The following is a 138,945-nucleotide window of genomic DNA, read 5'->3' as shown; positions in this document are numbered from 1 at the left end:
CGCCGTTCGCATTGGAATCCCCGCTCTGGCTAAGCCGCGGTGAGGCAGACGGCGATGGGGGCAGCGGGGGACACACACGCCCCCCCAGTGCTAAAGTTAACTCTTCGGGGGACACCACGGGACACCTCCGAGGCAGTTCTGGTGCTTGCGGAGAGGGGAGCTCATCCACTTCCATTTTCTCTGGTTCTGGCGCGGGCTGCGGAGCCTGTAACTCCGTCTCCGCGGGTGCAGAAGGCAGGGACGGTATAACTGGGTCTACTCCCCCAAAGAATTCTCGTGCTTACATCGGAAAGGCAGCAGCGGGACTGCCTGGCTCTAGATGGGCTGCTGCCCCTACCGCAGCTGTTTTTTCTGCTTCTATTTGCCTCAGCGCCATTATTATTAACTTCCATAGCGTACTAAGCCCCTTAGTCTCTTTTAATCCATCGCTTATGGTGTCCCAAAGAGTGATTCCCAGCCTTTCCCACTCAAGAGTGCTGAGAACGCTCCCATGGGTGGCAAAAAATCCTCTCTCCCGACCCCATCTTAACAGTCTTTTCAAGACCTTCGGGTCATGCTTCTCTCAAAGAGAATGTGCTGGAGGACCCTGAACGTGGCCCACTCCTCTTTCGACAGACCCTTCCCCATCCTCCAGCCCCCGGCCTCTCACCTCTTCGGGTGCACCCGCTGCAGCGTACGTTTTCCGGAGTTCTTTCCCCAGGAGCTTTCTTCGGCTCCCCCAACTCCAACGGAGCTGTTCTCTGACTCCCCCCTCCACGGTCCAGCCCTGGCAGGCTCCGACCGGGGCCTCCTGCCTTTTCACTCCACAGACCCCCTTCAGAATCCAAAGGGTCCGGTCTGCTTCATTATCGCAGCGTTTATCACATCGCGAGGTCACCAGCATGCGGGAGCTCAGGACTTCTGAACAACGAACCAATATGATTCCACAGAAGACATTTTATTGTTTACATTGCACTCTACTTACGCATTTTGCAACTGCTGTGCACGCGATCACGCACTTCTTGATTGGTCCCTCGATTTTGTCCATGCGTTCTGCACGCACTTTTCAGAAAACAGGATTGGTTCTAGTCCAGTGCGGCACAGTCCTTCCTTATCTATTTCTTGCTGCCTTGGTATTCTGCTTCTCAGCTCCTTCTTTCCCAATTGAGCGCTGCTTACATTTCGGTAACCTTGATGCATTCCTGGTGGCTCTGATAAGAATCACTAAAGATGGCTTGGCTGGGGCACACTAACAGGGTTCACATACATTACAACACCCTCCAGTCCTGAGGGATGTGTTACTGGGAGGGGGGACACACCTGGCTCTTGCACTTGGAGTGCGGCCCACAGGGAAGGACATGGGGAGCCCATTTTAGGGTAGGTCCTGCTGCTTTCCACCAATTTCAGTGGGGGGGTATAAATGGCTCTGGGAGATTTCCCCGGTCATTTTAGGAGGCGGAGGTGACCCCTTTTTTGGGAGGATCCTGATGCTTTCCACCAGTTTGGGGGTTCTAAATGGCTTGTGCTGGACACATTTTCGTGGGTTCTGATGCCGCCCACCCGTGCTCCGCACTGGTCCGGACTGGTGCTCCCAGTGCCGCGTGGGGCAGGGCCATGGGGACCCCTCCACGGCACAGCGTGGCTGCTTTGGGGCTGGTGACACTTGCCCGGCGCTGGCCATGGGGCGTGTGCTGGCAGCTGGGGCCGTACTGGTGGTACTGGTGGTGCTGGGAGCTCCTGTGTCTGGGGACCAGCAGGACTCGGGTGAATGTGGGCATCTCAGGGGTGTGGTGGGGACGATGGGAAAATATTGAGAGAGGTGGGAAAAAGGGAGGAAGAGAGCAGAAAATGGGAGCTGGAATGCCCAGACCAGGAGTCCAGCCCAGGGGTCTCCGGCCTGACTCCCCCCCAGGAAGCGGCTCCCACAACCCCTCACCCTGTCCCCAAAATCCCTTGGCATCCCCCACCCATCTCTGTATTCCCCCCTCCAAAATCTCCAGGCTCCTGCGGTGAGAACAAAGGGGTCCAAGTCCCCAGCTAGTGTGACCACAAGCACCAAACTTTTTTCTCCACACAACAATCTTCCCTCTTTTCCCCTTCCCAGCTTCCCCACAGCAGCTGGGAGCAGCCAAGAGCCCAGCGCTGCCCCAGCCCGACTGGCCCCAGCTCCATCCCTGCTCCTCCCACGGGATGCGATGGGTTTGGGGGGAGGGGGCCAAGGGTGGGCACTGGGCCTGGGGGGAGGAGGAGCAGGGGATGGGATGAAGGAGGAGGAGGAGAAGGGATGGAAGGAGGAGAAGGAGGAAGTGCAGGAGGAGTGGGAGGAAGAGGAGGGATAGAAGAGGAGTGGGAGCAGGAACAGGAGGAGGAAGAGGAGGCAGCACGTGCGTCCAGCGCTCCCCGTATCTGCAGCCCCCCGCCCCGGGAGCATCGCCCCCCTGCATTCTGCAGGGAACCGGGGAGGGGAAGCTCACCCCAAATACCTTGTGTGGACCCTGGGAGGGTTTTTTGGGCGGTTTCTGCTGGCAGCTCACAGCAGAGCCCCAGCAGTGGGTGGGGGATGTGGGGTCTCCCCCCATGTGTGGGTTGGTCTCCCTGGGTCAGGCTCTGGTACCATGTGGCAATCGCCCGGTGCCGGTGCAGCGTGAGGGGGACACCAGTTTCGGGGATACTGGTTTTGGGGACACCGGTTTTGGGGACACCGGTTTCAGGGACTGCCTGGGAGAGCCAGGTTTGGGGGAAACTCGAGAGCCACGGAGTGGGAAGAGCGGAGAGGGGCGATCCCGGAGCTGGGGGACCCCTGGCAGCCTGAAGGGAGGGGGAAGATGGAGAGCAGGGGAACTGGGGACCCCCTGGACACCGAAGTGGGGAGCCTGGAAAGGGGGGACCCCTGGGATTCCCCGGACCCCTCGTAGCCCAGAGAAGGTGGGAACCCCGGATATGGGGGAACCTCAAAATACACAGGACCCCCAGAAACCCGGAGAGAGGGAACTCCTGAGAGGTTATTTTTGCTGAATCTTGGAGTTTTCTGTTTGAATTTGGATCTCTTGGGCTGAATCTTGATATTTTCTAAATTTTTGGGGTGGAGGCGGGAATCCTGTTGTTTCTGAGCTTTAGTGGTCTAAATGTTGGTGGTTTGGTTTTTTGAAGGGCAGAATTTTCCTATTGTGGAGGAGTTTTTCCTGTATATCAAGATTTTGGGAGTTTTGGGGCTGTGTCTCTGTGTTTAGGGCTTTTGTGGTTGGATCTTAATATTTTGAAGGGTTTTATGAACACAAATGCCTGGTGACTTCTAGAGATGGACTTGGGCTGGAGGAACCCCCAACCTAACACACTCACCCCTTGTTTTTGCCCTGAAAACAGGATTTGTCATTCCAAAGCTATGGCCAGATGGAGAAGGAGGCTGCGAGGAAGAGGAAGATGCCCCGGGAGCCCCAGGCAGGTGAGGAGGAAGTCACTGCCCCTTTCCCTTCTCTCCTGCTCCATCTCCCAGCCCAGCATCACCCCCGGCTGCAGGACAACCCCGCTGCCGACGCCGTCCTGCCGGGGATGGACTGGGGGGATCTCCTTCCCCTTCCCTGTGGCACGGAGGCAAATCCCATCCTCTCCTTCTCCACTCTCCTTCCTCTCCTCGTTCTGTCCTTATTCCTTCCACTTTCCTTCCTCCTCTCCTTCTTCCCTGGTTTCTTCTTCTTGTTCCTTCCTCTCCTTCTACCTTTTCCTTTTCCCTTCGCCCTGCCCCTTCTTCTTCTTCTCCTTCCTGCCCCAGGCACTGAGCTGCAGATGGAGACCAGGGGGAACAAATCCCTGTGGCAGAACCGCGTGGAAGAGGCCGCTTTCAGCAGCTCCTCGGTGCAGGAATCCAGCGGGGAGGAAAAACTGAAGAGATCCACGAGGAGTGGCTGCAAACCCAGCCCAGGGAGCTGCGAGGAGGAAAGACCCCCCGTGAGACAGAAAGGCAGCCGGAGATCCAGCCACAGCTCAGAGCTGATGGAGAAGCCTCAGGGTGGAGAGAAGCCCCACAAGGGCTTGGAATGTGGAAGAGATTTGGAAATCCACGGGGATGCAGAGATACCCCGCAGCCCCTGGAGGAGCCCCCACCGGAGCAGGGGATGCCTGAGGAGAGGCTGTGACCCCGTGCGAGACCCGTGGACAGAGGGGCCCTGCCGGAGCAGCCTGTCCTTGCAGGACTGACCCCGGGGCAGAGTGACCCCCGGGGCTGCAGCAGTGTGAGGGGACTGCTGCCCGTGGGACGGACTCAGGCTGGAGAAGTTCCTGGAGAACTGTCTGGTGGGAGGGAGCCCAGAGTGCAGCAGGGGAACGACTCCTGTCCCTGAGCAGCGGGAGAAGGCACCGGGGATGAACTGAGCATGGCCCCAATTCCCTGTGTCCTGCACTGCCGGGGTGGGAGGTGGAGATGGAAGGAGGGAGGGGTGGGAGCAAGAAGTTAGGAAGGGTCTTCTTTTACTTCGCATTACCCTGCTCTGAGTTTTTGGATTTTTCTGCCACAAATCTCTCCCCTCGTGCACTCAGCCAAAGGGGTTTGGGGCGGTTTTCCCTTTCTCGGGGAAATCAAAGCCATGCACTGATGCTCCGAATTAGGGGCGGCAGTAGCGAGGCTGCAGGGCTTCCCAAGGAGCCGGAGGCACCCGACACGCAGGGCTGGGCAGGTCGGGCCGGGAGCAGCGGAGAGCTTTGTTTCTCTTCTCAGCTGAATGGCGGCTCGGGCCGGGCCCGTTCCAGGGCTGCTCCTCAGCTGCGGCTTTCCCCTCACGCAGCCCGGGGGGCGCTGGGAGCGCGGGGCGGGGCTGGGCCGTGTGCAGAGCCCGCCCCTCGCTCCGATTGGGCGGTGCTGCCGTCAGTCGTGGTTCTGGCGCGCTGATTGGTCGGAGCGGGGAGCAGCCCGGGCCCGGAGCCGCCGGCAGGGCGGCCGTGGCGCAGCAGAGGCGCCATTGGCGGAGCGTCTGTGCGGGCCCGGGAGCGGCGGCGGCGGCCGGAGCCCGGTGAGGCGGCGGCGGAGCTCGGAGGCGGCCCCAGCGCAGGTGGGAGCCGCGCTCGGTTCTGGCGGGGCTCGGGGCTGGCTGCGGGCGGAGGGGGCGGCAGGGGGCTGTGGCGGGTTCGTTGTGCCGTGTGGGCGCCGTGTTCGCCCTGGCGTGAGGGCGCTGCGGGAGCGGCTGCCCGCGGTCTCCTTCCCGCTGCTGCCTCGGCAGGAGCCGGTGCCGGAGCAGCGCTGGCTCGTCCCGGCTGCTGTGGGTAGGACAGAGGTGGCTGCCCCGTGGCCGGCAGTGTGCGGGAAAGTTCCCGTGGCCAGAGGTTTGTGTCCCCAGAGGAGCCGGAGGAGTCGTGTAAAAGTAACTTTATTCGTGGACAAAGGGAGAGGCCACGGGGCATTTCCCGTGGGGTCTGTCCAAGTGTTGGAGGACGCAGCCTCCTTTTTATGCCGATTTGCCCGGCCGCATCTCCGTGTCCCTTTCCGCAGTGGCTGAGGTCCTTGGAAGGTACAGACTTCCCGATCCACCTGCTGCATGTGCCCCTTAATGTGCACCCCCACTTTGTATAACATCCGATATTCATGGCTCTGTGAAGTTTTATTTCCTTTGTTCTCTGTTTCCCCACTTTTCCTTGGCCATCTCTTTGCCAAGAGCACTTTGAGTCATTTAATTTTCCACAACCTGCTGGTCCTTCTGCTGAAAGAGAATCTGATGGCATCCCAGGGTGAAATGTGGCGTTGCTCATGGGAGTGGATTGGTGGGTGAGAAGGTCAGGAGCTGGAGCTGTGTGCTTGGTTATGATTTGGAGGACAGCTTGTAATCTAATGATGCATTGAAATGATCAGTGGGTTCTCTGGCACCTGGTATGAATTTGTTCGGGTTCCCAGGGGCTGCTCCATGGTGTTGTAGGATTTGTTCTGGTGGCCGTTCATCTTTTCCCCATTTTTGGGCGCTCCCAAAAAGGCCAGGGATGCATCAACTGACCGCTTTTCTGTGATTAATCATCACATCCTTGCATTCCCAAGTGATTTCGCTGACCTTGGTGCAGCAAAAGCAGCCCAGTGGTCAAACCCACCGAGAGAGTGGGTATATAACACAGAGAGTGTATAACACAGAGAGTGCCAGCAGATGTTGGAGTGGGGAGAGGGATGATTCCCCCCCGCTTTTGTGAGTGAAGTTCTCCCAACATTCTCCGTTTGCTGTTTTCCTTTGCAGCTTCAGGGATTTCTGTTGCAGAGTCAGAGATGCTCAGTGTGGGCTCTGCCTTTAGCGATGCAAATTCCGTCAGTGCAGGGAGGCAGAGCTTGGGGTGAGGGGCAGAGGGAATCAGCCCAATTCCTGTGGCAGGCAAGGAGAGCCTGGGACATTGTGCACACTTCCCGCAGCAGAGTTAATTTGCATTTCTAAAGCTCCTCTGCTGGCTGCCTGGAAGGAAGCTTCTCCTCCAGGGCAGCCATCAGGTGACTCACAAGAGGCCCCCCAAAGACGGCTTTTTGCACCCCCTTTTTTTTTTAAAATATTTTTTGACTGTTTATGAGTTAAAGGGTCAGTTTTAAAGCTCTTCCAGTTTTGCAAAATGTAGCCTACAGGTGAACATTGACAAACCCATTCCAAAATTCTGCCATCACTAACAGCCACGCACACACATACACAAAATGCTCCAAAGCAATAAAGATTTTTGGTTCTTCTCCTCGGACTAAAAACTGACTCTCACACCTTTGGCCCAGACCCAACTGACAATATCAAAGTAGAATTATTAAGAAAAACCATTCTAATGGTGTAATCTTGTCACTGAAACTGTGGGAAGAACAAAAACTCTCCAAAGACCTTTTTAGTGTTAGAGGATCAAGGCATTACTTTATTCTGGCCAGGATGTGCAACAGAAATCATTTCATGGACACGTAACCCGGGTGTGCAGAGAAAATCATTCCATGGCACACGAGTTTTACTCAATTTTTCCTCAACTTTAAGCAGTCTAAACCCATAGAAATCCGTCGGTTTAATGTTCATTGGTTCCAAGTTGGGTAGTTCTTAGTATTTGGTTTCCTATTGGCCCCGGATTGCTTGGCCTCTGATGTTAATTAGGTGCACACTCCTTGATTTCCTTCTCAGCCTTTTCCAGAGCAGGGGTCTCCAGCTGTGCCGGGGGCAGTGTCTGGGGTAGCTGTTCCTTGATGTTTGCTGATGGGCGTTGATGTTTTGTTGATGGGCGTTATCTTTTGGGTATCTTTTGGGCTATTCCCAGTCTGTTGAGATGTTAAGCTCATCTCTGTTGAGTGGTGTAACATCCCTTAACAAACACTTTCAAATTCCTTTCGCCAAGGCAGAGGCAAACCAAGCCTGAGTAGAGAAATAAAATTTTAAAGCAATTCTGAACTTGGTATATTTTCCATCAATCGAATCCCACCCAGCCCAGAGTGTGAGTGTAACTGAGAGCCAGAGTGGAATTCTCCCGCTGTCTCGCGCAGCAGCTGTGGCGAGTGCAGGCACAGAAAGCTCTGAAGGTCGCCCGGTGCCAGCGAGGATTGGCCCCCAGTGCCTGGAGATGCCAGAGGAGGTGCCCAGCCAGACTATTTCAGCAGAGGATCTGTGGGCAGCCCCCGGGGCTTCCCCCGCTGTGGAGCCCTGGCTGCTGCTGCGGCCCCTTCTGTGCAGGGTCAGTGGCGGCCTCGCATGGTCCTCCTGCAGCCGGGGAGTGCAAATCCGCGGGGCTTCAGAGAGCTTGAGGCGAGGGTGAGGGGTCCCCCCGTGTTCAGCTGTGCTGGCGGCTGTTTCTGTGCTCGGGGACACTTGGAATGGGCCACGCCCTTGGCCACCAGTGGTGCTTCTTTGCGCTCCTCAGGCAGGACCCGATGTCCTGGTTGGATGTTGTAGGCAGCAAAGTGCCAAGGCAGGGTCTGTGCCAGCCGAGCTTCCTGTGGAAGAGATTTCACAAGAGACAGGATTGTGGCCACAGACTGCTTGAAACAGACATCCCTGGTCTCCACCCCCCAGTAGGTCAGGAATTCCCAGGGTAAGGAATGCCAAACATGGATTCCAGGGGAGGTAATTGAATATCTGCCCTGGGTCTGGCTCTTCTTCGTGCCAAAGCCAATGGCAGCAGCCGTAGCCGTGGCATCTTGGTTTCTCTCAGCAGCTTCAGAAGGTGTTTCTTTATTTCCCCATTCATTCTTTCTACCCGACCTGAGCTCTGGGGTTGCCAGGGCGATTGGAGGTGCCACTGTGTTCCTAAAGCAGCCAGAACGGCCTGAAGGATCTTTCCTGTAAAATGAGTTCCCCTGTCTGAGTCTATTTTCTGGGAGGGCCGGGGCAGGAGGCTCAGTTAATCTGCTTTTGAAGCCTTGAAACTTGTGCTTTCGTTCTGGTGTCCATGATGGGGTTTCTTGGCTGGCAGGAGAGGAGTGTTGTAGGGAGAGATGCCTGGCTCCAGAATCGCTGCCTTTAGCAGGGCCTCAGTAAGAGGCTGTAACCCCTTCCTTGCCTCCCTTGGAACAGGGTATTGCTTTTAGACACCACTTGTCCTGGATGCTTCAGAGGAATTTGGAGAGGCTCCATATCTGATTTTGCCTATTTCCCTGGGGCTGCCCACACTTCTGGGTTCCCTTCAGCAGAGGCCTTGGCAGACATTTGACACCAAGGTACAGCAGCATTAGCCTCTGTATCTCCTTTGACAATATGAATTTGCATTCCCACTTCAGCCACCAAATCCCTTCCCAGTAAATTACAATCACAAATAGGAACAAACAGAAATTGATGCATTTCAAACCCATCCCCCACATCTTTTGATAATGGTTGAATAAAACACCCCTGCTCATCTTTCCCACTTATTGCCTGAATAATGGAAGAACTTCTTGACAATTTCCCCCCTTAGGTCTCAGATTCGGAGTGGATCGAGAGGCCCCTGTGTCCATCAGGAGCGGCCTCGTCTCGATCCAGAGGCGCCCTGAATGTTCTCAAGGGCTCTGGTGCGGTGGGTCCCTGGTGTGCTGGGAGCTCTGAGAGCCCTGACAATCCATGTCCATCAGGGGTGGACTTGCTGGTGCTGAGGGTGCTGCTGTCTGTGCTTGCAGTGTCCTTGTGGCCTGCAGCTGGAGCCCTGATTCCTTGGCAGGGGCTGTTTGGGTGGGCTCTGCCGTGCCGAGGAGGGCAATGCCTGTGCCAGGTGCTTGTGGCCGCCGCCGTCCCCTGGGTGCTGGGGCCCCCTTGGGCCCTGCGGTTCATCCCTGGGGGGCTGTAGAAACTCTGCCATGGCCTTTGCCTTCACCTTGGCCTTTTGCTCATCCCTTCTTGCATTCCCCTGCTGAGCCTTTCTGGCCAAGTGCTGCAGGGGCTTCTTGTGCCTCTCCTGCAGCCCCCTCAGTGCCTGTGGGTGCTCATCCTCTGACAGCTGCTGAGCTTTCTGCACAATCATTCGTTTCTCCAGTGACCCAAACAAGATCGATGAAAGAAAATCCTGATCCTTCCACATCCCGCAGCCTCCTGGGGGCCGGGGGCCAGTGCCGGCCCTGCCCGGGGGGTGTTGGGGTCAGGCAGTGCCCGGCGCTGAGCCCCGGCTGCCCCACAGCCCCGGCCCGGCCCCGCAGCTCCCCACAGGCCCCAGCCCGTGCTGCCCTGTCCTGCTGCTCCCCACCACAGAGAAACACCCTGAAATCCTGACTTCCTTGTTTTCCTGTCCTGGGAACTGGGGATACAAAGAGCTGTAGCTGGCCCTGAGGATAAGAGGTTTTTGACCCTTTCTGAGGATAAGATTGGAATGGTGGTGTAAAACATTCCAATTCTCACTATTTTTCTCTTCCTCCTCTTTTCCATCTTCCTTTTCCTTTCTTATCACATAGATTCCTCCTGCTGCTGTTTGCCTTAACCATATTCCTGCACACTCCCTTCAACCAATCCTTGCCCAGCACACCAACACCATCCATCCCCTGTTGCTGAGACCCCTTGTTGACTTCCCTTTTTACCCCCGCTGGGTGTCCATGTCCTTAATTAGCTCTGGGAGAATGTGCAAACTGCCTCCACATTGTCCCCTTTTGTATAGGACACGATGTCCATGGTTGTGTTGAGGCTTTGTTGTTGTTCTGGAAGTTGAGGAATTGAGCAGGAGCTTGGCTGAGCAGCAGTGTGTGTCAATCAGTACCATTTTGTGGAGCTGATGGTTTGTGGTGTCACTTGCTTGTGTCCAAGTCGGTGTGGCTGTGTCCGAGCAGATTGAGAGCATGTGTTTGTAGGGAGGCGTTGCTGTTGTTCCTTGGCTGGGGGTGCCCGGTTTTCGGGCCATCCCCCCTGGAGCAGGGTGTCCCCCCTTGGTGCAGGCGCGGCCCTCAGGCAGCGCTCAGCCAATCAGAAGGCGCGGCGCTGGTGAGTCAGCAGTTGCCAGGCAGAGCCGCAGCGCCCGGCGCTCCCCAGCTGGAGCCCCCGTGTGGCCCGGCCTTGGCGCCCCCCGCGAGGGGAATTTGGGGAGGTGGGAGGGGGGGAGCGCCAAGGCCGGGCCGGCCCGTGCTGTGCTGGCAGAAGTGGCTGCGGCGGGGGCCGAGTGCGGGCAGGAGCGGCCGAGAGCCCAGCGCTGCCGCAGCCCGAGCTGCCGCAGCTGCATCCCTGCTGGTGCTGTGGGATGCGAGAGCTCTGGGGGGCAGAGCGAGCCAGGGGTGGGTGCTGGGCCTGGGGGGAGGAGGAGAAAGGCTGGAGGAGCAGGGCTGGAGACCAGAATGGTGAAAGGATGCACGTGGGAGCAGCAGGTGGGATTCAGCAGGAGAAGGAGTAGTGTGAGGAAGAGGAGTGTGAGGAAGAGTAGGGACACAGGAGGAGGAGGAGGAGGAGCAGGAAGAGGAGGCACCGCAAGGTTCCAGCACTCGCTGTATCTGCAGCCTCCCCCCAGCCCCAGGAGCGTTGCCCCCCCCATGCAGCAGTTGATCAGGGAGGGGGATCCACGATTTTCCCGTGGGTGAATCTTGGTGTTTCTGAGGTTTCTTGGTCTCCATGTTGGTGGTTTGGTTTTTTTGTAGGGGCTGAATGTGTTTATATTTTGGAGGGAGTTTTATCTGAATCTTGACGTTTTCGGAGTTTTGGGTCTGTGTCTTGATGTATGGGACCATTTTGGTCTGAATCTTGGTGTTTTGGAGGTTTTTATGGACACAAGATGCCTGGTGATGGACCTGGGCAGGAGAACCCCCTGCCCAAGGCGCTCACTCCTTGTTTCTCCCCCCAAACCAGGATTTGTCATTCCCAAGGCGTGGCCGGATGGAGGAGGAGGAAAAGCCCCGGAGATGCCACACGAGGAGGGGCTGCAAACGCAGCCCAGAGAGATCCAAGGAGGAAAGAGCCCCCCTGTGCCACGAAGGTGGCCGGAGATCCAGGGGGAGCTCGGAGCTGAGGGAGAAGCCTCAGGGTGGGGAGAAGCCCCACAAGTGCTTGGAATGTGGGAAGGGCTTCAGATGGAGCTCCAGCCTGATCCAGCACCAGAGGATCCACACTGGGGAGAGGCCCTATGAGTGTGGGGAATGTGGGAAGGGCTTCTCTAGCATCTCCCACCTGATCCAGCACCAGGTGGTCCACACCAGGGAACGGCCCTATGAGTGCTTGGATTGTTGGAAGAGCTTCGGCCAGAGCTCCACCCTGAGAGTACACCAGCGCACCCACACTGGGGAGAGGCCCTACGAGTGCTCTGAGTGTGGGAAGAGGTTTCAGACCAGCTCCCATCTCCTCGAACATCAGCGCATTCACACGGATGAGAGGCCCTTCCGCTGCCCCGACTGTGGGAGCGGCTTCAAATACAACTCCCACCTCGTCAGGCACCAGCGCATCCACACCGGGGAGAGGCCCTACGAGTGTCCTGAATGTGGGAAGAGCTTCTCCAGCAGCTCTGCCTTGACCAAACACCACCGGAGGCACCGCTAAGGGAAGCCCTGCGAGTGCCCCGAGCGCGGGAAGAGCTTCGTGCGCTGCTCCAGCTCCATCCCCCGTGGGAGGATCGGCGTTGGATGATCCCCAGTGACCCCCGTTGGGCAGAGCCCTGGTGACCCCCGTTCCGGGTGATCCGCGCTGGGTGGGGGGAAGGTGTTGGAGAGATTTCTTTGCCTTCTCTTTGTGCTGCTGGGATTTGGTTGGGAATAAATTCCCTCCCTGTGCCCAGGCTGGCTCTGTTGTGCCTGTGCCGGTGCTCGGGGCGGGATCTCTCCCAGTCCTTCTCTCAGCTCCTGGGCCTTTCCTTGTGTTTCCTGTCCCTGTGCAGCTGCAGAGGGCAGGGACAGAGCGGTTTTGGTGTCTCCCGGCATCCAGGCAGGGCCAGCCCAGCCCCGAGGGTTGTGAGGGGCTTGTGGGGGTCCCCCATTTTCGGGACATCCCCGCTGGAGGAGGGTGTCCCCCCTTGCTGCAGCCCCATCCCTCAGGCAGCGCTCAGCCAAGCAGGGAACACCCTCAGCTGGGGCCTCGTTTTTGGGCAAAGCTGAGCCCCTGGACATCTCCATCCCTATTTTGGGGTGCAGCTGAGCTCCTGGATACCTGGGTTCCCAGTTTTGGGGCTCTACTGGTCTTGCACAGCCTGGTTTTGGTAGCGGGGTTGGTTTAGAGGTGGCTTCTGAGAGAAGGATCTGGAAGCTTCCTGTCTGGCAGAGCCAATCCCTGGCGGCTCCAAAGATGGAGGTGCCGGATGCAGAGATGCCCCCACAGCCCCTGGGAAGGAGGGAGGGGTGGGGGGAGGGTGTTTTTAAGGGTCTTCTTTTCCTTCTCATTCTCCTGCTCTTATTTTTTCAGTGTCATCAATTTAATTAATATCTCTAATTAGAGCCTGTTGTGCCCGTGCCAGTGTTTGCTGAGGGATCTCTCCCGGTCCTTTTCCCCACCCGGGAAGCCTCGGTTCCATTTTCTCTCCCCTGTGCGGCTGCGGGGGGCAGGGACAGAGTGGCTTTGGTGGGTGCCTGGCACCGGGCCAGCGTCACCCCAGGCCATGGGCACCCCTGAGATCCCGCGTCCCTGGGGACACATTTCTGGGCACAGCTGAGCTCCCACCTGCCCAGCACCTCGAGGTTCCCCCTCCAAAAAACCCCACCGCGAGGCTGCAGCGTCCCTAAAGCCCCTCAGCCAATCAAAATCATGGCCAGCTCTGGCCATGGGGCGAGTGGTGGCAGCTGGGGCCGTACTGGTGGCACTGGTGGTGCTGGGAGCCCCCCCGGCTGCGGGCGTGGAGCTCTCGGGTGAGCGTGGGGGGGCGGGACGCGACGGGAAAGGGGAGGAGAAGGGGAAAAAGGGGTGATGGGACCCCTAAAATGAGTGAGAGGTGGAGGGGACCCTCAAAGGAAGAGCAGGAGGGGGCTGAAGAGTGGGGGAGAAACGGGTGGGAGGAGGTGGGAAAGTGGGGAAAAGTGGAGGATGGGACCCTAAAAGTGAGCGGGAGTGGGCTGGGGATTGGGGGATTGTGGGGGAAAAGGGTGGCAAGGGTGAAAAGGGGGGAATGGGACTCCAAAACTCCTCTGGGGAGCGGCTGGAAATGGCGGGGGAGGGGATGTGAAATAGGGAGAAGGGTGGAAAAGAGGAAGTGGGAGCACGGGCAGGAGGGTCCCATGGCGGCCGTGGGGCACAGGGGGTGCGGAGCGGGGATCCGGGGTGGCTCCCGGAGCTCTGGGCGTGCTGGGGGCTGCAGGGGGGCACCCCCTGAGCTGTGTCCCGCACACACAGGGGTGTTCCAGGGGATGATGAAGTCCGAGTGTCACTTCATGAAGGGCAGCGAGCGGGTGAGGTTGGTGCAGAGGAGCATCTGACACCGGGAGCAGCAACTGCACTCGCCAGCGATGTGGGGCTGTTGGTGGGGGACACCCCGTGTGGGGAGAAACAGGCGCAGTGCTGGAACAGCCATGCAGCAAGAGTGGGGTACAAAGGGGCTCTGGCGGACAGGCTCTGCCGGCACAACCGCGAGATCGTTGCCCCGTTGCTGGCGGAGCGCAGAGGTGCAGAACGTCGGGCAGAGCGAGTCCCCTCGGGCCCTGCCCTGGGGATGAGCCTGGAGCCCCTCAGCCCCCCTGGAGCCCATCCCCGGGGCCTCTTGTCCTCCCAGGTTCCCTTGAGCTCTCCCAGTCTCTCCCAGTCCCTCCCAGTCCATCCCAGTGTCTCCCAGTGCCCCCGCGCGTGTCCATCGCAGCCGTGCGTGGCGCTGACGCCCCTCAGCCAATCAGAGTGCGTCTCTCTGATGACTCATCAGTTGCCAGGCAGACCCGCAGCGCCGACTGCCCTGTGCTGGACTCGGCCTCCCAGTGCCGCGCGCTCCGTTCCCAGTCGCTCCCAGTGCCCTCCCAGTGCCTCCCCAGTGCCCTCAATCCACTCCCCTCTCACGAGGGCAGCTCACTTCTCTCAGAACACTCCAACCCAAAGCTTCTAGGCCGATCTCTTGTCCTGTTTTTCGGTGTTGGGCATTCCATCAAGAGCCACCCTTCTTTTTAGCCTTGGCAAAGGGGTTGGGAGAGGGTTTGGGGGATCCTCGGAAGGCAGGGAGCAACTGGGATGGGGCTTGTGGAGTCCTGGAGGAGATGAGTGGGTTTGCCATGTGCTGGAAGGTTTAACGGCATTCTGGACAGATTGGGGACGAAAAAAAGAGGGGTTTAGGGGGTCCTGATGGCTCTCTGGGGGGTTTTTTGAGAGGTCCTGACCTCTGCGGACCCCCAGAGATGCCAGCGGACACTGCCCGCAGCAAGATTCTGACGGGGATCGGGGACTTCGTGTTGGGCTTCATCTTCCTGGCGCTGGGGCTCGGCTTTCACTTGGTCGAGGAGGTGACGGGGGGTCCTGGGGATCGCATCCCCCCTCCCCCAGAGCGTGTGTGCCCCCCCGGGCCCCCCAGCCCGGTGTCACCCCCTTTGCTCTGCCCACAGAGCTCCTGAGCCGCCGGCGGCCGCAGCCCCTCCCCGTGGCCTCGGGCCCGGCCGGGAACCCCCGCTCCATCCCCGCGCTGATTTTGGGGGGTCGTGTGTCCCCCCCAGCCCCGCTGCCACTCTGCCCCCAGCCGGCTGCTCCCAGTGCTCCCAGAAAGGCTTCCCAGTTCACCCCAGTGCCGTTTATTGGGGGGCAGTGGGAGGGACTCTGGGGAACCCCGCGGGGGAGCCAAGACTGGAGGGGCAAAACCAGCCCTGGGATGGATCGGGAATGGGGACCCCCGTGTGTCCCCCCCGTGTCACCCCGCTCTGGCTGCTGGGAGCCCCCGGCTGCGGGTGAGGAGCTCTTGAGTGACTGGGGAGGGGCGCGGGGACGACGGGAAAGGTGTCTGAGAGGGGGATAAGGGCCGGGGGGACAGCGGGAAAGGGCTTCCCATGAGAGTCCCTTTGTTTCCCCATTGTTGGGAAAGATGAAACAGGAAAGCCTTATAAATATGATTGCCTGACAAAAGATTTTGGGAATATGAAAACTATAAGCGACATCGAAATGAAAGCCGCTTTTGAGATACCAAGTCTTAGCTACTGAACAACTGGAAAACAATGGTATGGCCGACTGAAAGTAATCCCCTCGATTGAACAATACCCTCTGCTTGCAGGCAGGTCCAAGGGTCAGAGCAGACCCTACTAGCTCAGCAGAAGGGGTCCAAAGAGTAGTTTTTAGAAGTTAAGATGTAACACTCTATGGTAATATAAGAACTCTTATAGGCTGTATGTAAATGCTATAGGATTTGTATCTTGTATTAGATTGGTTAGTGACAATTAGAATATTCAGTACAGAAGATGATTTATTGTATTGTAACCAGGACTTCAGACACTCTTACTACACCCTCTTACTCTACTCACTTCTTCTTCTTCACTCTCATTCCTCTCACTCTCTCTCTCTCTTTACTTACCCGCTCACTCTCTTGCTCTCTTGGGCCTGCTCAGAGCTGCAGCTGGCAGCTCTAAGCAGTGCCCCTGTACCCACGCCCTTTGCAATAAACCGCATGTTCCAAGATCTGACTTCAGAGATCTCTCGTCTCCGTCAGTCCCGACCGTCCGACCCACCAAAGCACCTACACCCATCATTTGATCTCTTGAGCTGTTCCCTGGGACTCTCGGGGGGGCAGAACCTCACGGGGGGCTCCCCAAACCCCTGTCCCTCCCTGGGGGTCTCATGGGGGGTTCCTCCCCACCCAGCAGCTGGTGCTGAGGCGGCCGTGGGGCAGAGAGGGGTGGGAAAGGGGTGTCCAGGGGGGTCCCTTGAGCTCCCAACCTGCTGTGGGGTGCTGGGGGCTGCTGGAGGGGGGCACCCCCTGTCCTGTCTCCCACACAGGTGTGTTCCATTCCTGGGGAAAAGCCCACTGGCACTTCCTTGATGACAACAACTGGGTGAAGTTCATGGGCAGGAACATCTACAACTGGGAGCAGTTTGGGCACAGGGGATACCCCAAAATTTGGAGGTGGGATGGAGTTGTTTTGAGGTGGAATTGAGCTGTTTGCAGTGGGATGGAGTCGCTTTGAGGCGCCTTTGATCCCTCTCGGCTTTTGGGGTGCAGAGCTGTGAGGGACTGAAATGTTCCGGGTTAATGGCTCAAACCATTGGCCACCGGCAACAGCAGCGGGGCCTTTGCTGGCCGTGGGCACAGGGAGCGCCCGGGGGCACAGGGGGGGAACACCCAGCCCGGAGGGGATGAGCCGGGCCTGGAGCCAGGGAAGGGCAGAGGCCGATGGGAAGCAGATCCGGCCAGGTGGGACAGGGCTTTGGAGCAGGGCAGCGCCCTCCCTTACACAGCTGGCCCAGCTCTGGGAACCCGCCCGGGGCAGGCCCGGGACATGCACACAGAGGGCTGGAGGTTTCCATCCCTTCGCATGGGCCATGCCCGGCTCAGCTGCGCTGCCGGGAGGGGCAGGGCCATGTCTTAGAAGGGGCCATAAACCATCAGAGCCCCCAAAGTGCCCCGGGATCCACAGTGTGACATCGGACACTGCAAAACTCCCCCGGGGGAGGTGCCTGGGTGTTCACCCAAACTTGAACCTGTATTAACCCACGGAACTTGGAGTTTCCGGGGCTTCCCCAGCCCCCACGGGATCCAGCCTGGGACCATCACTTACACCAAGGACAGGGACATTGGAACAACCCAAACCAAAAGTTTTGTTGCTGATCCAGGGCTGCTGACTCTGTATCCTTCTACTCTCGTACTTCCTTTGCCCTTATACATTTCCTGAGTGTTACTTTTATGCTTTTAATATTACTGGAGATGGTAACCAAAAGGGCTCCAAACCCCCTTCACACAGCAACCAAACTGTTCTGAAATAAACCCTACAGAGATATATTTATAAACACAGATCTTTCAGTGTTGTTTCACTCTAATCTGCCCCAGGGAGCCATGAACCAGACCCTGGGTTACCCTCGCCTTCAGGGGCGGGGCGGAACAGGAGCTGGACATGGGGGAAGCTTCTGGAAGCTGCTCAAGGAAGCCACCCCTGGAGGCCCCCTGTTTCCAAAGCCTGGCCATGCAAACCCAGGACACTGGATCCAAACATGGATCACTCAGACGGGGGGCACCAGGGCTCTGCCTGTCGTGGTTTGACGCAGCTGAGCGTCAAGCACACGAAATCTGTTATTTTTCGTAAGGGGAAAATAAGAAAATATTGAGGAAAACTAGAGAGCTGCGAGGCAAAACAGGTTCAAACTTAAACAGTTGCTGTACAAAGAAAAAGTTTATTACTAACAGAATTAAAAGCAAATAACAAGAAATTCAAGCAAACCTCCCCTCTCTTCCAGCACTTCCCTCCTTTTACCCAACTCGCACAAAGGAAGCAGAACATGGGATTTTGGTCAGTGCTGCAGTTCTTGAAAAGTCTCTTTGTTATGCTTAAGGAAAAAAGGGTTTTCTTCTGCATCACGTGGTTCCCAAAGTGCCACCAACAGCAGACCCACCCAGAAAGAAACAATCTGCGGTGGTGTAAAACATCTCTTGGGCATGCCCAGCCCCTGCCTTGGAGGGATCTCTGCTGAGAGAAGAGATTTTGTAATCGCCCAGCAGGACTCGCTGGAAAGGCAACCACTTCTTTGGTCACGGCGAGAAAAGACAGACCCACAGTCCTTTAGGAGACCCTATGCAGATCCTTTGTAACCCATTGGCCTTTACCCATCCCAGATCCTTTGTAACCCATTGGCCTTTACCGATCCCCTGTATCCCTATAAAGCCAGCCCTCTGCCCCTGCGAGGAGAGAGAGCTGCTGCCGTCCCTGGCTTTCCCCTTCGCTGGAGTACGGACCAGCAATAAAGCTACTCTGTGTGGAACCAGCCACACGAGTGTCTTGTCTCTCTCTCTGGTCTGGCTTGGCCTGGAGGCTGCCCTGCAGAGCTGAGCTGGAATCACGAGCTGATAATCACTAAAGAGCTGACAGTCTCTGCACAGGCCCTCCTGCCAGCAGCTGAGGTAAGACATCGAGCCTCGGGAAGGCGATTCCTTTCGGGACCATCTCCCGGGACTGGGCACCTCTTCCTGGGTCAGAGCCACTGACCCCATCACCAGCTGTAATAATCTCTGCCCTGAAAAATCTCACAGTTCCTTCACACTGCCAGACAGGGGCCATCACATGGGGTTATTAATCTTTTTAAGGATTAATTACTTTGGCCTGAACACAAAGGGTTTTGTAATAAATTCCGAGACTCAATCTGCTAATTACAATTTTATTTATTAGCAGCAAGCAAGCAAGGCAAAAGCAATTACAGCGCTGGGCGGCAGGGGAGTCTCCGCTCCACCAACTGCCGCACCTTTCGCCAGTTCCAGTTCCTTCTTATACAGTCTCTTTTCCGGTTAATGTGTCTTTTTCATGGCATTCTACGCAGGTGTGACTTGTTGCTAGGGGGTCTTTTTTTCCTCCTGGTGGTCGCAGAATGAAGGTTAGTAGTCATCCTCCGGTGTCTTTTGGTTGACCTCTCCTTGTATGGTCATTATGCTCAAGGTCCTGGAACTAAAAGCTGATTAAGCAAGTACAGATAGGGATTAGGCAAGCACATATTTGTCTCTGGCTCTTATCTAGGTATAGGCAGCTGGTTTCCTGCTACTTGATATTTAGTGAACAAAGCATCCTGTATCCTTCACAATCCCCCATTTCTCTTCTTTATTCATTTTTGTTCACTGAATCTTTGTAATTCTTGTTTAGCCAGTTCTAATGTTTTTAAGTTTTCTTCTTCAAGTATTCGTTTATACTTAGCTCTAACAAGCATAAGGTGTGCTGCTTCTAAGCGGCTTCTTATTATAGAAATTAGTTTATTAAATATACATGGTGCAAAGGTGAGTCCAAGCACTAACAAAATTAATGGTCCTGCAATGGTTGAAAGCAATGTAGTCAGCCAGGGGGAATGATTAAACCAGTTTTCATACCAGCTTTGGTATGCTTCCCTGTCTCGTTTCCTTTGTTCTAGCTGTTTTCTTAATTTGTTCATGGTGTTTATTACCACTCCGGTGTGATCGGCATAGGAGCAGCATTCTTCTTTGAGTGCTACGCAAAGACCCCCTTGTTGTAAAAACAGTAAGTCTAGTCCCCTGCGATTCTGTAGGACCACTTCTGACAGTGACCTGACTGACTTGACTAATCTGTCAATTGCTTGCTCTATTTTACTTAAATCTTCGTCTACAGAGATCCTTAGTGCTTTAAACTCTTTTTGCTGGCTAATTAGTGAGGTTATTCCTGTTCCAGCTCCCACTCCTCCTACTGTTAAGAGGGTTTCTATGGTTAGGGTGGTGAAAGGTTCCCTCCTCATCAAGTGGTGTTCAGGGGTGATATGTTGCTTGAAAACATAGTCTTTAGGGTGGTAAGTAGTTCTAGGTATGATGGTTACCTGAATACAATAGTCATGAGTATGATTAAAAACTTCAAGGGACAAACAAGGAGTTATTCCTATGCTTTGGCAGACCCATCTGGTATTGGCGGCCGGGATTAACCATGCTGCTGGCTGTCTCTGCTTCGGATTTTTCACTGTGATGTTGCATAAATGTTTTTTTTCTTCGGGAACAGTACCTACACATCGTCCTTGTCCTGATACTTGGGAAAGTGTTATCCCCTGCTCACTCACTTTGTTCTTTTTCCAAGAGCACTGTTTTGGGTTGCTCTCGTTGAGTCTTTGTGGTTTACTCGTTATTCCGACAGCCTCATAAAAGAGAGGCCTGATATTATAGCATAGCCAACATCCTTCTGTCAGTTCTGGGCTGGTCTTATTTAAAATGCCAAAGCTGGCTTGCATTACTTTCCATAAGGTGCTGTATTCCCTCAATTCCTTTTGGTCTGATTCAGTTTGATTATAAATAGTCGGTGTTTGAGCAGTGTGGTCTTCCTCTGCCGCTCGATTACCCTGGGACTGAATTTCTATAGGGGGGTTAATAACTACGTTGGAGCCTATGGCTTCAGCACTCGGTGGTATCTCTTCCCTTTTTATCAGAAAGTGCCCACCTCGATCTGTACCGGATTCCCATAATCTGGCTCCCCAGGTTTTTCCTATTGCCCATCCGGAATCCATTTTATTGGTCACATTTATCTGAATTCCGTGACAATTTCCGCCCTGCTTTATTCCTGTGTCTGGCCCTACCTCTGGGGGCTGACACCCGCTGGGCCTCCACCCGACCTTGATATATTTGTCTTTTCCTCCTCCAGGGGAAAACCCAAAGGCGACTGTTTCACAGCCCCAGTATGCACAGTAGTAGTGTCCAGGCCAGTTACAATAGGTTTTCCCTGGGTTAGATGCTGGGCAGAAATAGAATCCTTTTTTGTTCAGGCATGGTTTTACTTGTATAAGATCACAGAGTTGACAACTAAAGCTTGGGTTACTTGGCGTAGTCACTGTTTGTATAACCTTTTGATCTTCCCACCGTATTAATGACCATTTAAATGGTTGGTGTGATAGGGATTCTGTTGCGCTAGCTTCATTTAAATACAATGTAAGCACAAGGAGGGTAATATGCCGGGTCAAGCAACGAGCATCACTAAAGGCATGGGGAGTACAAAAGTATGTTCGAGGATTCCTCCAATTTACACACTGCGACCTGCCCTCCCTCCAGGGATCCTTGCTCTTAATCTTACTTCTGAGGCATTTCCATGAGCGTAGTTTTATTATCCCATTCTGGGGGTTCTTTCCTCCACAGCTTTCTACTCCTCTGCCTCGCTCGTCGACTCGGTTGCTTCGAGCCACGAGGGGTACCATCTTCTCGGCAGCAAGAGTATTCTTCAGGAGACCCCTGGGGGCAATTCTGTCGCTCTTTTTGCCTCTTAACATAGGAATCCCAGTTACAGTTCTTAACCTGAGGTGTATCACACCGGATTCCCTTCAGGTGGGTACGACAGGTGCAATTAATAATTTCAACTATAAAGGGGATTGGCTCATTAGGATGATAGCAATAATATTTTGGCTCAATCCCATATGCAAGGATCTTCCACCATTTTTTAGATTCTTTTTTTATTAATCCTTCATGCACCACCTTATACTTTAAGATCCAATCAGTTAAGTTCCGCTGGAGCGTCCAGCAAGGAATACAAACCCCTCTAGGGGGAACCCTTCGCCTACAGTGACTCCACCACTTGTCCCCGCATACTTTACAGATGTAGCATACAAACGGATAACAGTGACACTTGGGGTCCCCACACTTTATTTTAACATCCGCGCTAGAATTAGTCCTTCCTCAGTATAATATGGTTCCGGTGCATATTCTACTCGATGTTTGCTCATGAATGATTTTTCTTCTGAATCTTTAATGTCAGGTCTCCGGGGTGGCTGGTCACCTGCCACTCGGGGGTTGGGCCCGTCACTGGTCCTTTGATTCTGCTAGCATGCGTCCATCCTTTTTCTGCTGTTCTAACTGCAGTCTCTGTGGTAAATAATACAAGATAAGGACCTTCCCACAGTGGGAGTAGGGTTGCTTCCTTCCAGGATTTTATCATCACCCAATCTCCTGGCTGTACCCGGTGTAGTTTCAGGTCTAATGGGGGTCTCTGGGCTAGCATTCCCTTTTTCCACAGATTCTCTCTATACTTCATTAAACTTGTGATATACATATTTATATTCTGATCTCTTAGGCTTGGGTGGTCTTGAGGCTCTTCCATATTATAGGGCATTCCATACAACATTTCGAAAGGAGATATTCCCATGTCTGACCTAGGTTGGGTTCGAATGTTCAATAATGCTAGAGGTAGACACTTTACCCATGACAATTTTGTTTCTATCATAAGTTTTGTCAGTTGCTTCTTGATTTCCCCATTCATTCTTTCCACTCTCCCCGAGCTTTGGGGGTGCCAGGGAGTGTGGTAGTCCCATTTTATCCCCATTACTGTCATGATTTCTTTGATCACTCTTGACACAAAATGTGGTCCTCTGTCTGAATCAATGGTTTCTATTATCCCGTATCTTGGGATAATATGTTCTAACAAGGTTTTAATTACCACTTGCGCCGTTGCTCTTGCAGTCGGGAATGCTTCTACATAATGGGTTAAATGGTCCACTATTACCAGTAGGTACTTATATCTTCCAGTTTTTGGCAACTCAGTGAAGTTTAACTGAATGTTGGTGAATGGCCTATATGCTGTAGGCCGTCCCCCCATTAGGGATTTCCTTAGGTTCGTCTTATTTACCTTTAGGCAAATAACACATCCCCTCACTATTTGTTTTGCCAGATCATTTGCTCCGATACACATATACTTAATGGCAAACTGGTCTACCAATGCCTGTGCTCCCCAATGTGTTTTGCTATGCATTCTCTTCATAATTTCCATGGCTAATGATTTTGGTAGTACGATCCTGTCATCTTCTGGGAGTCTCCATTCCCCCTTCGAATTTTCTCTCAATCCCATTTTCTGCATCTTTTCTTTCTCTTGGGCTGTAAAACTATAAATTTGCCAAATTTTACCGTGGAAAAGACAATGCTTAGCCCTTGGTGTCTCACAGGCGCATTCTATAGCATCCATACCCCAATTGTCCCAACAAGCATAGCAAGGAGGGTCCTGTAGATTTCCCCCGCAAGTATGGCACTTCCTTCTCTCAGCTGCTGGATCCTCTTTGGGAGTAGGTCGTAACGCTAATAGTGCGGCCCTTTTTGCTTCCTGATCTGCTGCATTATTTCCCCTGCTTTTGAAGTCCAGCCCTCTCTGGTGTCCTTTTAGATTTACAACAGCGATTCTTCTTGGCCCCCTCAAAGCCCGTAACACTTGTTTTATTAGATCTTGATGGACTAAGTCCTTTCCCTGGGAATTTATTAGTCCCCGTTCTTCCCATATTGTTCCAAAAGTGTGCACAACCCCATAGGCATACTTAGAATCAGTGTATATTGTTCCTAACTTATTTTTTAATAATTGCAGTGCTCGTAACACGGCATAAAGCTCACAGGCTTGTGCGGACCAGGATCTATTCAATGGTCCTGATTCTATCACCTTAAACTCTTCCCCTCCTATTATTGCATAACCGGATACCCTTTTTCCATTGATTACTCGAGATGATCCATCTACAAACAATTTATCCCCTTCTTCTAATTCTTCCTCTTCAAGATCTGGTCTTATTTTAGTTTGCTCTTCTATGGTTAACAGGCAATCATGGGCCAATTTAGCTTCATCGGGCTCTCCATACAAAAACTGAGCAGGATTTTGTAGCGTTGTCACCTCCAGGGTTAATTTCGGGGAGTCTAATAGGATCCCCTCATACTTTAAGAGTCTGGCGTCAGTTATCCATTTGTCTGCTTTTTGTTGTAGAATTCCTCTAATATTATGAGGGGATAATACCCTTAGTTCTCCATTGAGGGTAATCTTGTTAGCCTCTTCTACCAGGAGAGCACAAGCTACTATTGCCTGCAGGCATGTGGGCCACCCTTTACTGACAGGATCTAACAATTTTGATAAGTACCCCACAGGTTTCTTTTTTCCAGCCCATTCTTGGGTTAGTACTCCATGGGCCGTTCCATTGTCAGCATTTATAAATAGATAGAAAGGTCTTTTTAAATCTGGTAGGCTCCGGACAGGGGCATTGACTAGATCATGCTGCAATACTCTTAGATGTTGGTCATCCTCCTCGCTCCACTTTATTAAACCCTCTTGGCTTAACTTATCATATGAGAACTTAACCTTGTTACTATAGTTCTCAATCCACTGTCTACAATACCCCACTAGACCCACTAACTGCCTCACTTGTCTTTTGTTCTTAGGGGGTGGTATGGACAGAATCCCTTTTACTCTTTCAGGGTCTATTTTCTTTTCTCCTTTACTCAGATAATGGCCTAAATATCTCACTTCCTCTTCCACAAATTGTAATTTTGCTTTAGATACTTTTAGTCCTTTAACACTGAGAAAATTCAATAGTCTGATGCTTTCTGCTCGTACTTTGTCCTCTGCTCCTCCTGCAATTAAAAGGTCATCAACATACTGAATGAGGACCACTCCTTCTCTAGTCTGATATTCTTGCAGGATTTGCTCTAAGGCTTGTCCAAATAAGTTCGGAGACTCTGTAAATCCCTGGGGGAGCACTGTCCATCTTAATTGCTGTCTCCTATGTGTTACTGGGTCTTCCCACTCAAAGGCAAAATAGTCTCTACTTTTCTCTCGTCTAGGGGGCATGCCCAAAATGCATCTTTAAGATCAATTACACTATAATACTGATTTTCGGGACCTAATCTGCTCAATAAGGTATAAGGGTTGGCCACTACCGGGAAGCGCGCTACTTTCTTTTATTTATTTCCCTTAGATCGTGAACTAGTCTGTATGACCCATCTGCCTTTCTTACTGACAAGATAGGGGTGTTAAAAGGGGACATACAAGGTTCTAAAAGACCTTTACTCAGTAGCCTGTCAACTTTGGGTTTTAATCCCCTTTTTCCCTCTGGAGAAATGGGGTATTGTTTGACCCTTATTGGCACCTCAGGATCTTTAATGGTTACCGAGAAGGGAGGTATGTCGAGTCTTCCCACACTCTCTGGGGTGTACCATACTTCTGGATTAATCTTCTCTTCATCCTCCACTCTCAAGGGACAAAGTCTAACTTTTAATTCTTTATTCACTACTTCTACATTAATGCCTATCTCTATAATTAAGTCCCTTCCTAACAAATTATAATCAGCTTCTGGAACTAATAAAAGGCTCCCTATTCCCATTTTAGATCCTGGTTCTACTAATACATTCTTTATAATGGGGACCTCAAAGGGTTCCCCTTTTGCCCCAACCACTTGGGCAGTATCCCAGGAAATTTTGCACCCGGCGGGCAATACTTGTATCGTGGACCGTTCCGCTCCAGTGTCTACCAAAAACTCAAATTCTTGCTGCTGAGGACCTATCTTAATTTTTATCAAGGGCTCCTGATGTTTCCGTGCCCGCAGCAAATAGAGCCCCTGACCCCTCTAATCTTCTTTAAACATCCTCTCATCCTTCAGCCTTTTTCTGCAGTTTCTCTTAAAGTGCCCTCTATTTCCACAATAAAAACACACATTTACATCCTTTTTCTCTACTCGCGTGTCCCCTCCCCCACTTCTCTGGGGCATTTGACGCGGTCTGCGAGGAGGGGGAGGATCGTTTCCTCTTGTCTCCCTAACTGCCACCACCATCATTTTTATTTGTTTCCTGTGATTCTCTTCATCCCTTCTAACATACACTTTTTGTGCTTCTCTCAACAATTCATCTAAACCTCTATCTTGCCAATTTTCTAGTTTTTCCAGCTTTTTCCTGATATCTTTCCATGATTTAGCCACAAACTGTGTCTTTAACAATGCCTGTCCTAGTTGTGTTTCGGGGTCTAAACCCGAGTACATCTGCAGATTCTTTCTCAGGCGCTCTAACTACTCTGTGGGTGTCTCTTCCTTCTTTTGTCTTTCATTGAATGCTTTGTTAATATTCTGCCCTCTAGGCACTGCTTCTCTAATTCCTTGTATTATAATTATTCTCAGATCCTGCATGTGACCTCGGTCTGCCTGCTGCTGGTGATTCCAATTGGGATCCTGCAGAGGCCACTTAGTATCTGCTAAAGGTCCTTGCGCATGTTGTGCGTCCCATATTCGCATTCCTGCCCTCCTAATCATATTCTTTTCCTCGGCCGTAAAAAGAATATTTAATATGGCCTGTAACTCACCCCAAGTGTATATACTGGGCCCCAAAAACTGGTCTAACCTTTCTGCCACCCCCAGTGGATCTTCCAGGAGGTTCCCCATCTCCTTCTTGAATTCCCGTACATCATTAGAACTAAGGGGTATTGAGATGAATCCTATTGCGGGTTGAGGACCCGGGCCTCCCATGGGCATTTCCCTTAATGGGTATAAGTTATGTTGTCTGGCCCGGCCCCTAGTCATAGGTCCTTGTTCTTCCTCTTGGGGCTCGGGGTTACCTCCCACCCCCTGGGGCTCCCTTAGAGGCGCATTTGGGGGTTGGGGATCCTGAGGGAGTACATAGGGGGGAGGGATCAAAGGGATGTCTTCTTCCTTATCTTTCTTTCGCTTTCCTTCCTTAAGGGGAAACAGGAGCACAACATCCTCAGGTGTTGCTGCCCAAACGCTAGCATAATTACTCTCTTCCTGACTAAAAGGAGTTTTTGTATTCACCCAGGTGTTAAGTTTCTGCTTTACCCATCCTTCAGATGATCCAAACATAGGCCAGAAAACACCCTGGGAAATTTCCTTCCCGTCCCATATTTCTATACAATAATGAATCATTTTAGCTTTATCCTTACCCCCTGTGCTAGGGTAATGTCTCCAATTATCTAACATAAACCCCAGTGGGCTATCTCTATGCACCGGGGGAAGTTTTATGGGTACGGAGGGCTTGCTTTTCCCCTGTCCCATCTTCTGGAGTGCCCTCAAGCGCGTCTGTGGTGCAGATTCACTCGCTTCCCCTGGTTCGTGGCTCACGCCCTGGCGGGCAATGAGAACCGCACTACTGAGGGTCCACACTCGCTTGGAGAATCCGAGCTGCCGGTTCCCCTCTCATGCACACACTCGCAGCACTCCAGGATACCCGACCCAGACCGAACAGATCCTTCTGCACAGATACTCAAGCGTCCTGCGTCTTCGTCCGGACCTTTGTGCACAAAATTTACAGGGTCTGCCAGCTTCCTTTGCCTAATGCCTTGAATTTAGGTTCGTTGGTGCAACCGAGGTAGGGATCGGGACCACCAGGGCCGCCGACAGATCGGCGGGGTGCCTCCCCAGTAGAGCCGTTACCCCGCCGTACAAGTTGCATCCGAGTCACAGCACCAATTTGTAATAAATTCCGAGACTCAATCTGCTAATTACAATTTTATTTATTAGCACCAAGCAAGCAAGGCAAAAGCAATTACAGCGCTGGGCGGCAGGGGAGTCTCCGCTCCACCAACTGCTGCACCTTTCGCCAGTTCCAGTTCCTTCTTATACAGTCTCTTTTCCGGTTAATGTGTCTTTTTCATGGCATTCTGCACATGTGTGACTTGTTGCTAGGGGGTCTTTCTTTCCTCCTGGTGGTCGCAGAATGAAGGTTAGTAGTCATCCTCCGGTGTCTTTTGGTTGACCTCTCCTTGTATGGTCATTATGCTCAAGGTCCTGGAACTAAAAGCTGATTAAGCAAGTACAGATAGGGATTAGGCAAGCACATATTTGTCTCTGGCTCTTATCTAGGTATAGGCAGCTGGTTTCCTGCTACTTGATATTTAGTGAACAAAGCATCCTGTATCCTTCACAGGTTTTGGGGTTTTTTTGTGAAAGGAAGTCTCTAAAAGCCTCTCAATACTTCTATATAGCCTGGCATAGGCACTTTTCATAATTTTCCTGGGCCACGGGTGAACTTTTCATCCCGCCATGTACTCCAAATGGATCAAAGAGACAAACAGTTTGTGATATTACAGTTTCTTACCACGGCCTGCAGGAAGGTTTTTCAGCTACGCGCGAGAATCGCGGCACCGCCCTCTTTTCTCCCGTCGCCATTTCCAGCTCCGTCCCACAGGACTCGCTTTCTCTTCTCTCTGACTCCGAAGCCGCCACGTTGAAGAGTGTTCTTGTTCGGGCTTTATGGTGGAGAAAGCCTCGCTCCCTTTGTGCTGCTGGCTGCGTGGTGTCCTCTTCAGTTCAGCGCGGAGTGTGCTGGCTGCAGACAGGAGGCTCCGCCGGCTCCCGCTGGCTCCGCCGGCTCCGCGTGGAGAGGAGAGGGACCCGCCGGTCCCAGGGAGCCGCGCCGGATGGGTTTAGCTGTGAGCAGTCCATGGCTGGCTTTAGCTGCCTGCGGCTCTGGGACAGTTCCCCCCCAGCAGTGACACAGGCTCTGTGCCGCGGCGTTGGGAAAGGAGGGGGTGCAGGGGCCCTGGCCCGGCGGGGCCCGGAGGCTCCAAGGCCGCCCCACCTTTGGCAGGAGAGCTGGAATAAAAGGAATTCCCACCTTTCCGTGTGGTCTAAATATGGAAATTGTGAGAAGCATCATTAAGCTAAAAGACTGTCCATCAACTCAGGGTCAACCCACCACATCACCTCTAAACCAACCCCGCTACCAAAACGAGGCTGTGCAAGCCCAGTAGAGCCCCAAAACTGGGGACCCAGGTATCCAGGAGCTCAGCTGCACCCCAAAATGGGGATGGAGATGTCCAGGGGCTCAGCTGTGCCCAAAAACGAGGCCCCAGCTGAGGGTGTTCCCTGCTTGGCTGAGCGCTGCCTGAGGGCTGGGGCTGCAGTAAGGGGGGACACCCTCCTCCAGAGGGGATGTCCTGAAAACGGGGGACCCCCACAAGCCCCTCACAACCCCCGGGGCTGAGCTGGCCCTGCCTGGATGCCGGGAGACACCAAAACTGCTCTGTCCCTGCCCTCTGCTACTGCACAGGGACAGTGATTTACCAAAATATGAATATCGATCGAATATCGATATCCACCTGAGACGGACAAAAACTGTCTAACAGTTTAAAGTTCGAAAGTGCATGTTTTATTTGGCACCAGGCACTGCGTGGGATGGCTCCCTAAGACACAGGCCCCAGTACAAGCAAACATGATACCTTTTATTTCCAAATATTATGAATATCCAAAATACAAATGTATATTCATAACACTAACACCTCCCATTCTCTGCTTCATATGGAAATGAGCTTAAATCTCATTAACCATGCATAGTGTGTGATCTGAATTGAGTCGGTGGTCTTGAATTGGATCAGTGGTCCCAAAGAAAATGAAGTAACATCTTCCTCATTTTGACCTTTTTGCTTCTCTGAGTTTTAACAATTCTAATTACTTTAGTGACCTGTAAGTTTCCTCTTGCATGCCTTTTGGATGGGCTCCTACAAAGGGAGGAAATTGGTAATTGTCTTTATTCTATACACCAACTTATCAATGTTTCTGCTCCTTATTCTAAGCACAGCTAAACAAACATGCAAATGACAGATCATCAGTTATTTGGTAATCAGTTACTAACACCTAAAACTCTATTTCAAGTCCAGCTCGCCTAACTATTTTGATTAACCCTCACTGGGCCCAAGCCTACAACTGAAATCCCAAGCCTATGACTAAAATCTTTGTTTCCTCTAAATCTATGTTTCAACAGGAAACACAAGGAAAGGCCCAGGAGCTGAGAGAAGGAGCGGGAGAGATCCCACCCCGAGCACCGGCACAGGCACAACAGACCCAGCCTGGGCACAGAGATGGAATTTATTACCAAGCAAATCCCAGCAGCACAAGGAGAAGGCAAAGAAATCTCTCCAACACCTTCCCCCCACCCAGCGGGGTTCACTCGGAACGGGGGTCACCAGGGCTCTGCCCAACGGGGGTCACTGGGGATCATCCAACGCCGATCCTCCCACGGGGGATGGAGCTGGAGCAGCGCACGAAGCTCTTCCCGCACTCGGGGCACTCGCAGGGCTTCCCTTAGCGGTGCCTCTGTTGGTGTTGGGTCAAGGCAGAGCTCTGTGAGAAGCTCTTCCCACACTGGGGACACTCGTAGGGCCTCTCCCCGGTGTGGATGCGCCAGTGGATGATGAGGTGGGCGTTCCGTTTGAAGCCCTTCCTGCACTTGGGGCAGCGGAAGGGCCTCTCATCCGTATGAATGTGCTGATGCACGAGGAGGTGGGAGCTCCTGTGAAACCTCTTCCCACACTCAGAACACTCATAGGGCCTCTCCCCAGTGTGGGTGCGCTGGTGTACCCTCAGGTCAGAGCTCCGGCTGAAGCTCTTCCAACAATCCAAGCACTCATAGGGCCGTTCCCCGGTGTGGACCATCCGGTGCTGGATCAGGTGGGAGCTGCTGGCAAAGCCCTTCCCACATTCCCCACACTCATAGGGCCTCTCCCCAGTGTGGATCCTCTGGTGCTGGATCAGGTTGGAGCTCCGGCTGAAGCCCTTCCCACATTCCCCACACTCATAGGGCCTCTCCCCAGTGTGGATCCTCTGGTGCTGGATCAGGCTGGAGCTCCGGCTGAAGCTCTTCCCACACTCCCCACATTCGTAGGGCCTCTCCCCGGTGTGGATGCGCTGATGGTTTCTCAGGCTGGAGCTCTGGCTCAAGCTCATCCCACATTCCAAGCACTTGTGAAGCTTCTCCCCGCCCTGAGGCTTCTCCCCCAGCTCCAAGCTCCCCCTGGATCTCCGGCCGCCTTCCCGGCACAGGGGGGCTCTTTCCCCCTTGGATCTCTCTGGGCTGCGTTTGCAGCCCCTCCTCGTGCGGCATCTCCGGGGCTTTTCCTCCTCCTCCATCCAGCCACGCCTTGGGAATGACAAATCCTGGATTGGGGAAAAACCAAGGGGTGAGCGCCTTGGGCTGGGGATTCCTCCTGCCCAGGTCCAACATCAGGCATCTTGTGTCCATAAAAACCTCCGAAACACCAAGATTCAGACCAAAACGCTCCCAGACATCAAGACACAGACCCAAAACTCCCAAAACATCAAGATTCAGACAAAACATCCTCCAAAATATAAAGATTCAGCCCCCACAAACAAACCAAAGCACCAACATGGAGCCCAAGAAACCTCAGAAACACCAAGATTCACCCACGGGAAAATCATGGATCCCCCTCACTGATCACCTGCTGGATGGGGGGGGCAACGCTCCTGGGGCTGGGGGGAGGCTGCAGATACAGCGAGTGCTGGAACCTTGCGGTGCCTCCTCTTCCTGCTCCTCCTCCTCCTCCTGTGTCCCTACTCTTCCTCACACTCCTCTTCCTCACACTACTCCTTCTCCTGCTGAATCCCACCTGCTGCTCCCACGTGCATCCTTTCACCATTCTGGTCTCCAGCCCTGCTCCTCCAGCCTTTCTCCTCCTCCCCCCAGGCCCAGCACCCACCCCTGGCTCGCTCTGCCCCCCAGAGCTCTCGCATCCCACAGCACCAGCAGGGATGCAGCTGCGGCAGCTCGGGCTGCGGCAGCGCTGGGCTCTCGGCCGCTCCTGCCCGCACTCGGCCCCCGCCGCAGCCACTTCTGCCAGCACAGCACGGGCCGGCCCGGCCTTGGCGCTCCCCCCCTCCCACCTCCCCAAATTCCCCTCGCGGGGGGCGCCAAGGCCGGGCCACACGGGGGCTCCAGCTGGGGAGCGCCGGGCGCTGCGGCTCTGCCTGGCAACTGCTGACTCACCAGCGCCGCGCCTTCTGATTGGCTGAGCGCTGCCTGAGGGCCGCGCCTGCACCAAGGGGGGACACCCTGCTCCAGGGGGGATGGCCCGAAAACCGGGCACCCCCAGCCAAGGAACAACAGCAACGCCTCCCTACAAACACATGCTCTCAATCTGCTCGGACACAGCCACACCGACTTGGACACAAGCAAGTGACACCACAAACCATCAGCTCCACAAAATGGTACTGATTGACACACACTGCTGCTCAGCCAAGCTCCTGCTCAATTCCTCAACTTCCAGAACAACAACAAAGCCTGAACACAACCATAGACGTCGTTTCCTATACAAAAGGAGAGAATGTTGAGGCAGTTTGCACATTCTCCCAGAGGTAATTAAGGACATGGACACCCAGCAGGGGTAAAAAGGGAAGTCGAGAAGGGGTCTCAGCAACAGGGGACGGATGGTGTTGGTGTGCTGGGAAAGGATTGGTTGAAGGGAGTGTGCAGGAATATGGTTAAGGCAAACAGCAGCAGGAGGAATCTATGTGGTAAGAAAGGAAAAGGAAGATGGAAAAGAGGAGGAAGAGAAAAAAGTGAGGACTGGGATGCTTTTCAGCACCATCTTATCCTCAGAATTTGCCAGCTGATCCAGATCTTTTGTATCCCCGCGTTCCAGGACTGGGAAACAAAAAGGTTCAGGATTTCAGGGGGTTTCTCTGTGGTGGGGAGCAGCAGGACAGGGCAGCACGGGCTGGGGGCCTGTGGGGAGCTGCGGGGCCGGGCCGGGGCTGTGGGGCAGCCGGGGCTCAGCGCCGGGCACTGCCTGACCCCAACACCCCCCGGGCAGGGCCGGCACTGGCCCCCGGCCCCCAGGAGGCTGCGGGATGTGGAAGGATCAGGATTTCCTTTCATCGATCTTGTTTGGGTCACTGGAGAAACGAATGATTGTGCAGAAAGCTCAGCAGCTGTCAGAGGATGAGCACCCACAGGCACTGAGGGGGCTGCAGGAGAGGCACAAGAAGCCCCTGCAGCACTTGGCCAGAAAGGCTCAGCAGGGGAATGCAAGAAGGGATGAGCAAAAGGCCAAGGTGAAGGCAAAGGCCATGGCAGAGTTTCTACAGCCCCCCAGGGATGAACCGCAGGGCCCAAGGGGGCCCCAGCACCCAGGGGACGGCGGCGGCCACAAGCACCTGGCACAGGCATTGCCCTCCTCGGCACGGCAGAGCCCACCCAAACAGCCCCTGCCAAGGAATCAGGGCTCCAGCTGCAGGCCACAAGGACACTGCAAGCACAGACAGCAGCACCCTCAGCACCAGCAAGTCCACCCCTGACGGACATGGATTGTCAGGGCTCTCAGAGCTCCCAGCACACCAGAGACCCACCGCACCAGAGCCCTTGAGAACATTCAGGGCGCCTCTGGATTGGGACGAGGCCGCTCCTGATGGACACAGGGGCCTCTCGATCCACTCTGAATCTGAGACCTAAGGGGGGAAATTGTCAAGAAGTTCTTTCATCATTCAGGCAATAACTGGGAAAGATGAGCAGGGGTGTTTTATTCAACCACTATCAGTAGCTGTGGGAGATGGGTTTGAAACCCATCAATTTCTGTTTGTTCCTAATTGTGATTGTAATTTACTGGGAAGGGATTTGGTGGCTGAAATGGGAATGCAAATTCATATTGTCAAAGGAGATACAGAGGCTAATGCTGCTGTACCTTGGTGTCAAATGTCTGCCAAGGCCTCTGCTGAAGGGAACCCAGAAATGTGGGCAGCCCCAGGGAAATAGGGAAAATTAGATATGGAGCCTCTCCAAATTCCTTTGAAGCATCCAGGACAAGTGGTGTCTAAAAGCAATACCCTGTTCCAAGGGAGGCAAGGAAGGGGTTACAGCCTCTTACTGAGTCCCTGCTAAAGGCAGCGCTTCTGGAGCCAGGCATCTCTCCCTACAACACTCCTCTCCTGCCAGCCAAGAAACCCCATCATGGACACCAGAAGGAAAGCACAAGTTTCAAGGCTTCAAAAGCAGATTAACTGAGCCTCCTGCCCTGGCCCTCCCAGAAAATAGACTCAGACAGGGGAACTCATTTTACAGGAAAGATCCTTCAGGCCGTTCTGGCTGCTTTAGGAACACAGTGGCACCTCCAAATGCCCTGGCAACCCCAGAGCTCAGGTCGGGTAGAAAGAATGAATGGGGAATTAAAGAAACACCTTCTGAAGCTGCTGAGAGAAACCAAGATGCCACGGGTACGGCTGCTGCCATTGGCTTTGGCAAGAAGAAGAGCCAGACCCAGGGCAGATATTCAATTACCTCCCCTGGAATTGAGGTTTTCAATTCCTCACCCTGGGAATTCTCGACCTACTGGGGGGTGGAGATCAGGGATGTGTGTTTCAAGCAGTCTGTGGCCACAATCCTGTCTCTTGTGAAATCTCTTCCACAGGAAGCTCGGCTGGCACAGACCCTGCCTTGGCACTTTGCTGCCCACAACATCCAACCAGGACATCGGGTCCTGCCTGAGGAGCGCAAAGAAGCACCACTGGTGGCCGAGGGCGTGGCCCATTCCAAGTGTCCCCGAGCACAGAAACAGCCGCCAGCACAGCTGAACACGGGGGGACCCCTCACCCTCGCCTCAAGCTCTCTGAAGCCCCGCGGATTTGCACTCCCCGGCTGCAGGAGGACCATGCGAGGCCGCCACTGACCCTGCACAGAAGGGGCCGCAGCAGCAGCCAGGGCTCCACAGCGGGGGAAGCCCCGGGGGCTGCCCACAGATCCTCTGCTGAAATAGTCTGGCTGGGCACCTCCTCTGGCATCTCCAGGCACTGGGGGCCAATCCTCGCTGGCACCGGGCGACCTTCAGAGCTTTCTGTGCCTGCACTCGCCACAGCTGCTGCGCGAGACAGCGGGAGAATTCCACTCTGGCTCTCAGTTACACTCACACTCTGGGCTGGGCGGGATTCGATTGATGGAAAATATACCAAGTTCAGAATTGCTTTAAAATTTTATTTCGCTACTCAGGCTTGCTTTGCCTCTGCCTTGGGGAAAGGAATTTGAAAGTGTTTGTTAAGGGATGTTACACCACTCAGCAGAGATGAGCTTAACATCTCAACAGACTGGGAACAGCCCAAAAGATACCCAAAAGATAACGACCATCAACAAAGCATCAACGCCCATCAGCAAACATCAAGGAACAGCTACCCCAGACACTGCCCCCGGCACAGCTGGAGACTCCTGCTCTGGAAAAGGCTGAGAAGGAAATCAAGGAGTGTGCACCTAATTAACATCAGAGGCCAAGCAATCCGGGGCCAATAGGAAACCAAATACTAAGAACTACTCAACTTGGAACCAATGAACATTAAACCGACGGATTTCTATGGGTTTAGACTGCTTAAAGTTGAGGAAAAATCTGGTACAACTCGTGTGCCATGGAATGATTTTCTCTGCATACCTGGGCTCTGTGTGCATGAAATGATTTCTGTTGCACATCCTGGCCAGAATAAAGTAATGCCTTGACCCTTAACACTAAAAAGGTCACTGGAGAGTTTCTGTTCTTCCCACAGTTTCAGTGACAAAGTTACAGCATTAGAATGTTTTTTTTCATAATCCTACTGTGACATTGTCAGCTGGGTTTGGGGCAGGGGTGTGAGAATCAATTTTTAGTCCGAGGAGAAGAACCAAAAATCTTTATTGGTTTGGATTTTTTTGTGTATGTGTGTGCGTGGCTGTTAGTGATGGCAGAATTTTAGAATGGGTTTTTCGAGGTTCACATTTAGGTTGCGTTTTGCAAAACTGGAAGAGCTTTAAAGGTGACCCTTTAACTCATAAACAGTTAATGAAACACCATTTTAAAAAAGGGGGGGGGAAAAAAAGGGAGCGGAGGGGGGAGGGGCACATGCACCTCCTGGGATGGCTGCCCTGCAAGAGAAGCTTCCTTCCAGGCAGCCAGCAGAGGAGCTTTAGAAATGCAAATTAACTCTGCTGCGGGAAGTGTGCACAATGTCCCAGGCTCTCCTTGCCTGCCACAGGAATTGGGCTGATTCCCTCTGCCCCTCACCCCAAGCTCTGCCTCCCTGCACTGACGGAATTTGCATCGCTAAAGGCAGAGCCCACACTGAGCATCTCTGACTCTGCAACAGAAATCCCTGAAGCTGCAAAGGAAAACAGCAAACGGAGAATGTTGGGAGAACTTCACTCACAAAAGCGGGGGGGAATCATCCCTCTCCCCACTCCAACATCTGCTGGCACTCTCTGTGTTATACAGGGTGGGTTTGACCACTGGGCTGCTTTTGCTGACACAAGGTCAGCGAAATCACTTGGGAATCCAAGGATGTGATGATTTAATCAGAGAAAAGCGGTCAATTGATGCATCCCTGGCATTTTTGGGAGCGCCCAAAAATGGGGACAAGATGAACGGCCACCAGAACAAATCCTACAACACCATGGAGCAGCCCCTGGGAACCCGAACAAATTCATACCAGGTGCCAGAGAACCCACTGATCATTTCAATGCATCATTAGATTACAAGCTGTCCTCCAAATCATAACCAAGCACACAGCTCCAGCTCCTGACCTTCTCACCCACCAATCCACTCCCATGAGCAACGCCACATTTCACCCTGGGATGGCATCAGATTCTCTTCCAGCAGAAGGACCAGCAGGTTGTGGAAAATTAAATGACTCAAACTGCTCTTGGCAGAGATGGCAAAGTGGTGAAACAGAGAACAAAGGAAATAAAACTTCACAGAGCCATGAATATCGGATGTTCTACAAAGTGGGGGGGCACATTAAGGGGCACATGCAGCAGGCGGATCGGGAAGTCTGTACCTTCCAAGGACCTCAGCCACTGCGGAAAGGGACACGGAGATGCGGCCGGGCAAATCGGCATAAAAAGGAGGCTGCGTCCTCCAACACTTGGACAGACCCCACGGGAAATGCCCCGTGGCCTCTCCCTTTGTCCACGAATAAAGTTACTTTTACACGACTCCTCCGGCTCCTCTGGGGACACAAACCTCTGGCCACGGGAACTTTCCCGCACACTGCCGGCCACGGGGCAGCCACCTCTGTCCTACCCACAGCAGCCGGGACGAGCCAGCGCTGCTCCGGCACCGGCTCCTGCCGAGGCAGCAGCGGGAAGGAGACCGCGGGCAGCCGCTCCCGCAGCGCCCTCACGCCAGGGCGAACACGGCGCCCACACGGCACAACGAACCCGCCACAGCCCCCTGCCACCCCCTCCGCCCGCAGCCAGCCCCGAGCCCCGCCAGAACCGAGCGCGGCTCCCACCTGCGCTGGGGCCGCCTCCGAGCTCCGCCGCCGCCTCACCGGGCTCCGGCCGCCGCCGCCGCTCCCGGGCCCGCACAGACGCTCCGCCAATGGCGCCTCTGCTGCGCCACGGCCGCCCTGCCGGCGGCTCCGGGCCCGGGCTGCTCCCCGCTCCGACCAATCAGCGCGCCAGAACCACGACTGACGGCAGCACCGCCCAATCGGAGCGAGGGGCGGGCTCTGCACACGGCCCAACCCCGCCCCGCGCTCCCAGCGCCCCCCGGGCTGCGTGAGGGGAAAGCCGCAGCTGAGGAGCAGCCCTGGAACGGGCCCGGCCCGAGCCGCCATTCAGCTGAGAAGAGAAACAAAGCTCTCCGCTGCTCCCGGCCCGACCTGCCCAGCCCTGCGTGTCGGGTGCCTCCGGCTCCTTGGGAAGCCCTGCAGCCTCGCTACTGCCGCCCCTAATTCGGAGCATCAGTGCATGGCTTTGATTTCCCGCAAGAAAGGGAAAACCGCCCCAAACCCCTTTGGCTGAGTGCACGAGGGGAGAGATTTGTGGCAGAAAACTCCCAAAGTCGTTTATGCCCAGCTTGGGAAGAACAGCCCAAACCAAGCGGATGTCCCACAAACGGGGGACCCCCACAAGCCCCTCCCAACCCCCGGGGCTGGGCTGGCCCTGCCTGGATGCCGGGAGACACCAAAACCGCTCTGTCCCTGCCCTCTGCTACTGCACAGGGACAGGAAATACAAGGAAAGGCCCAGGAGCTGAGAGAAGGAGCGGGAGAGATCCCGCCCCGAGCACCGGCACGGGCACAACAGAGCCAGCCTGGGCATAGGGAGGGAATTTATTACCAACCAAATCCCAGCAGCACAAGGAGAAGGCAAAGAAATCTCTCCAACACCTTCCCCCCACCCAGCGGGGATCACCCGGAACGGGGGTCACCAGGGCTCTGCCCAATGGGGGTCACTGGGGATCATCCAACGCCGATCCTCCTCTTTTGGAGGATGCATATTCCTGAGTACAGCCGGATTGTGAGTCCTCTTTACCTGGTTACCCACAAGAAGAGCAATTTCCTTTGGGGCCCTGAACAGCAACAAGCTTTTGCCCAAATCAAGCAGGAAATCGCCCACGCCGTAGCCCTTGGCCCAGTCAGGACAGGACCAGAGGTGAAGAACGTGCTCTACTCTGCAGCCGGGAGCAATGGTCTGTCCTGGAGCCTCTGGCAGAAGGTGCCTGATGAGACTCGAGGTCGACCACTGGGATTCTGGAGTTGAAGCTACAGAGGTCTGATGCCAACTACACCCCAACAGAGAAGGAAATCTTGGCAGCCTATGAAGGAATCCAAGCTGCCTCTGAGGTAATCCGCACTGAAGCACAACTCCTCCTGGCACCCCGACTACCGGTGCTGGGGTGGATGTTCAAAGCAAAGGTTCCCTCTACCCACCATGCCACCAATGCCACATGGAGCAAATGGATTGCTCTCATCACACAGCGCGCCTGTATCGGAAAACTGAATCGCCCTGGGATTTTGGAAATAATCACAAATTGGCCTGAAAGTGAAAACCTTGGTCTCGCTGATGAAGAAGAACAGGTGACATGTGCTGAAAAAGCTCCACCGTACAGCCAGCTGCCATCAGAAGACACACGCTGCGCTCTTTTCACCGACGGCTCTTGTCGAATCGTAGGGATGAAACAAAAGTTGACAACAGCTGTATGGAGTCCCACATGACGGGTTGCAGAAGCTACTGAAGGAGAAGGTGGATCAAGCCAACTCGCTGAACTCAAAGCTGCTCAACTAGCCCTGGACATTGCTGAAAGAGAGAAGTGGCCAAAGCTCTACCTCTGCACTGATTCATGGATGGTAGCCAATGCTCTGTGGGGATGGCTGGAAAAGTGGGAAAAAGCGAATTGGCAGCGTAGGGGAAAACCAATCTGGGCTGCTGAGGAGTGGAAAGACATCGCTGCCTGAGTAAGAAAGCTGGTTATGAAAGTCCCCCATGTAGATGCTCATGTCCCCAAGAGTAGGGCTAATGAGGAACATCGCAACAACAAGCAGGTAGATCAGGCTGCAAAGGTAGAAGTGTTACAGATAGACTTAGATTGGAACCATATTTTTTCCCAGACCTGGTGGGAGAGGGCAGGTTGTAACCAAAGGAGTAATGCAGGAAATGACTTGGTCGGCCTTGCCTGGAAGAAGGGTAATTTTCTCTAAGAATTACTAATCCTTTCCCTTGGCTTTTGACTTTCTTCACAAAGCCATTTGCATCCCAGCTTCAGCACGATGTGAGAAGCCCGGGCTCACAGAACTGCGTGAAAGATTCCTCCGCAGCGATACTCAGGTGGAAAGGGGAGCGGGGCGCCCAAGCACCCTCTGGGGAAGCCTCCTGCCAGGTGGAATTTGTGCCGTGCCGGGAGAGGAGGAGGGGGGAAGGATGGGCGCTGTGTGGCAGCAGCAGGAAGTCTGGGCCGCAGGACATTCCACCTGCGCCGCTGCCCCGCAATCGGCGGCCGTGTCCCCGGGGCTGCGGCCCTGGCACCGCGTCCGCTGAGCTGCCGACGCTGCGGGAGCTCCCCGGGCTGGGCTCAGGCTCCCGCTGGCACCGGGCAGCAGGCTGTGCTCTCGCTGTGCTCAGCAGCAGCGGAAAATGCCTCTGGACGTGCACGTCTCCTGCTGCTGGGAAGAAGCAAGGAAGCGAGTCGAGAAGTTCTGGTTTCTCTTTGTCCTGCTGGATTTTTTAATTTCATTCCACGCTCCAGAGGCAATTGCTGTGCTGGCCTCTGTCAGCTGGTTCTATTTCAAGAGCAGCAGCAACAGGACTGTGTTTGAGCGCTGGCAATGGGGCCTGTATGGCTTTCATTCTCCTCGCCTTCGTGCTTGGGGGCTGGTGGGCATTCCAGTGTGTGCTGATCCTTACGCCTGTGACAAAAAGACTGACTTCAGTGCCATGAAAGCACGGTGGGTAGCCCTGACTGAAAGAGGCAATTGCAGTTTGGCTGAAGAACTTCAGGCAGCAGCCAGAAGGGCACAACAGCAGCCGTGATCTCCAACTCACAAGGCAAAGGCAACAGCAGCATCCCGATGGCGCATCACGGTGAGTGAAAGGGTGCGGAAACGCGATCATTTCTTCCTCTGAAGTTTGGTGCAGGGCAGCCCAGGCAGGCTCTGAGGAATCAGGGGTGTTTGTGGGTGACTGCTGTTCTGCTGGAGAGATTCAATTAGAAAAAGAAGGTGTTCTGCCATTGGAGTCTTGACATCAGTGCTTCGTCAGCAAGACCCGGCTGCTCCGTTCTGCGCTGGGTCCAGTGCAGGCAAAGGGCTGAGTGTATGAAGTGAGTCCTGTTTTTCAGCCATACAGCTCTGTCCTGTGCCACTCTCTGCTGACATGAAACAGGAGGGAGCAGGCTGACCTCGGCTGGGTGCCAGGTGCCCACTAAGTGGCTCTGTCAGTCCCTTTCCCAATGGCCCAGGGCAGAGAATAAGATGGAGAACAACCAGCAGGGTGAGATCAGGCAGTTTTATTACAGAGAAAGAAAAGAGAAGAGAAGAGAAGAGAAAAGAAAAAAGAGAAAAAGAGAAAGAAAGATGATTCTGCATGTGTGCAGGCTAAGGAAAAAAAGCCAAGCTCTATTTGCCATTAGCAGCGATGTTTGGACACTTCCCAGCAAGCTGGGCTTCAGCACATGGAATGGTCTCTCCGGGAGGGAAACGTTGAGGAATCACGAAAGCTCCCCCTGCCCTTCCTCCTCTCTCCCTTTGCTTTATACATCTGATCTGGAGTCATATGGTTGGAACATCCTCTTGGCTGATTTGGGTCCGCTGGCCTGGCTGTGTCCTCTGCCAGGATCCTGCCCACTCCCATCCCCTCTGCTGGGGGAAGGAATGGCAGAGGGACAGCGCTGCTGGGCAGTAGCCAGAACACCGCTCTGTTCTCAGCACCCGTCCAGCTACCAATGCAAAGCACAGCCCTGGAAGGCCCGTGAACTTTCCCTCAGGCAGACGCAACACACGGGACTTGAGCTGCCAGCAGCCCAGGTCACCCTCTGCCAGCCCCGCTCCTTGGACCTTGTGTCCCCACAAGCAGACACCAAGTGTTTCTGCTGCTCCTCCTCCTGCACAAATCCACAGAGAGCTGGGATTTTTCCAAGTCTCGTGTCTCCGTTGTGCCGTATTCCCAAAGAAGCAGCAGCCCCTCCCGATGAACACGGCGAGTTATGCGGATGCTTGTCAGCTCCACTGCCTGCCTAGAAATCTGGGAACTGCTTCTAAATGCTGCTCCCTGCAGCTCTTGGGCACCGACTGACACAGAGCTGGGAAACAAATCCCCTGGCTGCTGGCTGCCAAGGTGAGTTCCGCCAGAGTCAGAGCTCTGTGGGAAATCTCTATCCACGCCTCTCCTTTGAATAGATCCGCAGCCGGGGTGCGCAGGGACGTGTCCTGTATGGAAAGGAAGGAGTGTGCCAGCACCGTGACTGACACTTTCCCTCTCCGTGTGCGTTGCAGAGCCACGGGTACACAGACGTGATGGAAACCCTCGCACAGCCAGAGCCTTCTGTCCCTGCAGAACGGAGCGCGGCGGGTGGGGGCGGTTGGTGGGCAGCGAGTCCCGGACAGCGGGCGAGATCCGGCTCCACAGCTGCCAGGCCCCGCTAAGGCTTAATGCCGCCTCCTCGGCGACAGGAAAGGCCTTCAGCCTCGTCCCTGCCCAGAGGGGCAGCGCTGGCCTGGCTGCACAGCTCCTTTTCCCCACAGGTCACAGGAGATGAGATCACAACGCTTGCAAACACCGACTGCGAGCCACAGCTCTGGGTGCTCACCATGAACCTCAGCTCTGCGAGCGCTGTCTGCCCCAGGCTCCAGGGGATGCAGTGGGAGCCCGGCTGGGCTCTGCCCTGGGACCATCCTCCAGGGACAGCTGCACACAGGGAGCATTTGGTTGCCACAAAGAGCCAGGCCATGGCTGCAGGGAGCTGCTCCAGGTGCGGCCTGCACTGCTGTGTGCTGTGCTCTGAGGCTGCTGCTCCCCACAGAGGGGACTGCACTGGGGTGCCAGAGGAGACAGAGAAGCTCCATCTTAAGCCTGACTGGGCTGGGTGGCTGGGCTGGGAAGAGTGGCGAGAGTCAAGGGCATTCACAGAGCCCATCCTGCTCTGTGAATAACGAGGAAAAGGGAGTGGGAACCCAGCAGTGAGCAGAGCTGAGGCCTGGAGAGCAGCTCGGAATGACACCTAAATCTCACCAGACCTCTGAGACATTGCTGTTCTTCAGCCAGCAATGAACACAAAGAGTGAACCTGGGGCTCACTCTTCCTCGTGGCCAGGGGCATCAAGGAAGGCTACAGCGCAATGGGGACTGCGGTGAGCTGGGAACTCACTGGGGGAAAGAGGGAGCACTTGTGGAGCAAAAGGCAGGTGGGGGAGAGAACTGTTCAGAGAAGGGCTGAGCTTCAGCTTGAGCAAGCTGAAAAATGTCATTGGGGGTCATCCCAGACTGATTTCATTTCAGAAGTTACTGAACAAGTTTATAATTGGGGGGGGGTGTCATATTTTCCCCAGGAGGTGCACGCTCTGCAAACTTGAGCTGCACTGCCGAGCTGCTCAAGCACGTCTCTGCTGCAGGTCACGGCGTTTCTTCTTTGGCTTCTCGTGGCCCCGGGGCTGAGCCGCAGCAGAGCCCTGGCGGAGCCCAGAGCAGCCTCAGCATCCACAGAGCCCGGCTGCAAGGAGAGAAAGCAGAAAGCGCCCGTCAGCTGAAGGCTCCCGTCCCCCTTGTCCCAGCCGCCCGCGGTGCCCAGGCCGTGCTGGCCGTGCTCAGAGCGCTGCCCAAAGCTGCCCAGCATTGCTGCCTCTGGCAGGAGAGCAGGAGGGCAGGACACGTGCCCAGCCTGCAGCCGGCCGTGGCACAGCCACCTCCTCAGCAGCTGCCCAGAGCGGGATGCTGCTGCGCTCGCTGCCGTCTCCCAAAAGATCTTATCCCAGCCGTGCCAAGAGGACGGGCACCCACCTCACGCCTCCCGCCGCCAGAAGAAAAGCTGCTCCCAAACGCTGTCCTCAGCCTTCTCCAAGGGCACGTCCCACCCACGCCGCAGCTGCTCCCAAGCACTTCGCCATCCGGACCAGACAGCACCTAGAACGCTTCCTTTGGAAAAACAAACCATAAATCAATGAAAAGAGATTACAGACAAAAAGGGGAAACAAGGAAAAAGGTAAAAAATCTTCTCTCTGCTGGGGCCTTGAGGAAGGCCCAAGCCCGCCATGCGAGGGAAAAACCCACCCACGGGCTAGGGCAGCCCACGCTTTCTCCCTTCCCCCTGCACTGCCCCCAAAAGTCATGCTGAGCTCAAAGGGAACAAGGGTAGTGGAGCAGCCCAAGCCCTTCCTTGCCTGCAGAGCAAAGCAGCCCATGCACAGCTTCTGGTGTCCAACCTCTGCTCCCACCATGGGGCTTTGTTTGTGTCAGGCTGGCTGCCCCAGCCCCAGCACAGGGCACGGTGGGTGCTGGGGGCTGTTGGCAGGGTCAGGAGCAGACTCCCAGTTCAAAACCAGCCCAGCCCATCCCCCCAGCCCTGCCAAAAAGCAGCTTGGCAGCCGACTGAAGAATTGGTTGCATCCGCCCCAGCAAAGGGGGGAACCTTTGCTTCCCGGCCAGGCTGTGCAATGCCCAAATCTGGAAGCATCACCCTGCATGTGGACTCATCTGCAAATTCGCTTTGGAGCCTGGCTTTGGAGAAGGTGCCACAATTAAAGTCCATCATCTTCAGCTTGCCAGGTGGAGGAAGAGCTTGTCATCCTTGATGTCACCCTCCATGTCTCCAGCAGCAGCAGCCGCACCTGGCACAGCTTCTCCAGGGGCTCCTTCTTCCCTGGGGCTGGAGCAGGCTGTCAGTGCTCTGCCCAGGGCCCCGGCTGTTGCTGAAGCAGGACAAGCAAAAGCAGCTGGCATGGGGGCCACCAGTGCTGGGAAGAGCAGCTCAGCTCCAGCAGCAGGGCTGCGCGTGCCCAGCTGAGGAGCCCTGCGCAGCGATTCAGGCAGGACAAAAACTCTGCCTTTCTTTGCTGCTTCTTGCCAAGGCACGTGTGCAGCTGGAACTTACCGGCTCCCTGGGTCAAAGCGTGCGTGTGGCTCTCTCCCTTCTCCTATGGCACGTGAATATCCTGCATCCATGGATCACAGGACAGGTCTTCTAATGAGGGCCTTTCCGAGGAGAGCACGGATAAACACCGCCGGATGAGATCCTGGCACTCTGCGGAGAGAAAGCAGAAAGCGCCAGTCAGTTGCAGAAGGCTCCTGTCTGCTTTGCCCCACTCTTGCCATGGCCAGGCCGTGCTGTGTGTGCTCAGGGCTGTGCCTAAACTTTGCCATCAATTCTTTCTTTTGGAGGAGAGCAGGACATTGCCACCTCCTCAGCAGCTGCCAGTGTGGGATGCTCCTGAGCCCGCTGCTGTCTCCCAGCACTGCTATTCCCCCCGTGCTGCAGAGACGAGGATCCACCTGGAGAGAGCCGTCGTGGGAGCGAGAGCCGGCCCCAGGTGCTGTTCCAGCCCCTCCTGAAAGGATGCTCCTCGCAGACCATCTGGTGCAGCACGATGCCCAGGGACCAGACGGTCGCTGCCTTGCCGTAGTACCAGCCGAACTGGATCCATTCTGGGGGCCTGTAGGACGGTGTTCCTATGGAATAGAGATGGAGTTCTTCAGGGGGACGCTGCCTGCTCCCAGAGCCTCGCCCCAGCATCCCTGGGCATGCGGGGGCCGCAGCAGCGGCACGCGGCGTGACCCGCTGCCCTCTCGCCAGCACCTGGGACTTGTGTACAAACTGGGGGTTGGAAAAGAAGCCGCTGGTGTCGCAAGAGGGCAGCGGAAGCCCTGGCAAGGCCCGAGCATTCCATGCAAAGGAAAAACCCACTTGGTGCTGGGGAAAAACCACGCTTTCATCCTCCCTGCCTGCACTGCCCCAGAAACCATTCTTAAGGCAAGGCAAGCACAGGCAGCAGAGCAGTCCGAGCCCTGTCTCGCCTGCACACCAAACGGGCTGGAGCACAGGTTCTGGCCCCCCCTCTCTGCTACCCCCAGCCATGGGTGTTTCTGTGGCGCTGGCTGTCCCAGCCCCAGCGCCAGTCCTGGGCAGAGTGGCTGGCAAAGGCTGCCAGCAGGGCTGGAAGATGGCCCCTCAGCCAGCGCCGCTCAAAAGCAGCTCAGCTGAAGACTCCGGCTGCCATGACTGGCAGCAAAAGGGAGAATCCCCCCCTGCCACAGCCGGCTTGGGCTGTGAGATGTTGGGCCGTGAGATGTTGGGCTGTGAGATGCCTCTACCAGGAGCCTCCCCCTGCGTGGGCTCACCTGCAAAGCTGGTGTAGGCTGCAGCTTGCAGGTAGGTGCCACAGCCAAAGTCGATGAGTTTGGCCTGCCCGGTGGCCAGGTCAAGCAGGATGTTCTCCGGTTTGATGTCCCGGTGCAGGACCCCGCAGCTGGTGCAGTGCCGCACGGCCTCCAGCACCTGGCGGAACAGGTGCCGCGCCACCTCCTCGCACAGGAAGCGCCGTGCCCGAATGAAGTGAAGGAGGTCCTGAGACCGCTCCGGGCGCTCCAGCACCATCACCACGTTGCTGGGGAGCTCCAGCCACTCGTGGAGCTGGACGATGCCGGGGAAGCCAGCGGACACCTTGTGCAGCAGCACGATCTCCAGTGGTGCTCGGGTGCCGTCGGGCTGTGGGAGGAGCACGATGCCGTCAGCGGGGCCGATGCCGTGCCGGGGCTCGGCAAGCCCTCAGCCAGCCGGGGACGCTCTGCGCGCTCCGCTGGCCCCACGGCCGCTCTCCCTCGAGGCGTCCTGGCGGCTTCCACCCTGCCGGGCCTCGGCTCATCCCCGCCCGTGGCGCCCCGGCTTCTCCCGCTGCCCCTCGCTCACTCACCAGCCGGCCCCAATGGTGGATGCGGTTCCGTGGCACCCGTTTGATGGCCACCTGCAAGGCAAGGGGAGCAGCGGGCTGAGCTCGCCGCCCGCCGTGCCGAGCCCCGTGCTCCTTCTCCTCCTCCTTTGCCCCCCGCCTCCTGCGCCCGCCGCCGGCCCCGCCACTCACCGGGGCGCCGTCCGAGAGCCGCGTCGCCGCCAAGACGCTGCCGAAGCCGCCGCGCCCCAGCAGCGAACCCAGCCGGTAGCGCTCCTTCAGGCCCTGCTGCGCCTTCCGTGCCGGCGAGACGCGGCCGTCAGCGCTCGGCCCGGGGCCAGGAACGGCCCCCGAGCGCCGCTCAGCCGCCCCGGGCCGGCCATCCCCACATGTTGGCTCTTTTGAAGCGGACACCGGCGGCTCGGGGCCGGCGGCCGCTCTCAAGAGCGGCGGAGCTCGGAGCGGGGAAGACGCTGCGGAGGCGGCGGGAGCGGCCGTGCCGCCTGTGTCCCCGGCGGGCCCCGGGAGGAGCCGAGGCCGGGGCCGGGGTCGGGGTCGGGGTGGGGGTCGGGGTCGGGCCAACCGGAGCCAGGGGCTGGCGATGGTGCCCAGGAGCCAGGCACTGATGCCCGCCCAGCAGCGCCACAGCCAGGACGGCGAGAGCCGGGCGGAGGCGGGACCGCGGCGGGACGCCCGGGGGCGGGGAGGGGGCAGCCCCGCCCGGGGCCGGGGGCGGGCCGGGGGCATGGCCCGGCCGGGCGTGGGGAGAGGGAGGCCGCGGGAGGGGGGGTTGGGGAACGAAAGGGAGAGCGGGAGAGGGTGCGAGACACTGGGAGAGGGAGAGGAGGAGCAGGAGAAGGGACGCAGAGGGTTCGTGGACTCGCTGCTCTTCTGCTGCTCTTGTGCTGCTGCTGCCGCTGCTGCCGCTGCTGCCGCTGCTGCCGCTGCCGCTGAAGCGCTGGGAGCGTTTGTCCGCGTGTCCGTGTGTCCGGTGCCCGTGTGTCCGTTCCCCCCCGCGCGCCCCACGGCCGAGCCCCGCGCGCCCCGGGGCAGCACGGGCCGCTCCGCTCCGGGGCCGAGGCGGAGTCCCGGAGCATCTCTTCCTCCCGCAGCCACACCAAACCCGCTCGGCCATTGGGAGCATTTTTGCACCCGTTTCCCTTTGAAGGGCTCCTCTCTACCCCCATTTCCAAGGAGTCTCCCTGGGGTTTTGGCACCTGCAGCGACAGGGCAGCGATTGGCCTTCAAACTTCAAGAAAGACATGGAGGGGCTGGAGCATGTCCAGAGATGGGAATGAAGCTGGGGAAGGGTCTGGAGGACTTCTGAAGGGCAGCTGAGGGATGTGAGGGGGCTGAGCCTGGAGGAAAGGAGGCTCAGGGGGGAGCTGGCTCTCTCCAAGTCCCTGACAGGAGGGGGCAGCCAGGAGGGCTGGGGCTCTGCTCCCAAGGGAAAGGACGAGAGGAAATGGCCTCGGGGGAACCTTTGGGGTGGATGGTGGGGAAATTCTCATCCTCCGTGTCTCTACAAAGGGGGAGGGGGGGAGAGGTGGGGCACGGCCTGGGGACACGGGGGTGGTGACGCTGGGCTGGGGACACGGGAAAGGGCACGGGAAGCCAAAGCCCCGCTGAGCGCTGGCGCTGGGCTGGCACGGGGTGAGCCGGCAGCAGGGCCCCACAGCCCTGAGGGACTCGCCCTGACGCCCGGGGAGTATTGATCCTGGTCTCTAAAAAATGAGACTCAATAAAATATCATTAAAAGATGCCTCCTTCTCCTTCTCCTCCTCCCCCATCCCTTCTCCTGCTCCCCCCGGGCCCAGCGCCCACCCTTGGCCCCACGTTTTCCCAGCGCGGTCGCATCCCGCGGGAGGAGCCGGGATGGAGCCGGGGCAGGTCGGGCTGGGGCAGGGCTGGGCTGTGGGCCCGGCCTGGGAGCCCCCCACGCGCCCCCTCCCCAAATTCCCCTGGCGGGGGGCGCTGGGGGCGAGGGGGGGGGCGCAGGTGGTGTCCGGGTGGGGAGCGCTGGGCGCTGCGGGTCTGCCTGGCAACTGGTGAGTCACCAGCGCCGCGCGCTCTGATTGGCTGAAGGTTGTTCAGCGCCTTCTCTGATTTTCTGATACTCGCGGGCAATTTTGGTTGGTCCTTGGGGGCTGTGGGGCGGCTTAGGGGGGGGTCTCTGCGCCTTTGGGGTTCGCTGGGTGCCGATTTGGGGTTGAGGTGCCTCCCAAGGACCCCCCGGGGGGGGGCGACACAGGGGTGACACACGGGGGTCCCCATTCCCGATCCATCCTGGGGCCGGTTCTGCCCCCTCCACTCTCCGTCCCCCCGCGGGATCCCCCAAAGTCCCTTCCCACTGTTCCCCAATAAACGGGACCGGGGCGAACTGGGAAGCCTTCCTGGGAACACTGGGAGCAGCCGGGCGGGGGCGGAGTGACAGCGGGGCTGGGGGGGACACACGACCCCCCAAAATCAGCGCGGGGACGGAGCGGGGGGTCCCGGCCGGGCCCGAGGCCACGGGGAGGGGCTGCGGCCGCCGGCGGCTCAGGAGCTCTGTGGACAGAGCAAAGGGGGTGACACCGGGCTGGGGGGCCCCGGGGGAGCACAGAGCTCCGGGGGAGGGGGGACACGACCCCCGGGCCCCTCCCGTCACCTGCTTGCACAGGTAGAAGCCGAGCCCCAGCGCCAGGAAGATGAAGCCCAACACGAAGCCCCCGATCCCCGTCAGCATCTTGGGGGGCGGGGGGGCAGCTTTGGGGGGTGGGGGGCAGAAGGATCTGGGAAATGGCGGCGGCTGCCGGGAAGGGACCGGAATGAACTGGGACAGAATGGGACAGGAGGATACACTGGGACCAGGATCAGGACTGGGCAGGACCAGATTTGGAGCACCAGGGATTATACTGGGATATATTGAGACCACACTGAGAGCTACTGGGAACATGCTGAGGGCCAATGGGTGCTGCTGGGTTATACTGGGAGTGATTTGCATCATACTGGGAATGACTGGGATTGTACTGGGAGTGACTGGAACCACAGTGGTGGTGAAAGGGCGCAATTGGAAAAATGCAGGGGGCAACTGGGATCATCCTGGGAGCAGCTGGCCCATGCTGGGGCCATACTGGGATCATACTGGGAGTGACAGGGTGATGTTGGAGTGACTGGCATAGTTCTGAGAGTATCTGGGAGTGACTGGAATCATACTGGGGGTGACAGGGATCAAACCAGACTCATACTGGGAAGTTAATGGGAATCATACTGGGGGTGACAGGGATCAAACCAGACTCCTACTGGGAAGTTAATGGGAATCATACTGGGGGTGACTGGACTCATACTGGGATCATGCTTAGAGCAACTGGGACCATGATGGGACAAAAGGCATCATAGAGGGACTGACTGGGAGTGGCTGGGTTCATACTGGAAGTGATAGGGGCCCTACCTTACTCTACTGGGAGGGACTGAGAGTGAAAGGAACCATACAGGGCACGACTGGAAACAACTGGGACCATGTTGGGGGCAAGTGGGATCTTATTGGGAGTGACTGGGAACATAAAAGCTTGAGTGGAGTTTTTATCCCGTGGCATTCCCGGGGAGCAGCGGCAGCTCCGCGCCCCCAGCCCGGGGGGTGGGAGCAGGGGAACCGCTGGCAGCACCTTCGGGGCACAGCCGAGGGCTGGGGGGCTCCTCCCCCACTTCATTTTCTCTGCCCAGTTCAAATCATCCCCTCCCATTCAAATCCCCTCCGTTCACATCTTCTCCCCACCATTAAAGTTTCCTTGCCCCAATTCAACTTTTCTCCCCAATTAAGCCCTGAGGCCCCTCCCCGCCCCCGGCTGCTCCCGGCAGGACCCGGCCGGGACCTTCTGGAAACAGCAGCAGAAAGAGTTCAAAAATTCCTCATTACTTCCATCGATTTCCTTGGTTTCCGGGGCATTTTCCTGCGGCTGCTCCGGGCCATGGCTGAGGGGTCCCCTCGGGCTCCAGCCCCTTTCCAGCCCCTTTTTCCAGCTCTTTTCCTCAGCTGACCCAAAGCTGCGGATTTTGGGGGGTGGGAAGAGTCGCTCTGCTCGGGGGTCCCCGCGGTGCCCCAGGGAGGCCCCGAGGCCGCAGCGCGGTTCCCTCGGGCCCCTTGGAGCGTTTGGAATCTCCAACTCTCAGCAATCGCTGTGCGTGGGATTCAATCCCCCCTGCAGGGTTTTCGCCCAGACCGGCTTTCTTTCCAGAGGGTTTTGTGGTTTCGCTTCGAGCCGGGGCCTGAGGGCACCGGAGCGGCCGCGGGTGCCGGGGCAGGAAGGGCTGAGGGACAGCAGCGCCCCACAAACCTCCGGGAGGGGGACAAGGGCTGGAGGGGGCAAAGAGAGAATAACCACGAGATTTTAGAAAAAGATAAACCCCCAGTAAAATATAGATTATATAAAAAATATAATAAAAGAGAACTCTGAATAAAAGGAAGTAACTGCGGAGCTTCTTCTCCTGGGACTTTGGGTTTCTTGTCCAAGCTCCGAGCTGGGTGTGAGCCAGAAACCAGTGGCTGGGAGAGACATTGCTGCTGAAGGGCTTCCTATGGCCAGAACTAAAGTGTCGAGGATCAAGGAACAGCTTGAGGTTACAGAAGCGCCAGCGCTCCCGTTGGATTCCCTCGTTGGAAGCTGAAAGCGGAGCTCCGTCTGGGACTCTGCTTTGTAAGGATTGAATGTAAAACTCCAGCGCAATCCCCGTTTCCCTCCCTCCTGTGGCCAGCGGCGCACGGAGAAGGGATGGGAGTTTCGGTGAGTTCGTGCTTCCCCCTGAGGGACAGGAATCCTTGCCGTGTCCAGCGGGGGTCCCTCCCCAGCCGTGCGGTCACTCCCCGGCCCGGCCCTGAGGCGCGGGGCAGTCGCGGGGCAGCCGCGCTCCGGCCCCGTCAGCGGCACCGCCGCTTCGTGCCGGGCAGGAGCGGCAGAAGGAGCCGGGCGGCGGCGGGGGCTGAATCCCGGCAGGAGGAGGAGGAGGAAGAAGAAGAGGAAGAAGGGGCCGGGTCGGCCTGCGGTGTCCGATGGCCGGGGAGCAGCGGGGAGGCCTCGGGGAGCGGCAGCGGGCGGGGCTCTGCTGGAGCCGCCCCGAGGGGTTTGTGCCGCCCGGGTCCCTGAAGGAGCCGCTCCGCGGGACGGGCGAGCTGGGAACGAAAGGAAATACAGAGAAGAGAAGAGAATAAAATACAATCAAAGAGCCGCAGCGAGAGGCGTCTGCCCCGCCCGCGTCTGAAGGAGCTGCACCGAGGGACGGGCGGGGGGTGAATAGAAAAAAATCCAGAGAACGGAGTAAAATAGAATAAAAAACTGCACCGGAATGTCCGCGGCGCCCGGTGTCACTGAAGAGCCGCACGGTGGGACGGGCGCTGTCGGATGTGGCCAGAAGGGCAGCGCCGAGGGGGTGGCAGGTGTGAATGGAATAAAACATTGAGAATAGATTAAAATGCAATAAAAGAGCCGCAACCCGGGCTCTCCGCGCCCCGTGTCAGTAAAAGAGCTGCCCCGAGGGACTGGCGAGGCGGCGGTAGAAGAGCTGCGGGGCGGGATGGGCACTGCCTGGGCTCGGAAGAGGCGCCCGAGGAGTCCCCGCCGGCCCGTGTCACTGAAGAGCTGCACCGAGAGAGCGGAGAGCAGCGGCGGCGGGGAAGGAGCCGCACCGGAGGGGCGTGAGATGGGAGGTGGGAATAAAATAAACTCTAGAGAACAGAATAAAAAAAAATGAGAAAAGAAACCCGCACCGGGAGTGGCCGCTGCCCGTGACTGAAAGAGCCGCACCGAGGAACCGTCGGGGCAGCAGCGTGGGCTCTCGGCCGCCCCGCGTCACCGAAAGAGCCGCAGCCGGGGGCAGTTCTGGGGTCTTCTGGAGCCGGCCCGAGGGCTCTCGGCCGCCCCGCGTCACTGAAGGAGCCGCAGCGAGGGACGGGCGGGGATCGAGCCCCTCCAGCTGCGCCTCGAGCGGCGACCCCGCGGGACCGCGCCGGGGCCGGGCGGCGGCGGCAGCCGGAGCCGGGAAAGCGGCTTGGAGCGGCGGAGACGAGCGGGGTGTTCCCGAGCAGCTCCGCTCAGCCCTCGGGCACCGGGGGGTTCCGGGGGTTGTTCCCGACCAGCTCCGCTCAGCCCTCGGGCACCGCGCTGGGGTCGCCGCGCACTTTTCACCCCCGGCCGCCCCCACGGGCCGGGCCCCGCGGCTCCCGCTGCCGCCGCCTCCGCCCCGCCGAGCCCAGAAACCACGAAAAATCGCTGGCATGCACTAAAAAAGCTTTTCGTGAGCGGCAGTGGGTGCGGGGGGAGTCCTTATGAACTCCCCTCCCCTCAGACCCTCCCGGGCACCGCCGGGCATTAGCGCAGCTCCCGGGGCCGTGTCCCGGCCACGCTTGGGTATTAAATCCGAGAGATTTGAGGAGCGGGGACAGCCCTAGAAACCAGGGCTTTGCCCTCGGGACCTTGGAGCTGCACGAGGGGGATAAAGGATCCCCTGCACTCACCGATGCCTCCTGAAGCAGCTCTGCCCCCCTACGAATTTGGGAGAGGGAGGATGGCTGGGATGGGGTCTGGAATAAGACAGACACATGTTGGGATGTTTGGGGGATCCCGTTCCTGAGGAGGTTTTGGGACATCCTCCTGGCAGGAGCTCAAGATTTTCAATCATGGCACCATCTATACGCCTTTCCCAACCCGCTTGCCATAGCAGTCTCTGTGTGGGTTTCAAAAAGATTTCTGCCAGCTTTCTACAGTCAAACGGAGTCATTAAACCACTCGTAAAGATATGGTGCAACAAAGTTTGCATGTCCGGGTTGGTTAATCCATACTGCATCCCAGCTTTTTGTCCTTCTCGGACGAGCTTCCAATTGAGCCCCGCCCACTGGCGTTGGTTCGGATTACCGGGGGCAGCAATTCCCGGGAACGCTTGTGCAATAAATTCACCCTCAATCAAAGCCTCCCATATGATTCCCTGCCACCGCCGAGCAGGATTGTCGGAAGCAGGGCGGCTTGGGGAGCCGCGGGCAGGACTTTCTTTTTTCCGCTCCGGCCTTTGAGCCGGGGGATCAGTCGTTCTTCGCATTCCCCGGCTCCGCTCCAGCTTTTGCCCCGGTTGGAATTTCCCCGCATCCCCTTCTCGCTCCCGCGGTTTCCCCCCTTCTCTGTTCGCCAAAATGTTTCCTCGGCAGGAGTCACAGGGCGGACGGACCCCCACCGGGGCCACCCCCCCGGGGAGCCGGGCCCGCGATCCCCGCGGCCAACGCCGGCCGAAAACTCGGCACCGCGACACACATTCAGCAGCTGATTCAGGATTCTTTCTCCCCTCTGCCACCAGTGGCGGTTTCTGGTTTTCTCTTTCTTTCTCCTGCCGCTTGTGTTCTCCAAGCGGCTCAATCGCTCTGCCCTTGAACACCCGCCGTTCGCATTGGAATCCCCGCTCTGGCTAAGCCGCGGTGAGGCAGACGGCGATGGGGGCAGCGGGGGACACACACGCCCCCCCCAGTGCTAAAGTTAACTCTTCGGGGGACACCACGGGACACCTCCGAGGCAGTTCTGGTGCTTGCGGAGAGGGGAGCTCATCCACTTCCATTTTCTCTGGTTCTGGCGCGGGCTGCGGAGCCTGTAACTCCGTCTCCGCGGGTGCAGAAGGCAGGGACGGTATAACTGGGTCTACTCCCCCAAAGAATTCTCGTGCTTACATCGGAAAGGCAGCAGCGGGACTGCCTGGCTCTAGATGGGCTGCTGCCCCTACCGCAGCTGTTTTTTCTGCTTCTATTGGCCTCAGCGCCGCTGCAGAGCCCGCCCCTCGCTCCGATTGGGCGGTGCTGCCGTCAGTCGTGGTTCTGGCGCGCTGATTGGTCGGAGCGGGGAGCAGCCCGGGCCCGGAGCCGCCGGCAGGGCGGCCGTGGCGCAGCAGAGGCGCCATTGGCGGAGCGTCTGTGCGGGCCCGGGAGCGGCGGCGGCGGCCGGAGCCCGGTGAGGCGGCGGCGGAGCTCGGAGGCGGCCCCAGCGCAGGTGGGAGCCGCGCTCGGTTCTGGCGGGGCTCGGGGCTGGCTGCGGGCGGAGGGGGCGGCAGGGGGCTGTGGCGGGTTCGTTGTGCCGTGTGGGCGCCGTGTTCGCCCTGGCGTGAGGGCGCTGCGGGAGCGGCTGCCCGCGGTCTCCTTCCCGCTGCTGCCTCGGCAGGAGCCGGTGCCGGAGCAGCGCTGGCTCGTCCCGGCTGCTGTGGGTAGGACAGAGGTGGCTGCCCCGTGGCCGGGAGTGTGCGGGAAAGTTCCCGTGGCCAGAGGTTTGTGTCCCCAGAGGAGCCGGAGGAGTCGTGTAAAAGTAACTTTATTCGTGGACAAAGGGAGAGGCCACGGGGCATTTCCCGTGGGGTCTGTCCAAGTGTTGGAGGACGCAGCCTCCTTTTTATGCCGATTTGCCCGGCCGCATCTCCGTGTCCCTTTCCGCAGTGGCTGAGGTCCTTGGAAGGTACAGACTTCCCGATCCGCCTGCTGCATGTGCCCCTTAATGTGCACCCCCACTTTGTATAACATCCGATATTCATGGCTCTGTGAAGGCTTTGTTCTTCTTCGGGAAGTTCAGGAATTTAGCAGGACCTTGGCTGAGCATCAGTTCGTGTCAGTTAGTAACATTTTGTGAAATTTATGGTTTCTCCGGTTACTTGCTTATCTGCAAGTCCCTGGCCCTATCTGCAATGGGATTCACACCATCTGTTTGCAAAGAAAAGTTCGGGTTTTTTTCCTTTTAATCCCTTGTCTTCTTATTTTCTCAGTACTTCTCTTTACAGACTTTAAAAATGCCTTAATCTGTTCTTCGTGGGCCTCTTTGGTTTTGGGATTATTCTCAGTGACCTCATTCTGTGTCCTTTTGTAGCCGTTTCTGGGTCAGGAGGCCTGGCTGCCACCTGCATGCCCTTGATCCCCTGCTGAATGAGCTGCACTGAGCAAGGTGTGGTGCATGGTAAACAGATGAGAGTTGCTGCAGCACCTGAGAGGAGAAACAGCATTGGTTTAACGCATGGTCTGCCAGGGAACCACGAAAATGTGTCCCATTCCCATCCTTTCCACGTTTGGACAGGGACATGAGCTGCTTTCTTATTTCCTTTGTTCTCTGTTTCATCACTTTTCCTTTGCCATCTCTTTGCCAAAAGCAGTGTGAGTCATTTCATTTTCCACAACCTCCTGGTCCTTCTGCTGGAAGAGAATCTGATGCCATCCCAGGGTGAAATGTGGCGTTGCTCATGGGAGTGGATTGGTGGGTGAGAAGGTCAGGAGCTGGAGCTGTGTGCTTGGTTATGATTTGGAGGACAGCTTGTAATCTAATGATGCATTGAAATGATCAGTGGGTTCTCTGGCACCTGGTATGAATTTGTTCGGGTTCCCAGGGGCTGCTCCATGGTGTTGTAGGATTTGTTCTGGTGGCTGTTCATCTTTTCCCCATTTTTGGGCGCTGCCAAAAATTCCAGGGATGCATCAATTGACCGCTTTTCTCTGATTAAATCATCACATCCTTGCATTCCCAAGTGATTTCGCTGAACTTGTGGCTGCAAAAGCAGCCCAGTGGTCAAACCCACCCTGTATAACACAGAGAGTGCCAGCAGATGTTGGAGTGGGGAGAGGGATGATTCCCCCCCGCTTTTGTGAGTGAAGTTCTCCCAACATTCTCCGTTTGCTGTTTTCCTTTTCAGCTTCAGGGATTTCTGTTGCAGAGTCAGAGATGCTCAGTGTGGGCTCTGCCTTTAGCGATGCAAATTCCGTCAGTGCAGGGAGGCAGAGCTTGGGGTGAGGGGCAGAGGGAATCAGCCCAATTCCTGTGGCAGGCAAGGAGAGCCTGGGACATTGTGCCCACTTCCCCCAGCAGAGATAATTTGAATTTCTAAAGCTCCTCTGCTGGCTGCCTGGAATGAAGCTTCTCCTCCAGGGCAGCCATCAGGTGACTCACAAGTGTCTCTCCCCCTCCCCCTCCCCCAGCTGCTTTTTTTTTTTCGCATTTCTTTCTTTTAATATTTTACTAACTGTTTATGAGTTAAAGGGTCTCCTTTAAAGCTCTTCCAGTTTTGCAAAATGCAACCTTCAGGTGAACATCGAAAAACCCATTCCAAAATTCTTCCATCACTAACAGCCACGCACACACATACACAAAAAAACCCCAGAGTAATAAAGATTTTTTTCTACTTCTTCCCCTAAGACTATAAATTGACTCTCACACCTTTAGCGCAAACCCAACTGACAATATCGAAGTAGGATTATTAAGAAAAAATATTCTAATGGTGTAATTTGGCACCCAAACTGTGGGAAGAAGAAAAGCCCTCCAACAACCTTTTTTTAGTGTTAGAGAATCAAGGCATTACTTTATTCTGGCCAGGATGTGCAACAGAAATCATTTCATGCGCACATAGCCCGGGTGTGCAGAGAAAATCATTCCATGGCACACGAGTTTTACTCGAGTTTTCCTCAACTTCATGCAGTCTAAACCCATAGAAATCCGTAGGTTTAATGTCCATTGGTTCCAAGTTGGGTAGTTCTTAGTATTTGGTTTCCTATTGGCCCCGGATTGCTTGGCCTCTGATGTTAATTAGGTGCACACTCCTTGATTTCCTTCTCAGCCTTTTCCAGAGCAGGGGTCTCCAGCTGTGCCGGGGGCAGTGTCTGGGGTAGCTGTTCCTTGATGTTTGCTGATGGGCGTTGATGTTTTGTTGATGGTCGTTATCTTTTGGGTATCTTTTGGGCTCTTCCCAGTCTGTTGAGATGTTAAGCTCATCTCTGTTGAGTGGTGTAACATCCCTTAAAGTCCCAAGGCAGGGTCTGTGGCAGCCGAGCTTCCTGTGGAAGAGATTTCACAAGAGACAGGATTCTGGCCACAGACTGCTTGAAACAGACATCCCTGATCTCCACCCCCAACTAGGTCGAGAATGAGCAGGGTGAGGAATGCCAAACATGGATTCCAGGGGTGATAATTGAGTATCTGCCCTGGGTCTGGCTCTTCTTCTTGCCAAAGCCAATGGCAGCAGCCGTACCCGTGGCATCTTGGTTTCTCTCAGCAGCTTCAGAAGGTGTTTCTTTATTTCCCCATTCATTCTTTCTACCCGAGCCAGACTCTGGGGGTGCCAGGGCATTTGGAGGTGCCACTGTGTTCCTAAAGCAGCCAGAACGCCCTGAAGGGTCTTTCCTGTAAAATGAGTTCCCCTGTCTGAGTCTATTTTCTGGGAGGGCCAGGGCAGGAGGCTCAGTTAATCTGCTTTTGAAGCCTTGAAACTTGTGCTTTCCTTCTGGTGTCCATGATGGGGTTTCTTGGCTGGCAGGAGAGGAGTGTTGTAGGGAGAGATGCCTGGCTCCAGAAGCGCTGCCTTTAGCAGGGCCTCAGTAAGAGGCTGTAACCCCTTCCTTGCCTCCCTTGGAACAGGGTATTGCTTTTAGACACCACTTGTCCTGGATGCTTCAGAGGAATTTGGAGAGGCTCCATATCTGATTTTCCCTGTTTCCCTGGGGCTGCCCACACTTCTGGGTTCCCTTCAGCAGAGGCCTTGGCAGACATTTGACACCAAGGTACAGCAGCATTAGCCTCTGTATCTCCTTTGACAATATGAATTTGCATTCCCACTTCAGCCACCAAATCCTTTCCCACTAAATTACACTCACAATTAGGAACAAACAGAAATTGATGCATTTCAAACCCATCCCCCACATCTACTGATAGTGGTTGAATAAAACACCCCTGCTCATCTTTCCCACTTATTGCCTGAATAATGAAAGAACTTCTTGACAATTTCCCCCCTTAGGTCTCAGATTCGGAGTGGATCGAGAGGCCCCTGTGTCTGTGAGGAGCGGCCTCGTCTCGATCCAGACGCGTCCTGAATGTTCTCAAGGGCTCTGGTGCGGTGGGTCCCTGGTGTGCTGGGAGCTCTGAGAGCCTTGACAATCCATGTCCATCAGGGGTGGACTTGCTGGTGCTGAGGGTGCTGCTGTCTGTGCTTGCAGTGTCCTTGTGGCCTGCAGCTGGAGCCCTGATTCCTTGGCAGGGGCTGTTTGGGTGGGCTCTGCCGTGCCGAGGAGGGCAATGCCTGTGCCAGGTGCTTGTGGCCGCTGCCGTCCCCTGGGTGCTGGGGCCCCCTGGGGCCCTGCGGTTCATCCCTGGGGGGCTGTAGAAACTCTGCCATGGCCTTTGCCTTCACCTTGGCCTTTTGCTCATCCCTTCTTGCATTCCCCTGCTGAGCCTTTCTGGCCAAGTGCTGCAGGGGCTTCTTGTGCCTCTCCTGCAGCCCCCTCAGTGCCTGTGGGTGCTCATCCTCTGACAGCTGCTGAGCTTTCTGCACAATCATTCGTTTCTCCAGTGACCCAAACAAGATCGATGAAAGAAAATCCTGATCCTTCCACATCCCGCAGCCTCCTGGGGGCCGGGGGCCACTGCCGGCCCTGCCCGGGGGGTGTTGGGGTCAGGCAGTGCCCGGCGCTGAGCCCCGGCTGCCCCACAGCCCCGGCCCGGCCCCGCAGCTCCCCACAGGCCCCCAGCCCGTGCTGCCCTGTCCTGCTGCTCCCCACCACAGAGAAACACCCTGAAATCCTGACCTCCTTGTTTTCCTGTCCTGGAAACCGGGGATACAAAGGAGCTGTAGCTGGCTGTGAGGATAAGAGGGTTTTGGCCCTTTTTGAAGATAACATCAGGGAAGGTGCTGGAAAACATTCCAATTCTCATTAGTTTTCTCTTCCTCCTGTTTTCCATCTTCCTTTTCCTTTCTTACCACATAGATTCCTCCTGCTGCTGTTTGTCTTAACCATATTCCTACACAATCCCTTCAACCAATCCTTTCCCAGCACACCAACACCATCCGTCCCCTGTTGCTGAGACCCCTTCTCACATTCCGTTTTTACACCCACCCTTAATTAGCTCTGGGAGAATGTGCAAACTACCTCCACATTGTCCCCTTTTGTATAGGAAACGATGTCCATGGTTGTGTTCAGGCTTTGTTGTTGTTCTGGAAGTTGAGGAATTGAGCAGGAGCTTGGCTGAGCAGCAGTGTGTGTCAATCAGTACCATTTTGTGGAGCTGATGGTTTCTGGTGTCACTTGCTTGTGTCCAAGTCGGTGTGGCTGTGTCCGAGCAGATTGAGAGCATGTGTTTGTAGGGAGGCGTTGCTGTTGTTCCTTGGCTGGGGGTGCCCGGTTTTCGGGCCATCCCCCCTGGAGCAGGGTGTCCTCCCTTGGTGCAGGCGCGGCCCTCAGGCAGCGCTCAGCCAATCAGAAGGCGCGGCGCTGGTGAGTCAGCAGTTGCCAGGCAGAGCCGCAGCGCCCGGCGCTCCCCAGCTGGAGCCCCCGTGTGGCCCGGCCTTGGCGCCCCCCGCGAGGGGAATTTGGGGAGGTGGGAGGGGGGGAGCGCCAAGGCCGGGCCGGCCCGTGCTGTGCTGGCAGAAGTGGCTGCGGCGGGGGCCGAGTGCGGGCAGGAGCGGCCGAGAGCCCAGCGCTGCCGCAGCCCGAGCTGCCGTAGCTGCATCCCTGCTGGTGCTGTGGGATGCGAGAGCTCTGGGGGGCAGAGCGAGCCAGGGGTGGGTGCTGGGCCTGGGGGGAGGAGGAGAAAGGCTGGAGGAGCAGGGCTGGAGACCAGAATGGTGAAAGGATGCACGTGGGAGCAGCAGGTGGGATTCAGCAGGAGAAGGAGTAGTGTGAGGAAGAGGAGTGTGAGGAAGAGTAGGGATAGAGGAGGAGGAGGAGGAGCAGGAAGAGGAGGCACCGCAAGGTTCCAGCACTCGCTGTATCTGCAGCCTCCCCCCAGCCCCAGGAGCGTTGCCCCCCCCATGCAGCAGGTGATCACGGAGGGGGATCCACGATTTTCCCGTGGGTGAATCTTGGTATTTCTGAGGTTTCTTGGGCTCCATGTTGGTGCTTTTTTTTTTTGTGGGGGCTGAATGTTTATATTTTGGAGGGGGTTTTGTCTGAATCTTGATGTTTTGGGAGTTTTGGGTCGGTGTCTTGATGTTTGGGGGACTTCTGGAGTGAATCTTGGTGTTTTGGAGGTTTTTACAGACACAAAATGGTTGGTGATGGACTTGGGGAGGAGCAACCCCCAGCCCAAGGCGCTCACCCCTTGTTTCTCCCCCAAACCAGGATTTGTCATTCCCAAGGCGTGGCCGGATGGAGGAGGAGGAAAAGCCCCGGAGATGCCGCACGAGGAGGGGCTGCAAACGCAGCCCAGAGAGATCCAAGGAGGAAAGAGCCCCCCTGTGCCGGGAAGGCGGTCGGAGATCCAGGGGGAGCTTGGAGGTGGGGGAGAAGCCTCAGGGTGGGGAGAAGCCCCACAAGTGCTTGGAATGTGGGAAGGGCTTCAGCTACAGCTCCATCTGAGGGCACACCAGAGGATCCACACTGGGGAAAAGCCCTACAAGTGTGGGGAGTGTGAGAAGCGCTTCAGCCAGAGCTCCAGCCTGATCCGGCACCAGAGGGTCCACACTGGGGAGAGGCCCTACGAGTGTGGGAAATGTGGGAAGGGCTTCACCAGCAGCTCCAACCTGATCCAGCACCAGATGATCCACACCGGGGAACGGCCCTATTGGTGTAGGGAATGTGGGAGGAGCTTTAGCCAGTGCTCCACCCTGAGGGCACACCAACGTGCCCACACTGGGAAGAGGCCCTATGAGTGTTCTGAGTGTGGGAAGAGGTTTCCAAGCAGCTCCAACCTCCTCGTACATCAGCGGATTCACACGGATGAGAGGCCCTTCCGCTGCCCCGACTGTGGGAGCGGCTTCAAATACAACTCCCACCTCGTCAGGCACCGGCGCATCCACACCGGGGAGAGGCCCTACGAGTGTCCTGAATGTGGGAAGAGCTTCTCCAGCAGCTCTGCCTTGACCAAACACCACCGGAGGCACCGCTAAGGGAAGCCCTGCGAGTGCCCCGAGTGCGGGAAGAGCTTCGTGCGCTGCTCCAGCTCCATCCCCCGTGGGAGGATCGGCGTTGGATGATCCCCAGTGACCCCCGTTGGGCAGAGCCCTGGTGACCCCCGTTCCGAGTGATCCGCGCTGGGTGGGGGGAAGGTGTTGGAGAGATTTCTTTGCCTTCTCCTTGTGCTGCTGGGATTTGCTTGGGAATAAATTCCCTCCCTGTGCCCAGGCTGGCTCTGTTGTGCCGGTGCTCGGGGCGGGATCTCTCCCGCTCCTTCTCTCAGCTCCTGGGCCTTTCCTTGTATTTCCTGTCCCTGTGCAGTAGCAGAGGGCAGGGACAGAGCGGTTTTGGTGTCTCCCGGCATCCAGGCAGGGCCAGCCTAGCCCCAGGGGTTGTGAGGGGCTTGTGGGGGTCCCCCATTTTCGGGACATCCTCTCTGGAGGAGGGTGTCCCCCCTTGCTGCAGCCCCATCCCTCAGGCAGCGCTCAGCCAAGCAGAGAATGCCCTCAGCTGGGGCCTCATTTTTGAGCACACCTGAGCCCCTGGACATCTCCACCCCCATTTTGGGTACACCTGAGCTTCTGGACACCTGGGACATGGCAGCTCCAGGAGCCAAAAATTCTGGGAAATGGGATTTTGGGGACTCCAAGTACTGAAAATCCCAGTAATGGGGGTTTGTGGAACAGACAGGCCCCAAAAATCCTTGGAACAGGGGAGTTTGGGCACCCTCAGGCCCCCAAAGCCGTGGGAACAGCGGGGTCTGGCCACACCCAGCTCCTCCATAATCGTGTGTTTACGCAGGTTTGGCCATTTCCAACCCCTAAAAATCCTGGGAGCAGGGGAGTTGAGGAAAACCCAGACCCCTAAATCATGGAAAAAGAGGAGTTTGGCCACTGCCAACCCCAAAAATCACAGAATAGGGAAAAAAACCTTTTTACGCCTCTCCCCAAAATTCCCCAAAGAAGAGGGTTGGACGGTCTTAACCCTCCCGGTTCCTACAATCCCAAGGATCCAGGGCACTCCAATTCCCAACCCCGTGGCTCCCGGATCTCCCCAACCCCACCTTGGACTCTCCAAAGGGTGGGCAGGCTCAGGGCCAGCAGCAGCGCCCAGGGGATGCTTTGTGCTCCGTCCATGGTGCCTCGGGATGCCGGGAGCCCGGGAAGGGTCGGTGCTCCTCCCAGTAAAGCGGCGGCGAACTGGGGGGGGGACTGGGAGTGGGGGCACAGCACCCAAAAATCGCTCAGCCAATGGGAGCACGGCATTGTTGTGTCGTCATCGGTTGCCGGGTAGAGCCTTGGGATAAAGAGCTCCCTGAAAATTCCAGCCAATCAGAGCGGGCAGCGCTGCTGACCCCGCACTGGTCCGGACTGGAGCTCCCAGTGCAGCGCGGCTGCTTTGGGGCTGGCGGCACCTGCCCAGCGCTGGCCATGGGGCGAGTGGCGGCAGCTGGGGCCGTGCTGGTGGCACTGGTGGTGCTGGGAGCCCCCCCGGCTGCGGGCACGGAGCTCTCGGGTGAGCGAGGGGGGGGGGGGCGGGACGCGATGGGAAAGGGGGGGAGAAGGGGGAAAAGGGGGTGTGAGATCCCCAAAGTGAGTGGGAGGAGGAGGAGGAGACCCCGTAAAGGAAGAGCGGGAGGGGGCTGAGGATTGGGGGAAGATGGGGAAGGGGTGGGAGGGGGTGGAAAGTGGGGAAAGGGGAGGCTGGGACCCCAAAACTGATCTGGGGAGCAGCTGGCAATTGTGGCGGGTGGAGGGGAGAAGGGGGGATTTGGAAGGGGTGTCCCGCAGACACGGGTGTTGCAGGAGATGGTTAAGTCTGAGTGTCACTTCATTAACGGCACCGCCCGGGTGAGCTTTGTGGAGAGGCACATCTACAACCGGCAGCAGTACGTGCACTTGGACAGCGATGTGGGGGTGTTTGTGGGGGACACCCCGGATGGGGAGAAGGTTGCCAGGTACTGGAACAGCGACCCGGAATGGATGGAGTACATGCAGGCTGCAGTGCACACCTGCTGCCGGCACAACTATGAGGTTTTCACCCCGTTCCTGGTGGGCCGCAGAGGTGAGCGTGGGGCAGAGCGTGTCCCCTCGGGCCCTCCCCCGGGAATGACCCTGGAGCCCCTCAAAACCTCCCTGGGAATCACCCCAGAGCCCTCAGGTTTCCTTGTGCCCATTCCCGGGGTCTCTTGCCCCCCCCCAGTGACCCCCATCCCTCTCTTTGTCCATTCCAGTCCATCCCAGTCTCTCCCAGTCACTTCCACTCCATTCCCAGTCCCTCTCAATGCCACACGAAACCTCACCGCTCTCTCCCAGTGCCTCCCAGCGTGTCCATCTCGCTGGTGCCCTCGAGCTCCCAGCCTGGCCCCAGCTGCCTGCTGTGCTCCGGGATGGATTTCTACCCTGCGCAGGTGCAGCTTAGGTGGTTCCAGGGCCAGCAGGAGCTCTCAGGGCACGTGGTGGCCACCGACATTGTCCCCAACGGGGTCTGGACCCACCAGCTCCTGGTGCTGCTGGAAACGGCCCCAGCGCGGGGTCAGCTCCAGCTGCCGGGTGGAGCACGTCAGCCTGGAGCAGCCCCTGAACCGGCACTGGGGTATGGCCTGGCCCTCACAGAACGGAGGGGAGAGGAAGAGTTACTGGGGGGACTGGGAGGGGGATTGGGTTGTGCTGGGAGTAACTGGGAGGGAGTGTGAGAGAGCCTGGTTTAAGCTGGGTGTACTAGTTTGAAAACAAACCAGTGGGAGACACCAAGTCAGAATAACAATTTAATGGAAATTAAAGAAAAGGGGAAAAAAGGTAAAAGAAAACACTGTCAAACTGACAGAGTCAAGGTACAACCTGACACCCTGTTAGGCAAGGTGGTGGTAGCAGTCTGGTAGAAATGGTGGCTGCAGTCCTCTGAAGCAGTGATCCTGTAGTAAAACAGTCTGCTCTTCCTCAGGAAGTCCAGTGGTGGCTGTGTAGCTCCTGTCCTCTGGAAATCCAGTGGGAAGCCGAAGCCGGTGTCTCTGGTGTTCAGCCTCAGCTTATATCCACGATGGGATGCTTGGTTCCTCCCTCTGGGTGGAGCATCTCACAATGGGGTAATGAGTCATGAGGCAAAGTGTTGATTAGGCTCATTAACAGAAGATAGTCTGGAGGGAGTTATCTCTGAGTCAGGCGGCAGGACAATGATGGGCAATTAACAACAGAAAGATAGCCTGGGGGGAGGAGGCAAGGAAACACTGCCCCACCTGATTTCAACAGCTGATGGGGATGGTAATAGAATACACTGCAACCCAGGACATTATCCACCCCTTATTCTATTACCATCTACATTATCCCAAATCAATACCTTCTTAAACTCTAAAACACACATACATATATATATATATATATATATATATATATACACAGTGAAATCTACACACCGTTCTCACCTAAGATTAGGTCTCCTTGTGGTACACAACGGGTTTCCCCATCTTTCTGCATTACCCACCAAGTGCAACCAGGTCCTTGAGCAAAGACAATCCCACGGATGGATTTGCCTTTGCCTGAGGTGGGACTAATCCAAACAGTCTTTCCTAAAATACCTCTCAGGTGTACCACAGGGACTCTATCTCCATCCACTGTGTGCAAGGGTTCAGACTCGGCGGGACCAGCTCGATTGATGGACCCTCGGGTATTGACTATCCAGGTGGCCTTTGCTAAGTTCACTTCCCAATTTTTGAAGGTCCCCCCACCAAGTGCCTTTAGGGTAGTTTTAAGTAGTCCATTGCAGCGTTCAACTTTTCCAGCAGCTGGTGCATGATAAGGAATATGATATATCCATTCAATACCGTGTTCTCTGGCCCAGGTGTTGATGAGGCTGTTCTTAAAATGAGTCCCGTTGTCTGACTCGATCTTGTCAGGGGTGCCATGTCTCCACAGGACTTGCTTTTCCAGGCCCAGGATGGTGTTCCGGGCTGTAGCATGAGGCACAGGGTAGGTCTCCAGCCATCCAGTGGTTGCTTCAACCATGGTCAACACGTAGCGCTTGCCTTGGCGGGTTTGGGGAAGGGTGATGTAGTCAACTTGCCAGGCTTCACCATACCTGTACTTTGACCATCGTCCACCATACCACAGAGGCTTCACCCGCTTGGCCTGTTTGATTGCAGCACAGGTCTCACAACTATGGATGACCTGTGAGATGCTGTGCATGGAAAGGTCCACCCCTCGGTCACGGGCCCATCGGTATGTTGCATCTCTCCCCTGATGACCAGAGGCATCATGGGCCCAACAAGCTAGGAATAATTCTCCCTTGTGCTGCCAGTCCAGATCCACCTGTGATACTTTCACCTTGGCAGCTCGGTCCACCTGCTCGTTGTTGCGATGTTCTTCATTAGCCCGACTCTTGGGTACGTGTGCATCCACGTGTCGAACCTTCACGGTCAGCTTCTCTACTCGGGCGGCGATGTCCTGCCAAATCTCAGCGGCCCAGATGGGCTTCCCTCTGCGCTGCCAGTTGGCCTTTCTCCAGCGATCCAGCCATCCCCACAGAGCATTAGCTACCATCCACGAGTCGGTGTAGAGATAGAGCCTCGGCCACTTCTCTCGTTCAGCAATATCCAAAGCCAGCTGGACGGCTTTAAGCTCTGCAACCTGACTCGATCCACCTTGTCCCTCGGTAGCTTGTGCAACTCGTCGTGTGGGGCTCCATACTGCAGCTTTCCACTTTCGATTAGCGCCTACAATTCGGCAGGAACCATCAGTGAAGAAGGCATAACGTCTTTCAGTCTCCGGTAGCTCATTATATGGTGGGGCTTCCTCAGCACGAGTCACTTGCTCTTCCTCTTCTTCAGAGGATAATCCAAAAGTCTCACCTTCAGGCCAGTTTGTTATAATTTCTAAAATCCCAGGGCGATTCGGGTTTCCAATACGGGCACGCTGTGTGATGAGGGCGATCCATTTGCTCCATGTGGTGTCGGTGGCATGATGCGTGGAAGGAACCTTTCCCTTGAACATCCAACCCAGCACCGGTAGTCGGGGTGCCAGAAGCAACTGTGCTTCAGTGCCAATTACCTCTGAGGCAGCTTGGACTCCTTCATAGGCTGCCAAGATTTCCTTCTCTGTGGGAGTGTAGTTGGCTTCAGACCCTCTGTAGTTTCGGCTCCAGAATCCCAGTGGTCGGCCACGAGTCTCACCAGGCACCTTCTGCCAGAGGCTCCAGGACAGGCCATTGTTCCCGGCTGCAGAGTAGAGCACGTTCTTCACCTCTGGTCCTGTCCTGACTGGGCCAAGGGCTACCGCATGAGCGATTTCCTGCTTGATCTGGGCGAAGGCTTGCTGCTGTTCAGGGCCCCAGTGGAAATCGTTCTTCTTGCGGGTAACCAGGTAGAGAGGGCTCACGATCTGGCTGTACTCGGGAATGTGCATCCTCCAGAAACCTATGGTGCCTAGGAAAGCTTGTGTTTCCTTCTTGCTGGTCGGTGGAGACATTGCAGTGATCTTATTGATGACCTCAGTGGGAATCTGACGTCGTCCATCTTGCCACTTTACTCCCAGGAACTGGATCTCTTGGGCAGGTCCCTTGACTTTGCTCCTTTTGATGGCAAAGCCAGCTTCCAGGAGAATCTGGATGATTCTCTCTCCTTTCTCAAATACTTCCTTTGCTGTGTTTCCCCACACGATGATGTCGTCGATGTATTGCAGATGTTCTGGAGCCTCACCCTTTTCCAATGCAGTCTGGATCAGTCCGTGGCAAATGGTGGGACTGTGCTTCCACCCCTGGGGCAGTCGGTTCCAGGTGTATTGCACACCCTTCCAGGTAAAAGCAAACTGGGGCCTGCATTCTGCTGCCAAAGGAATGGAGAAGAAGGCATTGGCAATGTCAATAGTGGCGTACCACTTCGCTGCTTTGGACTCCAGCTCGTACTGAAGTTCCAACATGTCCGGCACAGCGGCGCTCAATGGTGGCGTGACCTCATTCAGGCCACGGTAGTCCACCGTCAGCCTCCATTCTCCACTGGACTTACGCACTGGCCATATAGGGCTGTTGAAAGGTGAATGGGCCTTGCTGACCACCCCTTGGCTCTCCAGTTTGCGAATCATCTCATGGATGGGAACCACAGAGTCCCTGTCGGTGCGGTATTGCCGGCGGTGCACTGTTGCTGTGGCGATTGGCACCTGTTGTTCTGCAACTCTTAGCAGTCCCACGGCAGAGGGGTCATCTGAGAGGCCAGGCAATGTACTCAGTTGTCTGATATCTTCTGTCTCCACAGCAGCTATCCCAAAAGCCCAACGATGTCCTTTTGGGTCCTTGAAATATCCATTTCTGAGATAGTCTATGCCGAGAATGCACAGGGCCTCCGGGCCAGTCACGATGGGGTGTTTCTGCCACTCGTTCCCAGTTAAACTCACTTCAGCTTCCAGTACAGTCAGCTGCTGGGATCCTCCTGTCACCCCAGAAATAGAAATGGGTTCTGCTCCCACATACCTTGATGGCATCAGAGTACATTGAGCACCGGTGTCAACCAAAGCCGTGTATCTTTGTGGGTCAGATGTGCCAGGCCATCGGACCCACACAGTCCAAAAGACCCGATTCTCCCTTTCCTCTACCTGGCTAGAGGCAGGGCCCCTCTATTCCTGGTCATGTTGCATGTTGCTCCCTTCCGGTGAATACGCTCCTGAGGTCCCTTCAAGAGGATCGGTCATATTATCATTCCGGTACCGTCTGGAGTTCTGTGTGCGAGAGACCGGAGCAATGTTGACTCTAGATGCGCTTCTTGTGGTAGTTGTCCCTCTTTTTAGTTCACGTACCCGAGCTGCTAAGGAGGAGGTGGGTTTTCCATCCCACTTACTCATGTCTTCTCCATGTTCCTGAAGGAAAAACCAGAGGTTACCTCGTGGGGTGTATCCTGTCTCCCTGGTTGGGGGTCGCCGGCTCCTAATGGCAGAGACTCTTGTTGGTTCTGGTGGGATGTGGTAAATCTCTTCCTTAAGTTCCTTTTTTAGTTTCTGATGGCCTTCTTCAATCAAGCTCCGGACTTGCTCAGCCGAAAGACTTGTTTCCACGGATGAGACATGGGTGCGAAACGGGGCTGTGACGGTGTCCTCGTAAATCCTCAGTTTGTTCGCCAAGACGCCCACCCTGTCCTCGCCTTCCCTCCATTGCAGCGTTGCCAGGTAACGGGAGTACATCTCTGGTCCAAGGTGTGCGAACCTCAACCACATCTGTGACGTGCACTGGACACCAGCTGGGCTCTTAGGAAATCTCTCATCTTCTGAGAAAATGATCTCCAGCACAGCCAATTCCCTCAGGCACCGGATACCTTGTTCCATTGTGCTCCATTTTCCTTGGTGCACCTGGAGGTCTTCTTTACAAAGATACCTGTCCCTTACACTTGTAAGCAGTCGCCGCCAGAGGCTGAGGGTTTCTTGGGTTCTCCCGATCCCCTGGTCAATGACCACATCCCGGGACAGAGATCCCAGTTGCCTGGCCTCACTTCCGTCCAGAATGGTGTCATTGGCTGCAGCGTCCCAGATGCGGAGCAGCCAGGTCAGGATAGACTCATTCGTCTGGCGGGTGAATTCCCTCCGCAGGTCTCGCAGCTCACCCAGGGATAGCGACCGAGTGATGATCTCTGGCTCTGCCTCTTCTGCTGGGTGCGAAGGTCCTGCTGCATCCTCGTCAGTCACTATGCGGACTGATTTGCTTTTTGATTTCTTCTTCTGCACGGGGGCAACTGCAATTGGTTTAGGCTGTTCTGGTTCAGTGATGGTTTGCATGGGGACGCTGACAGTGCTTTTGGTTCCTTTCTCCTCTGAGTCAGTCTGCGTAGACATGGACGCTGTTGTTTTACATTTGGTTCCTTTCTCCTCTGTGACAGTCTGTGTAGAGATGGACACTGTTGCTTTTTGTTTGGTTCCTTTCTCCTCTGTGTCAGTCTGCGTAGAGATGGATGCGGTTGCTTTGCTCTTGGTTCCTTTCTCCTCTGTGACGGTCTGCGTAGAAATGGATGCGGTTGCTTTGCTTTTGGCTCCTTTCTGTGTGACAGTCTGTGTAGACATGGTATTTGCTGCTTTGCTCCTTTTGACCTCCTCCTCAAGCAGACGTTGCACCACACTAAGTAGTGTTTTGTTTCTAAGCATGGTGTACACAATGCAGGCCATAGAGAAAAAAGAGAAGAGAACTGACAAGAAGATTATACCATCCTTAACATCCAGAGGGAACTCAATTTTTTCAAAAACTGCTGTGCCTGGCCTGAAAGGCTGGAAGAAACCACTCTCTACTCCTCCCACCAGGGGCTGGCTGTGATTGTTGAAGAGGTCCCAGACATAGGAGCCCAGACTAGGACAGCCAAACAAAATTGAGTATATATTCCGAATGGTATTCATCGCCTCACAGGTTATTATGCTATAGACATAATAAACCAATAAAGCAATTCTCATACCATTCCCTGGTTTTAACAGGAGTAATACAACAGGCAGGTAGTTCCCCATGTGAGGAAAAATATAGAGAGCAAGATACAGTACCCATGCAGACCAGCTGAGCACCATGGTGAATAGATTTCTGTTTATACAAAATTGTAATTCTGACCTTTTCTCAGAGCAAGCCCCACGTTGGGCGCCAAATTATGTACTAGTTTGAAAACAAACCAGTGGGAGATACCAAGTCAGAATAACAATTTAATGGAAATTAAAGAAAAGGGGAAAAAAGGTAAAAGAAAACACTGTCAAACTGACAGAGTCAAGGTACAACCTGACACCCTGTTAGGCAGGGTGGTGGTAGCAGTCTGGTAGAAATGGTGGCTGCAGTCCTCTGAAGCAGTGATCCTGTAGTAAAACAGTCTGCTCTTCCTCAGGAAGTCCAGTGGTGGCTGTGTAGCTCCTGTCCTCTGGAAATCCAGTGGGAAGCCGAAGCCGGTGTCTCTGGTGTTCAGCCTCAGCTTATATCCACGATGGGATGCTTGGTTCCTCCCTCTGGGTGGAGCATCTCACAATGGGGTAATGAGTCATGAGGCAAAGTGTTGATTAGGCTCATTAACAGAAGATAGTCCGGAGGGAGTTATCTCTGAGTCAGGCGGCAGGACAATGATGGGCAATTAACAACAGAAAGATAGCCTGGGGGGAGGAGGCAAGGAAACACTGCCCCACCTGATTTCAACAGCTGATGGGGATGGTAATAGAATACACTGCAACCCAGGACACTGGGAGAGGGGGTCAGGGATCTGGAAGGTCTGAGAAGGGATTTGAAGGATGTTGGGGAGGGTGGGATGGGGTTCCAGGGATGCTGGTGGAAACTGGGAGGGAGTCTTGGGATTCTGGGTGTAACTGGGAGGGATTTGAGTAAGCCTGGAGGGGCTGGAAGGAGATCAGGGCTGGGAAAGGGGGGGTTGGAATGAGGTTGGTTGTGCTGGGAAGAGACTGGGAGGGGTCTTGGTGAGTCCTGGTGGGGCTGGGAAGGGACTGGGAGAGGGTCTGTGGGTCCTGGGGTGGTGAAGACCAACTCGGAGGGGACTGTGGGATGCTGAGAGGGACAGGAGGGGCTTTGGTGGGTGCTGGGGAGACCAGGAAGGGACTGGGAGGAGGTTTCAGGGGGTCCTGGCTGGTTTGGAGGTGACTGGGAGGGTGCTTGGAGGGTCTTGGGGTGTCTGTGAGAGGATTTTGGGGGTCCTGACCACTTCAGAACCCCCCAGAGATGCCACTGGACGGTTTCTGCAGCAAGATGCTGACGGGGACTGGGGGCTTTGTGTTGGGCTTTGTCTTCCTGGTGCTGGGGCTCGGCTTCTACCTGAGCAAGCAGGTGACGGGAGGTCCCGGGGGGTGTATTCCCCCTTCCCCAAGGCGTGTGTGCTTCCCCGGGGTCCCCCAGCCCGGTGTCACCCCCTTTGCTCTGCCCACAGAGCTCCTGAGCCGCTGGCGGCTGCAGCCCCTCCCCGTGGCCTCGGGCCCGGCTGGGACCCCCCGCTCCATCCCCGCGCTGATTTTGGGGGGGTCGTGTGTCCCCCCCAGCCCCGCTGTCACTCTGCCCCCGCTTGGCTGCTCCAAGTATTCCCAATAAAGCTTCCCAGTTCGGGCCGGTCCCGTTTATTGGGGGACACTGGGGAGGGATTTGGGGGTGCCATGATTGGTAGAGGCAGAACCAGCCGCAGGATGGATCGGGAATGGGGACCCCCGTGTGTCATTCCTGTGTCACCCTGCTCTGGAGGTGCTTTGGGAGGCACCTGAACCCCAAGACGGCACCCAGTGAGCCGGAGAAGGCGCAGGGACCCCCCTAAGAGGAAGGAGCAGGAGAAGGGGCAGAGAGAAGAGGAAGAGCAGGCAGGATGAGAAAGGAGGATGAGCGGGACCCCTCCCAACTCAATTTGAGGATCCCATCCCTCCTTTCCTTCATTTCAGGCAGCTCCTGGCAGCTTTTTCCTGGGAGGAATCCCCAATTTTTGGGGTGCAGTTTTGGAGGGGGACAGCTCTGTCTGGCCGTCCCCTTCCTCTTGTGGCCTCTCAGCTGCCCCCAACACCCTGGGGGTGCTGGGATTTCCTTCCTGGGGACAAGGATGTTCATTCCCTTCCAGGAGCCTGTGGTAATGCGGTTATATGTTTTAGTGGTTTAACCCGGTTACTCCCTTGCCCCCATTCCCAGTTGGTACACCCCAAACTCTAGCTGCTTCCACAGTGCTCCCCATATGGTTGTTCTCCTCCCCTTGTTCCAGTTGGTTCTCCATCAATCACCCAAACCCCTCCTGTTATTCCCAAAAGTTCGGTGTCCATCACCTAAGCACTCCCTGTTTATCTTTATATGGCCCTTGTCAGTCCCCTGAGATCCTGCCCCTTGCTGATACTTCCCCTGATACCTCAATGCCCCATTGGGGCATGTGATCCCTGTCCCTCCACCCCTTAAGACTATTGATCCATGTGAATGTCCATCCCTATCCATATCCTTCCCCCAGAAATCCATATTGGCCCATGGTCAGGCCATCCCCATTATAACACCTCCCTTTATAAGTTGCTGCACAGATCTGATCTGTGCTTGTGCTCCTTGGACTCCCTTGGGGCAATAAACCTGAAACTGTATCCAAAGGCAAGCCTCCCCAAAACTTTCTATCCTGTCCCTTGTTGGGGCTGCTGACAGCCACAGCATCTGGAGCTTCGGCTCCCCTGGGCAGAGCTAAACTCCAGAGGAGCAGCTTTAAAGCCTCGAGCCTTCGGCTGCTCCCCACTCCTGCTGCACACCGCAGAGTGCTGGCCGGCCTGAAGAAAGCAGTCACTATGACACTCACTGATTCCATGATTCTGATTTTCTCTGGCCCAAGGGCATCTTCTGCAGCCAAAAGGTGATGGGCTGGGGCAAAAACCAAGATTCTGGAGACAGTGAGGTGGAAACTGCCCCAAAAAAGGTTCTTCACTCCAACCCAAGCACATGGATCCTCAGCCGGAATGGACACAGAAATCCTTTACTTTTGGCCTTGGTTTTCTTTTCATTTCTTTTCATCTTCTAAAACCACCTGAAACTGGGGTAAAAATGAAGACATTGAACTAAGAGATGGATGGAAGCGTGGTGGGGACACAGCCATGGGTGAGGACACGGTGGGACAGGGCCAGGGACATGTGGGGACATGGCCATGGCCGGTGCCATGGGGGGAACTTGCAGGGGATGTGGGGGGATGCTGGGTTTGAGGGAGTTGAGGGTTCCTGGGAGGGATTTGGGGCTTGCTGAGGGCTTTGGGGCCCCCAGGCCGAGCGGCTCCGGCTGCGCTGGGAGACCCTGGCGGAGGTTCTGGGGCAGCTGCTCAAGGACCCCCTGAGCTGGACCCCCAGCCAGCATTGGGCTCCTGGAAGGGAATGAAGGTCCTTGTCCCCAGGAAGGAAATCTCAGCACCCCCAGGGTGTTGGGGGCAGCTGAGAGGCCACAACAGGGAGGGGAAGGCCAGACAGAGCTGTCCACCTCCAAAACTACACCCCAAACCCACCAAAACGCAGGGATTCCTCCCAAAAAAAAGCTGCCAGGAGATGCCTGAATTGAGGGAAAGGAGGGATGGGACCCTCAAATTGAGTTGGGAGGGGTCCTGCTCCTCCTCCTTCCTCATCCCACCTGCTTCTCCTCTTCTCTCTGTTCCTTCTCCTGCTCCTTCCTCTTAGAGGGGTCCCTGCACCTTTTGGGGTTCTCTGGGTGCCGTCTTGGGGTTCAGGTGCTTCCCAAAACCCCCCAGGGCAGCATGACACAGGGGAACACACGGGGGTCCCCATTCCCAATCCATCCCGAGGTTCTACCCCCCACATTCTCAGCCCCCCAAGTCCCTCCCCACCGCTCCACAATAAACGGGACCAGGGCGAACTGGGAAGCTTTACTGGGAACACTGGGAGCAGCCGGGCAGGGGCAGAGTGACAGCGGGGCTGGGGGGACACACGACCCCCCCAAAATCAGCGCGGGGACAGAGCTTGGGGTCCCGGCCGGGCCCGAGGCCACGGGGAGGGGCTGCGGCCGCCGGCGGCTCAGGAGCTCTGTGGGCAGAGCAAAGGGGGTGACACCCCCGAGTAGGGCGGGGTTTCCTCCGGCCAGCGGCGGTCGGATTCAAAAATGGCTCTGGGGAGCGCGGGGAACCGGAGCGGGTAAATGGAGCTGTGGCACTCTCCAAGGGCAGGGCTGCGGGTGTTCTCCTGCCCGTGGAGTTTTGAGTTTGTTTTTGTGTTGAGATTTGGTTGGTTGGGTTTTTCAGCAATGGTCCTTACACGATCAAAAGCTCCAGCCACTAAAAGTGTACCCGGGCAAACAGAACCCTCCCAGAAGGACGCGTCTGTCCAGACCCCTTCCTGTGAGGAGTGTTTGAGCCTGGCAGTAGCACCGGGGGACGCTGTCAAAGAGTCTGCCTGAGGTGTGAGCAGTGAACGATCTCCTTTCCCTGGTGGCCGAGCTTAAGGAGGAAGTGGAAAGACTAAGGAGCATTAGAGAAAGGGAAAGGGAAATAGACTGGTGGAGTTTCACCCTTCCATCCCTGAGAGAAGCCCCCCAGCAGTCAGAGCACTCCCATGCCTCTCACCATCAGGCTGAGGGAGGAGACCTGGGGGATGAAGGGGAGTGGAAATGGGTTCCTACTCGGGGAGGCAATAAAAATTCCTCCCAACCCCCATCACCTCCCCAGGTGCCACAGTCTTCCTGCTTTGCACTTTTCACCTTTCCTAGGCAGGCGCAGTCTCTCGTTGGCTGCTTCAGCAGTTTCTCTACTGGTCTCAGCAAGCTTTATTCCTCATTTTTTGGGAGTTTTGTTCCCTATTTCTTGCCAACTTACATTCTGTGCCTTAAGCTTGTGGCCAATATTTGCTAACTTTTACCCTGTACCTTATACTTGCACGGGTACAATGATTTGAACCCTTTCAACCGGCACGGGCACAACAGAGCCAGCCTGGGCACAGGGAGGGAATTTATTACCAACCAAATCCCAGCAGCACAAGGAGAAGGCAAAGAAATCTCTCCAACACCTTCCTCCCACCCAGCGGGGATCACCCGGAACGGGGGTCACCAGGGCTCTGCCCAACGGGGGTCACTGGGGATCATCCAACGCCGATCCTCCCACGGGGGATGGAGCTGGAGCAGCGCACGAAGCTCTTCCCGCACTCGGGGCACTCGCAGGGCTTCCCTTAGCGGTGCCTCCGTTGGTGTTTGGTCAAGGTAGAGCTCTGTGAGAAGCTCTTCCCACACTGAGGACACTCGTAGGGCCTCTCCCTGGTGTGGATGCGCCAGTGGAGGGTGAGGTGAGCATAGCGTTTGAAGCCCATCCCACAGTTGGGGCAGCGGAAGGGCCTCTCATCCGTGTGAATCCGCTGATGTTCGAGGAGATGGGAGCTTGTCCGAAACCTCTTCCCACACTCAGAACACTCGTAGGGCCTCTCTCCAGTGTGGGTGCGCTGGTGTCCCCACAGGCTGGAGCTCTGCCAGAAGCTCTTCCCACATTCCCTACACCCATAGGGCCTTTCCCCGGTGTGGACCACCTGGTGCTGGATCAGCTGGGAGATGCTGGAGAAGCCCTTCCCACATTGCCCACACTCATAGGGCCTCTCCCCACTGTGGATCCTCTGGTGCTGGATCAGGTTGGAGCTCCACCTGAAGCCCTTCCCACATTCCAAGCACTTGTGGGGCTTCTCCCCACCCTGAGGCTTTTCCCCCAGCTCCGAGCTCCCCCTGGATCTCCGGACGCCTTCCCGGCACAGGGGGGCTCTTTCCTCCTTGGATCTCTCTGGGCTGCGTTTGTAGCCCCTCCTCGTGCGGCATCTCCGTGGCTTTTCCTCCTCCTCCATCCGGCCACGCCTTGGGAATGACAAATCCTGGATTGGGGAAAAAAAAGGGGTGAGCGCCTTGGGCGGGGGGTTTCTCCTGCCCAGGTCCATCTCTGGAACTCCCCGAGGATTTTGTGTCCGTAAGAACCCCAAAGCAGAACGATTCAGCCCAAAAAACCTTCCCAGCACTTTTCCCTCTCTCATCTGTCCACTTTGGGGTTCTGAGGGCCTTCCTTCCCTGGACTGATGGGGATCCCCCAATCCAAAATCCTGCTCAGGGATGATCCGGGGGGTTTTGGGGTCCCAGGGGTCCCTTCTCCCCTGATTCTCTGCTCCAGGCTTACAGCGATCCCAGGGGTTCACCCTTTTCCAGGCTCACCCCCTTCTCCAGGCTGCCGGGGTCCCCCAGCTCCGGGATCGCCCCTCTCCCCTCACCCCATCCCGGGGCTCCCGGCGTTCCCCTCCACCGCTCTCCCGGGGGGCCCCAAGAACGATGTCCCCCTCCCACCCCGGCACCAGCACGGAGTGCTCAAAAAAGTCCCCCAAGGGCCATTTGCGGCTCAGCTTTGGGTGCCCGCAAGATCCAAACATTGCCCACCCCCAAAATGAAACCCTCCCAGGGACCCACAAGGAGATTTGGGGCTCAATTCCTGAAGCTGCGAGCTCCAAACACCCCCCAAAGAAAACGCCGCTCGGGGACCCCCGAGAGATTTGGGGCGAGCTCCCCCTCCCCGCTCACCTGCGGGATGCTCCCGGGGCCGCGGCGGACAGAGCGGGCACCGACCCCGCGCTTCCCCTGCTGCTTTTCCTCTTCCTGCTCCTCCTCTGCCTCTCTCGCTCCTCTTCCTCCCGCTCCTCCTCCTTCCTAATCCCGCCTCCTTCTGCTCCTCTCTCCGGCCCTTCTCCCGCTCCTTCCTCACCCCTCCTCCTCCTCCCACATCCCTTCTCCTGCTCCCCCCGGGCCCAGCGCCCACCCTTGGCCCCCCTTTTCCGGACGCGGTCGCATCCCGCGGGAGGAGCCGAGATGGAGCCGGGATAGGTCGGGCTGGGGCAGGGCTGGGCTGTGGGCCCGGGCTGGGAACCCCCCACGCGCCCCCTCCCCAAATTCCCCTGGCGGGGGGCGCTGGGGGCGAGGGGGGGCGCAGGTGGGGTCCGGGTGGGGAGCGCTGGGCGCTGCGGGTCTGCCTGGCAACTGGTGAGTCACCAGCACCGCGCGCTCTGATTGGCTGAATCCTACTTATCGCCTTCTCTGATTGGCTCCTTTTTGCGCGGCTTTTTGGCGGTAATTTTTCTGTGGGGTTTGGGGTCCTTGGGAGCTGTGGGGCGGCTTAGGGGGTCCCGGCGCGTTCTGGGATTCTCTGGGTACCGTTTTGGGGTGAAGGTGGCTCCCGAGGAGTCCCCAGAGCGGGGTGACACGGGGGGTACACACGGGGGGCCCCCCTTCCCGATCCATCCCGCGGCCGGTTCTGCCCCCTCCACTCTCGGCCCCCCAGCGGGGTCCCCCCAGGTCCCTTCCCACTGTCTCAAATAGACGGGACCGGGGCGAACTGGGAAGCCTTACTAGGAGAAGCTGTGTGGGGGCAGAATGATAGCGATGGTGGGTGGAACATGCTACCCCCCCAAAATCAGCACGGGGACGGAGCGGGGGGTCCCGGCCGGGTGGGAACCACGGAGAGGGGCTGTGGCTGCCGGCGGCTCAGGAGCTCTGTGGGCAGAGCAAAGGGGGTGACACCGGGCTGGCTGTCCCCAGGCAGAGCACACACTCTCTGGGTGAGCAGGGACACGACCCCCGGGGACACCTCCTCACTTTCTTGCGCAGGTAGAAGCCGAGCCCCAGCGCCAGGAGGACGAAGCCCCTGATCCCCATCAGCATATTTCTGTGGGCAGTGCCTGGTGGCATCTCTGGGGGTTCCGCAGGGGTCAGGACCTCTCAAAAACCTCCCAGAGAGCCATCATGACCCCCCAAGCCCCTCTTTTGTTTTCCCCCAGGGGAAATCCCCAGGGTCTGTCCTAAATCCTGTTAAAACCTCCTTTTAGCACATGCCAAACCCACTCTCATCCCCTCCAGGACTCCACAAACCCCATCCCAGTTGCGCCCTGACCCCCAATGATCCCCCAAACCCTCTCCCAGTGCCTTTGCCAAGGCTAAAAGTCAAGGGTGGCTGTTGTTGGGCAGGTGATTTCCCCATGCTCAACACCGAAAAACGGGACATGAGAGAGGCCTGGAAGCATAGACCGCTTTGGGCTGGTGTGTTCCGAAGGAGGTGAGGTGCCCTCTCTGACTGAGGCTTTCTTTCCTTTGCCCACTTTCCCGGTGGCAATTGCAGCTTTCCTCAGCAGGCCCTTGCAGCCGCTCTCCCTGAACGTGTGGCTCCGCTGCCTCCCCAGACACTTTTATGGTCCCTTGCCCCGCCTTTACGCACCTGGGGGATCAGCGGGGCACACCTGCCTGTTCCCCCCCAGCCCCCGTCACCTCTCCTTGCCAAAATCCTGCAGTGTCTGAAGGCGCACATCTGCTCATTGCTCCGAATGACACAAATCAAGGCCCGTTCCAGCTGCAGACTGTCACTGATTGCACATTGCTGCGGCGGCGCTGCTTAGAGAGAAGCGCACCCGAGCCAGCGGGAGTTGGAAAAGGACATTTATCACAGCTCACTCTACCCACACTGCTTATATACAATTAACAAGTTCTGTTACGAGCTTCCTGCAGATTGTTCCATCTCTGCTGTCCATATGGAAAGATACAAAGATCCCTTTTGGTTCACACAGTTAAATGTCTGATGGGTCACACGGTGGTGCCTGTACAGATACACGTCTGGAGAGAAAGCCAAACATCCATCGCACTCTCTCAACACCCACAGAGCCTGAACCAAACTCTACAAGGCCACGCAGCTTCACACAGAAATTCATACATCGATAAAACTGTACAACGGGATGCAGGTTTACACAGAAATTGATACACAGGAAAACACAACAATCTGTGCTGTGTGAATACACTGACTTCTGTATAAAAATGGCTCCACACGGCGGGAACCGATACAGAACTGTGCGATTACCAAAGGACCCATTGACACTTCCACACCCTTGTAACTAAAGACACAGGACTGTAGAGCTCTCTGGATCTGCAGCCCCTTCGAGCCAGGAGGGTTACAGTGGGGATTCTGTAACATGATGTATCAAACAAGGAGGCCATGGAAAAGAAATATATATGGACAGATTCTTGGTAGATGTTTCAGAGATATTCATTTCTCCAGCCACATGGCCGGGCTCTGCCGAGGAGCTCCTACAGTCTGGGACCGAGGGTCCTTGCCTGAGCAGGGAAACACAAAACAACCAATCGCAAACGAAGCTGACCAGGGGCCAGGAGACTCCATCTCTGTCCCCTCAGGGCCCCTCTCCCAGGGCTCCATGGCGGGGGGGGGAGACCCCAATACGGGAGCATCGCTGCCCCCGCCGCATCCCGCAGGTGACCGGGAAGGGGGACCTCGCTCCGGGTATCGTGGGCGGTCCTGGGAGGGTTTCTTTTGAAGGGGGGAGGGATATTTGGAGTTCAGCCGAAGTACCTTGGGGCTCCCTGATTCTTTTCTTCGGGACGGGGCGGGTGGAGCGATGTTTGGATCTTGCAGGACTCCAAAGCTGACCCGAAATGCCCTTTGGGTGGATACTGCGGGGTCCCCGGGAGGTGTTTTTTGGGGATGTCGCGGTGGCGGCTGCCGGCAGAGCCCCGGCGGTGGGTGGCGGGTGCGGGGTCCCGGGAGCCACGTGGCGATCGCCCGGTACCGGCGGGGGAGGAGGGGAGGAGCCTTGAGAGGGGGGAGAGAGAAACGCGGGGACCCCCGGGAGTCCCGGACCCTGAAATGGGGGCCTGGAGAGGGGGGACCCCGGCAGCCGGGAGTGGGGTGAGCTTGGAGAAGGGGGAACCCCGAGAAGGGATGAGCCTGGAGAGGGGGAACCCCTGGGACACCAAAGAGGGGACCCCAGAGAGGGGGGACCCCTGGGACTCCCGGCACCCCAGAGCAGAGAGCCAGGGGAGGAGGGACCCCTGGGACCCCAAAACCCTCGGCATCCCTTAGTGCAGCCCCAGAGAAGGGGGACTCTCTGAACCCCAAAGTGGGGAGACCAAAGAGGGGGCACCCCTGGGATTCCCTGGAAGTCTGGAGCGAGCAGAGACCCTGCAGAGGAGGGACCTTCAATATATGCAGGGCTCGCAGCATCCAGGACAAGGGGGACCCCCAGAACCCCATAGTGGAGAGACCAGAGAGGGGGAACCTCAGTGAGGGATATTTTCCTCTGAGTCTTGATGTTTTGGAGGTTTTCATGGACACAAGATATGTGGTGACTCCTAGAGATGGACTTGGGCAGGAGAAACCCCCAAGCCAATGCACTCACCCCTTGTTTTTCCCCCTAAAACAGGACTTCTCATTCCCAAGCCTTGGCCAAATGGAGGAGGAGGCAGTGAGGAAGATGCCCCGGGAGCCCCAGGCAGGTGAGGAGGAAGTCAGTGCCCCTTTCCCTTCTCTCCTGCTCCATCTCCCAGCCCAGCATCGCCCCCGGCTGCAGGACAACCCCGCTGCCGATGCCGTCCTGCCAGGGACGGACTGGGGGGATCTCCTTCCCCTTCCCTGTGGCACGGAGGCAAATCCCATCCTCTCCTTGTTCCTTTTCCTTGCTTCCTTCCTTCCTTCCTTCCCCTCTCTCTATTTGTTCCTTCCACTTCTTGTTTCTTTTTCTTCTTCTTCCTTCCTCTCCTTCTTCCTTCTCTACCCTTCTTCCTCTCCTTGTTCTTTCCTTCCTCCTTCTTTCCTCTCCCTGTCCCTTCCTCTCCTTGTGCTTGCTCCCCCAGGCACTGAGCTACAGATGGAGACCAGGGAGAACAAATCCCTGTGGCAGAACCTCGTGGAAGAAGCTGCTTTGAGTGGCTCAGTGGCACAGGAATCACACGGGGAGGAAAAGCCAAAAGGATCCCCCCACAAGGAGGGGCTCCAAAGCCAGCCCAGGGTGCTCTGAGGAGAAGCGGCCCCCCCTCTGCTTCATCCAGAGGCCCAACCTGGTGGTCCATGAGCAGCTGCACACTGGGGAGAAGCCCTACAAGTGCTTGGAATGTGGGAAGAGCTTCAGCCACACTTCCCACCTCTTCATCCACCACCAGATACACACAGGGGGATGGCCCTACAAGTGCTTGGAATGTGGGAAGAGCTTCAGCCACAGCTCCAGCCTGATCTGCCACCAGGAGATGCACGCCAGGGGAGGGCCCTTTGAGTGTCCTGAGTGTGGGAAGATGTTTCAGTGGATCTCCTATCTCATTGTACATCAGCAAACACACACAGGGGAGAGGCCCTTCCGCTGCACAGACTGCGGGAAGAGCTTCAAGTGGAGCTCCCAACTCACCAGCCACCAGCGCATCCACACCAGGGAGAGGCCTTAGAGTGTCCCGAGTGCGGGAAGAGCTTCTCCTGGAGCTCGTCCTTGAGGAAACACCAGCAGAGGCACCAGTAAGGGAATCCCTGCGAGTGCCCCAAGTGTGGAAAGAGCTTCGGGCACTGCTCCAACTCCATCTTAAAACTCAAGGTGCTGCTGACTGAAAAGCTCTTCCAGAACCCTGTACTTCAGACACTTAGGAATCCTCTTCTCTTATTAAATGCTGTAAAATATTACCGTGTCCTGCAGCCATAGGGAGGAGGAGAGAAGAGCCAGCAGGCATAAATATGCAGCAAGATTGATTGATTGAATTATTTTACAAACTCTTTTATAGCCTTTTTTCTTCATAGTCTAATTGGACAAAGGATCAGCCACCCCTTGGTGTGATTGGCTAAAATCCTAGAACATCCATTGTCAAAATATTTTTCTACTGTACTATAAACAAGGCTTCTCAAGGTTGCCTGTGTTTCATTGTTTATAGAACTCTGCTGCTATCTTCTGTGCGAGAGAAAAGTCTCTCACGGACTTAGAAAATAGCAAGAAAATTCTTGCTAGCAGCATTTTTGTATCCACATTCTCTTTTCCATTCTTTGTCTTTTTCCTGGCCTATTTACTGACCTTTATTGTACAAATTGTCTGTCCCAGTAAGTCCTTCTTTGCTGAACTGATGATTTCTTCTTCAATGCAAATCTGCAAAGCAGAAGGAAAGCAGCCCCTTGGAATGGCCTCAGAGTGGAGCAGCACTCACTGGCACAGCCTCTTCTCCTGCCCTCAGGCAAGGGACCGACAAGGCAGCACCAGCCTTGTCAGAGCTGGGCAAGGACAAGAGAGAGCAGATGCCAACAGGGGCTTTGAGCTGCACCAAGGGACGTTTGGGTTGGGCATTAGGAAGAACTTTTTCCCAGAAAGGGGCATTAGATATTGGAATGGGCTGGCCAGGTGGGGGTGGAGCCACCATTGGGGAGGTGCTCAAGGAAAGCCTGGGTGTGGCACTCAGGGCTCTGCCCTGGTTGCCGTGGTGGGGATGGGGCACAGGTTGGAGTCGATGATCTCCCAGGGCTCTTCCAAGCCAATGCATTTGGTGATTCTGTGACATCACAGGCTCTGGGGACAGCGTGGTGGCTGTCCGCTGTCCCCAGCCCATCGCCGTGCCCAGAGCCCAGGCTGCACTCGGCGCGGAGCCACGGCCAGAGCCAGCGTGGAGGTGGCGGCTCATCCCACAGAGCACCATGGCCAGCCAGGGCTTCTCCTGGCTGCTGCACTTCTGTGTGCTGCTGATGCTGGCCCATCCTCTCGACCCTTCCAGCCATCCTGAGTGGGACATGGGCACCTCGGCTCTGCTTCGCGAGGAGCTGGAGCCACAGGACGCCACGGGCCCTGGGACGACCCCCTTGGTGGACGTGGTGCTGGTTTCTTGGACACGCTCGGCCCTGGAGCTGCTGATCATGGGCCTTGTCCTGGGATGGTTCTGGAGACGCTGGGGAGAGGTGAGGGAGGGGGGTCAGGCAGGCAGGACAGTGCCAGGGCCGGCAGCCACCAAAGCTTTGGGCTAAGCTGGTGCTGGGTGAGGCCTGAGAGCCCCCGTGGCGGAGCAAAGCCGGGTTGGATCAGAGGGTGCTGGGCCTCCCGGGCAGCCCTTTGGCCACGGCCCCTCAGCAGTGGGGGCTGAGCCCCTGGGCGGGAATCGGGCCCAGCCTGAGCCCCAGGGACACCAGGCAGAGGCGGCCGGAGCTCTTCTTGCTGCAGTCTCTGCCCGGGGCAGCCCAGCCAGGCCCGAGTCTCTCGCGGAGAGGCCAAGGGCAGCGCCAGAGGGCTCAGCCCCGCTCGGCCCCTCTGCCCCTTCCATGGGGCTCCCTGGGCCGGGCCGTGCAGGAGAAGCGCTGGAGCCCCTGGGGCTGTGCAGGACGCGCTGCGGGACGTGGCTGCCCCAAGGAGCTGCTGCGGCTGCTGAGGCACAACCGCGCCCGGATGCGGCTGTGCCGGCGCCACCGCTCTCTGCAGAGGCCCAGAGCCAAGACACCAGCAAAAGGGGGCAGCTGCAGGAGGAGGAGACCCCGAGGCTCCCCTCAGCGCTGACTCTCCAGCTCCAGCTCGGCGCTCAGCTTGCAGGGCATCGCGGGGGATGCGTGACCAGTGCTCAGCCCGGGCACTGTGACATCCCCCAGCTTAGGGGTCAGTGAAGCCCCCCATCCTCAGCCACAGAGCTCCCAGCCACCTTTTCCCCCAGAAGCTGAAGTTTCCCTGAGTGTTCCAGTTTCAAACTGTTGACCCTTTTTGGAGGCATGTAGGTACAAAAATGCTGTTAGTGAGGATTTCCTTGTTATTTTCTAAGTCCGTGAGAGACTTTTCTCTCTCACAGAAGAGGTAGCAGGGAATGTAAACAACCAAGCCACCTGCAACCTTGGAAAGTCTTGTTTATGGTATAGTAGAAAAATATTTTGATAATGGATGTTTTAGGATTTTGGCCAATCACCTCCAAGGAGTGGCTGGTCCTTTGTCCAATTAGATTATGAAGAAAAAAAGTCTATAAAAGGTTTGTAAAATAATTAAATAAATCAATCTTGCTGCACAATTCCTGCCTGCTGGATCTTCTCCTCCTCCTCCTCCCTATGGCTGCGGGACACGGTGATATACCATAGGAACCAGGCCTGTGGAAATAGAGGCATAAGGTTCTCGCCCCGTAGTCTTCCAGTCACCTCCCAGCTGCAGATTTTTAGAGCAGTCAAGTTAATCAAGTTCAAGTTTTCTGGACATTGCTGTGTCATTTCCTTGATATCCATGTGAGAGGGGACACAGTGATGGATGGGTTTGCAGGGGAACTGCAGAGCCCCGGAATGGAGAGCCTGAGTGTCCCAGCAGGATTTGCAGGAGTGTGGAGGGCAGCTGGAAAGAAGATTGTGGGCAATATTCTCCTGCCTCCATCTTCCAAGGAAGCTTTGATTCGATCCCTGTCTGCACCATGCCACGGGGCCCCCAGAGGCCCAGGGAGGTGTCTGGGTGGCCCCAGAAGGCGCTTGCAGGACCCTGGGGCACCAGGGAAGGGGCAGGAGCATCCCTGTGGGGCTGGGAGAGACACCCAGAGGGGGCCACCCCTGGGGCCCGGGCAAGAGCTGCATTCAGGCAGCCAAATTCATGCAGGGTCTGCCCGGGCTCTGCCCAGGATCAGTCCAGCGAGCTCCACTCCTGTTTCACCTCTTTGTATTTTCTTTGTATTTATTTCTGTGTATTGATCCTGATGACCCTCAAAATGCCATTAGAAATCATTTTCCCTCAAAATAAATACTGACTTATTTTGGTTTTAGGAATTAACCACGGGTAGTCCCTGCTTAAATTACTTCTCTGTGACTTCTTCTGCAGTTTGCTCCTTTACAGCACCATCAACCACTGCCAGGATTTCCAGGATTGTCCTGGGATTAAAGTATGCACGAGATGTCACTGAGATGATTTATTGCTGAATCAGTCTCATGTTTATCGAAGGGTGAGACAGAAGAGTCATTACGAACAGCATCTCTGATATCAAAGGCAGTAGTTACAGTAACCATAGCAGAAGCGGAACGCCTGGCAGCTGCAGCAGGTACAGATGCCAGGTAGCAGCAATTCAGTGAGGTAGCAACAGCTTGCTGAAGAAGCAGCAGCCTGCCTCACTATATCTCTACAAGGCTTTTTATAACTTTTTTAGCCAATAAGCAAATGTCACAAAGCTTGCTACACATTTGTACCAATCAACACTGTATAATTTTGCCGCAATGCGTACTTTTTTATCCAATAAACATTGCTATTATAGCCTATTGCACAAGCTTATACTAATACATCTTAACTTTCTAGGAAACTTTACTATAAAACTTATTATTAAACTCAAAACTCTTTACTCTTTTATTTATCACTATTATTTCTGTATAAAGTATATTTTTACTACATTTCTACTCTTATAAGGCATATTTATTTCAAAACTACAGAACTGCATTTGCTTTAATTTTGCAAGAGCTTATTGCTCTGAGTCAGGCAGTTTTCACCAAGGCCGCAAATCGAAACATGTATCCATTTCTATCTGCTCAAGCACAATGTTGTTTATGTATGCTGTCAGCACCTGCGGGGTCTCTGTGAGAGAGCTCCCTGCAACTTCATTTCCCACAAACCACCTCTCTTAAAATACAGATCCCTCACTGGAAGCAGGAAATTCACCTGGATCCCCACCTGGCACCCTCCTGGATTCTCCTGGAGCCCCCCCAGGACCCTCGACACCCTCACCCTGTGGGACCCCTGGGCCGGGCTGGGCTGAACTCCTGGGCCCTGTGGCCAAAGTCTGCCTGGAACCTGCTGGGTTCGGCCCAAAGCGGGGAAAGCTCTGGGAGCCATGGATCCATTTTGTCCTGCGGGTGTGGGGCCCCACCCCCGAGGGAGCAGGACTGGGTGCTGTGACCCTCCCCTCCCCTCCCCTCCCCTCATGATATATCATAGCTTCACAACAGACTTTCAGATTTAAGCATCTCCTCTTTCTCTTCTTTCAGGTTTTCAGCTCTTCACAGCAATAAAAGGGTTAATCTCACTTTAGCCTTGCAGCTGGAATTTTGCTGCCCACAGTAAAGCACTGGGGGGGGTTCCACGGATGGAACAGGCCCATGGCTTCAGGATGGCCATGGCCCAGCCCGGCCTGGCCCAAGCAGGGCCTGGCCGGGCCCGCTGGCCCCTACACGGGCCCCACAGCCACCTGTCTCACCTGTCCCTCCCCTCCCTTCCCCTCCCCTCCCCTTCCCTCCCCTTCCCTCCCCAGGTCTCAGAGTTCCAGCTGTTGAAGTAGTGGCGTCACTTTCCTCAGGAGCTGATGCTGACTGCGCCTTCTCGCTTCGGGGTCTTGCATGCGTAGCATGGCACCACTTGCTGGGCACCCCTCTGGTCAGTGCTGCGGCGATGACTTGTCCCTGTTGTAGCAGCACGTTTTGCAGTGTTGCAGTAAAAGCAGCTGTTTGAGATGACTGTTCTGCACAGGTAGCACGTACGAGCATCTTGTCTACACCTGCTCCTTGGGGCAGCGTGGCAAGAATTGTCTTAGTTTGCCTATTAGCATTTTCAAAGGCAAGTGTTTCAAACATTTGCTCTTGGAGCTCTTCAGAGAGCTCAGCTGCATCTTAAGGCTGCTGACAACAAGGCTTTGTGGGCAAAAGTCTGTGACAACTGATGAATGACTATGGGCATGGTCAGCTGTGTTACTGTTGCCCCGTAAGCTCCGCTCCCAGTTAGCATGTCAGCTTGGAGCGCATACAGTGGGTCTTGTGTGTCACTTTGACGTTTGCTCATTTCTTGGTGCTTCTCCCCCTCTTGGGGCTGACTCTTGGCAGCCCTGGCTGGCTCTGGCTCTGCAGGCGACGAAACTGCAGAAGCTGCTCCGGTGCTGGACCATCCGCTGTTCGGCGGGGGGGGTTGCTCTCTGCTGCTTTTGGCCAGGAGTTAGGACTGCACATCTGCTTGCTGCTTTTCGTTGGGCACCCGGACTGCCTGTGTCTCCTTGGCCCGCCTGTGCCCTGCCCCCTGGGTCGGGTGGCTCTGCTTCCGCGTTCGCGGCCATTTCTTTCTCAGACATCGGAAGGATAACATCCTGCTCTGCCGAGTTTAGCAGCTCCTGCAGTGAGCGGACGGGTGCTGCTGCGCCTTTAATCGGTTTTCTCGCGGCCAGCCCGAAGGACCGTGCTACCCCAGACTCCGCTCTGGTGTCGGGCAGCGCTCTGTAAGACCCCCGTCTGTTCCTTTCCTGGAGCCACCACACCCGGAGCTGCCACTCTCTAAAGCCTCTATGGCGGCTGCGGCCACTGTCCTCTCTGTTTTCATCTCTGCAAGAGTGCCAGTTACTGCTCTCCAGGTTAATTTGAGAGCTTTTGCTTCTTTAGCTTTCTTTTTGAACGATCTTGGATCAGCTAGTTCCTTACAAAGGTTTACTTCTTTAACTCCCCACTTTTCTAAAAAGCGTAAAAATAAATCAAGGGTCACCTCTGTTTCCATATCTGCGTCCTACCGCATCCCTGTCGACAGGAGTTGTGCAGTCTTTTCCCAGGTTTGCCCTTGTCAGCCGTAACGGCAGACCCCTGTTGTTAGGTCAGTCCAGGCACGGATCAGACGCTTGCCTGTAGCTGCTGATCTTTTGCCCTCTGATCGCTGCTTATCGGTGCCTCTTCAGTCTCCCACCTAGTCAAGAAAACGAAGTCCCAGTCTCTGCTCGGGTGCCAAATGCTGACTTTCCGGCAGGGGAAGACATGCAGACAATCAATGGGATTGGTAATGCAAGCTTCGTTTATCAGCAATACAGAGGCACTTACATAGTGTGAAAGTACAAGCTTATCAGTTCTTTAATTAGTTTAAACTTACAAAAGCGCATTCTTACTTCTACATAATTGGGTTAGATAAAAGACTACATTTGGCAAGCTTCTATTATTTATGTTTTGTCTTGAGAGATCAAAGATTTTCCTCCCTTCTCATGGTCAGTACATTTTATCAGCATAGGACTGTACCTCCTTAAAACTCCCTTTTGGTTCTCAGGCCTGTTTCTCACACAGGCATTTTCTCATGTAGGCTTTTTCTCGTGCAGGCCTTTGCTTGCAGGCTTTTATATTGATCTGGTTTTATCAATGATCCATGTCCCTGATCCTCTAACCATTCTCCAACAATGGATGATGTGCTGGTGTGTGCTCCCAACGACAACCTGTTAGAAAAAGTACTGGACGCAACAATTAAAGCATTAGCCAGTGAAGGCTTTGAGCTACAGGAAGAAAAGGTCCAAAGGTTAGTCTCCTGGAAGTATATGGGGCTCAAAATAACTGAAAGAACCACTATACCCCAGCAAGTCCAGACAAATGATAATCCCTGCATTTTAAAATAATTACATCAATTGTGTGGCTCAATAAATTGGATCAGACCTCTCTTAGGTATTATCACCAAGGAGCTTGCCCCACTTTTTAATTTGTTGCAGGGGAATGATGAGCTCGGTTCTCCGAGGACCCTGACCAAAGAGGCTAGACACTCCATGAAGAAGGTGCAAAAGGCGCTGTCAACTCGCCAAGTGCACAGGTACCACCGGGACTTACGTTTTCAATTTGTTGTATTAGGGGAAGCGCCACACCTCCACAGGCTGATCTTTCAATGGGACAAGGGACAGAGGGACCCTCTTTTGATTACAGAGTGGGTATTCCTCTCCCGTTGCTTGTCCAAAAGCATCACCACGCCACCAGAACTGGTGGCTCAGCTTATCATCAAGGCTAGGGCATGCCTATGCACCTTGGTGGGGTGTGATATTACATGCATTTATCTACCTTTAACGACGGGGGCAGTAAAGCACTTATTCCAATATAACGAGAACCTCTTCTACGTCCTAGATAGCTACCCAGGACAAATATCAATTCACTATCCAAAGCATAAGTTATTTCATGTGGCCTTCCATTTAATACCAAAAGAAATCCAAAGCAGGAAGCCTCTCAAGGCTGTGACCATTTTTATGGAAGGCTTAGGAGCATCCCAAAAGTCCGTAATGACTTGGAGGGATCCTCAGACTCAGAAGTGGGAGTCTGATATTCAAGTGGTAGAGGGATCACCACAGGTTGTTGAATTAGCCGCGGTGGTCAGAGCTTTTGAGAGGTTCCAAGAACCATTTAATTTAGTAACTGATTTGGCCTACGCTGCAGGAGTAGTGTCAAGGGCGGAACATTCACTTCTAAAAGAAGTATCCAACGCTGCCATGTACCAGCTGCTCATGAAGCTAATCTTTTTGGTCTCCCACCATGAGCAGCCATACTATGTCATGCATGTAAGCTCACACACCGACCTTACAGGACCAATTGCGGAAGGGAGCAGGAAGGCAGATGCCCTAGCCATGACAACACAACTTGTAAACATCCCCGATGTTTTCCAACAAGCCAAACTGAGCCATCAGATGTTCCACCAGAATGTGCCTGCACTCGTGCGCATGTTCCCTCTGTGCCGAGAGCAGGCAAGGGCTATCGTGGTGACATGTCCCAACTGCCAAAAGTTTGGCTTACCATCGTTAGGGTCTGGGGTGAACCCTAGAGGACTGGGCAGTTGCGAGGTGTGGCAATCTGATATCACCCACTTCCCCCAATTTGGGAGGTCCAAATACATGCACGTGTTAGTGGATACCTTCTCGGGAGCTGTCTACGCCTCTGCCCATGCGGGAGAAAAAGCAACGGACGCACAGAAACATCTGCTGCAGGCGTGCGCTACGCTAGGGGTACCAAGGCAACTCAAAACGGACAACGGACCTGCTTACATCTCCAAAGCCTTCCAAGATCTCATTCAACAGTGGGGAATTTCCCACACCACCGGGATCCCTCATTCTTCAACCAGCCAAGCCATAATAGAGAGAACTCATCAAACCCTGAAAAGGGTTTTAGAGTAACAAAAAGGAGGAACAGAATTTTCCATGCCAGGAATGAGGCTGGCTAAAGCGCTCTTTACTATCAACTTTTTAAATGCCTTCTTTGAAGACTTAAATCCACCTGTGTTGAGACACTTCTCAAACAACAAACAAATGAAGTTGGCTGAAAAGGCACCTGCATTATTTAAAGACCCGGAAACCCAGCAAATTCAAGACCCCTTTGAAATGATTATGTGGAGACGCGGGTACGCATGACCCACGCCTTCTAGGCTGTGCTGGGTCCCAAAAAAGTGGCTGAAACCCTATGCGCCAACAGTACCAACCTGAGATAGCGCTTCTCCTCAACCACTTGTTTCTCCAAGAGACACGGCAGCAGCGGCGTGGAAGTGATGCCGCTGAAAGGCGACAGGAAATCCTCCCCCTCTTCCCCCCCAAGAATTCCTTATTTAATTTCCCTCATTGCCTGCTTTGCCCTTTACTTATGTTTTTCTGTTCTCTTTTAGAGTTCATCCTGATAGCCATGGTAGCCAGCAACAGCCTCTGATTCCTCACTGTCATGATTCCCTGGATCATTCCCCTGTTATCAGAGTGGCTCATCCCTCAACCTCGGAAAAATGTCTGGGTCACCCTGGCCAATGCGCTACAACAAGACCACCTCTGCTTGTCTATGGCAGCCGCGAGTGACCCACTTTCCACCTGCCTAGTTGGGATCCCCTATACCGAATATTCAAATCTCAAAAAGGGGCCGCCTCCAGCAAATCCCATGCAGCGGTGGGATGCATGGCCAAAAACTGTGCCCAATGCTGAGAGGGAACCACAGCAGCTCGAGCTTTTGGGGTCCGCTCCAGCTCCTTTCTGCCTTCACTTCTGTTACAAGGCAGAAGAAGAAGGAAAGAAATATACCATAATTAACCCCCACCATAGGCAGTACACCTCGCCTGAATGGTGCAACGTTACAGAGTTCTCCCTCTCGGCATGCACTAACCGTCCCAAGAAGTTTCCTAAAGGACAGTTTCTCATCTGCGGGGATCGAGCTTGAGTGGGCATCCCTTCTCGTATTCGGGGAGGTCCATGCACATTAGGCTGTTTGCCTGACGCTGTTTGCCCCCAACACGACGCAAATTATTAATTGGAGGAACAGAACCCAATTGGCTCGCTTTTTTCTGTCGTGAAAAAAAGAGATCTTAAAGAATTCAATGAAAATTATGATTCCGAAATATTTCATTGATCTCATTTAAAAAGATCTGCCGTTTCCCTCTTTAACCCATGGGTAGCAGCGGCAAAAGCTCTAGGAGAATCGGGCACCCTAGAGGGTTGGGAGGCTAAATAGCTAATCGTACTTCAACTGCGCTAAGTGACCTCCTGGAAGACAAAGAAATAACTTGGAAAGCCACGTTACAGAACTGCGCTGCCATAGACTTTCTACTTTTAGCACACGGTCATGGATTCCAGGAGTTTGAAGGGATGTGCTGCTTCAATCAATCATCACACAGTGAAAGCATACAGTCCACCATCCAGGGAATCAAGGAGATGGTATCAGACATCAAGATAGAATCAGAGGACTGGCTAGATAACATTTTCAAACACTGGGGGCTGTTGGGATGGATTTCCTCAATTTTAAAGACTGTCTTATGGATTTTTGTCATTATTTTTCTTGTATTCTTACTCTTTGGGTGCATCAAAAGACTCCTACTCACAGCAGTAGAGAAAACCTTCTTAAAGTGTACCAGTGGTACGAGATATACCCAGTGTCTTGGTTTGAAAGACAGGTGTCTGCTAAGGAAGGCAGAAGCCTCCCTTGGAATGGCAGATGTAACTCCTTTCCCTCCGAGTTATTATAATTTTGAAATCAAGGGCTTTTAGGCAAAGATGTGGGAAATAGGAATAACAGTTCTTTACTGTATATATGTTTATATATATAACCAGTCAAACAAACAGCAATAACTACAGCAGTAACAGCAAACAATCACAAACCCAGTGCCAGCCTTCTCGGCTGTCAGGCCCTTTCCCCTCGGGTGCAGTTCCGCTCGCAGCCGGCAGGGGCGCTGGCGGCTCCCGGTGAGCAGGGCAGGTGCGATGGTTCCCCCGCGGCTGCAGGGGGCGCTCCGGAGCGAGCTCGGGGAGCACGCGGCACTGGCGGCCTGGGATCCCGGGAAGGGATGGAACAAAGGCTTCACAAACCCCTGGCCGGACCCTCGGGAACAGCAGGCTGGAACGGCAGGGACGAGCAGAAATCCCGGGTGGCAGATGCGATGTATCCAAGCGGGGAACCCCCCAGAGGTCTGGGCAGGCAGGGTGAGCACAGCTACAACGTAGTGAAGGCTTGAAGCAGCGGCAGGGCAGGGCGGCCACAGCCTGGCCTCCAGCAGGGCAGGGAAGGCGGCTTTGGGATCTTGGGGGCTTTCCAGCAGACGGAAAAGCAGCCGAAGCAAGCAGACTCCTCTGTCCAAACACCGGAGACCCAACTGCCCACATACTCAGGTGAAACAAAAGGAGCAGCCAGGTCTTTTGTTTTTCCTAAGCACCTAGCTATTTGTTCCTCTAGCAACGTGCATAGGGAAAAATTCTTTTAACAGAAAAAAAACTAGGACTAAACTAAAACCCCAACACCCAGGTAGCCGTAGCCGTGGCTACTAGAGAAACATCTTGGTGGGATGATACCCAAAAAACCCCAGTTTAAGTTTTCTTTATTTTTTTAAACAAAAACAGGGGAGATGTTGCCATGCACCTTTCTCCCCATACTTGGTCTGTCCCAGTTCATTTCATTGTCAGTCAGTTTGTAGTTTCCCCTCCCCTTGCTGCATTGTATACGCCTTGCCTTAGCTGCCAATCCTTGATGAACACCACCCCTTTCTCCTCCCCCTTCTAGAAAGTTCTTCTCCCCTCGAGACCCCCCCTTGGTCCCTTTGAATTTCTCCCCTCCCCTTGTTTTCCCTCATTGGCTAATTGTATGTCACTCCACCTGTGAACCCTCCCCTTCTCCTTCCCGACTGGCCCTGAGATTGTTGCTGCCCTTTGTCCAACCCCCCTTTAAAAAGCTGTGCAACCCCTTTTCTGGGGTCTTCGGTCCCTGGTCCCCCTGAGGACAATAAAGCCCTGGATACTCTACTGGAGTCCCCTCCTTCCTTCTTGCCTCTGCCTGCGAGTGCAAACCATTCAGCACCCTGAGAGCTTTGCCTCTTGCGGCGAGACCAGCTTCATCTTGGTCTTCGGAGCGCATCGGACCCGTCACTGCGAGTGACCGGGCAGCTCCAGCAGCGACAGTTATGTACTTGGAATCGCCGTGCTTATGCTCAGTGGCAAAAGCACAAACCCAGAAGCAAGGTAGAAAAGGGTACTTGCTTTCAAGACATGCGAGATTTGTAAAGAATTACAAATGACCAAAGAAAAAGGGGGGATTGAGAAACAGGTGATCAATACTTAACTCATGTAAGCACAGTTAACTATTGGGAGACAGCAAATGTTAAACACAAAACCTAAGAAGCAGGATTCGCTCTAATCTTGTCAAGATAAGAGGAACAAGAATCTGTTTGAAACCAGCGCAGAAACTGCTGAGTCACCCCACAAAGGACTGCCCGTGCTCCAGAAAGAAAGGTGAAAAGTGCATTGTGATAAAGAGTACTGATCTTCATTGGAAAGACCCGCGAGGAAGAAGAGGAGCCTTCCTCAGTGCGACCACCAGCACACACCACTCATGTGTGACACATATGCTAATGATATTAATGATTTCGGAGAACTAATTTGTATAACCACTCCTATCCCAAGGAATGTGATGAACATTCATGCATTTCACCCATAATGCTGGACTGTATGGAGTGCTGGGTGTGTGTGTTAGGAGGAGAGATCCCCCATGCAGCTGGCGCCGAATAAAGCAGAACCCGCTGCTCTGCTTCTGCCTCTGAAGTGTCTCTTGGCCTGGTCTTGGTGATTAACTGGGAAGAGACTGGGAGGGGTCTTGGTGAGTCCTGGTGGGGCTGGGAAGGGACTGGGAGAGGGTCTGGGGGTCCTGGGGCGGCGGGGGCAACTGGCAGGAATGGGAGGGGCTTTGGTGGGTCCTGGGGAGGTTGGCAAGGGATTGGGAGGAGGTTTCAGGGGGTCCTGGGTGGGCTGGGGGTGACTGGGAGGGTGCTTGGAGGGGCTTGTGGTGTCTGTGAGAGGATTTTGGGGGTGCTGACCCCTGCAGACCCCCAGAGATGCTGCCAGACGCTGCCTGCAGAGGGATGCGGATGGGGATCGGGGACTTCATGTTCCTGGTGCTGGGGCTCGGCTTCTACCTGTGCAAGCACGTGATGGGGGGGGGGGGGGGGGGGGGGGGTGGCCCGGGGGTCGTGTCCCCCTTTCCCATGGCATGTGTGCTCTCCCTGGGGCCCCCCAGCCCAGTGTCACCCCCTTTGCTCTGCCCACAGAGCTCCTGAGCCGCCGGCAGCCGCAGCCTCTCCCCGTGGCCTCGAGCCTGGCCAGGACCCCCCACTCCATCCCCGCACTGATTTTGGGGGGGTCATGTGCCCCCCCAGCCCCGCTGTCACTCTGCCCCTGCCTGGCTGCTCCCAGTGTTCCCAATAAAGCTTCCCAGTTCACTCGTCCCGTTTATTGGAGGGCACTGGGGAGGGACTTGGGGGGGCCCGCGACTGGGGGGAGGCAGAATGTGGGGATGGTTTGGCAGTGGGGACCCCTGTGTGTACCCCCCACGTCACCCCATTCTGGGGGGAGGTGGTTGTCAGGGTCCCTTCCCCCCTGCCATGTGGTCCTGGGAGAGGGGCCCTGGGGGGAGGCACAGGGTTTCCCTCGCCCCTGGTCAGTCTCGTTCCCCATTGGTTGTTTTGTGTTCCCTGGCACGGGCAAGGACTCTCGGGTCCCATGATTGCGACAGTTCCTCAGCATCCTCAGCCATGTGGCTGGGGAAATAAACATCTCTCTGAAACATCTATCAAGAATTGGTCTATGTATTTCTTTTCCATGGGCCTCGTTGTTCGATACACGTGTTGCAGTATCCCCGCGGTAACAAATGGATAATGCGAGCAGAATGATCCCCAATCCCTACAGCGACTGACTTGTGAGTAAATGCTGGATTTCTCTTCTTGTTTTGTTCTGGTGCTTCATCTCTAAACTATGGAGGAACCATGGAAAGACTCTTGGCTCTCTGAGCCACATATGAACATTTACCTTAAACTTGAAAAGACTCTTGAACAACGATTTGTAAATTTTAGCTTAATTCAAGCTCAAAAGGAACTGAAACATTTCCTTTCATGGTTGTTTAAGCTACGTTTCTTGGGATTTAGTTCTTACCAAAGACTTTTGGAACGTTTGGACACAGTTAATTTCTTAGTCAAAATATATGCTGATGGAAGAATATTTTCATGAATATTATTTAATTACCAAGACTGTTGAGCAATGTCAGCTGTGTCTTGGCTAAGGGAAGCCTGGCACACGGACCGTGCGACCCAGACCACGTGGACACTCTGCAAGCAGCAGCGAGGCAGTTCCTGTGCGCGGGCGGAGCAATGCGAGCTGCAGTGTTGGCAGCAGAGCGAGGCGTGGCAGGAGCCCGCCCGGCCCCACGCAGAGCGTGGTGGAGCGAGCCCCATGAACACCTGACCGAGAGGGGCGGTGTGCGGGCAGCAGCCAGTGGCAGCGGTGGAACGGAGCCGCGCCCAGTCGAAACGCATGCTGGAGCAGGGCGTGGGGGGTTGTCGCCCGGGGGCCTGGGCCAAGACGTGGGTGCGGCACCAGGCAGTGGCAGCGCAGCTGAGAGCAGAGGCAGCGGCACACAGAGAGCTATGCAGCGTGGCCCGGCCCAGCCTGCGCGGCCCCGAATACGACCCCGGGAAGAGCGCACAGGCACGAGCAGCCCTGATGGCTCCAATGCGGGAGCGAGCGAAAACAAAAGTGAAACCAGGAGCACAGCAAGACAGAAAACAGCAGCCACTCAGAAAAAGGAAAAAATCACCATAGCTAAGGTTTCAGGAATAGTAAAATGGTACAATGTTAAACAAAATTATGGTTTTATAACAAGATGTGACAACCAAGAACACATATTCGTTCATAGAACAGCTGTTAAAAAGAATAACCCTGAAAAATACATCCCAAGCTTAGGAGATGGAGAAGTAGTAGAGTTCAAAATTGTGCAAGGCAGAAAAGGGTTACAAGCAGCAGAGGTCACTGGGCCTGATGGTGTTTCTGTAAAAGGCAGTATATATGCTAAAAATCGTAGTCATGTTAGACAATATCTCCATTATAAGCCCCCCCTACAGTCTCCCGTTCCTGATCCCACCTTTCCCTTTTACCCTATGTCCTATTACCCCCAGTGTATTCCCAATCTGTTTTTTCACCCATGGTTTCCCTCACAAAACCATGCCTTTGCCAATTGTTTCCCCAAAAATCCCTTTCCAATGTCGAGTGGGGGATGAAAAGGGGGAGGGAAGAAATTTATTATTATTGTTTAGAGTTCCAACAGGTAAAATTGGAAGAAACCCTCTCCTGCATCAGTTTCCCCACAAAGCATGTATGGAGAGTCCTGTCTCCCTTCTGTCAGCCTTAAGATGTTCCAGAGAATCTGTTGGGACATTTAAAGACCCAGGAGGGTGGCTTGTTTTGTTTTGAAACTGTTCTTGTTACATTTATCCAGTTGTTTTCAATGTTAAGTTTTAAATCTCTTTTTGTTTAAAATAAACGGGTGAAATGTTGGGGTCCCTTCCCCCCTGCCATGGAGCCCTGGGAGAGGAGCCCTGGGGGGAGGCAGGGGGTTTCCCTGGCCCCTGGTCAGCCTCCTTCCCCATTGGTTGGTTTGTGTTCCCCTGCGTGGGCAAGGACCCTCGGGTCCTGTGATTGCCGCAGTTCCTCGGCAGATCCTGGCCATGCGGCTGGAGAAATAAACATCTCTGAAACAGCTATCAAGAATCAGTCCATATATATTTCTTTTCCACGGGCCTTGTTGTTTGATACGCGTGTTGCAGTTTCCCCACCGTAACACCTTCGCCTCAAGCCTGCTTGGAAAAAGCTGTCTATGTAATGAATTATTGATGTATCCCAGGGGATAATCTTGTTCCTCCTGCGGTAAAACACGGGGCAAGAATAATAGGGGACTTGAATGAAACTCCACGGGAGAGCAGGAAAATATGGGTAAAAAATGGGGCTACAGGGCAGTGGGAAGGACCAATGCAATTACTAACCTGCAGAAGGGGGTATGCATGAGTTTCCACAGACACAGGATCACACTGGGTGCCTGTTAAGTGGGTGAAACCGTGGCTGGGGAAAGACAGGGATCCCACCTGTGTGCTGATGCCAAAAATTGGAATCTCACCTCAGCTACAGCCCAAATGTCCTGATTCAGACTGTGGAAAGGGTAAACCGTGGGTATTGTGTGTATGCTTAACTTGCGATGCAAGATGGTATTGCAGTAGTATTAACCTTGTTATGAAGAAATGTAAAGAAATACACACTGCAGAGGAACATAAAGTAGGAGCAGAACAAGTTTTGTGTTGGAACAAGATCTCTTTGCCAAAAGAGGCTAAAGATTGGTGGGTACCTGAGGATGACTGGCCATGGCTTTTAGCGCACTGGAAGGAGAGAATGCAGGAAAAATGGGGTGCAGTGGGAAAATTCCAGTGATCACATTTTTACTGTTAAGCCTTATGACAGCAGTCAAAACACACAATATTCTGGAAGTAGTGCCAAGACACAATGTGTGGGTTACCTTTGCTGATGTCACTAAGCAGGATTCCTTTTGTCTGTCTGTGGCTACGCCAGCTGATCCATTCCATACTTGCTTGATAGGCATTCCTGACAAACACCATCACGGGTTATTGCTTCCTTATTAAGATCAGGTGTCACTGCAGCCAGAGCCTTCTGTAACCTAGAAAAGCTGGCTTGCTGGGCGGCCAAACAATTAAACATCACATTGAATATTACCACTGACGCGTTAGTTGATGCAGTGTAAGGCACGCATTATCACGGAATAGGGCTGCTATTGACTTTCTGCTGCTGGCGCAGGGACGTGGTTGTGAGGACTTTGAGGGACTGTGTTGTATGAATTTGCCTGATCACTCTGTATCCATCCATAGAAGGCTTAAGGAAATACAGGAAAACATGACAAAGATCACAACAGGACACAGACTAGACACATGGTTGGAAGGATCTGGGCTACTGGGTGGTTGAAAGATATTGTCAAACAAATCCTTACTATAGGGGGTGCGCTTATTTGGTTTTTAATTGTTTTGCCATGTTTAATCACTTGTATTTCTAGAATGGTGCAGAAATCAATACAAAGCATATGGCTGGTTCAAGGAGATGGGGAAATGTGGAAACCACATTTTTACTAGAAAATGGACCTACCGTGAGCCAGCCACAAAACAGAAGAACCAGAGCACGTAAGACAGAAGGACTTGAGCATGTGCACAGGGGAAAAAGTCCCTGGGGAGGCTGTGAGAAAGGAACAAGCAGCATTGGGGAGGATGTGAACGAAGAACAAGCAAAGGAAGAAAAGGATGAGAAAATGCAAACTGAAGGACAGTTGTGACATACACGACGGACGATGTGACACACAGACAAGAGCCAATCATAAAGCATAAAGTAGCTTTGTGTGAAAATAGCCCTTAACCAATAATAATTATGCACAATCGCATGTAGGAAAAGCAGGAATTGTGTATTAGGGACAGCAGTTCATCAATAAAATGGCTTCTGCCGGATTGACATTGAATCGTGTAGAGTCCATTGTTTCTCTCCGCAGTCCCCCCAGTCCTCCTCCCCTGTGCTTGGTTTTGGGGGTTCCAGGCCCCTCTGGCTCAGTCTGGGGGTCCCATCCCTCCTTTCCCTCAATTCAGGCAGTTCCTGGCAGATTTTTCCTGGGAGGAATCCCTGATTTTTGGGGTGCAGTTTTGGAGGTGGACAGCTCTGTCTGGCCTTCCCCTCCCTGTTGTGGCCTCTCAGCTGCCCCCAACACCCTGGGGGTGCTGAGATTTCCTTCCTGGGGACAAGGACCTTCATTCCCTTCCAGGAGCCCAATGCTGGCTGGGGGTCCAGCTCAGGGGGTCCTTGAGCAGCTGCCCCAGAACCTCCGCCAGGGTCTCCCAGCGCAGCCGGAGCCGCTCGGCCTGGGGGCCCCAAAGCCCTCAGCAAGCCCCAAGTCCCTCCCAGGAACCCTCAACTCCCTCAAACCCAGCATCCCCCACATCTCCTGCAAGTTCCCCCCATGGCACCGGCCATGGCCATGTCCCCACATGTCACTGGCCCTGTCCCACCATCTCCTCACCCATGGCTGTGTTCCCACCATGTTTCCATCCATGTCATATCCCCCATGTCTCCATCCATGCCCGTGTGCCCCCATATCCCCACAAATGGCCACGGCCCAGTCCAGGTCCATGTGTCCCCATGTCCCTCTCCATGTCTGTGTCCCCCCATGTCCATGTCCTCCCATGTCCCCACCCATGTCTCAGTTCAATGTCTTTATTTTTACCCCAATTTTGGGTGATTATAGAGGATGAAGAAAAAATGAAAAGAAAACCAAGGCCAAAGGAAAATTATTTCTGTGTCCGTGCCGGCTGAAGATCCTCGTGCTTGGGTGGGAGGGAGGGACGAACCGGCTTTGGAGGGATTTCCACCCCATTGTCTCCAGAATTTTGGTCTTTGCTCCAGTCCATCACCATTTGGCTGTGGAAGATGCCCTTGAGCCAAAGAAAATTGGAATAATGGAATCACTGAGGTTGGAAAAGACCTCTAAGACCATCCAGCATTCCTTGATGTCACCAGAAGAAAAGACTGAACAGAAAAGATTATTCGGGGTCAATATTCAACAAATCCTCTCTCCCCAGTGAATTCCCGATGTTGTCTGCATCATGAGGGATGTTCCTACCCCTAGGTTCATCCATGTGCACACAGGGAGCCAGGAAGATGTGAAGCTCCTCAGCCAGGTGTCTTCACAACACGGATCACCAGGACCACGGATAACCAGGGCTCTGCCCAACGGGGGTCACTGGGGATCATCCAACGCCGATCCTCCCACGGGGGATGGAGCTGGAGCAGCGCACGAAGCTCTTCCCGCACTCGGGGCACTCGCAGGGCTTCCCTTAGCGGTGCCTCCGTTGGTGTTGGGTCAAGGTAGAGCTCTGTGAGAAGCTCTTCCCACACTGGGGACACTCGTAGGGCCTCTCCCCGGTGTGGATGCGCCGGTGAGTGACGAGGATGGAATTGTATTTGAAGCCCTTCCCGCAGTCAGGGCAGCGGAAGGGCCTCTCATCCGTGTGAATGCGCTGATGCTTGAGGAGATTGGAGCTGCTAGGAAACCTCTTCCCACACTCAGAACACTCGTAGGGCCTCTCCCCGGTGTGGGTGAGCCGGTGTGCCCTCAGGCTGGAGCTCTGCCAGAAGCTCTTCCCACATTCCCTACACTCATAGGGCCGATCCCTGGTGTGAACCACCTGGTGCTGGATCAGCTGGGAGCTGTTGGTGAAGCCCTTCCCACATTGCCCACACACATAGGGCCTCTCCCCAGTGTGGAGCCTCCGGTGCTGGATCAGGTTGGAGTTCTGGCTGAAGCTCTTCCCACATTCTCCACACTCATAGGGCTTTTCCCCAGTGTGGATCCTCTGGTGTTCTATCAGACGAGATTTGTAGCTGAAGCTCTTCCCACATTCCAAGCACTTGTGGGGCTTCTCCCCACCCTGAGGCTTCTCCCCCAGCTCTGAGCTCTCCCTGGATCTCCGGCTGCCTTCCCGGCACAGGGGGGCTCTTTCCTCTTTGGATCTCTCTGGGCTGCATTTGCAGCCACTCCTCGTGTGGCATGTCTGAAGCTTTTCCTCCTCCTCCTCCATCCAGCCACACCTTGGGAATGACAAATCCTGGTTTGGGGGGAAAAAAAAGGGGTGAGAGCCCTGGGCTGGGGGTTCCTCCTGCCCAAGCCTATCACTGGGCATCCTGTGTCTGTAAAAACCTCCAAAACACCAAGATTCAGACCAAAAGTACCACAAACATCAAGACACAGACCCAAAACTCCCAAAACATCAAGATTCAGACAAAATCCCCTCCCAAATATAAAGATTCAGCCCCCACAAAAAAAACAAAGCACCAACATGGAGACCAAGAAACCTCAGAAACACCAAGATTCATCCCCAGGAAAATCGTGGATCCCCCTCCCTGATCACCTGCTGGATGGGGGGGGCAACGCTCCTGGGGCTGGGGGGAGGCTGCAGATACAGCGAGTGCTGGAACCTTGCGGTGCCTCCTCTTCCTGCTCCTCCTCCTCCTCCTCTATCCCTACTCTTCCTCACACTACTCCTTCTCCTGCTGAATCCCACCTGCTGCTCCCACGTCCATCCTTTCACCATTCTGGTCTCCAGCCCTGCTCCTCCAGCCTTTCTCCTCCTCCCCCCAGGCCCAGCACCCACCCCTGGCTCGCTCTGCCCCCCAGAGCTCTCGCACCCCACAGCACCAGCAGGGATGCAGCTGCGGCAGCTCGGGCTGCGGCAGCGCTGGGCTCTCGGCCGCTCCTGGCCGCACTCGGCCCCCGCCGCAGCCACTTCTGCCAGCACAGCACGGGCCGGCCCGGCCTTGGCGCTCCCCCCCTCCCACCTCCCCAAATTCCCCTCGCGGGGGGCGCCAAGGCCGGGCCACACGGGGGCTCCAGCTGGGGAGCGCCGGGCGCTGCGGCTCCGCCTGGCAACTGCTGACTCACCAGCGCCGCGCCTTCTGATTGGCTGAGCGCTGCCTGAGGGCCGCGCCTGCACCAAGGGGGGACACCCTGCTCCAGGGGGGATGGCCCGAAAACCGGGCACCCCCAGCCAAGGAACAACAGCAACGCCTCCCTACAAACACATGCTCTCAATCTGCTCGGACACAGCCACACCGACTTGGACACAAGCAAGTGACACCACAAACCATCAGCTCCACAAAATGGCACTGATTGACACACACTGCTGCTCAGCCAAGCTCCTGCTCAATTCCTCAACTTCCAGAACAACAACAAAGCCTCAACACAACCATGGACATCGTGTCCTATACAAAAGGGGACAAGGTGGAGGCAGTTTGCACATTCTCCCAGAGGTAATTAAGGACATGGACACCCAGCATGGGTAAAAAGTGAAGTCGAGAAGGGGTCTCAGCAACAGGGGACGGATGGTGTTGGTGTGCTGGGAAGGGATTGGTTGAAGGGAGGGTGCAGGAATATGGTTAAGGCAAACAGCAGCAGGAGGAATCTATGTGGTAAGAAAGGAAAAGGAAGATGGAAAACAGGAGGAAGAGAAAAAATGGGAATGGGATGCTTTTCGGCACCGTCTTATCCTCAAAATTTGCCAGCTGATCCAGATCTTTTGTATTCCTGGCTTCCAGGACAGGAAATAAAGAAGTTCAGGATTTCATAAGGTTTTTCTGTGGTGGGGAGCAGCAGGACAGGGCAGCACGGGCTGGGGCCTGTGGGGAGCTGCGGGGCCGGGCCGGGGCTGTGGGGCAGCCGGGGCTCAGCGCCGGGCACTGCCTGATCCCAACACCCCCCGGGCAGGGCCGGCACTGGCCCCTGGCCCCCAGGAGGCTGCGGGATGTGGAAGGATCAGGATTTTCTTTCATCGATCTTGTTTGGGTCACTGGAGAAACGAATGATTGTGCAGAAAGCTCAGCAGCTGTCAGAGGATGAGCACCCACAGGCACTGAGGGGGCTGCAGGAGAGGCACAAGAAGCCCCTGCAGCACTTGGCCAGAAAGGCTCAGCAGGGGAATGCAAGAAGGGATGAGCAAAAGGCCAAGGTGAAGGCAAAGGCCATGGCAGAGTTTCTACAGCCCCCCAGGGATGAACCGCAGGGCCCAAGGGGGCCCCAGCACCCAGGGGACGGCGGCGGCCACAAGCACCTGGCACAGGCATTGCCCTCCTCGGCACGGCAGAGCCCACCCAAACAGCCCCTGCCAAGGAATCAGGGCTCCAGCTGCAGGCCACAAGGACACTGCAAGCACAGACAGCAGCACCCTCAGCACCAGCAAGTCCACCCCTGATGGACATGGATTGTCAGGGCTCTCAGAGCTCCCAGCACACCAGGGACCCACCGCACCAGAGCCCTTGAGAACATTCAGGGCGCCTCTGGATCGAGACGAGGCCGCTCCTCACAGACACAGGGGCCTCTCGATCCACTCCGAATCTGAGACCTAAGGGGGGAAATTGTCAAGAAGTTCTTCCATTATTCAGGCAATAAGTGGGAAAGATGAGCAGGGGTGTTTTATTCAACCACTATTAGTAGATGTGAGGGATGGGTTTGAAACACATCAATTTCTGTTTGCTCCTAATTGTGACTGTAATTTACTGGGAAGGGATTTGGTGGCTAAAGTGGGAATGCAAATTCATATTGTCAAAGGAGATACAGAGGCTAATGCTGCTGTACCTTGGTGTCAAATGTCTGTGAAGGCCTCTGCTGAAGGAAACCCAGAAGTGTGGGCAGCCCCAGGGAAATAGGTGAAAGGAATGAGGGACTTGTCTTTACAAATAAGCTGTGGGCCTGCTGGAAGATAAAACTAGTACTGAGAGATAAAAGAAACAATGGGAAGGATTCCACTGACTGATGAATGGAAAGAAAGAGATTTGTCTTGACAGATAAACTATAGGTCTGCTGATAAATGAAATTGGATATTGAGAGATGAACGAAACAATGGGAAGAACCATAAATTCCATAAGAATTAAAATAAAGGTGGGGGGTATACATTAGAAGGGAACCTTCGGTCTTAAGTGTTTTGGGAGGTCTGTACCTCTTGAGTACTTCAGCCAACAGGGAAAGAGAGAGGGAAATGTGGTCGGGAAACCAGGATTATTAGGAGCTGCATCCCCTAAATATTTGAGAGACCCCAGGGGAATGCCCCATGGCCTCTCCTTTTATTACAATAAAGTAACAGGACTCCTCTGTTTCCTTTTTGGACATAAACCTCTGGTGTTTGTGGATTAATTTTCCTGACAATCTGGGGGTTCTCATCCAGGATATTTCCACCATCCGGGGCCGGTGGGCAGCGAGCGGAGCTGAAGGCGCCTCACCCAGTTTGGGTGATCAGCTCCCCTTGGTGGCAGCCGGCACCGGGCGATCGATTGGGTTCCTTAGAATGTCCAGGAGACAGACGAGTGGCTGACCAGGGGGGTCCGTGAAGAGTCCACAGGGAAGGACCCCTGAAAATCTCACCGGTGAGTACAATGGGATCATCAGGGAGCAAACCTGGGAGGGCACCCATGGAGGGTAGCACAGGTAAAGCAAGGCACCCATGGAGGGTAGCAAAGGTAAAGCTGGGAAGGGGCCCTGGCAAAAGGGATGATGATCCCAAAATATCCGAAGAATCCCCTGGAAGAACGTGGAGTTGGTTTACACATTCTGCCAGAGGTAATTAAGGACATAGATGCCCAGAAGGGCAGTAAGGGGAGTCGAGAAGGTAAGGGGAGTCGAGAAGGAGTCTTGACAAGAGGAGATGCACAAATAGGGTTAATATGGTTGAGGCAAGGAGCGGCAGGACCGGGAGCACGGGCTGGGGGCCTGTGGGGGCTGTGGGGCAGCTCGGGCTCAGCGCTGGGCAGTGCCTGACCCCACCAGCCCCGGGCAGGGCGGCAGTGACCGCCGGCCCCCAGGAGGCTGCGGGACGCCCCGGCCGCCTCTGGTGCTGCCGGCCGTGCCTGCCGGGAGCGCCGGAGAGGGAGGAGCTGTTTGGACACTGCGGCAGGACAGAGACCGGCTCTGGAATAAGGTGTGTGGTGGCGAGAGTGAGCACAAGGGAGGGAAGGAAGGGGTTACAGCCCGTCACTGAGTCCCTGCTAAAGGAAGGGCTTTTGGAGCCACGTGTATCTCCCTATAACACCCCTATCCTGCCGTTAAGAAACCAGATGGCACCGACAGAATGGTGCAGGATTTAAGAATAATAAATGAAACCGTCAAACCAAGGCATCCCACGGTTCCAGATCCCTACACCATCCTGCATCAGATCCCTTCTTCACATCAGTATTATTCCATACTGGATTTGAAGGATGCTTTCTGGGGGTGTCCGATTACAGAGGACAGTAAACAGTATTTTGCCTTTGAGTGGGAAGAGGAAGAAGGAGGCAAAATGGTAAAACAACAATTGACATGGACAGTTCTCCACAGGGACATACAGAGTCACCGGTTTTGTTTGGGCAAGACTTGCAGAAAATAGTAAGAGAGTTTACTCCACCCTCGGGAGTTAGGCTGTTGCAGTAGGTGGATGATTTGCTTTCATCAGGGGAACAGGAAAAGGTGGTTGAAGAAGCTACTGTGAAGCTCCTTAATTTTCTTGCTAAAAAGGGATTTAGAGTGTTTGAAAAGGAGTCGCAGTTGGTAGAGAAAAAGGTTAAATATTTGGGACACGTTTTGACTGGAGGGTTACAGTGTATTGATCCAGAAAGAACACAAGGAATTTTACAAGTACCATTACCCCAGACAAAAAAGGAGCTACGGCAGTTTTTAGGGTTGGTGAGGTACTGCAGAGCATGGATTGAGGATTGTTCTGTTTTGGCCAGACCTTTATATGACTTCTTAACCCAAGACAGACCTAATGTCGTGGTATGGACACCAGAAGGAGAGCAAAGCTTTAGGAAATTGAAAGACAAATTGGTTAATGCCCCAGGCTTAGCTCTTCCAGACTCAGAAAAGGAATTTGAGCTGTACGTGGATGTTAACCAGGGCCACGTTAAAGGAATTTTGGTGCAAGGAGGGGGAACACGGCAGCCTGTTTATTTTTCTAAGCTGTCAGACCCCGTGGCCAGAGGCTGCCCCATTGTCTGCAGAACCGAGCAGCCACAGCTCTGATGGTAACTGAGGCCCCAAAGCTGACAGGGGGAGGGTATCTGATTGTTCAAGTTTCACATCAGGTTAAAGTTTTGTTAACCAAGAGAGCCTCTAAGTGGATGAGCAGCGCTCGGTTATTTCAGTGTGAATCTTCTTTAATGGAACAGGAGGATTTAGAATTGAAAAGTGGGGAAGGGTTTAACCCAGCCTCTTGTCTGAACAGCCCTGAAGAGGGGGCCAGGAAGAAACCCACGACTGCATTCAGGTGACAGAGCTCCAGACCCGGGCTAGAGGAGACTTATGGTGCACTCCCTGGCCTGAGGGAGAAAATGCGTTTATTGATGGCTCTTCAAGGGTGGTAGAAGGGAAGCGAGTAGCAGGACACGCTGTCGTTAATGGACGGGAATTAAAGGAAGGGGGGAGGTTACCGCCCACATGGTCAGCTCAGACAGTGGAGCTGTGTGCGCTTGTGAGAGCCTGTGAATTGTACCGGGACAAGAGAGTGAATGTTTGTACTGATTCTCAACAGGCATATGGGGTGATACGTGCATTTGGGAAACTGTGGGAAGAAAGAGGTTTATTAACCTGCAGGGGAAAAACGTTCGCTCGTGAGAGCTTCATCTCTCGCCTATTGGAGGTGGTGAATTTACCAAAAAGGTGGCAATTCTACACGTCAGGGGACACCAGGCAGGGTGCTCAGGGGAGGCAAGAGGGAACCGACTGGCTGATGAGGAGGCTCGGAAAGCTGCACTGTTGCCAGAGATCGCTGAGATCCTCTCCTTGCTCCCAGTAACTGCACCACTGCCAGAGGAACTGTCTCTTTCACCAGAGGAGCTTGAGATAATTAAAAAGAGTGGGGCAGAGGAAGGAGGGGATAATTGGTTTATTGGGATGGTAAACAGTGGATACCAAAAGCTCTGGCCTTACAGTTATTAAAACAACTCCATGAAGGGATCCATTGGGGGCTGCCGAGGACTGGCAGAAGCCTTCCTCAAAATGTACACTGCTGTGGGTCTTCTTACTCTGGCAAAGTGAGCTATTGAGGGGTGTTCGATTTGTGCTAAAACAAATCACAAGGTCATAAAGAAAATTGCCAGGGGAGGGAGGCCTTGGGCTGTACGTCCCTTCCAGAGATGCCAGGTGAATTTTACTGAAATGCCCCAAGCAGGAAGGTTTAAATATCTTCTGGGGTGGCCAGAATAATTTCCAGCCGTTTCAGCAACTACAGGATCAGTTATTAAAGTATGTTTGGAACAAATAATTTCAAGATATGGGATTGTGGAAGCAATAGACTCTGATACAGGAACTCATTTTACAGGAAAAATTCTTCAAGGGGTTCTGGCTGCTTTAGAAATACAGTGGAACCTCCAAACCCCCTGGCACTCCCAGAGCTTGGGCTGGGTTGAAAGGATGAATGGAGAAATAAAAAAACATCTTCTGAAGCTGGTGATAGAAACTAAGATGCCACAGGTAGGACTCTTGCCACTGGCTTTAGCAAGAATAAGGGCAAGACCCAGGGGAGATACTCAATTATCTCCCTTTGAATTGATGTATGGAAGTCCTTACCCTTGTAATTCTCAGCCCAGTGGGAGGGTAGAAACTGAAAAAGGGGCAGTCAATAACTAACTCATGTAAGCACAAGTTAACTACTGGGAGACAGCACATGTTAGTTCAGACAGAAGATGTTAATTACAAAACCTAAGAAGCCGAATTCACCCTAATCTTGTCAAGATAGAGGGGACAAGGATTATCCCAGAGACCGCTGAATCATTCCTCAAAGGACTACACACGCCCAGGGAGAGAGGTGAAAAGTGCACTGTGAGGATGACTACTGGCCTTCATCAGAGAGACCCCCGAGGAAGAAGAGGAGCCTTCCTCAGCGCAACCACCAGGACACACAGCACATGTGTGACCCGTATGCTAATGATATTAATGACATCTGAGAAACAATTTGTATAACCACACCTGTCTCAAGGAATGTGATGAATATTCATAATTTAACCCATAATACTGTGCTGTAGGGAGCACTGGTGTGTGTGTTTGGAGGAGCGATCCCCACACACCCGGCACGCCGAATAAAGCAAATACCCACTTCTCTGACTCTGTCTCTGAAGTGTCTCCTGGCCCAGTTTGGGGTGATTCAGAAGTAAGTGATGTATATTTAAAACAATATGTGGCCAGAATCCTGTCTCTTGTGAAATCTCTTCCACAGGAAGCTCGGCTGGCACAGACCCTGCCTTGGCACTTTGCTGCCCACAACATCCAACCAGGACATCGGGTCCTGCCTGAGGAGTGCAAAGAAGCACCACTGGTGGCCAAGGGCGTGGCCCATTCCAAGTGTCCCCGAGCACAGAAACAGCCGCCAGCACAGCTGAACACGGGGGGACCCCTCACCCTTGGGTCAAGGTCTCTGAAGCCTCAGAGATTTGCACATCTCAGCTGGAGGAGAAGGCCGGGAGGCTGTGACTGACACTCTGCAGGAGTGGGCCGGAGCAGCAGCCAGTGCGTCGACATCGGGGGAAGCCCCGTGTGCCTACCCACAGACCGACTGCTGGAATAGTCTGTATGGGCATCCCTCCTCTCGGACCTCCAGTCACTGGGGACTAATCTTCACTGTCATTGTTTGCTTTATATTAAGCTGTTTCTGTGCCTTCACTCGCCACAGCTGGTGCAGAAGACAACGTGACAGTGAAAATTTAGATTAGGAGATTGGATTACACCATTAGAATGTTTTTCCTAATAATCTTACCTTTATATTGTCAGTTAGGTTTGGGGTCAAAAGAGGGAGAAAAATTTTTTAACTTTAGGAGAAGAAGTAGCAAAAACCTTTAACCTTTGCAATTGTTGGGTCTGTGGAGGACCAGGAAGATCTGAAAACTGGCCATGGGTGGCCAGCCCGGTCAAACCTAAATGGTGGGTCAGCACCCTGAGTGAGGTCCATAATGGAACGGGATTTTGGGATAAAGAAGGAAGTCCATGGCTGCTTCATTCCTCTGAAAGAGGCATTTATTGTCTAAATAGAACAGGGGGTGTATACGTGGGAAAAAGCGTTTGTGACTGGACTTTATCTTTGGGTTTAGACTGTTGGGCCCCTGACTGCCCTCCTTACGATTGTTCCACATATCGAGGTGCATGGAATCAAACGCGTGTTAGGCTCACTGATGGTCGCTGGGTAAGGTGATCCTTCCATAATTACTGAAAGGATTTTGAAGGCTGTAAAGCAGTGGGGAAGGATAAGTTTTTTTGACCACTTATTTTTAAGCTGCCCCCAAGATAATTCCACAAGTAGGACACGTTGTCCGTGACTATCAGTGGAAGTGGCAACACCGGAACAGAACTCAAACCCTTTCTAATAAGTTCTGGTCCAGATCTAACAAAGCAGATCTGGGATGTAGCTGCAGGTGGAAACCTCATGTGAGAGCTTGCAAATGCAAGTACTGTGACTCTTATGGTGGGGAAACTATTGCTGGGGAACCATTGGGCCCAGGAAGCAAGCTGTATTGTGACCCACCAATTGATGATGAAAATTGGGAAGGCCCCTTTGCCAACGGGATCTGGGCTTTAAAAGGGCATTACTGGATTTGTGGCCAATATGCTTATCGCAGGTTACCCCCAAACTGGTCAGGGATATGTTATGTGGGGTATATTAGACCGATGATCTTTCTGTTACCACAAGTTCAGGGAAATCAGTTAGGAATCAAGGCATATCATGATCTGATTAGAGAAAAGCGGTCAATTGATGCATCCCTGGCTGGAGGGAGAGCCCAAAAGTGGAGAAAAGATGAATGGTCACCTGAGCAAACCATACAACACTATGGACCGGCCACTTGGAATCCTAATGAATTCATACTGGGTGCAGAGAACCCATTTATAATTTAAATCAGATCATTACGTTACAAGCTATGAAATAATAACCAACCAGACAGCTTCAGCTCTTGACCTTCTTGCTGACCAATCTACTCAGATGAGAAATGCAGTATTTCAACATCGGATGGTATTAGATTATCTATTAGCAGAAGAAGGGGGAGTGTGTGGCAAGTTAAATGACTCAAACTGCTGTTTGCAAATACATGACAATGGAAAAGTGGTGAAACAAATAACAAAAAGAATAAGAAAATCAGCTCATGTACCGGTCCAAATATGGAAAGGATGGGAATGGGACACGTTTTCGTGGTCACCTGGTGGACTATGGGTTAAACAAATGCTTTTTTCCCTCTTATGTGCTGTAGCAACTTTAATCTTTTTACCATGCATGATTCCTTGCTCGGTGCAACTTATTCAACATGGGATCAAGGGGGTGCAGGCAGAAGCCATGCCTACAGATCCAGAGATGGCTACAAAAGGACAGAAGATGATGTCACTGCAAATACCAGCAAAACCAAAAAAGACCCAGGAACAGAAAATTAAGTCAAAGATAACTGAAGTTTGTAAAGACAATTATTAAAAATAAAAGAGGAGGGATTGAAAGGAATGAGAGACTTGTCTTTACAAACAAGCTCTGGGCCTGCTGGTTGATGAAAGTAGCACTGAGAGATAAAAGAAACAATGAGAAGAGTTCCACTGATTGATGACTGGAAAGAGATTTGTCTCTACAAACAAACTGTAGGTCTGCTGATAAATGAAATTGGATATTGGGAGATAAAAGAAACAGTGGGAAAATTCAATAAGAACTAAAAATAAGGGGGGTTATACATTAGAAGGGAACCCTAGGTATTAGGCATTTCGGGAAGTCTGTACCTTGCCAGTACCTCAGCCAATGGGGAAAGAGAGAGAGAAATGCGGTCGGGAAATTGGGATAAAAAGGAGGCTGCGCCCTCCAAAAATTTGAGAGATTCCCAGGGAATGCCCCATGGCCTCTCCCTTAATTTGAATAAAGTAACAGGACTCCTCTGTCTCCTCTTTGGAAATAAAACCTCTGGTGCGGGTGGAATAATTTTCCTGACACAATGAACATTAAACCAACGGATTTCTAAGGGTTTAAACTGTATAAAGTTGAGGAAAAATCGAGTAAAACTCATGTGCCATTAAATGATTTTCCCTTCACACCCGGGCTATGTGTGCATGAAATGACTTCTGTTTCACATCCGGGCCAGAATAAAGTAATGCCTTGATCCTCTAACACTGAAAAGGTTGTTGGAGAGTTTTTGTTCTTCCCACAGTTTCAGTGACGAAGTTACACCATTAGAATGTTTCTTCTTAATAATCCTACTTTGATACTGTCAGTTGGGTTTGGGCCAGGGGTGTGAAAGTCAATTTTTAGTCTTAGGGGAAGAAGTAGCAAAGATCTTTATTACTTTGAGGTTTTTTTGTGCATGTGTGTGTGAGGTTGCTAGTGATGGCAGAATTTTGGAATGGGTTTTTCGATGTTCACCTTTAGGTTGCATTTTGCAAAACTGGAAGAGCTTTAAAAGTGACCCTTTAACTCATAAACAGTTCACAGAAAATTAGTTTAAAAAAATAAAGGAAAAAAAGCCGCTTTTGGGGGGGCCACTTCTGACTCACCTGATGGCTACCCTGGAAGAGAAGCTTCCTTCCAGGCAGCCAGCAGAGGAGCTTTAGAAATTCAAATTATCTCTGCTGGGGGAAGTGGGCACAATGTCCCAGGCTCTCCTTGCCTGCCACAGGAATTGGGCTGATTCCCTCTGCCCCTCACCCCAAGCTCTGCCTCCCTGCACTGACGGAATTTGCATCGCTAAAGGCAGAGCCCACACTGAGCATCTCTGACTCTGCAACAGAAATCCCTGAAGCTGCAAAGGAAAACAGCAAACGGAGAATGTTGGGAGAACTTCACTCACAAAAGCGGGGGGGAATCATCCCTCTCCCCACTCCAACATCTGCTGGCACTCTCTGTGTTATACAGGGTGGGTTTGACCACTGGGCTGCTTTTGCTGACACAAGGTCAGCGAAATCACTTGGGAATCCAAGGATGTGATGATTTAATCAGAAAAAAGCAGTCAATTGATGCATCCCTGGCCTTTTTGGCAGCGCCCAAAAATGGGGAAAAGATGAACGGCCACCAGAACAAATCCCACAACACCATGGAGCAGCCCCTGGGAACCCGAACAAATTCATACCAGGTGCCAGAGAACCCACTGATCATTTCAATGCATCATTAGATTACAAGCTGTCCTCCAAATCATAACCAAGCACACAGCTCCAGCTCCTGACCTTCTCACCCACCAATCCACTCCCATGAGCAGCGCCACATTTCACCCTGGGATGCCATCAGATTCTCTTCCAGCAGAAGGACCAGCAGGTTGTGGAAAATTAAATGACTCAAAGTGCTCTTGGCAAAGAGATGGCCAAGGAAAAGTGATGAAACAGAAAACAAAGAAAATAAGAAAGCAGCTCATGTCCCTGTCCAAATGTGGAAAGGATGGGAATGAGACACGTTTTTGTGGTTCCCTGGCAGACCATGGGTTAAACCAATGCTGTTTCTCCTCTCAGGTGCTACAGCAATTCTCATCTTTTTACCATGCACCACACCTTGCTCAGTGCAGCTCATTCAGCAGGGGATCAAGGGCATGCAGGTGGCAGCCAGGCCTCCTGACCCAGAAACGGCCACAAAAGGACACAGAATGAGGTCACTGAGAATAATCCCAAAACCAAAGAAGGCCCACGAAGAACAGATTAAGGCATTTTTAAAGTCTGTAAAGAGAAGTACTGAGAAAATAAGAAGACAAGGAATTAAAAGGGAAAAAATGAACGTGTCTTTACAAACAGATGGTGTGAATCCCATTGCAGATAGGGCCAGGGACTTGCAGATAAGCAAGTAACCAGAGAAACCATAAATTTCACAAAATGTTACTAACTGACACGAACTGATGCTCAGCCAAGGTCCTGCGAAATTCCCGAACTTCCAGAAGAAGAACAAAGCCTTAACAGAGCCATGAATATCGGATGTTATACAAAGTGGGGGTGCACATTAAGGGGCACATGCAGCAGGCGGATCGGGAAGTCTGTACCTTCCAAGGACCTCAGCCACTGGGCAAAGGGACACGGAGATGCGGCCGGGCAAATCGGCATAAAAAGGAGGCTGCGTCCTCCAACACTTGGACAGACGCCACGGGAAATGCCCCGTGGCCTCTCCCTTTGTCCACGAATAAAGTTACTTTTACACGACTCCTCCGGCTCCTCTGGGGACACAAACCTCTGGCCACGGGAACTTTCCCGCACACTGCCGGCCACGGGGCAGCCACCTCTGTCCTACCCACAGCAGCCGGGACGAGCCAGCGCTGCTCCGGCACCGGCTCCTGCCGAGGCAGCAGCGGGAAGGAGACCGCGGGCAGCCGCTCCCGCAGCGCCCTCACGCCAGGGCGAACACGGCGCCCACACGGCACAACGAACCCGCCACAGCCCCCTGCCGCCCCCTCCGCCCGCAGCCAGCCCCGAGCCCCGCCAGAACCGAGCGCGGCTCCCACCTGCGCTGGGGCCGCCTCCGAGCTCCGCCGCCGCCTCACCGGGCTCCGGCCGCCGCCGCCGCTCCCGGGCCCGCACAGACGCTCCGCCAATGGCGCCTCTGCTGCGCCACGGCCGCCCTGCCGGCGGCTCCGGGCCCGGGCTGCTCCCCGCTCCGACCAATCAGCGCGCCAGAACCACGACTGACGGCAGCACCGCCCAATCGGAGCGAGGGGCGGGCTCTGCACACGGCCCAGCCCCGCCCCGCGCTCCCAGCGCCCCCCGGGCTGCGTGAGGGGAAAGCCGCAGCTGAGGAGCAGCCCTGGAACGGGCCCGGCCCGAGCCGCCATTCAGCTGAGAAGAGAAACAAAGCTCTCCGCTGCTCCCGGCCCGACCTGCCCAGCCCTGCGTGTCGGGTGCCTCCGGCTCCTTGGGAAGCCCTGCAGCCTCGCTACTCCCGCCCCTAATTCGGAGCATCAGTGCATGGCTTTGATTTCCCCGAGAAAGGGAAACCGCCCCAAACCCCTTTGGCTGAGTGCACGAGGGGAGAGATTTGTGGCAGAAAACTCCCAAAGTCGTTTATGCCCAGCTTGGGAAGAATAGCCCAAGCCAAGCGGAGCTGGGACCCCCCAGCAGCGCCTCTCTGCCGCCCCAGCTGAAGCCCTCGCTGGCTGCTCCAGGCTGGATGGGCAGACTGGGAGCACTGGGAAGGGGCCCCGGCTCGGGGCGCAGCCCCCGGGGCAGCCCCACGGCCCCACGGCAGCTCCAAGGCTCCGCCAGCCGGGATGGAACGTGGGACGGGGAGCAGGGCAAGGGCCGGGGCTGTCGGTGCCCAGGGGTCACAAGGGACAGCGGGGGCACTGCACAAGCATTTCATGCAAAAGATAAAATCATAAGGAAGACAAAAGCAACAGCAACAGTGGCACCATAGCCCAGGGCCACACAGGAACATGTCCCACTGGAGTGGGGGGATGCTGGCCCAATGCCAGGCACCCACCACAGCCGCTCTCTCCCTGCCCTCCACAGCCGGACAGGGGACAGAAAATTTAACCAAGGGCTTATGAGCTGACATGAGGACCAGGAGAGATCCCTCATCAAACACAGTTACAGGCAAAACAGGCTCCAAATTGGAGATATGAATTGAATTTATTGCTAACAAACTCAGAGTAGGGGGGATAATGAGAATTAAAAGAAGACCCTTCAAAACTTCTTCCTCCCACACCTCCCTCCTTCCAGTTCTACCTCCTCCAGTGGGGATGTCCCACAAACAGGGAACCCCCACAAGCTCCTCACAACCCCCGGGGCTGGGCTGGCCCTGCCTGGATGCTGGGAGACACCAAAACCACTCTGTCCCTGCCCTCTGCTACTGCACAGAGACAGGAAATACAAGGAAAGGCCCAGGAGCTGAGAGAAGGACCGGGAGAGATCCCGCCCCGAGCACCGGCACGGGCACAACAGAGCCAGCCTGGGCACAGGGAGGGAATTTATTACCAAGCAAATCCCAGCAGCACAAGGAGAAGGCAAAGAAATCTCTCCAACACCTTCCCCCCACCCAGCGGGGATCACCCGGAACGGGGGTCACCAGGGCTCTGCCCAACGGGGGTCACTGGGGATCATCCAACGCCGATCCTCCCACGGGGGATGGAGCTGGAGCAGCGCACGAAGCTCTTCCCGCACTCGGGGCACTCGCAGGGCTTCCCTTAGCGGTGCCTCCGTTGGTGTTGGGTCAAGGCAGAGCTGCTGGAGAAGCTCTTCCCACACTGGGGACACTCGTAGGGCCTCTCCCCAGTGTGGATGCGCTAGTGGGTTACGAGGCTGGAGTTGCATTTGAAGCCCCTCCCACAGTCGGGGCAGCGGAAGGGCCTCTCATCTGTGTGAATCCGCTGGTGCACAAGGAGATTGGAGCTGGTGTGAAACCTCTTCCCACACTCAGAACACTCGTAGGGCCTCTCCCCGGTGTGGATCATCTGATGTTGAATCAGGTTGGAGCTCCACCAGAAGCTCTTCCCACATTCCCCACACTCATGTGGTCGTTCCAAGGTGTGGATCACCTGGTGTTTCATCAGGTGGGGTGTTGGGGAGGATGAAAGTTTGGTAAGAAAGTTTCACGGATATGTAGGCTTGGAAGAAAGATCCCTGAATGTAGAAACTGAGGATGAGATAGAAATAGAAGCAAGTTTTGATATAGAATAAAAGATGTTTTGCTGAAACAGTGATCGATGAGTAACTGAGAAGACAAAGGTTGGAGATGAGTTGGAAGGAGATTTTTAGGAGTAGGACAAAGGTATGTGACTACAAACAAAGACATGTTTTTCACCAAGTAAATAAGTCTCAAGGAGAGCATAAGTAAATAGAAAACATGTTTTTACCAAAAAGAGAGATATGGCAGGCAAACAAGAAATGTTGATGTAGCAAGAAGAAAGGTCTAAGAATTTTCCACTGTAAGCTTAAATTGTAACTTACTTACTCTTTTGATTGGATAATAATGACTATAATATGGTAATGGTAGTAGTTATAAATAGGCTATAGGCAGATGTAAAGGTATTGTGTATGGTGCTTATTGGTTGCTATGTATTAAGATACTCTGCAAAGAAAAGTATAAAATGCTTTGTAACTTGAACAGAAAGCGGCTTCAGGTATGCCTACAGCTGTAGATGGCAGCTGTAGGGCTGGCTCTGGATACCCACTCCCTGAAATGCTGTAACTTTGCCTATGCAATAAACAGCTTTCAGGAGAGCCGCCTGAAGTCCAGACATCCTTCGTGAAACTTTCCCTACAGTGGGACCTCTGCCTGAAGCTCTTCCCACATTTCCCACACTCATAGGGCTTTTCCCCAGTGTGGATCCTCTGGTGTTCCCTCAGCTGGGATTTGTAGCTGAAGCCCTTCCCACATTCCAAGCACTTGTGGGGCTTCTCCCCACCCTGAGGCTTCTCCCCCACCTCCAAGCTCCCCCTGGATCTCCGTCTGCCTTCCCGGCACAGGGGGGCTCTTTCCTCCTTGGATCTCTCTGGGCTGTGTTTGCAGCCCCTCCTCGTGCGGCATCTCCGTGGCTTTTCCTCCTCCTCCATCCGGCCACGCCTTGGGAATGACAAATCCTGGTTTGGGGGGAGAAACAATGGGTGAGTGCCTTGGGCTGGGGTTCCTCCTGCCCAGGTCAATCTCTAGGAGTCTCCAGGGCTTTTGTGTCCGTAAAAACCCCAAACCACCACAATTCAGCCCAAAAAACCCTCCCAGCACTTCCCCCTCTCTGATCTCTCCACTTTGGTGTTCTGGGGCTCTCCTTTCCCTGGCCTCATTGGGGTCCCGTGGTTCCTGGGGTTCCCCCTCTCTGGGGTCCCGCTCAGGGATGATCCAGGGATTTTAGGGGTCCCAGGGGTCCCTTCTCCCTGATTCTCTGCTCCGGGCTTACAGCGATCCCACGGGTCCCCCCTTATCCAGGCTCCCCCCATCTCCAGGCTGCCGGGGGTCCCGCAGCTCCGGGATCACCCCTCTCCCCTCACCCCATCCTGGGGCTCCCGGCGTTCCCCTCCACCGCTCTCCTGGGGGGGCCCCAAGACCGATGTCCTCCTCCCACCCCGGCACCGGGACGGAGCCCCCAAAAAAATCCCCCGAAGGGCCATTTGCGGCTCAGCTTTGGGGTCCTGCAGGATCCAAACATCGCCCCCCCCCCCCCCCCGGCCCCAAAATGAAACCCTCCCAGGGACCCACAAGGAGATTTGGGGCTCCATTCCAGAAGCTGTGAGCTCCAAACACCCCCCAAGAGAAAACGCCGCTCGGGGAGCCTGTCACGATCTGCTAATACAAGTGAGGGTCGTGATGGTTCATTTATCGATCTCAGAGTGTAAAAGGATACAAGGGATTTCAGTTTTAATCAGAACAGTGCACCTTTATTAAGTGCCCACAACACAGTAATGCGATAGAGGAGAGAGAGAGATAAAGAAAACAAAGAGTAGAGAGGAAGAAGGGGAGGAATAGCTACCAACAGATGAGACAAAGTCCTCGTGGTCTCCTGCCAACAGATTCGTCTTCTTTCCGTGGGGAGATCTCGTCTCGGTTAATTTAGAAAGTCCCTTTATAGCCCTTTTCAGAAGCGAGGGGCAGCTGGCCAAGAGCTGGGGAAACCTCCAGCCGTTGTTATGGGGCCCGTTGCTTTGGGAAGCAGGTACAGGACAGGTGTACAGGACAGGTCATTCCTTTCCGCTTCAGCGCAGTCCTTCCCGCCTGGGCAGCGAGAACGGCCCAGTCCATTGTGACCTGCATCAATTTCCAGACACTCCACCTCAGCCAGGCCAGGCCTCCTGTGTTCAGTCTCTGTCCCTGGCGATGATCGTGAGGCAGATGAGGGATCTTCGGACCGTCTCTTACAGACCCCCCGAGGGATTTGGAGCGAGCTCCCCCTCCCCGCTCACCTGCGGGATGCTCCCGGGGCCGCGGCGGACACAGCGGGCTCCGACCCCGCGCTTCCCCTGCTGCTTTTCCTCTTCCTGCTCCTCCTCTGCCTCTCTCGCTCCTCTTCCTCCCGCTCCTCCTCCCCCGCCTCCTCCTCCATCGCTCCTCCCGCTCCTCCTCCTTCCTAATCCCGCCTCCTTCTGCTCCTCTCTCCGGGCCCTTCTCCCGCTCCTTCCTCATCATTTGGGGATTTGTGGGGGGAAGGGCGTTGTCCCAGTCTCTCTTTTTTCAGGGTTCTTCCCTTTCCCACGACTTTCGGGGTTTGCAGTGGCCAAACTCCTCTTTTCCCATGATTTTAGGGCTCTGGATTTTCCTCAACTGCCCCGTTCCAGGATTTTGGAGGGTGCTGTGGGTGCCCAGCCCCCCCTGATTCCAGGATTTTTAGAGACTGACGGTTCTCAAACTCCTCCTTTTCCACTACTTTGGGGCTCTGGGAGTGCTCAAACCCGCCTTTTCCTGAAATTTGGGGGGTCTGGGAGTCTCAAAACCCCCCCAATGTCCAAGATTTGGGGAACTGGATGTTCCCACATCCTCGTTTTCTAGGATTTCGGGGGTTTTAGTGTTCCCTAACCCCTCTGTTCCCTGGATTTTGGGCTTTATGTATTTCCCAACCCCCTGTTCCTGGGATTTTCAGTGGTGGCAGTGCCCCAAATCCCCTTTTCCAGCATTTTAACTCCTGGAGTTGCCCAGTCCCAGATATCCAGGAGCTCAGGTGCACTCCAAGATGGGGATGAAGGGGCTCAGCTGTGCCAAAAATGAGGCCCCAGCTGAGGGTGTTCTCTGCCTGGCTGAGCACTGCCTGAGGGCTGGGGCTGCAGCAAGGGGGGACACCCTCCTCCAGAGGGGATGTCCCAAAAACGGGGGAACCCCCACAAGCCCCTCACAACCCCCGGGGCTGGGCTGGCCCTGCCTGGATGCCGGGAGACACCAAAACCGCTCTGTCCCTGCCCTCTGCTACTGCACAGGGACAGGAAATACAAGGAAAGGCCCAGGAGCTGAGAGAAGGACCGGGAGAGATCCCGCCCCGAGCACTGGCACGGGCACAACAGAGCCAGCCTGGGCACAGGGAGGGAATTTATTACCAAGCAAATCCCAGCAGCACAAGGAGAAGGCAAAGAAATCTCTCCAACACCTTCCCCCCACCCAGCGGGGATCACCCGGAACGGGGGTCACCAGGGCTCTGCCCAACGGGGGTCACTGGGGATCATCCAACGCCGATCCTCCCACGGGGGATGGAGCTGGAGCAGCGCACGAAGCTCTTCCCGCACTCGGGGCACTTGCAGGGCTTCCCTTAGTGGTGCCTCCGGTGGTGTTGGGTCGAGGTAGAGCTCTGTGAGAAGCTCTTCCCACACTGGGGACACTTGTAAGGGCCTCTCCCCAGTGTGGATGCACCAGTGGATGATGAGGTGGGAGCTCTTTTGGGGGGGACTTTTTCTGTGGGATTTCAGAGTCGTTGGGGGCTGTGGGATTTAGGGGTGTCCCAGTGCGTTTTGCAGTTCTCTGGGTGCTGTGTTGGGGTTCAGGTGCCTCCCAAGGGACCCCAGAGCGGGGTGAAATGGGGGGGACACACCGGGCCGGTTCTGCCCCCTCCACTCTCAGCTCCTCCCGCGGGATCCCCCAAATTCCCTCCACACTGCCCCCCAATAAAGGGGACCGGCCCAAACTGGGAAGCTTTATTGGGAACACTGGGAGCAGCCGGGCAGGGGCAGAGTGACAGCGGGGCTGGGGGGGACACACGACCCCCCAAAATCAGCGCAGGGACGGAGCGGGGGGTCCCGGCCGGGCCCGAGGCCACGGGGAGGGGCTGCGGCCGCCAGTGGCTCAGGAGCTCTGTGGGCAGAGCAAAGGGGGTGACACCGGGCTGGGGGGCCCCGGGGGAGCACAGAGCGCCGGGGGAGGGGGGACACGACCCCCGGGCCCCTCCCGTCACCTGCTTGCACAGGTAGAAGCCGAGCCCCAGCGCCAGGAAGATGAAGCCCAACACGAAGCCCCCGATCCCCATCAGCATCTTGGGGGGCGGGGGGGCAGCTTTGGGGGGTGGGAGGCAGAAGGATCCAGGAAATGGCGGTGGCTGCCGGGAAGGTACTGGAATGGACTGGGACAGAATGGGACAGCAGGATACACTGGGACCAGGATCAGGACTTGGCAGGAACAGATTTGGGACACCAGAGATTATACTGGGATATAGTGGGACCACACTGAGGGCTACTGGGAACATGCTGAGGGCCAATGGGTGCTGCTGGGATATACTGGGAGTGCTTTGGATCATACTGAGACTGACTGGAATCATACTGGGAGTGACTGGAACCACAGTGGTGGTGAAAGGGTGCAATTGGAAAGATGAAGGGGGCAACTGGGATCATCCTGGGAGCAGCTGGCCCATGCTGGACTCATACTGGTATCATACTGGGAGTGACAGGGTCATGTTGGAGTGACTGGCATAGTTCTGAGAGTATCTGGGAGTGACTGGGATCATACTGAGGGTGACAGGGATCAAACCAGACTCCTACTGGGAAGTTACCTGGAATCATACTGGGGGTGACTGGAATCATACTGGGATCATGCTAAGAGCAACTGGGACCATGATGGGGCAAAAGGCATCATAGAGGGACCGACGGGGAGTGGCTGGGTTCATACTGGAAGTGATGGGGGCCGTACCTGACTCCTACTGGGAGGGACTGAGAGTGAAAGGAACCATACAGGGCATGACTGGGAACAACTGGGACCATGTTGGGGGCAAGTGGGATCTTACTGGGAGTGACTGGGAACATAAAAGCTTGAGTGGAGTTTTTATCCCGTTGCATTCCTGGGGAGCAGCGGCAGCTCCGCGCCCCCAGCCCGGGGGATGGGAGCAGGGGAACCGCTGGCAGCACCTTCGGGGCACAGCCGAGGGCTGGGGGGCTCCTCCCCCACTTCATTTTCTCTGCCCAGTTCAAATCATCCCCTCCCATTCAAATCCCCTCCGTTCACATCTTCTCCCCACCATTAAAGTTTCCTTGCCCCAATTCAACTTTTCTCCCCAATTAAGCCCTAAGGCCCCTCCCCGCCCCCGGCTGCTCCCGGCAGGACCCGGCCGGGACCTTCTGGAAACAGCAGCAGAAAGAGTTCAAAAATTCCTCATTACTTCCATCGATTTCCTTGGTTTCCGGGGCATTTTCCTGCGGCTGCTCCGGGCCATGGCTGAGGGGTCCCCTCGGGCTCCAGCCCCTTTCCAGCCCCCTTTTTCCAGCTCTTTTCCTCAGCTGACCCAAAGCTGCGGATTTTGGGGGGTGGGAAGAGTCGCTCTGCTCGGGGGTCCCCGCGGTGCCCCAGGGAGGCCCCGAGGCCGCAGCGCGGTTCCCTCGGGCCCCTTGGAGCGTTTGGAATCTCCAACTCTCAGCAATCGCTGTGCGTGGCATTCAATCCCCCCTGCAGGGTTTTCCCCCAGACTGGCTTTCTTTCCAGAGGGTTTTGTGGTTTCTCTTCGAGCCGGGGCCTGAGGGCACCGGAGCGGCCGCGGGTGCCGGGGCAGGAAGGGCTGAGGGACAGCAGCGCCCCACAAACCTCCGGGAGGGGGACAAGGGCTGGAGGGGGCAAAGAGAGAATAAACACGCGATTTTAGAAAAAGAAAAAAAAAAATAGATGATATGTAAAATATAATAAAAGAGAACTGTGAAAAAAGAAAGTAACAGCAGAGCTGCTTCTCCTGGGACTTTGGGTTTCTTGTCCAAGCTCCGAGCTGGGTGTGAGCCAGAAACCAGTGGCTGGGAGAGACATTGCTGCTGAAGGGCTTCCTATGGCCAGAACTAAAGTGTCGAGTATCAAGGAAGAGCTTGAGGTTACAGAAGCGCCAGCGCTCCCGTTGGATTCCCTCGTTGGAAGCTGAAAGCGGAGCTCCGTCTGGGACTCTGCTTTGTAAGGATTGAATGTAAAACTCCAGCGCAATCCCCGTTTCCCTCCCTCCTGTGGCCAGCGGCGCACGGAGAAGGGATGGGAGTTTCGGTGAGTTCGTGCTTCCCCGTGAGGGACAGGAATCCTTGCCGTGTCCAGCGGGGGTCCCTCCCCAGCCGTGCGGTCACTCCCCGGCCCGGCCCTGAGGCGCGGGGCAGTCGCGGGGCAGCCGCGCTCCGGCCCCGTCAGCGGCACCGCCGCTTCGTGCCGGGCAGGAGCGGCAGAAGGAGCCGGGCGGCGGCGGGGGCTGAATCCCGGCAGGAGGAAGAGGAGGAAGAAGAAGAGGAAGAAGGGGCCGGGTCGGCCTGCGGTGTCCGATGGCCGGGGAGCAGCGGGGAGGCCTCGGGGAGCGGCGGCGGGCGGGGCTCTGCTGGAGCCGCCCCGAGGGGTTTGTGCCGCCCGGGTCCCTGAAGGAGCCGCTCCGCGGGACGGGCGAGCTGGGAACGAAAGGAAATACAGAGAAGAGAAGAGAATAAAATACAGTCAAAGAGCCGCACCGAGAGGCGTCTCCCCCGCCCGCGTCTGAAGGAGCTGCACCGAGGGACGGGCGGAGAGTGAGTAGAATAAAATCCAGAGAATGGAGTAAAATAGAATAAAAAACTGCACCGGGATGTCCGCGGCGCCCGGTGTCACTGAAGAGCCGCACGGCGGGACGGGCGCTGTCGGGTGTGGCCAGAAGGGCAGCGCCGAGGAGGGTTAGAGGTGAGAATAGAAAAAAAAATAGAGAGAATACAATAAAATACAAGAAAAGAGCCTACCCGGGGATCTCCACAGCCCCGCGTCACTGGAGGAGCCGCAGCGAGGGACGGGCGGGGCGCGGCCCGGATCGAGCCCCTCCAGCTGCGCCTCGAGCGGCGACCCCGCGGGACCGCGCCGGGGCCGGGCGGCGGCGGCAGCCGGAGCCGGGAAAGCGGCTTGGAGCGGCGGAGACGAGCGGGGTGTTCCCGAGCAGCTCCGCTCAGCCCTCGGGCACCGGGGCGTTCCGGGGGTTGTTCCCGACCAGCTCCGCTCAGCCCTCGGGCACCGCGCTGGGGTCGCCGCGCACTTTTCACCCCCGGCCGCCCCCACGGGCCGGGCCCCGCGGCTCCCGCTGCCGCCGCCTCCGCCCCGCCGAGCCCAGAAACCACGAAAAATCGCTGGCATGCACTAAAAAAGCTTTTCGTGCGCGGCAGTGGGTGCGGGGGGAGTCCTTATGAACTCCCCTCCCCTCAGACCCTCCCGGGCACCGCCGGGCATTAGCGCAGCTCCCGGGGCCGTGTCCCGGCCACGCTTGGGTATTAAATCCGACAGATTTGAGGAGTGGGCACAGCCCTAGAAACCAGGGCTTTGCCCTCGGGACCTTGGAGCTGCACGAGGGGGATAAAGGATCCCCTGCACTCACTTATGCCCCCAGAAGCAGCTCTGCCCCCCTAAGAACGAGGCTGTATTTGGGAGAGGGAGGATGGCTGGGATGGGATCTGGAATGAGACAGACACATGTTGGGATGAAGAGGTTTGGGTGATCCGGTTCCTGAGGAGGTTTTGGGGCACCCTCCAATCCTGAGGGATGTGTTACTGGGAGGGGGGACACACCTGGCTCTTGCACTTGGAGTGCGGTCCCACAGGGAAGGACATTGGGAGCCCATTTTGGGGTAGATCCTGCAGCTTTCCACCAGTTTTGAGGGGTTATAAACGGATTTGCGTGATTTCCTGGTCATTTTAGGAGGCGGAGGTGACCCCTTTTATGGGAGGGGTGATGCTTTCCACCAGTTTGGGGGGTTCTAAATGGCTTGTGGTGGAACCACTTTCGTGGGTTCTGATGCCGCCCACCCGTGCTCTGCACTGGTCCGGACTGGTGCTCCCAGTGCCGCGTGGGGCAGGGCCATGGGGACCCCTCCACAGCACAGCGTGGCTGCTTTGGGGCTGGCGGCACTTGCCTGGCACTGGCCATGGGGCGGGTGCTGGCAGCTGGGGCTGTACTGGTGGTACTGGTGGTGCTGGGAGCTCCCGTGTCTGGGGGCCAGCGGGACTTGGGTGAATGTGGGCATCTCAGGGGTGTGGTGGGGACGATGGGAAAATATTGAGAGAGGTGGGAAAAAGGGAGGAAGAGAGCAGAAAATCGGAGCTGTAATTACCAGACTCGCAGTCCAGTCCAGGGTCTGCGGCCTGACTCCCCCCCAGGAAGTGGCTCCCACAACCCCTCACCCTATCCCCAAACTCCCTTGGGAGCCCCCACCCATCTCTGTATTCCCCCCTCCAAAATCTCCAGGCTCCTGCAGTGAGACCAAAGGGGTCCAAATCCCCAACTAGTGTGACCACAAGCCCCAAACTTTTTTCTCCACACAACAATCTTCCCTCTTTTCCCCTTCCTGGCTTCCCCCACAGCGGCTGGGAGCAGCCAAGAGCCCAGCGCTGCCCCAGCCCGACCGGCCCCAGCTCCATCCCTGCTCCTCCCGTGGGATGCGATGGGTTTGGGGGGAGGGGGCCAAGGGTGGGCACTGGGCCTGGGGGAAGGAGGAGCGGGGGTGGAGGAGGAGGGATGAAGGAGGAGGGGGAGAAGGGACGGAAGGAGGAGTAGAAGGAAGAATGGAGGTGGAGCGGGAGCAGGAACAGGAGGAGGAAGAGGAGGCAGCACGTGCGTCCATCACTCCCCGTATCTGCACACCCCTGCCTCGGGAGCATCGCCCCCCCCTCCCCCCCCCCCCCGCATTCCGCAGGTTGCCCGTGGGACGGACTCAGGCTGGAGAAGTTCCTGGAGAACTGTCTGGTGGGAGGGAGCCCAGAGTACAGCAGGGGAACGACTCCTGTCCCTGAGCAGCGGGAGAAGGCACCGGGGATGAACTGAGCATGGCCCCAATTCCCTGTGTCCTGCACTGCCGGGGTGGGAGGTAGAGCTGGAAGGAGGGAGGGGTGGGAGGAAGAAGTTTGGAAGAGTCTTCTTTTACTTCGCATTACCCTGCTCTGAGTTTTTGGAATTTTCTACCACAAATCTCTCCCCTCGTGCACTCAGCCAAAGGAGTTTGGGGCGGTTTTCCCTTTCTCGGGGAAATCAAAGCCATGCACTGATGCTCCGAATTAGGGGCGGCAGTAGCGAGGCTGCAGGGCTTCCCAAGGAGCCGGAGGCACCCGACACGCAGGGCTGGGCAGGTCGGGCCGGGAGCAGCGGAGAGCTTTGTTTCTCTTCTCAGCTGAATGGCGGCTCGGGCCGGGCCCGTTCCAGGGCTGCTCCTCAGCTGCGGCTTTCCCCTCACGCAGCCCGGGGGGCGCTGGGAGCGCGGGGCGGGGCTGGGCCGTGTGCAGAGCCCGCCCCTCGCTCCGATTGGGCGGCGCTGCCGTCAGTCGTGGTTCTGGCGCGCTGATTGGTCGGAGCGGGGAGCAGCCCGGGCCCGGAGCCGCCGGCAGGGCGGCCGTGGCGCAGCAGAGGCGCCATTGGCGGAGCGTCTGTGCGGGCCCGGGAGCGGCGGCGGCGGCCGGAGCCCGGTGAGGCGGCGGCGGAGCTCGGAGGCGGCCCCAGCGCAGGTGGGAGCCGCGCTCGGTTCTGGCGGGGCTCGGGGCTGGCTGCGGGCGGAGGGGGCGGCAGGGGGCTGTGGCGGGTTCGTTGTGCCATGTGGGCGCCGTGTTCGCCCTGGCGTGAGGGCGCTGCGGGAGCGGCTGCCCGCGGTCTCCTTCCCGCTGCTGCCTCGGCAGGAGCCGGTGCTGGAGCAGCGCTGGCTCGTCCCGGCTGCTGTGGGTAGGACAGAGGTGGCTGCCCCGTGGCCGGCAGTGTGCGGGAAAGTTCCCGTGGCCAGAGGTTTGTGTCCCCAGAGGAGCCGGAGGAGTCGTGTAAAAGTAACTTTATTCGTGGACAAAGGGAGAGGCCACGGGGCATTTCCCGTGGCGTCTGTCCAAGTGTTGGAGGACGCAGCCTCCTTTTTATGCCGATTTGCCCGGCCGCATCTCCGTGTCCCTTTGCCCAGTGGCTGAGGTCCTTGGAAGGTACAGACTTCCCGATCCGCCTGCTGCATGTGCCCCTTAATGTGCACCCCTACTTTGTATAACATCCGATATTCATGGCTCTGTTAAGGCTTTGTTCTTCTTCTGGAAGTTCGGGAATTTCGCAGGACCTTAGCTGAGCAGCAGTTTGTGTCAATTAGTAACATTTTCTAAGTCTGACGGTTTCTCTGGTTACTTGCTTATCTGCAATTCCCTGGCCCTATCTGCAATGGGATTCACACCATCTGTTTGTAAAGACACGTTCATTTTTTCCCTTTTAATTCCTTGTCTTCTTATTTTCTCAGTACTTCTCTTTACAGACTTTAAAAATGCCTTAGTCTGTCCTTCGTGGGCCTTCTTTGGTTTTGGGATTATTCTCAGTGACCTCATTCTGTGTCCTTTTGTAGCCGTTTCTGGGTCAGGAGGCCTGGCTGCCACCTGCATGCCCTTGATCCCTGCTGAATGAGCTGCACTGAGCAAGGTGTGGTGCATGGTAAAAAGATGAGAGTTGCTGTAGCACCTGAGAGGAGAAACAGCATTGGTTTAACGCATGGTCTGCCAGGGAACCACAAAAACGTGTCCCGTTCCTGTCCTTTCCACGTTTGGACAGTACGTGAGCTGCTTTCTTATTTTGTTTGTTCTCTGTTTCCCCACTTCTCCTTGGCCATCTCTTTGCCAAGAGCACTTTGAGTCATTTAATTTTCCACAACCTGCTGGTCCTTCTGCTGGAAGAGAATCTGATGCCATCCCAGGGTGAAATGTGGCGTTGCTCATGGGAGTGGATTGGTGGGTGAGAAGGTCAGGAGCTGGAGCTGTGTGCTTGGTTATGATTTGGAGGACAGCTTGTAATCTAATGATGCATTGAAATGATCAGTGGGTTCTCTGGCACCTGGTATGAATTTGTTCGGGTTCCCAGGGGCTGCTCCATGGTGTTGTAGGATTTGTTCTGGTGGCCGTTCATCTTTTCCCTATTTTTGGGCGCTGCCAAAAAGGCCAGGGATGCATCAATTGACCGCTTTTCTCTGATTAAATCATCACATTCTTGCATTCCCAAGTGATTTCGCTGACCTTGTGTCAGCAAAAGCAGCCCAGTGGTCAAACCCACCCTGTATAACACAGAGAGTGCCAGCAGATGTTGGAGTGGGGAGAGGGATGATTCCCCCCGCTTTTGTGAGTGAAGTTCTCCCAACATTCTCCGTTTGCTGTTTTCCTTTTCAGCTTCAGGGATTTCTGTTGCAGAGTCAGAGATGCTCAGTGTGGGCTCTGCCTTTAGCGATGCAAATTCCGTCAGTGCAGGGAGGCAGAGCTTGGGGTGAGGGGCAGAGGGAATCAGCCCAATTCCTGTGGCAGGCAAGGAGAGCCTGGGACATTGTGCCCACTTCCCGCAGCAGAGTTAATTTGCATTTCTAAAGCTCCTCTGCTGGCTGCCTGGAAGGAAGGTTCTCTTCCAGGGCAGCCATCAGGTGAGTCACAAGTGGCCCCCCCAAAAGCGGCTTTTTTCCCCCCTTTTTTTTTATAATGTTTTTGAACTGTTTATGAGGAAAAGGATCAGTTTTAAAGCTCTTCCAGTTTTGCAAAATGCAGCCTACAGGTGAACATCGAAAAACCCATTCTGAAATTCTGTCATCACTAACAGACATGCACACACATACACAAAAATGCCCCAAAGCAATAAAGATTTTTGGTTCTTCTCCTCGTACTAAAAATTGTTTCTCACACCTTTGGCCCAAACCCAACTGACAATATCAGAGTAGGATTATTAAGAAAAAACATTCTAATGGTGTAATCTTGTCACAGAAACTGCAGGAAGAACAAAAACTCTCCAAGGACCTTTTTAGTGTAGAGAATCAAGGCATTACTTTATTCTGGCCAGGATGTGCAACAGAAATCATTTCATGTGCACATAGCCCGGGTATGCAGAGAAAATCATTCCATGGCACACGAGTTTTACTCAATTTTTCCTCAACTTTACACAATCTAAACCCATAGAAATCCGTCGGTTTAATGTCCATTGGTTCCAAGTTGGGTAGTTCTTAGTATTTGGTTTCCTATTGGCCCCGGATTGCTTGGCCTCTGATGTTAATTAGGTGCACACTCCTTGATTTCCTTCTCAGCCTTTTCCAGAGCAGGGGTCTCCAGCTGTGCCGGGGGCAGTGTCTGGGGTAGCTGTTCCTTGATGTTTGCTGATGGGCGTTGATGTTTTGTTGATGGGCGTTATCTTTTGGGTATCTTTTGGGCTTTTCCCAGTCTGTTGAGATGTTAAGCTCATCTCTGTTGAGTGGTGTAACATCCCTTAACAAACACTTTCAAATTCCTTTCCCCAAGGCAGAGGCAAACCAAGCCTGAGTAGCGAAATAAAATTTTAAAACAATTCTGAACTTGGTATATTTTCCATCAATCGAATCCCGCCCAGCCCAGAGTGTGAGTGTAACTGAGAGCCAGAGTGGAATTCTCCCGCTGTCTCGCGCAGCAGCTGTGGCGAGTGCAGGCACAGAAAGCTCTGAAGGTCGCCCGGTGCCAGCGAGGATTGGCCCCCAGTGCCTGGAGATGCCAGAGGAGGTGCCCAGCCAGACTATTTCAGCAGAGGATCTGTGGGCAGCCCCCGGGGCTTCCCCCGCTGTGGAGCCCTGGCTGCTGCTGCGGCCCCTTCTGTGCAGGGTCAGTGGCGGCCTCGCATGGTCCTCCTGCAGCCGGGGAGTGCAAATCCGCGGGGCTTCAGAGAGCTTGAGGCGAGGGTGAGGGGTCCCCCCGTGTTCAGCTGTGCTGGCGGCTGTTTCTGTGCTCGGGGACACTTGGAATGGGCCACGCCCTCGGCCAGCAGTGGTGCTTCTTTGCGCTCCTCAGGCAGGACCCGATGTCCTGGTTGGATGTTGTGGGCAGCAAAGTGCCAAGGCAGGGTCTGTGCCAGCCGAGCTTCCTGTGGAAGAGATTTCACAAGAGACAGGATTGTGGCCACAGACTGCTTGAAACAGACATCCCTGGTCTCCACCCCCCCCAACTAGGTCGAGAATGAGCAGGGTGAGGAATTGGAAACATCAATTCCAAGGGAGATAATTGAATATCTGCCCTGGGTCTGGCTCTTCTTCTTGCCAAAGCCAATGGCAGCAGCCGTACCCGTGGCATCTTGGTTTTTCTCAGCAGCTTCAGAAGGTGTTTCTTTATTTCCCCATTCATTCTTTCTACCCGACCCGAACTCTGGGGGTGCCAGGGCATTTGGAGGTCCCACTGTGTTCCTAAAGCAGCCAGAACAGCCTGAAGGATCTTTCCTGTAAAATGAGTTCCCCTGTCTGAGTTTATTGCTTCCACAATCGCATATCTTGGAATTGTTTGTTCCAAACATGCCTTAAGAACTGATGCAGGGATTGCTGAAGCAGTTGGAAATGCTTCTGCCCCGCTGTGAGCTGCCATGCTGTTAGCAGAAGATATTGAAGCCTTCCTGCTCAGGGCATTTCAGTGCCAGGCTCTTCCAAGCACCCCCAGCTCGGCCCTTTGAGCTGAGCATGCGGGCGCTGAGCTGCGCTTTGTCTCATTCCCTTTCCTTCAGAGCAGCGTGTCTTGTCACTCTTTTCCCTTCTGCTGCCCTTGCAGAGCCATCCCTAAACACCTTTTCTCCCTCAGGCCAGGGAATGTCTGGTAAATCTCTCCTAGCCCGGGTCTGGAGCTCTGTCACTTGGCTGCAGCCATGGGTTTCTTGCCAGCCCCGTGTCCAGGGCCGTTCAAACAGGAGGCTGGGTTCAACCCTTGCCCTGTGCTCAACTCTGAATCCTCCTGTTCCATCCAACAAGTTTCATTCTGTAAGAACCGAGCGCTGCTCATCCATTTAGAGGCTCCTTTGGTTAACAAAGCTTTACCTTGATGCCAGGCTTGAACAATCAGAGATTGTGCTGCTGTCAGTTTTCAGGCCTCAGTTCCCATTAAAGCCGGGGCTGCACAATTCTGCAGACAATGAGGCCACTCTCTGGCCACTGGGTTAAACATTTGAGCCCAGGAATTCCTTTGGCATGGCCCTGTTTAACATCCCCATGCGATTCAAATGGTTTTTCCCTGTCTGGGAGGGCCAGGGCAGGAGGCTCAGTTAATCTGCTTTTGAAGCCTTGAAAATTGTGCTTTCCTTCTGGTGTCCTGTCAGAGTCTCCTCCCCCCACCATGTAGTCGTGGGAGAGGGGCCCTGAGGGGAAACACGGGGTTTCTCTGCCCCTGGTCAGCCTCGTTCCCCATTGGTTGGTTTGTGTTTCCCTGCGCGGGCAAGGTTCCTGAGCTGAGCCCCGGCCATGCGGCTGGAGAAATAAACATCTCTGAAACATCTACCAAGAATCCATCCATATATATATTTCTTTTCCATGGGACTCCTGGTTTGATATAGGTTTTACAGGAATCCCCGCTGTAACAAATGAGGGAGAATGCGGGCAAGACACCGATCCCTAAGGACAGGAAATTAATGAGTAAAAACCACTCTAGATCTCTCTCTTCTCACCTTGGTTTGGATATTCTCTCTTCACTATGGAAGAATCGTGGGAAATGTAGCTCTCTGAGCCACAGAAAAAAATGTATCTAGAAGTTAAACGAATCCTTGAACAACAATACAAGAAAGTATTGGAACCGGGAGATCTAGAACATTTTTTTAACTGGCTTTTCAAAAATTTCTTCTATATTTCTCGAGAGTTCCTTTTTGATATTAGTCCTCCTGGAGTTCCTCAGGCTTATCACAGGTGTTTTTGGCACGAGATCTTGTTGGAGATGAAGGATCAAACAGAACATGCATTAGTGATTGAACCCTTGCGTGGATCCCTCATCGTCAGTGAAGCTATTCAGGAGCATGTGTATGGTCCCATTACCCCTAAAGCAAAGGATGGCCATAGTCCCGCGGCCGAGGCCGCGCGGCCGCCATCCCAGGAGCGCGTGACTGCAGTCGTGCTGGTGGAGGCACCTGCGCTGGATGCGCCCGGCCCCCTCGGGAGCGCGCCCCTTATCACGGACCCCATCCCTGTCTCGGGGTCCCTGGCCACGCGGCCGCGAGTGAGGGAGCGATGCCGCAGGCGCCGCGGGTGCCGTGGGCCACGAGCAGCCAGGAACCGGGCATCGGCGTGGCAGGCCGCTCTGAGCACACGGCTTGGAGAGCCCTGCGGAGGGAGAAGTGGCGGTTTCCACAGTGACACGAGAAGCCGCGCAGCGCCGAGCCGGAACGGGGCCGCACTCAAAGCAGCGTGGAGTTGGCCGAGTGGAACCACTCACAGGGCGCGGAGTCAGCGGTGATGGCAACGCGGGGCCGCGCAGAGCCCAGACACGCGCCGGAGCAGCGCCGCTCGGAGAGCGCGGAGCAGCCGCAACGCAGGGGCCCGGCCAAGACGTCGGAGTCAGCGAGGCGGCGGCCACGTGATAGGAGGAGTTACAGCAACGAAAATCACACGAACTGTGAAATGGTACAATGTAAAAAACAACTATGGATTTATAACACGAGATGATACAGGGGAAGATTTATTCATCCATAGAACTGCCATTAAAAGGAATAACCCTAAAAATTACCTGCAAAGTGTAGGAGATGGGGAAGTTGTATGGTTTGATGTAGTGCAAGGAAAGAAGGGTTTACAAGCAGCAAATGTTACTGGGCCTGGGGGTATTCCAGTCAAAGGCAGCCGTTATGCGCAAAATTATAAACAATATCCATCCCAGCAATTTCCCTATCCACAGCCTACTTCCCCCTTTTACCCTATACCCAATATGAACCCTTTCCTAAGTTTACCCTATCCCCAGTTTATTCCTAATCCGTTTTTCACCCCATGGCTTCCCTATACAATTCCCTTTCCCTACAACTCCTCTCCAATGCCGAGGGGGGGATGAAAAGGGGAAGGGAAGAAATTAAACCCTCTCCTGCCTCAGTTTCCCCACAAAGCATGCTCAGAGAGTTCTGTCTCCCTTCTGTCAGCCTTAAGATGTTCCAGAGAATCTCTTTGGACATTTAAAGACTCTTTGGACATTTAAAGACTCAGGAGGGTGGCTTGTTTTGTTTTGAAACTGTCCTTGTTGTTTTCAATGTTAAGTTTTACATCTCTTTTGTTAAAAATAAACGGGTGAAATGTCGGGGTCCCTTCCCCCCCCGCCGTGTAGCCCTGGGAGAGGCGCCCTGAGGGGACAGACACAGGGTTTCCCTGCCCCTGGTCAACCTCGTTCCCCATTGGTTGTTTTGTGTTTCCCTGCGTGGGCAAGGACCCTCATCCCAGATGGTGAGGGTTCCTCGGCAGAGCTCCAGCCATGTGGCTGGGGAAATAAACATCTCTGAAACATCTACCAAGAATCTGTCCATATATATTTCTTTTCCACAGGACTCCTGGTTTGATATAGGCGTGTTACAGTAATCCCCGCTGTAACAGTGTCTATGATCGGGTTTCTTGCCTGGCAGGAGAGGAGTGTTGTAGGGAGAGATGCCTGGCTCCAGAAGCGCTGCCTTTAGCAGGGCCTCAGTAAGAGGTTGTAACCCCTTCCTTGCCTCCCTTGGAACAGGGTATTGCTTTTAGACACCACTTGTCCTGGTTGCTCCAAAGGAATTTGGAGAGGCTCCATATCTAATTTTGCCTCTTTCCCTGGGGCTGCCCACACTTCTGGGTTCCCTTCAGCAGAGGCCTTGGCAGACATTTGACACCAAGGTCCAGCAGCATTAGCCTCTGTATCTCCTTTGACAATATGAATTTGCATTCCCACTTCAGCCACCAAATCCCTTCCCAGTAAATTACAATCACAATTAGGAACAAACAGAAATTGATGCATTTCAAACCCATCTCCCACATCTACTGATAGTGGTTGAATAAAACACACGTCCTCATCCTTCCCAGTTATTGCCTGAATAATCAAGGAACTTCTTGACAATTTCCCCCCTTAGGTCTCAGATTCGGAGTGGATCGAGAGGCCCCTGTGTCTGTGAGGAGCGGCCTCGTCTCGATCCAGAGGCGCCCTGAATGTTCTCAAGGGCTCTGGTGCGGTGGGTCCCTGGTGTGCTGGGAGCTCTGAGAGCCCTGACAATCCATGTCCATCAGGGGTGGACTTGCTGGTGCTGAGGGTGCTGCTGTCTGTGCTTGCAGTGTCCTTGTGGCCTGCAGCTGGAGCCCTGATTCCTTGGCAGGGGCTGTTTGGGTGGGCTCTGCCGTGCCGAGGAGGGCAATGCCTGTGCCAGGTGCTTGTGGCCGCCGCCGTCCCCTGGGTGCTGGGGCCCCCTTGGGCCCTGCGGTTCATCCCTGGGGGGCTGTAGAAACTCTGCCATGGCCTTTGCCTTCACCTTGGCCTTTTGCTCATCCCTTCTTGCATTCCCCTGCTGAGCCTTTCTGGCCAAGTGCTGCAGGGGCTTCTTGTGCCTCTCCTGCAGCCCCCTCAGTGCCTGTGGGTGCTCATCCTCTGACAGCTGCTGAGCTTTCTGCACAATCATTCGTTTCTCCAGTGACCCAAACAAGATCGATGAAAGGAAATCCTGATCCTTCCACATCCCGCAGCCTCCTGGGGGCCGGGGGCCACTGCCGGCCCTGCCCGGGGGGTGTTGGGGTCAGGCAGTGCCCGGCGCTGAGCCCCGGCTGCCCCACAGCCCCGGCCCGGCCCCGCAGCTCCCCACAGGCCCCCAGCCCGTGCTGCCCTGTCCTGCTGCTCCCCACCACAGAGGAACACCCTGAAATCCTGAACTGCTTTTTTTCCTGTCCTGGAAACCAGGGATACAAAGGAGGTGGAGCTGGCTGGGAGGATAAGAGGGTTTTGGCTCTTTTTGAGGATAAGATTAGGGAAGGTGCTGTAACACATTCCAGTCCTCACTATTTTTCTCTTCCTCCTCTTTTCCATCTTCCTTTTCCTTTCTTACCACATAGGTTCCTCCTGCTGCTGTTTGCCTTAACCATATTCCTGCACACTCCCTTCAACCAATCCTTTCCCAGCACACCAACACCATCCGTCCCCTGTTGCTGAGACCCCTTCTCGACTTCCCTTTTTACCCCTGCTGGGTGTCCATGTCCTTAATTAGCTCTGGGAGAATGTGCAAACTACCTCCACATTGTCCCCTTTTGTTTGGGACACGATGTCCATGGTTGTGTTGAGGCTTTGTTGTTGTTCTGGAAGTTGAGGAATTGAGCAGGAGCTTGGCTGAGCAGCAGTGTGTGTCATTCAGTACCATTTTGTGGAGCTGATGGTTTCTGCTTGTGTCACTTGCTTGTGTCCAAGTCGGTGTGGCTGTGTCCGAGCAGATTGAGAGCATGTGTTTGTAGGGAGGCGTTGCTGTTGTTCCTTGGCTGGGGGTGCCCGGTTTTCGGGCCATCCCCCCTGGAGCAGGGTGTCCCCCCTTGGTGCAGGCGCGGCCCTCAGGCAGCGCTCAGCCAATCAGAAGGCGCGGCGCTGGTGAGTCAGCAGTTGCCAGGCGGAGCCGCAGCGCCCGGCGCTCCCCAGCTGGAGCCCCCGTGTGGCCCGGCCTTGGCGCCCCCCGCGAGGGGAATTTGGGGAGGTGGGAGGGGGGGAGCGCCAAGGCCGGGCCGGCCCGTGCTGTGCTGGCAGAAGTGGCTGCGGCGGGGGCCGAGTGCGGGCAGGAGCGGCCGAGAGCCCAGCGCTGCCGCAGCCCGAGCTGCCGCAGCTGCATCCCTGCTGGTGCTGTGGGATGCGAGAGCTCTGGGGGGCAGAGCGAGCCAGGGGTGGGTGCTGGGCCTGGGGGGAGGAGGAGAAAGGCTGGAGGAGCAGGGCTGGAGACCAGAATGGTGAAAGGATGCACGTGGGAGCAGCAGGTGGGATTCTGCAGGAGAAAGAGTAGTGTGAGGAAGAGGAGTGTGAGGAAGAGTAGGGACACAGGAGGAGGAGAAGGAGCAGGAAGAGGAGGCACCGCAAGGTTCCAGCACTCGCTGTATCTGCAGCCTCCCCCCAGCCCCAGGAGCATTTTTCCCCCCCCATCCAGCAGGTGATCAGGGAGGGGGATCCACGATTTTCCTGGGGATGAATCTTGGTGTTTCTGAGGTTTTTGGTCTCCATGTTGGTGCTTTGGTATTTTTGTGGGGGCTGAATCTTTATATTTGGGAGGGGATTTTGACTGAATCTTGATGTTTTGGGAGTTTTGGGTCTGTGTCTTGATGTTTGTGGTACTTTTGGTCTGAATCTTGGTGTTTTGGATGTTTTTATAGACACAAGATGCCCGGTGATGCACTTGGGTGGAGGAACCCCCAGCCCAAGGTGCTCACCCCTTGTTTTTCCCCCCAAATCAGGATTTGTCATTCCCAAGGTGTTGCTGGATGGAGGAGGAGGAAAAGCCCCGGAGATGCCGCACGAGGAGGGGCTGCAAGCGCAGCCCAGAGAGATCCAAGGAGGAAAGAGCCCCCCTGATCCGGGAAGGCAGCCGGAGATCCAGGGGGAGCTCGGAGCTGGGGGAGAAGCCTCAGGGTGGGGAGAAGCCCCACAAGTGCTTGGAATGTGGGAAGGGCTTCAGGTGGAACTGCAAGCTGAGGGAACACCAGAGGATCCACACTGGGGAGAGGCCCTACGAGTGTCCCAAGTGTCGGAAGAGCTTCAGCCATAGCTCCACCCTCATCCGGCACCAGAGGATCCACACTGGGGAGAGGCCCTACGAGTGTGGGGAATGTGGGAAGGGCTTCACCAGCAGCTCCAACCTGATCCAGCACCAGGTGGTCCACACTGGGGAACGGCCCTATGAGTGCTTGGATTGTTGGAAGAGCTTCAGGCACAGATCCGACTTGAGGCAACACCAGCACACCCACACCGGGGAGAGGCCCTACGAGTGTTCTGAGTGTGGGAAGAGGTTTCAGAGGAGCTCCAGTCTCCTTGAACATCAGCGCATTCACACGGATGAGAGGCCCTTCCGCTGCCCCGACTGCAGGAAGGGCTTCCAACGCAACTCCACCCTCATCATCCACCAGCGCATCCACACCGGTGAGAGGCCCTACGAGTGTCCCGAGTGTGGGAAGAGCTTCTCCAGCAGCTCTGCCTTGACCGAACACCAACGGAGGCACCGCTAAGGGAAGCCCTGCGAGTGCCCCGAGTGCGGGAAGAGCTTCGTGCGCTGCTCCAGCTCCATCCCCCGTGGGAGGATCGGCGTTGGATGATCCCCAGTGACCCCCGTTGGGCAGAGCCCTGGTGACCCCCGTTCCGGGTGATCCCCGCTGGGTGGGGGGAAGGTGTTGGAGAGATTTCTTTGCCTTCTCCTTGTGCTGCTGGGATTTGGTTGGTAATAAATTCCCTCCCTGTGCCCAGGCTGGCTCTGTTGTGCCCCTGCTGGTGCACTAATGCTGTCCTCGTCATTAATTGTTGTCTTCCCTGATGGGGGAGACCTTCAGATTTTTGCCAGAAGAGAAAGCAAGGCGAATGTGACTTCATGCTTCTCAGCCTCCTGATAGGTGTTTATTAATTCTTATCTAAGGAGTACAAGCCACTGGCATGGCTTAGACATAGCACAGAGCAGACAACGCAGCAAGAAGACAACTTATCAAGATTTCACAGCCTTTTTGCAGGTAAATTACCCAATGAAAGCTTAAAACGCAAGGTTTTTCACTTTTTTACTCATGTCCAACAAGTTCCTAAATCACGTAGACAGGAACTGTGGAATTCTGTATCCAATCATCCCAAACCACTATTGCTGCAAAATATGGAGTTAGTGAAGAAGGAGTAAGAAGCTTTTAACTACAACTTATTCTGCATTTTGAGGTTTTCTACTTCTATCTATTTACTATGCAAATAGACCTAAAAACTCTTAAATTTTTCACCCTGTGATAATATCACATAGTATTCTGTCACCTAATTTACACCATTGTAGATTCAAATTCTTCCCAGAGGCTAGGCAAATTTTCCCATGGACAAAGGTCAAAGCCAATACTGTCCAGGGGGGTAAAACCTTTCAAAACGGGCAGAGAAATATTCTCTGCATTCTCGGTTCCCATACATGTGATGACTCATAGGGTTTTTTTTCCCCTTTGCTTTCTGCCAGGTAGGAGCAGCTGTGTACTTGGTCATCAGCTTACTCTGCCTTTGCTTAACCATTGTGCTCTCACTGTGTTCTGGCTGAGGGGGGAAATGCTGCATTTTTCTGCTGTTTGTTTTCTGTGTTCAGTCTAAAAGCCAGTTTTACCAAGCCCTTGAAACAGCCAGAATATTTAAATAGAGCATCAAGTAAAAGGAGGGCTGTAGAACTGCTGTAAATAATCCTTTCCCCCCCCCTCTCTGTGGTCACTTTCTCTGAACATGGTAATTCTGGACAGTATTGTAAGAGCACAGAGGCAACAAAAAGCAGGTGGTTACTGTAGTTTCAGTGAATGAAGCCAGTTTTACTTGGCTGAAGGTGTTTTCTAATTTCTGACATTCATGAAAGGCCTTTCTGAGCGCATTGAAGTCCTGACTGTTTTCATGTAACATTTGATCTCTTTTACCTATAAAAGCACAGGGACCATCTCTGATGTTTTTAAGTACATCCTTAAGCCCAGGGTTTTATTGCCACTGTGGCTGACTCAGATCTGTGGAGGAGCACAAGCACTTTCCTTATGCTTTGTCCAGAGAAGCTGGGGCTGCCCCCAGATCCCTGGCAGTGTCCACGGCCAGGCTGGGTGGGGCTGGGAGCAGCCTGGGGTAGTGGGAGGTGTCCCTGCCCAGGGCAGGGGTGGCACAGGATGGGCTTTAAGGTCCCCCCAGCCCAGTGCATGATTCTGTAATTCAGTGACAAACAGCACCTGTAGCTGTGGGCAGAGCTGGGTTCACTTGAAGTTCAGGAAGCAAAGCAGCAGCCACAGCTTCCTCATGCCCAGCCGGGGCTGTGCTGCGGGAAATTAACTGGAATTGCGGAGGAACTGATTCCATGCCACTTCCAGGGAGCTGCAGTATGGCTGTGGTCATGTGGGGGGATGATGGTGAGGATGAACCTGTGTTATGATCAAACTGACACTTGAAGATGCGAAAGGGGTTCAGTTTGCTGTTATTTCATTAAATGAGCATCTGTTGAAGCCTTGTGATTTTAAAGCTGACTTTACAGTGCTTAAATCTGAATTTTCTTTGCAAATGCCATAAAGCAAACCTGTCTCCTTGTCCATCTGGGGCTTCTTCTGTTGTGAGATTTTAATGCCTTTTGTATAAAACTTGCTGTGTCCTGCCCTAATACCTTGCCAGGTCTGTGGCAGCTGATTTGGTGGCTGTGAATAGCTGTGATCTGAAATGGAATTCCTGTCACTCAAGGGCTTCAGGAGGAAGATTACTCAGCAGCAGCCTCCCCTGCACCAGGATGAAGGACCTGCACAAGCTTCTGCCAGACAGAAATTGCAAGAGATGGCCTTTGCAGTATCTGCAACAGTTTCTTTTGCTCAGTGTTTAATACTGAGGCCTGAAAAGGGCAGAAGGGTTTTTGCAGAGCATAAGGGCTGCCAGTGGAATCCCCAGGCGGGTCTGTGCATTCTGTCATTGCCAGATGCACGTGGACGTGCTTTGTTCCCGTTCCTGGTGTTTTGGAGCAGAGTTTGACAGAAATGATCTATTTTAGTGTGTGCACGTAAGTGCAGGTACCAGTCAGTGTTCAGGGAGAGGGCTAAAAATTACAGCTTAAATCTTTGATTTAAACTCCATGGAAGTTTCATGAAACTTGCATGGCTTTCTGAGAGCAAAACTGCAAAACGCTCGGAAAACGAAGTGCGAGACAAGTTTAGTGGTTGAGGTTTGTTAAATTCTTCTTTCCACATCCACCGTGCCTTGTTCTGAACCTCCCGTCAGGAGTTTGGCATCAGGGAAGACAAAGGTGACATTTTACAAGGTCTCTGACTCTCAGGAGATGTGGCCAGTGGGGCTCTGGGGTTTGTTGTGTTTGTGTTCTTTTTTCTTTTCGCAGCCCTTATCTCCCGGCTGCCTGATGGCAGGAATTTACTGCAGCGCTCCGAGCCCTGCCCTGCTGGCCCAGGCACAACCTGGAGTAACACTTTAAACCCTGAGGAGCTCTGTAGTAGTTGGCAGATTCTCGTGGAAGAGGATTTTTGTGCAGAAGCTGTGCCCAAAAATATTTTTCAACTTTTAAAAAAGCATTCATTATAAATTCGGGTGTTTTAATCAGAACTGGTGTTTACTGTGGCGTCACTGCAGTGTTTCCTCTCTGGAATCACTGAGGTTTTTAGCTCATGGCTTGAGTTCTTCAGTTTGGGGAAGCAGAAACCCTTTGGCTGATATTTTTTAGTTACTTTGGTAGCTGAAGAGTGTGTGTACATATCCACACAAATACATACACTTTATAGATATAGGAAAAGCAGCATTTGGTTGGAGCACTAAGCATGTGTTGTGCTTCAAATTCAATCAGCAACTCACCATCTTCATAAAAACACCCAGGACTGTTCACAGTGAGTGAGTATTTAATTTTATTAAGGTGCACACCTGGGGTATGTGTGGGCATGTGAATCCAGGACATACTTGGACTTTGCTAATTGTGCGCTCCTCGTACTGTGTTAAACCCCAGAGATTTTGGTATTGCTCTGTACTGTGCATCGTGACTTTGGCATTTCTGAGCTGTTCATTTTGGCAGTGGTGCTGGTTTTTGATCGTTTTTTCAGTATTTGAATTGGCACCTAGAACCGAGAGGAATAAACAATCCCAACTATTTTAAACTGCAGCTATGATTTGTTTTTTAAGATTGGATGAAAATCAGCTTAAACCTCCTTTGTGCCAACACTGGAATAGCAAGTAAGAAAAGAATTACCCTTTATAAAACAGTGACTGTGAAGAATCTGCAAGTGAATTGTTTTGATTAATTGGTACCACCTTGAGCTGATGGGACTTTATATTAAAATTTATTCCTTACTGTAGGGAACAGATTTTTCCTTGATAGGTGTTGTTGTGACTGCAACAGTGCTTTTGCTTTAGAAAATGGTCTGTTTTGTTGTCTTTCATGCTCCCTGTAAAATGCCAGCATAATTTGGTGTTAATCCACCTGGATTTTTTTCTTATTTTCTTGCTCCATAAGAAAAGACAGAGCAACTGGAATGGTGATAAACACGGGAGAGGTGATGGGAGGTGGGAGCAGGGAGCTGGAGCAGGACAGGCAGAGCCCGTGGGGTTGATGCCTCCTCAGGGAGTTCACTGGTGATAAAACGTTTGGAAGAGTGGCTGATCCCCTGAGGGCTGTGCAGCTTCAGAGGGACCTGGACAGGTGGGAGAGATGGGCAGAGAGGAACCTTTGGAAATCCCACAGAGGCAAAGGCGCGTCCTGCACCTGGGGAGGAACAAGCCCAGGCAGCAGCACAGGCCGGGGCGACCCGTGGGAAGCAGCTCTGTGGAGAAGGGCTGGGGTGCTGGGGCAGGAGTGTGTATGAGTCCATGGGGTGGAATTTCAGAAATCAGGTGTCCTGTCTGAGACTGAAGGCTTTGGAGAGCTGCAAAGACAGCCAGAACAGTTGCAGCTATAAAAGCCAACAGAGAACAGTTCTTGTGGTACAGAGAATGAGTGTTAAAGTCAAAGGCAGGGTAGGAAATAATGTGAATTAGGGGAAAGAGATGGCCCTGGTCTCCTCTGTAGGTATAAGCCTACACTAAGTTTGGTTGTTTTGAATTTTCCACCCAGACCTTCCCCTATCTCAAAATTTGGCTTTAAGAAATGCCGTTTTTACCTCTGGCTAGAAGCCAGGTGGAGACTTGTGAGAGAAACTGGTGCCAGGACAGGAAAATCCCACCGAGGGCTGCTATTTCCAGTTGAAAGGTTGGTTAAACTCAAACACTGAGGAGGCTTTACGCAGTCTGTGGGGAGGGAAAGGAATGATTCAACAGTGTTTCCAGTGAAGAAAGTTATTAACTGTTCCTGGCCTTGTCCCTTCATCTTCGGGGAGCAGCTGTTCAAATCCAACCAGGCCACACCTGAGCAGCTCATCTAAGCCAGGTGGCATGAAAGGAGCTTCGGTGTGCAGAAGAAAATCAGTTTTGTCTCTGGGCGACCAGCTCGGTGCAGGGTTTATCTGCGGCTCTGCGCTCCCGTGGAGCCCGAGAGCAGCCGGGTGCTGATAACGATCAAAGAGAGCTGGGGCTGGGTCAGGCAGCCTGTCCCTAACCCAAAATACAGCATTTAGCCCAGAGGAGAACCTGAGATGGGGCTTTGGGATCGCAG

At 54.9% G+C, this 138,945-nt stretch overlaps 5 protein-coding genes and 4 pseudogenes across 5 annotated transcripts in view; 4 read left to right on the top strand and 5 right to left on the bottom strand.

The window, feature by feature from the left end:
* LOC125318736 (serine/threonine-protein kinase pim-1-like) overlaps positions 1 to 1,027 on the bottom strand; it is a 13,606-nt gene extending 12,579 nt beyond the window's left edge. Inside the window, exon 1 of the mRNA XM_048289672.1 lies at positions 965 to 1,027. Coding sequence (XP_048145629.1) covers positions 965 to 1,027 — 63 coding nt within the window. The remainder of the gene's footprint in view (positions 1 to 964) is intronic.
* Positions 1,028 to 11,222: 10,195 nt separating this feature from the next.
* LOC125318823 (zinc finger protein 79-like) lies at positions 11,223 to 11,861 on the top strand (the record flags this gene model as incomplete). The annotated part of the gene is made up of 1 exon (XM_048289757.1): positions 11,223 to 11,861. A coding segment is annotated over one exon (639 nt), but the record flags the coding sequence as incomplete, so codon positions are not given.
* A 6,691-nt stretch (positions 11,862 to 18,552) lies between these two features.
* LOC125318786 lies at positions 18,553 to 21,738 on the bottom strand. The gene is made up of 2 exons (XM_048289717.1): positions 20,176 to 21,738; positions 18,553 to 19,847 (listed from the first exon to the last, which is right to left on the bottom strand). The coding sequence occupies exons 1-2, from the start codon at positions 21,147 to 21,149 to the stop codon at positions 19,820 to 19,822; spliced, it is 1,002 nt and encodes a 333-aa protein (XP_048145674.1). The 5' UTR covers positions 21,150 to 21,738; the 3' UTR covers positions 18,553 to 19,819.
* Positions 21,739 to 29,699: 7,961 nt separating this feature from the next.
* On the bottom strand, positions 29,700 to 34,056 carry LOC125318735 (zinc finger protein 239-like). Its single transcript, XM_048289671.1, has 3 exons — positions 33,997 to 34,056; positions 32,760 to 32,858; positions 29,700 to 30,383 (listed from the first exon to the last, which is right to left on the bottom strand). The coding sequence occupies exons 1-3, from the start codon at positions 34,054 to 34,056 to the stop codon at positions 29,700 to 29,702; spliced, it is 843 nt and encodes a 280-aa protein (XP_048145628.1).
* A 9,447-nt stretch (positions 34,057 to 43,503) lies between these two features.
* Positions 43,504 to 49,462, bottom strand: LOC125318734 (serine/threonine-protein kinase pim-1-like). Its single transcript, XM_048289670.1, has 9 exons — positions 49,409 to 49,462; positions 48,161 to 48,325; positions 46,574 to 46,730; positions 45,706 to 45,986; positions 45,538 to 45,588; positions 44,966 to 45,332; positions 44,120 to 44,296; positions 43,722 to 43,871; positions 43,504 to 43,539 (listed from the first exon to the last, which is right to left on the bottom strand). The coding sequence occupies exons 1-8, from the start codon at positions 49,460 to 49,462 to the stop codon at positions 43,765 to 43,767; spliced, it is 1,359 nt and encodes a 452-aa protein (XP_048145627.1). The 3' UTR covers positions 43,504 to 43,539; positions 43,722 to 43,764.
* A 10,100-nt stretch (positions 49,463 to 59,562) lies between these two features.
* LOC125318813 lies at positions 59,563 to 60,411 on the top strand (annotated as a pseudogene).
* Positions 60,412 to 61,677: 1,266 nt separating this feature from the next.
* Positions 61,678 to 92,878, top strand: LOC125318827 (annotated as a pseudogene).
* A 5,531-nt stretch (positions 92,879 to 98,409) lies between these two features.
* LOC125318783 lies at positions 98,410 to 111,918 on the bottom strand (annotated as a pseudogene).
* Positions 111,919 to 133,064: 21,146 nt separating this feature from the next.
* On the top strand, positions 133,065 to 133,882 carry LOC125318814 (annotated as a pseudogene).
* Positions 133,883 to 138,945: the final 5,063 nt, after the last annotated feature.

This window comes from Corvus hawaiiensis, chromosome 31 (assembly GCF_020740725.1).
Source record: "Corvus hawaiiensis isolate bCorHaw1 chromosome 31, bCorHaw1.pri.cur, whole genome shotgun sequence".
Classification (NCBI taxonomy): Eukaryota; Metazoa; Chordata; class Aves; order Passeriformes; family Corvidae; genus Corvus; species Corvus hawaiiensis.
This window is presented reverse-complemented; position numbering and strand designations above follow the sequence as displayed.

What these genes read in the sequence shown, in the direction of transcription:
- LOC125318734 (XM_048289670.1), bottom strand. Translation starts at nt 49,462, where the DNA reads ATGGCCCGGAGCAGCCGCAGGAAAATGCCCCGGAAACCAAGGAAATCG. An exon ending in GCTTCTACCTGTGCAAGCAG is followed by an intron (nt 46,731 to 48,160) that starts GTGACGGGAGGG and finishes CTGTCGCTGCAG; the next exon opens with GTGCCAAAACCCCAGGGAGA. An exon ending in AGCCTACACCAGCTTTGCAG is followed by an intron (nt 44,297 to 44,965) that starts GTGAGCCCACGC and finishes TCTATTCCATAG; the next exon opens with GAACACCGTCCTACAGGCCC.
- LOC125318735 (XM_048289671.1), bottom strand. Translation starts at nt 34,056, where the DNA reads ATGGTCCTCCTGCAGCCGGGGAGTGCAAATCCGCGGGGCTTCAGAGAG. An exon ending in TCAGAGAGCTTGAGGCGAGG is followed by an intron (nt 32,859 to 33,996) that starts GTGAGGGGTCCC and finishes TTCCCCCCTTAG; the next exon opens with GTCTCAGATTCAGAGTGGAT. An exon ending in TTCTCAAGGGCTCTGGTGCG is followed by an intron (nt 30,384 to 32,759) that starts GTGGGTCTCTGG and finishes CTGGGGGAGAAG; the next exon opens with CCTCAGGGCGGGGAGAAGCT.
- LOC125318786 (XM_048289717.1), bottom strand. Translation starts at nt 21,149, where the DNA reads ATGTTAAGAGGCAAAAAGAGCGACAGAATTGCCCCCAGGGGTCTCCTG. An exon ending in ACACCGACTATTTATAATCA is followed by an intron (nt 19,848 to 20,175) that starts AACTGAATCAGA and finishes GTGAAAAATCCG; the next exon opens with AAGCAGAGACAGCCAGCAGC.